We start from the raw sequence: 144,179 nt of genomic DNA, 5'->3' as shown, positions 1-144,179 counted from the left end.
AATCAGAATTGAGAGTTGATACAATATACAACCTCTGAGATCAAGTTTTCAACAAAAAATTACAAGATGTAAATAAAACAGTGACCCATACTCCAGAAAAACAAAAATTCAATCAACACTGTCACTGAGTGTTCCCAAATGTTGGGTTTAGCTGACAAAGACTCCAAAGTAGCTATTATAAATATATTCAAGGAACTAAAGAAAACCACGTGTAAAAACTTTAAAGGAAATTATGAGAACAATGAATCAGCAAATGGAGATTTTCAATAAGGAGATAGAAAAATTATAAATTCTGAGGGTGAAAACTCCAATAACTGTAATGAAACTTTCACCAAGAGGACTCAGCAACAGATCTGAGAGAGCAGAAGAAAGTTTCTATGGACTTGAAGGTAGATCAATAGAAATTTCCAATCTGAAGAATAGAGAGAAAAACGATTAAGTAAAAATGAACAGAGCCTCAGAAACCTATGAAAAAACATGAAGTATAATATCTGCATGCAATGAGAGTCTCAGGGTGAATAGAGAAAAAGAAGCAGGAAAAAATTGAAGGAATAATGGCCAAAATTTATGAAAAAGCATTAATCTACCATCTTAATTCAGTCTGCTAAAGCAATTACCATAAACTGGGTAACTTAAACGTCAAGCATTTACTTCTCACAGTTCTGGAGGATAGCATCCAAATCAGCATGCCAGCAAGGTTGGGTTCTGATGAGATACAACTTCTTGTTGTATCCTCAGATGGCAGAAAAAGATCACGCTAGCTCTCTGGCCTCCTCTAATAAGGGCACTAATCACCTAATTACCTCCCAAAGACCATCCCACCTCCAAATACCATCACACTAGAAATTAGAATTCAACATATGAATTCAGTCAATATTCAACAAATATACAGTCAATAACATCTATATGTCCAAGAAGTCCAATGAATACTGAATAGGATACATTCAAACACTGCATAGTCAAATTGTAGAAAGACAAAGAGAAAATCTTGAAAGTATCAAGAGAAAAACAATTCATGTACAGAGAGGCATCAGTATGATTGATGGGTATCTTTTCATCTGACAAGTGGAAACCAGAAAGCTGGAGAATGACATATTCAATGTGCTTAAAATTGAAAAAAAAAATTATCAATCAAGAATTCTACTTATTGTAGTAATCATTTTGCAATATATCGATACATCAAATCACCATGTACACTTAAAACTAGTACAACTGTTAGATGTCAATTATATCTCAGTAAAATTGGTGGTGAACACAGGGACATCAGCCCAGTGCTGTGTGACCATCTAGAGGAGTGGGATAGGGAGGGTAGGAGGGAGACGCAAGAGGGTGGAGATATGGGGATATATGTATATGTATAGCTGATTCACTTTGTTATAAAGCAGAAACTAACACACCATTGTAAAGCAATTATACTCTAATAGAGATGTTAAAAAAAAAAACTGGTGGGGGGAAAAGAATTCTATATCCACCAAATCTGTTCTTTGAAAATGAAAGCAACATAAAGATATTTCCAGATGAACAAAGAGTAGGAGAATTCGTTGCTAGCAAAACTTCATTACATGAAATACTAAAGGAAGTCCTTCAGGGTACCAGATGATTAAAAAAAATCCAGGGAAAGAAATTAATAGTTCAGGAAATGGTAAATATGGAGGTTAAAGTCTATAAATATATTTTTTTCTCACTTATCCTCTTAACTTCTTCAATAGACATAGATTCTACAAAGCCATAACTCCAACACTGTATTGTTGGATTTCTAACATCTACAGATTGAATATTTAAGACAACAACAGTACAACTGGAGGACGGAATAAAAGAAGAGGGGAATGGAACTATATTGGAGCAAAATTTCTACATTTTTGCCAGAATTAAGTTAGTATTAGTCTGAAGTGGGTTATGATAAATTAACAGTCATTTATAATCCCTAGCTCAACCACGAAGATAAAAAACTCAAAAGAGATATAATTTTTTTACATCAGCAGGAATTTAAATATGTTTTAATATACTTATTTAAAACAAAAAGTCAATTTTTTAAAAAGAATAGAACATTTATATTCATAATATGATTCTAAGCATTGTAAGCAGCATTATTGTTTTCAGAACTTTTTTCTCATCTCAAGCAGTTTGGTTGGAAGGAACATCAGATCCAGTAAAAAGGTGGTTTAGAAACATGCCTGGGCCTCCCAGGCACTGAGGACATCCCAGGAGCCACTCCCTTTCTGAGACCCCAAGGATTTTGGTCTGTGCTCCTTTCCGCACGTCTGCCTCCTTCACCGTCCAGCTTCGGTGTTGGTTTATCAGCACATACAGAGCTCCCAGTGGTCACCAGACCCTGGGCTATGTGACCTTACAGACCTGGCTCTCCTGTCTGACCAGGTGCATTCCTTTTCTCAAATGGGCTCAGAAGAGGTTCTGGTTGGATGCTGGTAGGCAGTGGATAGGCAGGCACATGTCAACCCACGGGGATCATCTTTCCTTCTTGGTGGTGGGAAAGGCAGGGCAGGAGAATCTCAGCAAGGGCTCAGAAGGGGGCAGCAAAATGACTCATGTGGCTACACTGCTTCCTTTTACTGAAAAAGGAGCATCACTTCACTTTTTTTCCCGTGTGCTGACTTGTTTGATGGACACGTTTGGTTCCATGCATTCCTTTTTAGTCAGAAATCTTAACAAACGGCCAGAACCTAAGCAGTGGTTGGTGGCCCACAGAGGGGCCTCCCCTGGGAGGAACAGTGAGTGTGAGCTGCAGCTGGGGGGCTAGGGGCGGGGCCCCAAGGAACCTGGAGGAGGGCAGACAGACCCTGGCAGTCGGCCTCAGCCCTAGATGCACAGCAGAAGCACTGGGGGAGCTGTTAGTTCCAGGAGATGCCAGGGCTGCATCCAAGATGGACTGAATGGAAATCTCTGGGCAGGGAGGTCCCAGGTTGACTTTAATGTGCTCCTAATGCTGAGAACCACCTCTGTAAAGGAAAACTTTGTCAAAATAGTGATGTCAGGAATTTTAAACGACCTCAGAAAAACTCAGGTGATATGGGGAGGAGTGTGTGAGAATATAGCCAGGGAAAGAAACATACTCCAAAGGATTGTATATCATATCCTGGACATTGTGAGCCTTGTGTTTCGGAGACTGAGTCCTCTGAAGGATGTGGATGTTTGTTTGTGGAGCAGGTCATTCATTTCTTTGGACTCAGACTGCACACTCTGTCTCTCCAGCAGGAGCTCGTTTCTCATTTGACGTCCTTTCCCTTAGCTGGGCTCTGTCCCATCTCTGCTCAGTTCAGGGAATCAGGCAGGATGGTGAAGCTTCCACCCAGAACTGGGGACACCCTCCCTCTAGTCCCCTCCTTCCCAGGATCACCCCTCACTCTCCAGTGCCTGTAGTTTCACCAAACTCTGTCCTCTGACCCTTCAGGAAAGAAAGAACAGGGGGTTTTACTGGGGTTTTGTCTTCTCCACAGGGCTTGGCCAGCTGCCAGACTAAACGCCATGGAAATGGGGAGCTCGTCCCAGGCCACTCTCATCTTTCAAGGGTCAAGGCTGAATTGTGTGCTTTTTCTCATTCTCGTGTGTTGCTATTGTGTTTTTGTCCAGAGTTTTACTTGTCATCTGTTGTGTGATCGGAATGAGGGGGGCAGGAACAAGCTGCAGTTCCAGGGCACCTGGCAGTGACTGACACAAATAAACAAAAAGACACACAGACATGAGTCACAGGGGACACAGGCCAGTGCTGTTGAGGCTGTGGGTGTTGGAGGTGAAAGAGGTACAAGATCCAGGTTCCCTCCACCCCAACCCGCCCAGGAGGAGGCAAGGATTCTGGGAGAGAACAGCATCTGAGGCTCCCGCTGGGGCCTGTTGAAACCCATTTTGGTGGATTATACAGACCAAGAGAGCCGTGCTCCTCTTCCGGGGCAGGGATGCCCCTAACACTGTGGACCAGATCAAGGGAGCAGGTAGGACAGCAGGCTCACAACCTGCGCCCCTTCCCTTCTCCTTGTAACTCTGTCCCTTACCAGCCCCCACATCCAAGCAGCCTCCCAGCCCCCCTCGGGTCTAAGGTGGACACATTGTCAGTGTAGTCTACCTTCAAGAGAATGGACCCATGGGACTTCCCTCGTGATCCATGGTTAAGACTCTGTACTTCCACTGCAGGGGGCACGGATTCAATCCCTGGCCAGAGAACTAAGATCTCTCATGTCCCGTGGTGCAACCAAAAAATAAAAAGAAACAAAGAAAGAAGGAAAAAGAAAGCACTGGGAAAATAATCTAGAAAGGAGTGGATATACGTATATGTGTAACTAATTCACTTTGCTGTGCAGCAGAAGCTAATACAACATTGTAAATCACCTATACGCCAATAAAAATTTTTAAAAAAGAAAGAAGATGGACCCAGGAAGCACTCACACTGGCCCTAGAAGTGGCCTGGGACACTGGGGTTGAGGTGTGCTCAGTGGTGATGCCCCAAGCTTCCCAAACTCGAGATGTAGAATTTGAATCACCCACCAGCTACCCTGCTTCAGAGATAGTTCCTGCTAAACCACCACATCTTCTGGAAACTGTCTTCTGGAAACCTCTGGATAAACAAATGGATGGGAATATGGGCACTAAACTTACACAGGAAAGAATCAAGTGATATTGAATCCAGTCCCAGTCCAACCCACCCTGTAGGTAAATAGGGGTAGGTCAGGGGCTAGAATGCAGGAAGCGGAAATGAACCAGTACTGCCCAGGTGCCACCCAGTGAGACAGCTGCTTTTCGAGGCGCCAGAAACTAATCCTTTAGTCCCTGGATTGCTGCACTCCAGGAAGTTACAACAGGTCACGTCCTTGGCAATGGGCGATTTTGATTACTCACGTGACAGTAAGCCCAGAGTTGTATCTTTCCAGAGGACCCAGGAGGAGCTGCCTAGGTTTATGGAAGTGTCTGCAGCCATTCCTAAAGTGATATTTCCCACATTCTTTCATCCTTTGCCAGAGGTGGCAGAATCCATAAGCCCCTCGGTGAAGGTCTGGTGCTATTGCCAGAAGCTATGCCAATGTGTGGTCATTATAGATGATGCTAAGCCACCATCTGTCTCTTATTCAAGAGAATATTCTTGAATATTATTCTACAGAGAGGATGTGCCACAATCTGACCAAGAGCCCAAACGATAGAGAGAGTGAGTCAGGTACCTTTCAATGTGCCTCCTCAAGACCCGCTCCCCAGACTTCTCCGCCATGGCTTTCATGGGGATTGGGTTGACCGCACACACAGCCCTGGTGATCAACAAGCCCTGTGCTCTCTGGCTTCAAAGTTGATTCAGCAAAGGGGAGCCCCACAGGAGATTGGAGGGAGGAAGAGCAGTACTTTCTTGGCATTAATTCTCTTGACTGCCTCCTGCAAGGTGACTTGGTCACCTTAAGGCAGGATTAATCATTCTAGGAGAGAGACTCTCCCTTTATTGATTCTTTGGACCACTTCCTCTTTCTCATTCTTTGGTCCTAGTGCAGCAACAGCTATTACACCTTCCTCCTGCTCTTACTACTGCACTCACCCTAATGGTTTCCCTATACCCTGCCTCCACACCTTCGTACCTGGTGCTTTTATTAAGCCCTTCTTGGCTTTGCCCTGTGTGATGTACTTCCTGCAGGGACTCGGACTGATATTGATACCCTATCGTTATGATAAGATCCAGCTCTCTGTAACTGAGGGCCTGGGCCCTCACATGGGCTTATTTAATGACTTGCTTTTAAGAAATACATATATCACCAATCATTTTCATTGTGTATGCTTTGCTGGAGTCTTTTCTCAGTTCTTTAGAGTTTTAAAGCTGTCCTATATGATATTCCAACTAAGCACCTAAACACTCCAAATGCATTTTTCCTTTTTAACTCACACAACTCCAATAAATAAAGCACATCGTCATCCATTTTATTAGTGAGGGCTCTAAGGCTCTTGTCAAGATCACCCAGTCAATAAGGATTATACTTATCTATAGGATGTTACCAAGAATCTTTGATCAAGATCTTTACTGATTTTGCATTATCATTTTGTGGAAAATTTTGCTGGAGATAAGTTTCTTCTCAAAATGGCTCGGCTTGTAATACTCTTTCAAATTTCCGTCAACAACTGTCAGTTCTGTACCAGTTACTTGGAGCTCTCAGATGATTAGCATATTGAAAATGAGTCTACATTTACCTAAAGTTTTAAGATTATTTGCCTCAATTAATATAATGGACTAAATAGTGATGTAGTGAACCAAATGGACTAAATCCCCAAAATTCATGTCTACCTGGATCTTCAGAATGTTGTTTTATATGGAAATAGAGTCTTTGCAACTATAATTAAGTTAGAGATCTCAAGATGAGATGATTCTAGATTTAGAGTGGATCCTAAATCCAATGGCTAGTCTCCTTATCAGAGGAGGGGAGACACAGAGACATGGGGGTTGTAGGGTGACTACATGAAAATGCAGACAAAGATTAAGGTGATGCGGCCACAAGCCAGAGAATACTGGAAGCCACCAGAAGCTGGAAGAAGCCAAGAAGAATGCTCCCTAGAGCCCCTAATGACTCCTTGATTTTGGACTTCTGGCCCCCAGATCTATGAGAGAATTGAGAGAATACATTTTTGCTGCTTTAAATCACCAAGTTATCACCAACAAGTGATAACTTGTTGCCTAGGAAACTAATACAGTTAAATTAAATGTGGAGACATGAACCTTATTTGAATCATGGAAATATTTCATAAGCAAACAATCTGAAAGAATCATAAAAAATAATGCAAAATTGGAAAACTTCGGTGATTGTGGTTTGCTAACCTATCATTCCATGTCTGCAAGAGAGAGTCTGACCGAGTCGCTAACTGGACTAATGTCTCTGGATTTGTCTCAATTGACATCCCTTGGGTTTTCCCTGGAAAACCCAAGGAATGTCTACAAGGGAAAAGGAAGATATTTAGGTTGCCACATACCCTGCACCTATTCTTTGGGATTTTCACCCAAGCAGCTGTCTCAGCAGAAAACTCAGGAGCTGGACCAAGCAGAGCTTACTCTATGACCTGGGACCAAAGGCCCACATCCCATGACATTCAGTAAATCAGGCAGAGCAAGATCTCATTCCCATAGGAGACATCTACAGAGGTGTGCCCCCACAGTGGGCTGCTAACCACAGACCCAGAAGCATTCCTGGGAGCAGTAGGGTGGAGATATTTTGGTTAGACTTCCTGAAATTTCCTCAGGGTCACAAAGTGAGGAAAGCAGCCATTGTTCTACAATGACTCAGCTGCTTCTCCAACCTCAAGACCTTCAATAAATAAAGCACCGCCACCGCTCTAGCACAAGGTCAACCTCAAGAAAGGGTCCTCCTTGGCTAGTTAAAGACTGCTGGTCCCAGCAGCCATAAAAGATGATGGTAATTTAACTCCGTAACCCTTCTGAACTTCTGTGTGAAGAAAAAAAAAAAAATCCTAACCAAGACAAATGACAAATGATTAAGCTGTTCTCAATAAGCATGGTGTATATACACAAGAGCCTGTTCCTTCACTTTCCAAAGAGGTCTTACAAATCAGTAAAGAGCCACCCAATAGCAGAAAAAAATGGAATTTAAATAGGTAGTTCACATAAAAGTATAGGAAAATAGTCTCAAACTGGCACATAATTACAGAAACTAAGACAAAAATAATAAAAATGATTTCCTTTCAATGTTGGCAAAAATTTAAAGGTTAGGTATGGGAAACAAGCATTCTTATACAGCATGGGCTGGAGTGTAAGTACAATATCTGGGGAGGAATTTGGCAATATGTATTTAAAATGTACAAACTAACACAGTTTAGATTCTTAAAATACTCTTTAAGAATTTAGCTTATGTGGACTTCCCTGGTGGCGCAGTGGTTGAGAGTCCGCCTTCCGATGCAGGCGGGTTCGTGCCCCGGTCCGGGAAGATCCCACATGCCACGGAGCGGCTGGGCCCGTGAGCCATGGCCGCTGAGCCTGCGCGTCCGAAGGCTGTGCTCCGCAACGGGAGAGGCCACAACAGTGAGAGGCCCGCGTACCACAAAAAAAAAAAAGAATTTAGCTTATGCAAAGAAGACATACAGATGACCAATGGGTACATGGAAAGATGCTCAGCATCACTAATTATCAGAGAAATGCAAATCAAAACTACAATGAGGTACTACCTCACACCAGTCAGAATGGCCATCATTAAAAAGTCTATAAATAACAAATGCTGGAGAGAGTGTGGAGATAAGGGACCCCTCCTACACTGTTGGTGGGAATGTAAGTTGGTGCAGCCACTATGGAAAGCAGTATGAAGGTTCCTTAAAAAACTAAAAATAGAGTTGCCATATGATCCAGCAATCTCAATCCTAGGCATATATCCAGACAAAACTATAATTCCAAAAGATACATGCACCCCAATGTTCACTGCAGCACTATTTACAATAGCCAAGACATGGAAGTAACCTAATGTCCATCGACAGAGGAATGGATAAAGAAAATGTGGTACACATATACAGCGGAATATCAGCCATCAAAAAGAATGAAGTAACGCCTTTTGCAGAAACATGGATGGACCTAGAGATTGTCATATGAGTGAAGTAAGTAAGACAGAGAAAGACAAATATCATATGCTATCGCTTATATGTGGATACAAATGAACAAAAAAATGGTACAAATGAACTTATTTACAAAACAGAAATAGAGTCACAGATGTAGAAAACAAACATATGGTTACCAGAGAAGGCTGAGCGGGGGGAGGGATAAATTGGGAGATTGGGATCAACATACACACACTACTATATACAAAATAGATAACTAATAAGGACCTACTATACAGCACAGGGAACTCTACTCAATACTTTATAAGGACCTATATGGGAAAAGAATCTTAACAAGAGTGGATATATGTATATGTATAACTGATTCATTTTGCTGTACACCTGAAACTAACACAACATTGTAAATCAACTATACGCCAATAAAAATTTTAAAATAATATAAATTAGATAAACAACAAGGTCCTACTGTATAGCACAGGGAACTATATTCAATATCCCGTAATAAAACATAATGAAAAAGAATATGTATGTGTATATATATCTGAATCACTGTGCTGTACACGAGAAACTACCATAACATTGTAAATCAACTAGATGTCAATTAATTTTTTTAATTTAAAAATTAAAAAAGAGAATTTAGCCTATGGATAGTTGCATAAATATATAAAATGACGGCTCAAAAATGTGCGTAATAGCACTATTTGATAGAGCAAATAAGTAGAAGCTACCCCCAAATTCTACAGTGTATGTCTGGTTAAGTCAGTGTAGTAATATTATATGGTTTTTCAAAAAAATAAGAAAAATTTATATATGCTGATACGGAAAGATTGCCAGAATATTTTAAGTAGAAAGAAAAAAGTCAGAAAAGAATGTAAATCCCATAATATACTATATTTACTATACTATACATAGTCTTCTTAACCATTCTACAACTTGGTTTTTCACTTATAGAAAATATATATTTGAATTCCAGAAGAATATACAAAAACCATATTAATAGTTTTTATTCATTATGAATACATTACTAATATTAGCCATTATTAAATGGTTACTTCTAAAGACTGGGAAAAGGATCAGCAAGACAAAGGGAATTTTGACTTTCTCTTCTGTTTGAACTTTTTTTTTTTACCATGAACGTGTATTCTATTCATAATTTTTTTAAACTGACGCTAATGTTGAAGGGGATCCCGATAGTGGAGGGCTTGCCTTGTAGGTCAAGGGCACTTGGTGCAAACTTCTAGGTTTTGTTCCTGTAAGTCCTTGTTTATTGATATCCCAACATATTTTATACCCACACTTTGGAGCCTTTACCCCTTCAAGAAAGTTCTTGACTTTCCTTGGGTTGTTACTCTACATGTGTACAGTTAATTTGGTCTTCTGGAGTGTGGTAGGGTTTGCCCCGCCCTGTAGCTTCTATTGCTGCCTTACTGAGAGCGACAGAGACAGAGACAGAGACAGGGACAGAGAGAACTACCTCTCTATTCCCAGCCAGCTTTGCAGAGGTGTTGGGTCCTGCCACAGAGATCTCTGAAGGCTCTAGGAGCCAACAGCCTTTGGCAAGCTGCTTACTTTTCCCAAACATGTTGCCCAGGGGGACTCCATGAATTTTTGCAGCCCAAGGTGGTGGGGCAGGCAGAACGCTTGTGTCTACAGCCCAGAGTCCCACAAGTCCCTGCCCACCCCATGCCAACCCCACAGGGAACTCACCTAATTTGGAGCTACAGGGGGAAGTTGCAGGGAAGCCCTTGCATTAAGGCAGTTAGAAGTCCCTACACCTAATAGGAAGCCCTTATGCCTAATTTGAGCTGAGGGCTTCGGAGGTACCATGAGTTATGCTGGACACTTGGAGTATATGCATATGATCAACACATCACCCCTGTGGGTTAGGTTCTAGTATTCTTCACAGCTCTCCTGATGAACCAAGGCTTCTCGAGGCCACACAGCCACAAATCAGAAGAGCCGGGAGGCCTGCCCTTCCCCCCTCCAGAGCCATAGACTCATGACCTCACACACAGGCTCCTGGCAGATCCCATTCTTGGGACCTTATGAATTGAGGAACCAAAACCCAAGACACCTACTGGAAGACACAGTCCAACTTCCAACTGTTTTCATGTTTGAATTTAAGATCCACAGCATACGCTGCTGTCAGGGATTTGTACCCACAATGCAAGCCTCCAGGGATGGAAATGGGCTGGACCCTCGTCTATGATTCTTTATCCTTAGAATTCCCCTTAGCGCTCCCTTTTCCTTGCTCTAGACCCCAGGACAGCAGTTGTCCAAGGAACACAGTGCATTTCTAACTCTTGCCTGTTGGAGAAAGAACCTCCTTCCTGTTACCAGGGCAGGATGTTGCATAAGGAGCAGAATGGTTTTCCAATCCCATAGTGAATCCTATGGTGAGCTGTCAAGTCCAGAAGTTGAAGCTAACGTCTTGAATAACTTCCAAGCCAAGGCAAGAGATCGGCTAACCTTTACTGTACCCTTCCACCACCACATTCTCGACTGTATAATGGTTGCCAAAGAAATGCACACATGATCTGATGAATGTACCCATAATTGGTCCATTAAGCATGTGCCAATTTTAGAAAGCAGTGCTGAACCCTTGCTGTCACAGAACTAAGCACATCACATCGATTAGCTCGTTTAATGCTCACAATACTCTGAAGGGTAGTGTTATTTTTATCCCCATTTTAGAACTCAAGAATCTGAAACATATAAAGAGCTCATACAACTCAACAACAAAAAACCAAACAACACAATTTATAAAATGGCCAAGGGCTTCCCTGGTGGCGCAGTGGTTGAGAGTCCGCCTGCCGATGCAGGGGACACGGGTTCGTGCCCCGGTCTGGGAAGATCCCACATGCCGCGGAGCGGCTGAGCCCGTGAGCCATGGCCGCTGAGCCTGCGCATCCGGAGCCTGTGCTCCGCAACGGGAGAGGCCACAGCAGTGAGAGGCCTGTGTACCGCAAAAAAAAAAAAAAAAAAAAAAAAAAAAAAAGGCCCAAAATCCTTGAATAGACATTTTTCCAAAGGAGACACACAGATGGCCAACAGGCACTTGAAAAGATGCTCAACATCACTGATTATTGGGAAATGCAAATCAAAATCACAGTGAGGCATCACCTCACACCAGTCAAAATGGCTGTCATAAAAAAGACAACAAATAAGTGTTGGCAAGGATGTGGAGAAAAGGGAAACCTGCACTGTTGGTGGGAATGTACATTGGTGCAGCCACTGTGGAAGCCATTATGGAGATTCCTCAAAAAATTAAGAATTGAACAAAAACACTAATTTGAAAAGATGTATGCACCTCCATGTTCATTGCAGCATTATGTACAATAGCCAAGGTATGGAAACAACTTAAGGGTCCATTGATGGATGAATGGATAAAGAGGATGTGGGGGATATATATATATATGTACACACACACACACAATGGAAAACTATCCAGCCATAAAAAGGAATGAAATCTTGCTATTTGTGACAATGAAGATTGTCACAAAGGACCTTGGGGGTATTACGTTATGTGAAATAAGTCAGACGGAGAAAGACAGATACCATATGATTTTACTCTAAAAAAAAATGAACAAACAAAACAAAAAAGAAACAAACTCATAGATACACAGAGCAGTTTGGTGGTTACCAAAGGGGAAGGAGATTGCAGGTGGGCGAAATGGGTGAAGGGTGTCAGTTGTATGGTGACGGATGACAGCTGGACTTATTGTGCTGATCACTGTGTAGTGTACACAGATGTCAAATTATAATGTTGTATACCTGAAAGATAATAATGTTATATACCAAGTTTGCCTCAATTTTTTAAAGAAAGAAATCATCTAAAAAGAGGTTAAGTAATTAATCCAAAATCTTACACATAGAAGATTAAAAAAACAAGATCAAACCACAAAGCCTAGGATTTACCGTTGTAACTTCCAACATAGCTGTTGTCATTGACCAAAATGAACTGGAATTCAGACACATTTTCACTGTCACTAAAACTTCCAAACTTAACAATTCTCTTTCTTTAAAATTCAAAATTAAACCTTTTTTCAGGCTCAATACTTCCCATCCCAAACATTTTATTAACTTGGGATCTATTTTTGTCTTGAATTTGTAACACACTGATTATCTGTTAGTTGACAATAAACTCCCTAAACAATGAGACTAAAGGAGAGAACGTTGGGAATCACACATCATGAAAAAGGTGCTACTTTGTTTTTAATTTTTATCGGAGTATAGTTGATTTACAATGCTGTGTTAGTTTCAGGTGTACAGCAAAGTGAAAAAGGTGTTACTTTTAATCCCACTTCATTTCTGAGTGGGGAACTAGTGGCAAAACCAACTAAAGCAGCACCTAATGGAAGCATAATATTCTAATAGTGGAGGTTATTTTAAAGCAAACTCTGAGAAACGATGGCTTTCACAGGCTTTTCTAGACATTCGAGACAGCTTTGGCTACTGTGCAATTTGTACATAAAATGAAAACTAGTTAAAGAACACATTCAGACTCTGTGGACCATCAAATGCATTTATGTGGTAACATGTCGAATGAAGCAAAGATAACCTTTTAGGAGAGGAGCCCGAGTCACATGGGCACATTCATCGGGTTTGCTGGCATTTTTCATTCATCTTTTCATAAAATAATTAACGGTGCAACAATTAAGACACGTTTTTCCCTCACGGGTCCTCGGGCTGAAGGTCTGTCATGGCCACTGTCACAGCCTGTGCCTTTCCTGGGTCCACCTGAACACAGAAAAGACTTTGTTGTAGGAATTAGCCTTCCAGCCTGAGCCCCTTGAGCTCTGAGAGCCATTTCATGTGGCAATGCCGTTGCCACAGTTGCCAGGCCCTCCTAGGGTGCTTTCCAGATTACAGATATTGCTTGAAAACAAATTGGCTTCTTGGTCTCCATTCACAGAGTTTCCACTGTTTTATTCTTGGATGAAAAACCATCGTGACCTTCTGACATCAAAGAAAAATCCATCTCGGTTCCGGTACTCAAGAGCACTGTGAGCTTCATGTGTTTTTATCAACCATGGTGCACGTTGCTTGGTTTGACAAATGGAATTTATGCCTTTATGTAAACGTCCTTACGTTAGGTCTATTTCACATCTTGGTGGGGTTTCCTGCCAGGGAATCCTGTGATGAGTTACTTCAATAAGCAAAAGAAACAAAAAGAAAAACACTCCTCTTCAAACATGTATTACTGATATAATAAAGTAAGAATTGCAGTGACCAGCTAAAAACCGTCGTTTATGGCTTGCAGGCATAAGTTCTTTCCCAGTGGTCAGAATTATTTAAGGTGAAGCACGGATGGACCATGCTGGGCCCTAGAGGAAAGCAAAGATCTCCGGGACATTGTCTGCATCACTTCAGCAGCCGCAGCTCCAGGAGGGCTCTCTCACAGAGAACCTGCCGGAAGCTGGCCGCACACACCAGCCAAGGTGAGGGCAGCACATGCCTATATGGGCCCCAGGTCCCGACTGTCATTATGAAGTTAAGTCAACCCAATCTACGCTAGTATAAAACAATACCAGGGGCGTTATTACTGACCTTGGAATTTTTTTTTAATTTATTTATTTTATTTTTGGCTGCGTTGGGTCTTCGCTGCTGTGTGCGGGCTTTCTCTAGTTGCAGCGAGCGGGGGCTACTCTTTGTTGCGGTGCGCGGGTTTCTCATCGCGGTGGCTTCTCTTGTTGTAGAGCACAAGCTTCAGTAGTTGTGGCTCGTGGGCTTCAGTAGTTGTGGCTTGTGGGCTTCAGTAGTTGTGGCTCGCAAGCTCCAGAGCATAGGGTCAGTAGTTGTGGCGCACAGGCTTAAGTTGTTCCGCAGCATGTGGGATCTTCCTGGACCAGGGCTCGAACCCGTGTCCCCTGCATTGGCAGGCAGATTCTTAACAACTGCGCCACCAGGGAAGTCCCTGACCTTGGAATTTTACAAAACGTACAGGGCCTGAGTACCACTGAACCCATGCCAAGAGGGAAAGCTATGTGCTTTTTTTTACACAATTAAGATTTACAGAGAAGTGGATATCAAGGCACTGTGCTTCATGATAGTTTAAGAGCACCAGCTATGAAGTCAGGGAAATCTGGGGTCAAATCCCAGCCCCTTGCTAGCCCTGAGAACTTAGGTGAGCCACGTAATGTTTCTGAGTGTCAGTTTCCTCGTGGCAGAATGGGAATGATGACACCAGTTGTATGAGAAAATGTATTGAGATACCGTAGGTGAAATGCTTGATACAATACTCAAGACACAACCTAGTAAACATTTGATAAGTGGTGGCTATAATAATAATAATGAGAAGAAAGAAGGCCGGGAGGAGGGGGGGAGGGGGCAGTGGAAGGAGGAGCCCTGGGCGGGAGGAAGAAGCGAGAAAGAGGAAGAAGGTTCAGAAAACGAGTATTTACAATGCTTACAATGTTTACAACATCTGTCATGTATACACAGGGATGGAGATGGTGAGTCATGGCCTTGAGACACGGAGTGATCTGGGTTCAAATCCTGACTCTGATGTGTATCTATTCATGACTCTGGAAACATCTCTATTTGTTTCACCTTCCCTGCAGACCATACAGATTCACTTTTCTGCTTATAGTTTAACTAAATGAAAGAATCCACCCAACCACCCCTGACTTTAACAAGAACATTATTTAGAGGATAGAACAAGGATCCAGTTTTAAGAAACTCTCAGTTCTACCCACTTTCTCTGCAGAACAGTCATTCTGTCCCAATGTCCATTCTCCAGAGCATAGCTAAGGAGGAAGCCTCAGAGTCTGGGCTGTGACTCAGAATTCGTTGGGGCCACTTAAGCACCGTCATAAAATTGGCCCCTCCAAGTGCCACCAAGCAACAAGGAGCAGTAAAATCAAGTATTGACCGGACTTCAAGGAATAGGAACTAGATGAGGTCATCTGCTGCCTTTTGCAACATTTGTTGGCTTCAGAACTGGGCCTGGGAGGCAGAGAGTAAAGGTTACCAAAGAAACAAGGCTTAGGGAAACAATGCTGTGCTGATTTTCATCTTTCGCTGAGACGTTTCCCCAGCATATTTCTGGCTAAGAAGCAGAGTTATTTCCCTGATTCCAGGGGCAGGGTAGCTGTGTCATTTTAGGAGTTTGGAGTGGCAGATCCAATTGTGTGTGTGCATGCATGCGTGCAAAGTGTGTGTGTGTGTGAGTGTGTGTGTGTGACCCAAGCATTTGAAATACAATTAACAGTTAGAAATTGTTAGACATCAAACTCTCAGTTTTCACACACAACAAACACTTTGATAAAAATACAAGCTGGCCAGAATAATAAAGTATGGTATACATTCTCAACTTCCAACAGAACAACCTGAACAAGTCTAAAGCAACCCTGGCAATCACAGATCTCCATTATATAGAGTAATAATGTCTGGGTGTTGGCCAAAATTTTAGTGAAGAGCTCATAACTTAGTTCAATTATTTTACGGTGTGCCTGGAACTGATAACATATAAGCCCCTGTGAACATTACAACCACTTTAGGACACAGGTCCCTGGCACCTTCCAGGATCTGTTCAGCATCTTCATAGACTTAAGGTTCTCATAGACTTGGTTTGTTCCATCTGGCTGTTATAATTGCTTTGCAGACCCAACTCCTCAATGCTTGGCCACCCCAACTGTTGGAAACCCCTTTATAGATGGCCTCCAATCACATTCCAGTATATACTTGACCCCCAAACCCTTCTGTATTCTCAAAACAAGACACCTCAGGATTATCTTGGTTTCCAAGATCTAAGACCTAGCGCTATTTACCCTTCAGGTGTATTAACCATGACATTTTCTGTGTCCTGATGCTTTCGCATCCAGGATCTCGCTGACCCTTGAAAGATTGCCCCTCCCAGGGCTGGCCAATTCCTAGAGATAGTCAACAATTCACAAGCTCTCCAAATGCACAGCAACATGTCTAGAACCCACTCTGTGACCCCTTCTTCTCACATTCTGGGCTACTATCCCCCTGTCCTAATCAGGGCCAGGTACCAAACACGTAGGCAGTCCCTAGGCCCCAGAGTCCACTGGAATTATTCAAACTAGCCCACCCTAAGCCTGCTTGCCTGCCTAGGCTGTTCCTTTCCACAAGAACCACAGTCAAGCCTTTTGCCCATACTTCTCCCACTCCCTTTGCTTTCTGGCCCACCCTGGTGCTTCCCCGTGTGGCCCCCCCATGGCACAGAAGCACCCCCTCCTTTGGGAACTGTGAGTAACAAACTATCATTTCAATGGCAATCATTTCCTGATCAGTTGGCCTTAATGAACCTCAAGTTTTCTATTAATACACTATAAGTTTTCCCGGGGGGAAGAGAGAGTAAAAGATTGAACGTTAGTTGCTGGGCCCACACAGTTGTAGGCAAATTGACCCCAGAAAGGAGCCTTTAGTTACTCACTGAGAGAAGAGAGTCTTACGTCTTATAAAGTCATAAGTCTATACTGAGGTTTTCAACCCAAACCTAGTTTCACTAAGTCATTTTCTTATGGTAACCTAACACGAAAGTGCCTCCATGTTTGCTCTCTTTTCCTCATCCAAGCAACAATCTTTTTATCATCTTTTGGAAAGGACATCTGTGCCAGCTTCAACGTATAGACAGTGGACCCTTGAACAACACAGGTTTGAACTGCATGGGTCCACTGATACATGGATTTTTTTCAGTAGTAAATACTACAGCACTACACAATCCAGGGTGGTTGAATCTGTAGATAGGGAACCCCAGATACAGAGGACGGCTGTAAGTTATAGTCAGATTTGCAACTGTATGAAGGGTCATCGCCCCTAAACCCCACAGTTGATATTGTTCAAGGATCAACTATATAGTCACACTTATTGAATCAACTAGACAACACATATTTATTGAGCACCTACTGTATGCACTATTCTAGGCTCATGAGATACAACAGTGAATAATACAGACAAAAATCTCTAATCACATGGAGTTTATAACCCAGGGATGTAAGACAGACGGTACACAGAATAAATGGTATAGTAAGTTGAGATTAGCAGGAAAATAAATCAAGAAAGGGAGATAATGAGTATCAAAAGGACAGGGAGTTCACTTTTTTTTTTAATAACAGCTTTATTGTGATACAGTTCACCCTTTCAAACTGCCCAGTTCTGTGGTTTCTAGAGTATTCACAGAGTTGTGCAACCAAACCCACAATCTACTTTCAGGACATTTTCATACCCAGTCTCCCCACCAAAAAAAAAAAAAAAAAACATACCCATTAGCAGCCACTCACCCTTATCCCCTCTCCCCAGACCCTGGCAATCACAGATCTCCTTCCTGTCTCTGGATTTTCCTGCTCTGGACATTTCATATAAATGGAGTCCTACAATATGTGGCCTTCTGTGTCTGGCATCTTTCAATCACGTAATGTCTTTAAGGCTTATCTGTGTTGGAGCCTGTGTCAGCCCTCCATTCCTTGCTGTGGGTGAATAATACTCCACAGTATGGAGAGACCACCATCTATTTATCTATTCGTCAGTTGATTGAACATCTGGGCTGTTTCCACTTTGTGGTTATTGTGACCTAAGTGAGTCATACATGGAGACGGAGGGAGGACATGCCAGGAAGAGAACAGAAAGAGAGAAGGCAAGAGCACACGTGGTGTGTCCAAGCAACAGCCAAGCACACTTGCGTGGCTGAGACAGAACAAGAAGGAGACCACACATTGACCTACAGGGCCAACCACTGAGTTAGAAATATCACATTTAAGTACAACTTGTTAATACGTTTTTGAGCAAATGGGGCCACATAATCCAGCCTCATGAACTGAATTTCTTGCCTCAATATATTCACAAGAGTTTCCTTGATTGACTGATTCCCATTTCATCCAGTGTCATCCATGATTCTGTGTTCTCCTGACACGTTTCATAAAGGAATATGCATAATGTTAAGAGCACAATGGTTATAGAACAAAGACTCAGTTACAGAGGTGTCTCTGGCTTCGGGGGTGGCATAGACAGGTACACCGCTGCCCCAGCCGGGTAAAGAAAGTGAACTGGAAAGCCCATCACCAAGCTCTGGTAGTGCCCACCATTTCCCAGCCCTGACAAAGCAAACCAAGTGAAAGTTCAGGAACAGCTGCATGATCACAGACCCCAGCAGGCTGCAACGGTGGTCACTACAGTTCCTCGATCACCTCTCCTTCTGTGTTGGTCAAAGAGGAGAACTAAAGAGTGACCTGATGGGCTTAACCACTCACTCCTCCTGGAAGTCTTGATTTCTGTGGCTATCACCCAGTTTCCCAGGACAGCCTTGGGTTATGATTTAATAGGGTGATCAGAGTTCTAAATAAATGGAGTGTGTGAACGGCTAGGGGAGGCTCACTGGACACAGAAGAGATGGGGGCAGGGGAGCTGTGGGCAGGTGATGCTGCACTGAGGAAATGATGTCTTGGCTAAGATCTGAACAAAAAGGTTTTTCTAGGATTGAGCCAAAGCACTCGAGGAGAAAGAATAGCACAGACAGTGGCTCAGTAGGACCCTTTTAAAAAAGCAATTAACTATGGCTCAAGTGTGATGGGGAAGGCAGAGAGAAGACCAGCCCTGGAAAGCACAGCCTCATTGTAGAGCGTTTTTAGACACACAGAAGAGTCTGGACTTCATGCTAAAAGCAACAGGCAGGAAAGGGAGGATTTCAAGGAGGGAAGTGACATGATAAGGTTTGATGTGGCTGATGGTTATGGATTGAACATGAGCAAGACCAGAGGAAAGGCACTTAGATAAAATTCACAGTTCTCTCCATGACTTTGGACTGACTGAGTGTACCACTTTGGGATGTCATAATATGCAGATTTGAATCCCACCTATGCCACCAATTTTACTTAATATGAAGAACATAAATACTCACTGACACAACAAATACACCCCAGTGAGCCAAATCTGACAAGATCAGACCAGTCCAAATTCAGCCACATGAACGCTGTAACTATTTTGAAAAAGACCCATGTTAAGAGGGTTGGTTTGCCTACCTATCCCTGCTGAGTCCTTCTTTTTACCTTAAAAATTATTTTAATTGAGTGAAAGCAACTATAACAGATATGTGTATATATGCATGTTATATGTATACAGAAACATACAATCATTGTAGTTTTTCTCTCCACTAAACTAACATGTCATCAAGATAATCTTTTGCTTTGAAAACTTCCCAATGGGGGATGGGTTTTCTTCTATGAATGAAACAGGGGTTTGAGCCAAATTTAAGTAGATCTTAAAGGACAGCTACTCTTAGCTGACATCGAGATTATACTGGTAAAAGGAAAGAGGACTCTGGGACCTCCATTGTATTACTATTTTTCATAAAACAAAGAAAACTTTATCTGGAATTGCATCTTTGAAAATAATCTCCCATCATCATCACTTACCAAAAAAAATCTTTCCTTTTCTTAGGTATATTTCTAGTTTCTTCCTTTGTCTTCCCCAAGATACAACCAATGAACTTTTAACCAAGAATAGGTGTTCACAAGGGAAGCACTCATATGAAAATGGTCATAATCTTTTAGAAAACCTTATCTACCATCTATAGCCCTTTCTCCTTGGGTCTGTGTGTGGATGAAGGAGGAAGCGGTGGCTTCATGCACTGTCATCATGAGGACTGTGCATTTGAGCTGGAAGCTCCCTGCTCTCCGTTTCTTGCTCCATGCTTCCATTTCTTTGGTGTTATTCTTTTCTACACACACACACACACACACACACACACACCACAAAGCCTACCTTTCCATCTTATTTCTTGACACTTTTAGGACGAAAGCTTCTCTCTAGTTTTTGCCCTTAAAGCTGTGCCTGTCACATAAGATGGCCAACAGGCACGTGAAAAGCTGCTCAACATCACTAATCATCAGAGAAATGCAAAGCAACACTACAGTGAGGTACCACCTCACACCGGTCAGAATGGCCAACATCAAAAAGTCTACAAATAACAAATGCTGGAGAGGGTGTGGAGTAAAGGGAACCCTCTTGCACTGTTGGTATGTAAATTGAATGCAAATTGCTGCAGCTGCTATGGAGAACAGTGTAGAGGTTCCTTAAAACACTAAAAATAGAGTTACCATATGATCCAGCAATCCCACTCCTGGGCATATATCCAGAAGAGAGGAAAACTCTAATTCGAAAAAATACATACATCCCTATGTTCATAGCAGCGCTATTCACAATAGCCAAGATATGGAAACAGCCTAAATGTCCATAAACAGATGAATGGATAAAGAAGATGTGGTACATCTATATAGTGAAATACTACTCAGCCATAAAAAAGAATGAAATAATGCCATTTGCAGCATCATGAATGCAACTAGAGATTACCATACTAAGTGAAGTAAGTCAGAAAGAGAAAGACAAATACCATACGATATCACTTATATGTGGAATCTAAAATCGGACACAAATTAATTTATGTACAAAACAGAAAAAGCCACATGGACATAGAGAACAGACTTGTGGCTGCCAAGGGGAGGGGAGGTGGGAGAGCGATGGATTGGAGTTTGGGATTAGCAGATGCCAACTATGATACATAGAATGGGTAAACAACAAGGTATAGCACAATGAACTACATTTAATATCCTGTGATAAACCATAATGGAAAAGAATACAAAAAAATGTGTATGTATGTGTGTGTGTGTGTGTGTGTGTGTAACTGAGTCACTTTGCTGTACAGCAGAAATTAGCACAACATTGTAAATCAACTATACTTCAATAAAATAAAATTTTTTTAAAAGCTGTGCCTGTCATTTCAATTCAGAAATACGGTCTTACCAAGGAAAAGAATGGCTGGGAAGAATAGGAATCTCGATATCTGCCATGAATGATTTAAAATCAAAGATTCAAACCCTAAGGAATTTGCAGGGTTTCTGCCCAGGAAGCCATATACTTCTTTGCTTTCAGTTGATTTTAGATGCAAGGCCCACAGTGATTGCCTGCTTCCCTCCAAATCTATAGGCGAAAAGAGTAAAGACCAAAATGCAAAACTCAAGCATTATGTTTGTCTTTCATTTTTAAAGCCTGTTTTCTCTTTACTTTCTACTATTTTGAACCAATTAATCCTTAGCGAAAGACTCTCTGACCAAAAAATGAAGACAGAAAAGCATGGAGGCAAAATCAACTTCAACAAAGTCGGTCTGAAGCCATTATAATAAGCTCTTTTGGAATCCACAGCTGCGGCCTCAACTGTCTGAAAGGAGCGCTCGCTGAGCGAATCCACGAGAATTCAATGGAAATACAGTGGCCAACACTTCGGGAACACCTGGTGTGAGGTCTTTGCACCCATTAACTCATTTCTCCCTAACAACAACGGTGAGGTAGATATTACCATAACCATTTTACAGATGAGAAAACTGAGGCATGGAGAAGTTGTGTGACTCTCCATAACTCACCAGAGATCACACCTGCTAGGAAGTAGCAGAACCAAGAATCAAAAGTGAAGCTGTCTAACCCCAAAATCAGTGCTTGTACTGCTGTGTTATAACGTCTGCTTGCGCTTTGGCACAGCCAGAAAAACTTGGAAATAGACTTTAGCTAATTGTTTATGCCTAAAGCACATGCATGCATCATGAAGGGATAAAACAACAGGTAGCTGGTTTTTTTAATAATGAAAAGTGGGGTAAAAATATGATTGACCCAATGCCTGTACATTTCTGTTTTGAAAATGACTTTTAGCGAGGAGTTATGTTCTAACTTCTTAACAATTGCATGTCATGGGGCCAACCGGTGGGAATGGACAGTGGCCAAGACATTGGAACAGGGTCCTGGGGGCCCCCTGTGGAGACAGGTGCTAACCCTTTAGTTGCTGGATTGGGGGGCAGTGGAGAGGAGGGTGTCCCAGGAAGGGAGCCAGAGCAGTATGCTATTTACCTACGGCCGCAGAAGTGTTTCAACATCTTGTTCATCGATAGGAGCAAACCAGTGCATCCCAGCAAGGTCAGCCCCACTTCCAGCCCACCCTGTCCTTATCCTGGCCCTGTGTGCCCCACTGAACTCTGGTAGCAACTGCCCTCCTATATTTCACGCCCACTTGAAGGAGATGGATGGATACAAAATCTTGAACCCTGGATCCCACAAAGATCTCGTTTTTCCCCCAAAAGATTCCCACGGCTCAAGAAAAAGGCTCCAGAATACAGAATAGCCAATGACATGGTGGAAGCGTTATCGATTGTGATCAACACGTGAAGAGCCAGATAAACGTCCACAAGATGGCGATGGAGAATTCGTTGAACAGCCAAACACTGATAACATGGACACTGCAGGCAAAAACGTTAAACCCACCTGATGATTCTCTTATTTTTAACCGTATATCATTTACAACAGTAGATGATACAGCATCCCAGGGTTATGGGCTCACCCTCAGAGGCCATCACAGCAGGATCTGACTTGTGTCTGTGTCCAGAGAGGCTCTACTGATCCCACAGAGGCTCTCTGGAGAACTTAAAGATTTTCCCACAAATTAAACGGCCTTAGCTGTTTGAGGAGGGACCAAAAATAGTAGGAACAAATACACCTGCCCTTTGGAGTCAAAGAGGGTTTGAATCCTAGTTCTACAACTTCCTAGCTGTGTGCTCCAGGGCTGACCACTTAACTTTTCTGAGCCTCCATTTCCCCAGCTGGAAATAAAATTCTGTAAAAATAACACTTAGGTCTTACAGTCATTGGAAGGATTAAGTAAGGCAATCAATGAAAAATCCTTTCAAGAGTATCTGACACCTAGCAAACATTCATTAGGTATTAGTTCTCTTTTCTGACCAAGAAATTCACATAACACTTGGGCTCAAGGCGCTGTGCTCTGGGGCACAAAGGTGAATGACAGATGCATTCTATAGTGCATCTACAACCGAAACCTACAATCGAAACTCCCTTACTTGGTATTTCCTCAAGAGAAATAAAAAACATTTGTGTACAAAAAAGACTTGTCTGTAAATGTTCATGGCGGCTTTCTTCAAAATAGCCAGAAACTGGAAAAGACTCAAATGTCCATCAACAGATGTATAAATAAACAAACTCTGGTAATCCCATACTCAGCAGTAGAAGGGTACAAACTGAAGTGAGAGGCAAGGGGGCAGGGCACAACCATCAAAAGGATGACAAAAGGACTTCCCTGGTGGTGCAGTGATTAAGAATCTGCCTGCCAATGCAGGGGACACAGGTTCGATCCCTGGTCTGGGAAGATCCGACATACCGCGGAGCAACTAAGGCCGTGCGCCACAACTACTGAGCCTGTGCTCTAGAGCCTGCAAGCCACAACTACTGAGCCCAAGTGCCACAACTACGGAAGCCCATGCACCTATAGTCCATGCTCTGTGGCAAGAGAAGCCACCACAATGAGAAGCCCGTGCACTGCAACGAAGAGTTGCCGCAAATAGAGAAAGCCCATGCACAGCAATGAAGACCCAACGCAGCCAAAAACAAAAAACAAAAAAGATGACATAGCCATAGGACATGACAAAAACTAGTTAGAACCAGCTAGGTCCAAGATGGCAGAAGTGTTGACTTCCAGGGGACATTGAGCCTCATACACTCACTGTAATACATTAAAATAAGCTAAATGACACACCCACCAGCAGCATGACAGTTCTGAGACCATCATAGATCAAAAAGTGGGCGGTGGCCCAATTCCTGGAAATCTCTGCCCCTCCCCCAAAATAGCTGGAATACTCCTCCCACTCATTAGCCTATGAAGTTACCCAGCCCATAAAAAATAATCACCCCATATTTCGGGGCCTCTCGCCTTCTGAGATTGCCCACCCTCTGTCTGCGGAGGGTGTTTCTCTCTAAATAAATCCACTTCTTACCTATCACATTGTCTCTCACTGAATTCTTTCTGCAACAAGACATCAAGAACCTGAACTTCATTAAGTCCTAAGCCCAGGTGTGTGATCTTAATTAAAAGACGGTGGGACTTCCCTGGTGGTGCGGTGGTTAAGAATCCACCTGGCAATGCAGGGCACATGGGTTCAATCCCTGGTCCGGGAAGATCCCACATGCCGCAGAGCAACTAAGCCCGTGCACCACTACTACTGAGACTGCACCCTAGAGCCCACAAGCCACAACTACTGAGTCCGTGTGCCACAACTACTGAAGCCCTTGTGCCTAGAGCCCATGCTCTGCAACAAAGAGAAGCCACTGCAATGAGAAGCCTGCGCACCACAACAAAGAGTGGCCCCGTTCACCGCAACTAGAGAAAGCACGCATGCAGCAACGAAGACCCAATGCAGCCAAAAATTAATTAATTAAGTAAAATAAAAAAAGAAAAGACCATGGGTTCAAGTCCCAGTCTGGGTTGCATGGTTTCTAAACTACTGATTCAAGCACCAACATGGATGAATCTCCGAAACATTTTGAGGAGGGAAAGAAACCAGACAAAAGAGAGTAAAGAGTTGTTTCACTCATGGATATGAAGTTCTAGAAAGGGAAATCTATAGTGTCAGAGAGCAGTGTCGTGGTTGTCTGGGGATGGGGTGGAAGGGAGGGATTAGCCACGAAGGAGCACAAGGGAATTCGACCAGGTGATAGAAAGGTTCTGTATCTTGACGGGGCTGTTAGTTACATGGATATGCACATTTGTCAGAACTCATCAAACTGCACCCTTAAAATGGGTGCTGTGGTATAATACGAAATATTTCTGGTCTTTGTCTCCAATTCCTGGCACAAGGCTCCTAAAACCCTTGGAATTTCCTTAGTGATAAAAGTGGATCCAAAAGAGCCCCTTTGAATCATGAGGTGAGGAGTTGGGGGGGGTCTAGATGGCTTCAGGATGGGAGTTGATGGACAAGAAAACCAACCACATGATTAGAAGGTTAGAACGTTCATCGCTTCCCATCCTACGTCCCAGGAAGCGAGAGGAGATGGAGATTGAATTCAGTCACCAGTGGCAATGGTTTACTCAACTGTGCCTACATAAGGAAACCTTAATTTTTTTATTTTATTTATTTATTTTTAATTTTATTGGAATATAGTTGATTTACAATGTTGTGTTTCAGGTGTACAGCAAAGTGATTCCATTATACATATACATTCTTTTTCAGATTCTTTTCTCATATAGGTTGTCACAGAATATTGAGCAGAGTTCCCTGTGCTGTACAGTAGGTCCTTGTTGGTTCTCTGTCTTATATATAGTAGTGTGTGTATGTTAAGATAAAACAAAAACAACAACTCAGATAAGTTTCGGGAAGCTTCCCGGTTGCTGGACACGGTGATGTACTTGGAAGTGGTGCTGCCCTACTCCTTAGGGACAGAAGCTCCCGTACTCAGGACCCTTCTGGACCTAGCCCTATGTACCACTTACCGAATAAAGTTTGTGTGCCCAACACACAGTGAGGCCAAATAAACTGAAACATTGGAGTTTGGAGCAGAAAAAGTTTACTGCAGGGCCAAGCAAGGAGAACGTGTGCTCAAAAAAACCCCGAACCCCCTGATGGCTTGGGGGGAAAAGTTTTTTTAGGCAAAATTTGGGGTGAGGGCTGCAGGGTGTGTGGCTGTTTTCTGATTGGCTGGTGAGGTTACAGGGCAGTGCTCCAAGAATCTTACCCTGGGCCTGAAGTTACCATCCTCCACCCGGGTGGGAGCTCTGGTTCTACAGAAGAACTCAAAGATATTGTTATTTATATTGTACCCCTTGAGGGGGAGCCAGGACCCTGCCCCAAGGCTGCACTATTGCTCCTTCACTGCTCCTCCCTTGTCTCTGCATCTCCTCCCTTCCCTGATTAGCAACTCTTTGTATCTAACCCTTTGGAACTCAGGGAAGGTCAAGGAGGCTGAATGAAACCTATTTCCTACAAACAAGAAACAGGGGACACAGAAGGCTTTTGTGACCAGGACCCCCACAGGGTCCTGCTGGGTTTCATACCTGTGTATCTGGCTGTTCCTTTGTATCTTACATAACGGATTATAATTATACGTATAGTGGTTCCCTGAGTTTTATGAGTTATTCTAGCAAATCGTCAAACCTGGGGGTGGGGTGGAGGAGAGGGGCCTCTGGACCTGTAGTCCACCGGACAGAAATGCAGAAAGCCTGAGGACCCCATTTTCCGCTGGTGTCTGAAGTTGGGGCAGTCTTATGGGACTGAGCTAACCCCAAGAGACAGTGTAGGAATTGATTTGGAAGATATCCAGTTAGTGTCAGAAAATTGAAACACTGGCTAGTGTTGGAAAAACAGCACAGGTGCATATTATTGTGTAAATTAACCTCAATGAAGTTGATCTAAAAAGAAAACTCTACAACCAGGCAAAGTGTTTTCAAACTGTACTCTGAATTGAGTCCCCTTGGGGGTCAAGGTCCCTGTAATTACATTCAGAGCAGCTCTCCTTCCACCTGATTTTTATGTGGAGATCCGTTTAAACAAAGTGTTCCATGGCTTAAATATATATATATATATATATATATATATATATATATATATATATATATATATATTTGAAAACCACTGGTTCCTTTGTAAAAGTCCACGAGGAGTGATCAACTTTATTGTCCCATACAGGTGCGGGAGAAAGAGTTGGGTGTTTCCCAGGATCTAAATGCCTCCTGGCCAGGATTTCTTAAACCCAGCTTCACATCTGAGGAGCTTCTAAAAATACTTTGGTGCCTGACCCCACCAAGAATCTTCACAGTGAGTCGAAGATACCATCATTGTACTAAAAACATTCCAGGAATTCAATCCAGGTGGATAACCACCAACAGGTGTGTTCAGAAACCACGCACAACTCCCATTTTCGTACCTAGATATTTTGCAGATAATCTCCACATACCATGGAAATCCTCCTGTAACCACTCTGAAACACCATCAGGTACATTTTTAGTGGATTTGACCTACCAGTATTTCAAGGTTTAAATCTCTCTGAATGTAGTTAAAAGCTGGAGAAAGTTATCTATAGAGATATCTATCTAAGGAGTAGCCCTTAGAGAAAAATAAAGCCAGGTTGCATTTCTCTGCTTTATTTTTGCAGGCTCAGGAGAAATTATTCTATGAGTCTGATGTTTTCTAGTAAGAGCTTTATTTTCCTCCCTAGATAACTTTTGTTTCATTCCAGGGGTAGACCAAGAAGACAAACATTTTTTATAACAGACCACAGAGAAAAGTGACCTGCTACAAAACAAGCAAACTAAAATTCATGTCCTGGGACGAAGGTATACTTTACCTCATTAAGTCATTCTAGGAGCCTGAAGGAACCATCCCCTCAGCTACAACTACCGTGAGGGGTTGGCCGCTACGGGGGCATCACTGGACAGTGGTTGACAGGTCAGCCCCAGAGGACTTCTGGGCACTCCTTCAGCATCAGTTAGTGGAGTGTACCCAAGGGCAACCAGACTGGAAAAGACAGATGACAATTTTTAGTTTTTCTCTCTGGAACCTAAGACTTGGGGTCTAAAGCCACCACCAGTCAATTTCTAGAGTATTGTCAGCTGACGGTGGTTCAAATCTCTCTAAAACTGGGGCTGGCATTTGTGGCCACAGTGAGCAGCCCAAGAACTTGAGAATGAGGGGAATGGAATTACCCTCCAATGTTTTTTTTTTCTGTTTGTTTTTTGGGGGGTTTTGTTTGTTTGTTTGTTCGGACGCTCGGATTGCGGGATCTTATTTCCCCGACCAGGGATCGAACCCGGCCCCGGCCGTGAAAGTGCCGAGTTCTAACTACTGGACCACCAGGGAGCTCCCATTTTATCTTATTTTATTTTATTTCTTTGATGGCTTAGCTAAGAAACCAGCACACAGTGGATCACAGCCAACAAGTACGAGTCACCTTACTCCGGGGCCTGGCCCTGAGTCTAAAGACAGAACACGTGGACCAGAGGAGGCCGGGGAAGGAGGCGCTCTGTGGGCAAGGTCCCACTGCCCACCGCCCAGCCAGGCACTGTCCCAGGGGTGTGGCAGTGGTCAAGGGCAGAGAGGAAAGTGTTTGTTGGGTGGCCGGCCCTGGCCTTGGATCAGAACACACATAGACCTCCGTCCCAGCGTGGCCATTTTCAGGCTGTGTAACCTCACACGAGGACTGGACGTCCCCGTGCCTCAGCTTCCTCATCCGTGAAACGGGTACCGTGTCCACCTCACCAGGTTACTGCAGGGATCACGTAGAACCCTCGATACAGAGCCCGACTCACAGCGGGCACCCCATAAATGTCAGCAAGCAAAAGTACTGTGAAACACAATATCCAGCAGCCTGATTTTAATCCTAAGCGGTGAGTTTGCTTCCCGTGAGTCGGTGAGGAAAGGCGTCACCCTCCTGAGCTGACAAGATGCGTCTGCTGGACTTGACCGTGTTCCCCCCGCATTCTTTCCTGACCCCCGCGCCCTCCGCGCTACTCACACCCACCTGGCGCAGCCCTTCCCTGACTTGAAGCTTCCACCCCTGAGAGCATTACTACATCTGTAAACAAGCTCCAGATGTCTGGTTCTGGAAGAGCTGTCTGACCGACTGATGTGTTTTAGAGATTTTCTACTTACGAGAAAGTCCTTCCAAAACAAATAGTCAAAAAGCCGAGTATCTCAGGCACCAGTGAAAAGAAGGCTTTTGCAAGGACCATGAGTCTACTTCCAAACATCTGGAAATATGTTGTATTAGGATTAAAAGGCTTAAAACAGGAGAAGACAATCAGCCATTTGGCTAATCGGGGCTCTGTTTACACTTCAGTGAGGAGCTGGAGCCATTTACAGGCTAAAGGACAATCCTGTATCTTGATCAAAATTGTCGGTAGGCAATCAGTTGTTGACCGACTTTAGACTTCTATGTAACGCAAGGGTGTGAAATTCAAACATCAATGACTGGTTTTAACGGCTTTTAAGAATGCACAACGGGCTTCTCTGGTGGTGCAGTGGTCGAGAGTCCGCCTGCCGATGCAGGGGACACGGGTTTGTGCCCCGGTCCGAGAGGATCCCACATGCCGTGGAGCGGCTGGGCCCGTGAGCCATGGCCGCTGAGCCTGCGCGTCCGGAGCCTGTGCTCCGCAACGGGAGAGGCCACAGCAGTGAGAGGCCCACGTACCGCAAAAAAAAAAAAAGAATGTACAACATTTTGCCCAAAATTAATTGTCTTGGATAAAAACATTATAAACAATATACTGATTAATTGACCAACGGGTTTGGAGGCGTTTTGTTTTTCTTCTGTCTGGTGGGCAAATACTTTATGCCCACCTTCTTTTGTGTGTGTGTTTGTGTGTGTGTGTTTTTTTTTGTTTTGCTATGTTTTGTTTTTGCTTTAATCCAATAACTTTATTCCTTGGCATGTATTATAAGAAAATACTCCATTATCAAATGCTTTACATACAGAGACGTTTGTCATAAAATTATTTGTAAGTGTAATGATGTATGCCCACCTTCTGACCTCAACAGTACCCTAAACAGCACACGTAGCCAGCGGCGCTCCGGGACAGCAATGCTGTATCAAGGAGCTTGTCTTTTATCACCACCTAGTGGTCATTCTCTATTATTACAACTCACTAGGGTCGCCTTACCCTCACCACCCTTGCACAGGTTTGACACTTACGTTGTTTTTTAAAGAAAACTTTTCTAAATATTCCTCAAGGAACTTTGCAGGCAAAACATTCCACTCCCTTTCTACACCTCTCACATTTTAATCTAGAAAAGTCGATGACAACGATAAACCCTCCTTATTGCATATCTTGTATCCTTGTAACAAAGGAATATTACAGCCCAAAGAAATGCAAGGAAACCCCAAAGAGGAAAAGTGGAGAAGGAAGTATTTACTGTTCAGTGGTTAAAAAATGCACTCAAATTTTTGTGTACTTGCTTTTCAAGTTAAAGAATAAAAAAGAAACAGTTACTTTGAATGTTCAGGCCCTCTGTAGACTAATCAACTCTTTGAAACTCTATTAGCTTCAGATCATCATAGAATTGCTCCATGTCTCTGGTCTTTTCTCTTTTTTTGCAGACGGATTTTGCTTATTCACTTGGGTTTTTCTTTTGAGTTATTCTTTTTTGCATATTTATAATGCTGTTTAGTTTCTAGAAACTTCCTATATTGATAAAGCAAGTGGATTTTTTTAAACTATATTTTGATATCACACAGCCCCTATTTGTCACTGTGCCACTGGACCCACTAGCCACTGGAGGTTATAGGTGAAACCAAATCTGAAAGAGAACTGATACTAGCTACATGGTATTATTGACCTAAGTGATTTTTGCATTTTAATAGTATTTAATAGAAAATGAAATGTGAGTGACTAAAGAATATTTACGAGAATACTAATTTCCTAACTACAGGAAGACAACATAAGAAAAAATTAATTCAATTTAAATAAGTGGTCTACTCTGCTTATTATTAGCACAAATATTTATCTTCATTTAAAAATATGAGAAATAGGAGGGAAACTGGCACCTAGCTAAATAAATCTATCTCTATCCTACTCTACCACAAGAGCTAAAAGTCAGCCCAAGCAACAGCAAAAACTTAAAGCCTATATGGGTGCGGAGGTGCTATAAAATTGTGATGCTTTTTAGACGGGACATAATTTAATGCAACGAAGTACAAAATAGGAACTAATTTTTAATTATATGAATTTCCATCCCACTGCAGTCTCTCACCCTAATTTTTTTTTCAGTACGCGGGCCTCTCACTGCTGTGGCCTCTCCCGTTGTGGAGCACAGGCTCCGGACGCGCAGGCTCAGCAGCCATGGCTCACGGGCCCAGCCGCTCTGCGGCATGTGGGATCTTCCCGAATCGGGGCACGAACCCGTGTCCCCTGCATCGGCAGGCGGACTCTCAACCACTGCGCCACCAGGGAAGCCCCTCTCACCTTATTTTTAACTAGGGAGAAATGTCTTCAAAGTAGTGTACTTCAACAATTTGGAATAAAATCATCTTCATTCTCCTCAAAATTCCTCTTTTTGTTACTAAGGTAACAAGAAAAGAGCTGTTTGCCAGAGACCCTGTGAGCCACACGACTTCTGCCACCAGAGACTACATTCCCCAAAGACACCAACAGGCTTAGCTACAAAATCAATAGGCAGATTCAGAAGGAGGAAAAGCTCATGGCCACTCCACCAATGGCCATCATTGTCCTTAATTAGGAAAACAGCAGGGGAAGGGCCCTTCTGAGAGTACAGAAGCAACGTTGGCTGCAAGAAAAAGACACGGAGCAGCACATACACGGGTAGGGGAGAGATGTCAGCAACTTCTTACCATAAAGAAAAACATAGCTATCAGACACTGAGATGGGACAGGTGAGCAGAGAATCGCTTCAAACCTACCTGGTGAACAAGTCATGGGGCCGGACCCGCTCTTGCTGAACAGACACTCAGCATCAAGAGGCAAAATTACAGTCACGGGCTTTGCACGTAGCAGCCATGACTGCAAATCAATCAACGCCAACGCGAGAGAAGCAGAAGCAGCCACTCCCTCCAGCATAGAAACAAGCAAAGGGCACTGGGTGGAGAATTTATTTGTCTGCATCCTGACCCCTACACATGTGGACGGCAGTGACATTTAAACAAGGCTTCAGTGTATGCAGCGGTGTGTAATATAAATACGACATAACAAGACATGACATTTGAAAACATGGACCGAATAATCAGTGCAACAAAAAGGATCAATCCCAATGGAGACAGAAAAGTTCTGCTGAGCATTCAGGCTCTGCAAGAGACAGATGGAGTTCAGGTTATACACAGAGAGACTAGAAATGAAGAAATCTCCTCCTTGGGACAAGATATTGCTATTCATCTTTATTAGTATGATTGTTCTCTATAAATCTCTTCATTTTCAAAGCTAATTCTGAGAAAAGTAGCATAAGGCACATACAAAGAAATACTTTTGTCATATCACGAAGAGAAGTTCTATATTTTGAAATTTTTTCAGGGTATTAGAGGGTCTATTCATGCAGAGCAAAAAATTAAGCAAAGGCCACAAATGTCAGGCCCATGAAGGTGTGCATGTGCTATCTTCACATTTGCTTTCGTGTTGATATGATTAAGCAGGTGTATGCATGGAGATCTAACCGTGTCGGATCATACAATTCCTCGGTGAACCCTGGATGTACTGACAGACGTGTGCTAGCTTCGGGCCAAAGCATTTTGTTGAGTTTGGTTTGTGGGAAGAGAGTTGAAATGGTGCTTCGTGGCTTGGGTTTCCTAAAAGAAAGGGAAAATATTAGGGAGAAGACTGTTAACGAGAGACAGAGAATGTTTATCAAAAACTGAACTCTTCAACAGGCAATCAAGGGAAGTATTGCTTTTTATTCTAGAAACCACTACTCGTCAAGTGCAAAGAAAGGAAATTCATTTTTTCTCATGGAAAACCAAATGATCTTTATATCCTTTCTCTATGCTAAACTATCAAACACAGAAGGAAGTTGATATCTTCCACAGACGTAGAGAACAAACTTATGGTTACCAAGGAGAGAAGGAGGGACTGGGACTAATTGGGAGACAGGAATTGACATATATACACCACTATGTATAAAATAGTTAACTAATGAGAACCTACGGTATAGCACAGGGAACCCTACTCAATGACCTGTGGTGACCTAAATGGGAAGGAAATCCAAAAAAGAGTGGATATATGTATACGCATAGCTGATTCACTTTGCTGTAAAAGCAGAAACTAACACAACATTGTAAAGCAACTATACACCAATAAAAATTGATAAAAAATTTTAAAAATTTTAAATGCAAAAGGAATTGAGAATGATTAACAGGGAAGTGTTAAGTAAATACTAAGCAGATACTATCGTAAAAGGGATGTAGACATTGTCTCCTAATACTGGTAGGGATGTCTGTGGGCCGTTTCTCTTATAATTTTGAAATGAAATAGTCATAAAATACCATTGCTTCAGGCAAGAAAATGTAAGAATGTAAAAATAAAGACACAAGAGCCTTTGGAAATAAATTGGATTTCAACATTAAAAAAAAAGAAGGAAGTTGACACCTTCAATTATAGTTTCCCCACCGCATTTTCATGGAAAATGGAGAGGTGAATTTACAACTTAGTCCTGGGGGAGGAAATTGAAATGGGCCACAGCTAGACTGGAGGACAGTATTAAGCAGCAGCCTGTAAGGAGACAGAACTCAGTCTCAGACTATACACTGTTTCTCCTGGGGCATCAATTTAGCATCAATTTCAAACACAGGAAATGAGAAATGTTTCATAGTTCCATTCATTGCCACAGTCCTAGAACACAGTCCTAGAATCTGCCTGGCAGATCCATGAGCTATGAGATGGGTTTGTCTTTAGACACTGAATGGTCTGCCCAGTGAAATGCCTTATTGCACAGCCATGTTGCATTTTCAAGAAGGACATTGGATCTCTCCGGGGGTCGGGAGTGGGTTTTAGGAAGCTGTCTGATTCCCTCCTTCAGTGTCAGGCATTTTGACCTCATGACAAATATAGTAATTCCAAACTAGAAGCCATCAGAGAAACAGTCAAAATGGGCTGGCCACAGCGATATATGCCTTTTTTTTCCCCCATAATCAGCCTATCAAGCCATCTGGCTACATGAAGGATTCCCTCTCAGCTGTGTCATTTCACATTCAACATTTTTTTATAATTACATTAAAATTGAATAATTTTGAAAGAACTTTACAAACGGAGTGAATGGAAATGAATTTAAACAGTATTTATGAGTCTTTTACTGTTGGGGGAGTGGGTATAATGATAAATATTGGCATATTTTCCTTTCCCATCATTCTTCAGATAAAATTTCTAAAAGTAAAACTCGCCAGTTTTCTTTTTTGCCAAAACTGGGCCCCTATTCATTCCTTAGAAATGGGATTAGGGACACTAATCAGACTGACAACAGACTGCTCAATAGTAATTTTTTATTTTCTTTTATTTAGAAGAAAATAAAAAATAAAGAAAGGAAATGGGATCACTTCCAAAAGGACAATCATTGGCCCTAAAATAGATGTCTATGTGTCCACAACGTGAAAGAAACCACCTGGGAAAACATCAAAGGATGGGCTGGATTTGCTTTGTAATTTGAATAAAGGAGTGATGAAACTTTCCTGGTCCGATAATAAAATGTGATGGCTACTCCCACCAGCTCCAAGATTTCCTAAAAATATATTCATTTTTAATAGTAGTATTTTATGTATAAGTGTAAGTAAATTAAGAGGGGAGATTCTAATATTCAAATCGGTCTTTGGTACATAGAGCAGAGCTGTTTGTTAGCCGATATTTACAAGCACTGGGGATTTCTTTTTCTTTATCCAGCGGAAGCCTTTTGTCCGCCCTTCACTAGGCAGGCTCCAAGTGTGACCGCAGACCTTAACTGAAGACCTGCTGTGTGTCCAGCGCTCACTCCATCATCCTCCTCTTCTTCCTGCTCCCCTGATATCAACAGCCCCCAAATCTATCTTACATGTTTCAGCGGAGGCATAATAATGGACAGAAAGGAGACTAAAATTTTTTTAATTTAAATTAACAAGAACACTTATGGCACCAGAGCAAACTGTAAGCCTCACTGCCCTAGAGAATAAACAGCTGCCTTGGTTGCAAGGTCAAATAAAAAAGGTCAATAAAAACTAAAATAAATAAATAAATTAAATTAAAAATAAAATAAAAAAGGTCAATAAAAACATAACATTTACATGGGTATTTGCTAACTGTCTGTTAAACCAGATATTTTTATAGCTCTTCATGATCTTTTGATGTTTTCATACCTACCGTCTTATCTGTATGGCCCACAATATTTGAGCATTTCCCCTGTGATCTCAATATCCACTATCATTATCTTATTAATATATTTATGTGGCACTCACCAGACTATTAAGAAATACATAATTCTTTTTTAATGGTCAGTATAAGTTTAAAATTACAAGGCAGCACTATGGAGAACAGTATGGAGGTTCCTTAAAAAACTAAAAATAGAACTATCATATGACCCAGCAATCCCACTACTGGGCATATACCCTGAGAATACCATAATTCAAAAAGAGTCATGTACCACAATGTTCATTGCAGCTCTATTTACAATAGCCAGGACATGGAAGCAACCTAAGTGTCCATCGACTGATAAATGGATAAAGAAGGTATGGCACATATATACAATGGAATATTACTCAGCCATAAAAGAAACGAAATTGAGCTATTTGTAGTGAGGTGGATGGATCTAGAGTCTGTCATACAGAGTGAAGCAAGTCAGAAAGAGAAAAACAAATACCAGATGCTAAGACATATATAGGGAATCTAAAAAAAAAAAAAAAAAGGTTATGAAGAACCTAGGGGCAGGACAGGAATAAACACGCAGATGTAGAGAATGGACTTGAGGACACAGGGAGGGGGAAGGGTAAGCTGGGGATGAAGTGAGAGAGAGGCATGGACATATATACACTACCAAATGTAAAATAGATAGCTAGTGAGAAGCAGCTGCATAGCACAGGGAGATCAGCTTGGTTCTTTATGACCACCTGGAGGGGTGGCACAGGGAGGGTGGGAGGGAGATGCAAGAGGGAGGAGATATGGAGATACATGTATATGTACGGCTGATTCACTTTGTTATTAAAGTAGAAACTAACACACCATTGTAAAGCAATTATATTCCAATAAAGATGTTAAAAAAAATTACAAGGCAGCAAGTGTACCTGTCAAAGTTACCTCAAGTGACTTCACCATATTCCAAAGTGTTTCCACATGAGTGTTTGGGCTAATATTGAATAAACGAATATTTTGATATAAATCAATGAATATAATTGAATAAATGTAATATCAAGCACTTATCCTTGAATCTCTAGTAGCAATATCTTTTTTCATGAGCAGCCAGCTCTGTGGTATTTTTAGGTTGTAATTTATTGCCATCGTCATGAACATTGATTGTAAACTCTCCTATGGATACATAAGTATGTTGGTCAGTAAAGGAGTCCATGTGATAGAACGCTGATAACACAACACGTCCTGTGCTTCCACTTAAATAAAGAGGAAGAGGAGGGAGGAAGTACAAAACAAACTCTTCCTCACCTCAAAGTTATGCTTTTTCCTAGAAATCATACCAACCACAGGCCTTTCTCGCCCTAGCGCCCAAGAAACGGGTCCGGTAGAGTTCACCAGCCCTGCGGCTCCAGGAAGGGGCAGCCCAGGGCCTCGGGAAGACAGACAAATAGATCGAATTGAAATCCACGTCTATCACCAAGAGAAATGTGCTCTACATGGCAGACTGTAATAAACGAACCTTCAACCCCAGAGCGATGTGGCTACCTGGACAAGTGGAAGAATAAAGCATGAAAAGGCCTAAGAATCTTCTTCCTCTTCTCCTTCTTCCTCTTCTCCTTCTTCTTCTTCTCCTGGCCCCTCCTCTTCTCCTTTCTCAGCTTCCTCTTCCTCCGCTTCCCCTTCTGCTCCCTCCGCAGTTATTTCTTCCATCTTATTCTAACAAAAATTACATTATTATTGAAAAGTGTAAGGTCAACAGACAGTAAGGAAAAGAGTGCAAAACATCAGACTAGAGTTGAGGGCCTCCTACACACCCCACCCGACACACACACACACACACACACACACGCGCGCGCAAAGACATCATCTTCCTAAACACAGACCCCACAGGCTGGGATGGTTCTGCAGGGCAAAGCATTCATTCTAACAGGTTTCATGACTCCCCTTAAGCATATAGTCTTTACTCATATTAACAGACTGCTCTCATCTTGTTGCCTTTAAAAATTCAGAAGGCAGGTGGAAGAATAAAATACAAAAAGAATCTCAGCAAATAGAATTTTGTCAGAAAAGATGAAGGTTTTAAATGTATACGCTGGTTATATTTGTTATAGCAAGCTAATTTCTTGAAGCCAAAGTTATCAGTAACCTACATATATAATCTGAAACTACTTTCAAATTAATAATACATTTGTCTTATTTTTATATATAAAGATGGGATTTTAAATAATGGAAGCTTATCTTGTAAAAGAGAAACTAAAGAAATTATTATTGGAAAGATATATAGATAATGAAAAGTCACTGTATGGAATAGGCTAAAAATAACTTTTAGGTCTAAGAATAGGGATTAGTTTGATAAAATAATATTAAAAATAATGAAGCAGATCTATATTTACCATCCCCCCAAAAACATATAGATTAATTACATGAACAAAAGTAGATTACAGAGCGTATTCATCCAAGTTTGATAAATATGTGTATGCGTATGTAGCTAGTGGTTGTCTCTGGGTAACGGGGTTATAAGATATTTTTATTTTCTGTTTTTATCTGTATTTTCTAAATTTTCTATAAAGATTATGAATTTTTTGTAATTTCAAAAATCAACAGAAGTTTTGGGAAGGAGTTTCTTTTGACATTTGGGACCTTATTTAATGTTGATGATCTTCCACTGAAATACCTAGACAATACACGTGACCTTTGGTAAATATTCTCTCTGTCCTTGAGTTTTCATTTTTAATTTAGCCCTCTGATTAGCATTTTTAAATGATTAACCCCAAAATGTTCAAAAACAATATTCTTAAAAGTCTTGATTACAATAAAGGTCACTGAGATTTAGCTAACATGAGAGGATGGAATAGAAGTAGAGAGAATCCGAGAATGTCACTTTGGACCTGCCCCCAGAATCCACTAACATCCTCGGAAAAGATTCATCCTCACGTTCACATGATGCCGTCCTTGTTAGGGGTTAAAGTGAAAACTCCCCAACACCCAGCTAATAAAGTGCAGATTCCACAGGCAAGCGGCAGGGTGAGAATCTCAGTCCTGCTTCACTGTGGCACATAGTACCTCTTCCCCATTGTCAGCAAAAGGGGAAACAGCATGCTGACCTTGCCATGCTCAATTAATGAAAATTGTCATAAAGTTCCTCACCATGGGGTCCTCCCCCAGTGCCTGTGAGGAAGCAAAACAAAATTTCTCAAACAAAAAAGAGACCATTCTCTGAAGCTTTCACAATAAAACCAGTAGAATTTGAGTGTTTCAACAAGCAGGGAAAGAATGGGAAAGGAGAGGATTCATCTGTGAAAACTTAGATTGAGTTAAAGACTGTCCTCGGTCTTGGCAGCCTGCTCTTCTTCCTTGCTTATTTTCTATTACTCATTTCCATCACCAAAAGAAACTTAAAAGCTCTTTTTCTTTCAACCAACTGCAAGTTCCTAATGTAAAATAAATATGATTGTGTTGGAGATCAGACGGACTTTTTATCATGAGCATCAGAACAGTAGGAGTTCTTGTCTTGACCTCTACTTGGCAACATATGGGTCACCTAGAACCTATGTTCTAATCCAGTGGTTCTCAGCCTTGACGGAGCATCAGAATCGCCTGAAGGGCTTCTCAAAGCAATCTGCTGCCGGGCTCCACCTCAGGATTTCTGATTCAGTAGTTGGGGGCCAACCCTGAAAATGTGTATTTGTAGAGGTTCCCAGGTGAGGCTGCTGCTGCTCTGGGAACCCCACTTTGAGAACCTCTGCTGTAGTCTGTATTCTTTCTCTTAAATCACACTGGTTGATTAAGGCACTGTGAGCCCTGGCAACTAGCAGGTTTGGCATCACCACCCACCAAAGTCTTCACTTACCAGGGTGGGTTATATTTGTTCCCATGCTGGTGTATCCAAGTTAGTCTTATTGTAATTACACAATTTAAATAAGTATCATGGAAGTCAATGAAATATGAGCATGAAAAGAACATTTTTCCCTGGGGCTTCCCTGGTGGCACAGTGGCTGACAGCCCACCTGCCGATGCAGGGGACACGGGTTCGTGCCCCGGTCCGGGAAGATCCCACATGCCGCGGAGCGGCTGGGCCCGTGAGCCATAGCCGCTGAGTCTGCGCGTCTAGAGCCTGTGCTCCGCAACGGGAGAGGCCACAGCAGTGAGAGGCCCGTGTACCGCAAAAAAAAAAAAAAAAAGAAAAGAAAAAGAAAAGAACTTTTTTCCCTATGTAAAATTAATGGAGTACTTTGAAAAGACCCATATATGTAAGTCACCTTAAAAACTTGTCATCAACTGATGTGTCATAAAGCTCGGGTGGCAGGGGGGGAATCTGAAATCCAAAGAGCTTTATGCATTTAGAGTACTTTGCGAGTGCTTTAAACTTCTGCTCTATTTTTAAAGAAATCAAAACTGGAATTCCTAGACAGACCAATGAGTATGTTCATTAGAAAGACAGTGGGTAGTTCTAATCATGGGACTATTATTTAAAGAAAAGACCTTTGTCCTACATCTAAAAAATTGGCAGTAAATATACATTTACATATTTCAAGTTAAAATAAATGTTTAAGGCCTTTACATTTTTATGATTTACGACTTTAATTGAATTATTCAGCTGGTCAACTAGCCTCCAGTTCCAAACATGGGATATGAGGTCTTCCTGGGAATGTTCGTTATTATTTAAGCATAGACCCTATAAACAAACATGTCAGCCAGCCCCCACATAGTTTAAATTGCATGTTACAGAGGATAAATTTTATCCCTTTAAATTTTATCCTTAATAACACTAATACTGTTTTCTAATTTTTCTTTTAATGTTTTAAATGTACTTTTAAATCTTATATCCTCAGTACTCAATTTTTTAATACTTCTTATTTTGTGCAATTCTTAATCTTTTGTCTTTGTGAAACTTGATTCCCTTATATTTCAGTTCCTCTTACTCTACCTTTATTCATTAAGACATGTCTTTCTTAAATTCTTTATCTTAAACTGTATATGTTTCTTTTACATTCCTAATTTTAATTCTTTTTATAATCTTTTTCTTTCTTCTTGTTGCTGTTTCCTCTCACGGGCATAGGAGGGACAGCAAAGAGGAAGGCTCTGTCCCAAACAGGCGGAGGCTCTTATTATCTCTCTGTTTGTCTCCATGCGCTCTGTCATCCCCTTCGATCCTGGCTCCCCACAATGAAGATTCTCCACCTCAGCTCTACAGGCAAGCTGAAGGCATGCTCAGCCCTGGAGGGTCTTATCCATGGGCTGACAGAGGCAGGCTTCTGAAGCTTCAAACACACCACGGGTGATTCTAACACACACCACCAGGTGAGAACCACTGTTCTACTATAACCTCAAGTTGGGGAGGCAGGTTAAAAATCCTTCTCAAGGCTCTGCCATCGCCGCCGCTGCTGCCGCCGCGATGCTGTCCCGGTCCCGCTGCCTGTCCCGCGCGTTCAGAGGCTCGCTCTCCGCCTTCCGGAAGGGGAACTGCCCTCTAGGGAGACGTTCCCTGCCTGGGATCTCCTTATGTCAGGGACCAGGTTACTCTGACAGCAGGAAGATTGTCATTTACAGCAGTAGTGTCTTCAGGGCTCGCTTTTTCGGAGCTACAGCTGTGTGCGAGGACGATGTCCTTGCAGAATCTGTCACGGAAGGGGATGTCAGGTGGGAGAAAGCTTCACCTTGCAGAAGGTGAAGTGGTTTGTGAGGTTGAAACTGACAAGGCATCTGTGCAGGTTCCATCACCAGCAAATGGCACGACTGAAGCTCTTTTGGTACCTGATGGGGGGAAAGTAGAAGGAGGCACTCCTCTTTTCACACTCAGGAAAACTGGCACTGCTCCTGCTAAGGCCAAGCCAGCCGAAGCTCCTGCTGCCACAGCCCGAAAAGCAGAACCTGCAGCGTCGGCAGTTCCTCCTCCCCCTGCAGCATCCAAACCCACTCAGATGCCACCAGTGCCCTCGCCCTCACAACCTCTCACTAGCAAACCAGCGTCTGCCGTAAAACCCACTGCTGCCCCTGCAGTAGCTGAGCCAGGAGCTGGCACAGGTCTGCGTCCAGAACATCGGGAGAAAGTGGATAGGATGCGGCAGCGCATTGCTCAGCATCTAAAGGAGGCTCAGAATACCTGAGCAGCGCTTACCACTTTCAGTGAGATTGACATGAGTAACACCCAGGAGATGAGGGCTCGGCACAAAGATGCTTTTCTGAAGAAACATAACCTCACACTAGGCTTCATGTCAGCATTCGTGAAGGCCTCGGCCTGTGCCTGGAAGCAGCAGCCTGTTGTAAATGCAGCGATTGACGATACAACCGAAGAGGTGGTGTATAGGGATTATATTGACATCAGCGTTGCGGTGGCCACCCCTCGGGGTCTGGTGCTTCCGGTCATCAGGAATGTGGAAACTAGGAATTATGCCGATATTGAGCGAACCATCAGTGAACTAGGAGAGAAGGCCCGGAAGAATGAACTTGCCATTGAAGATATGGATGGTGGTACCTTCACCGTCAGCAACGGAGGCGTTTGGGCTCGCTCTTTGGAACGCCCATCATCAACCCCCCTCAGTCTGCCATCCTGGGCATGCACGCCATCTTTGATAGGCCAGTGGTCGTGGGAGGCAAATTGGAGATGCAGCCTATAATGTACGTGACCCTGACGTATGATCACCGGCTGATGGATGGCAGAGAGGCCGTGACTTTCCTCCGCAAAATCAAGGCAGCGGTAGAGGATCCCAGAGACCTCCTATTGGACCTGTAGGAGGAAGCCATGTGCCCTACACATCAACCATGCAGGAACTGAAAACCAGCCTTCTCCCTGTCCCCTCACGGGCCCCGGGTTAGCCTGGTGACAGACAGGCATATGCTGTTGTTCTGAAGCAAGGAAACCAGGGCACTAGGTATCCAGCAGTCACAGCTCTCTCCTTGGTGTTCCTGCCAGGCTCTCTCCCTCTCTGCACCCTTCTCTTACATTCGAATATCTGATTTCCTTAGGCTTGAGGGAGAGAGAGAGCCTTAATGAATGCTCATTAATATTCCCGCCTTTCCTCCATTAGCCCTCCGCAGAGATAATTTTGCTTCTCCCCCATCCAGTATACCACAGGGGACCACGTGGTTAAGTTTCTATCTCTTGAAAGTCTGTTCTCCAGAGACGCCTAGGAGGGTGCTGTGCCTCCCAAGCTCGGAGCAGCCTCTGTCCTGGCTGTGCACGTCCTTACTCGGTTCCACCCGTGTGGAGGTATTGACCAGAGGCCAGGAGGTGCTGCTTTGCTTCTTAAATGGCATCTTCATTCTCAGCTGTCATTGACTTCAAGCTGCCTCTTCTACCTTTTCCAGGAAGCACAGGCTGGGGGATCTGGAGGGGCAGGGGATGGGTAGGCAGTGTTGAGGGGGAGGACAGATTCTGAGGTCAGAGGTTATCAGTGAGACTGGAGCAGAGCCCAGGCCTGCCCTCACACTCTCCGTCATAGCCCTGTACCAGGAAGACCCATTTTGGCACAAGCACGCCCAGCCGTTGTGGTGCCGACCTTTCCAGACCGCTGGGACCCTTCTGCCACATTGTTCTCAACTAGAACAGACCCTAGCACATCGTGGCAGGGAGACAGCGTGTCCCAACCAACGGCTGGACGGCGCCTGGCAGAGATTGGAGTGAAGGAGGCTTCCTGTGGACTGGCTCACATTGTCTTGAGCTTTTAAATTCCATTGGTTTAAGCCTGTGAGCTGAAGAAGCAGTTCTGTTCCTTCCTGTATCATGGCCCTTAGGGGGCAGAGCCTTAGCTCTTCCGCCACAGAACACAGGTCTGGGAGAGGATGGATTGTGGTGGAAACCAGCCCAAGATGCCAGTCCACAGTGGGGAAACGGCCGATGTCAACTCTGAGGTACTGCCTTGGGTCTGGGCACAATCATTGGCGTTCTTCGGAGCATGGTTAAATGCACACATCCTGTCATGAAAGCTACTGGGTTTCATCGCTTCGTATCCAACTGCATCCAGTCCTGAGGCTGCTGACACTTGACACGGGGAGCCATTTATTTAGTGCAGGGTGTCCATATGCATTTTGAGCAAAGAAGCAAGGCTTGGGGGTTGGGGTAGGGGGAAGGGGTGGGAGCCAGTACTGATTGCCTGCAGCATCTCCTATGTCTTCATATTCAGAATTTGTAACTAAAATATTTAAGGAAGCTGATTTTAAATGCAAATTAAAGGGCAAATGTTCCCAAACAGGGTTAAAAAAAAAAAAGAATTCTTCTCACGTCGCTACTGCTCCCCTTGTGGGAAGGGATGAATTAGGAGCTCAGGATCGACATATACACACTACTAGGTAAAAACCAGATAACCAGCAAGGACCTACTGTATAGCAAGGAAACTATACTCAATAGTTCATAATAACCTAAAAGGGAAAAGAATCTGAAAATATATATATATATATATTCTATATATAGAATATATTGAATATAAATATGGAGATATATATATATTCTATATATAGAATATATTGAATATAAATATGGATATATATATTCTATATATAGAATATGTAGAATATAGATATGGATATATATTTTTCTATATATAGAACATATAGAATATAGATATGGATATATATATTCTATGTACAGAATACATAGGATATATATGGATATATATTCTATATATAGAATATGTAGAATATATATATTCTATGTGTAGAATATATATGGATATATATATTCTATATATAGAATATATAGAATATATGGATATATATATTCTATGTATAGAATATATAGAACGTATATATGGACATATATATTCTATGTATAGAATATATATGGATATATAGAGAATACATGTATATATATGTATATATCACTTTGTTGTACACCTGAAACTAACACAACATTGTAAATCAACTCTACTTCAAAAAAAAAAAAAAGCCCCCCATACACACATACAAATAATAATGCTCCCCCTGGGTAGATCCCCACTAGAAATTCTGGAACCATGTGGTTACCTAATGTCAAATATCTTCCAGATGCTAAGCGATGAGCTGCATGTTTAAACCTCATGGTGTCTAAGGTACACACCTGTGGTGCAAGACCTAAAATTAAGACTCAGTACTATCTGCTGCCTTAACATCTGGTAAAATCGGGAAGACTTAAAATGGCCTGACCACTGGTTCACCTCGCCTTCTGCTCCCACAGATTGGGTCTCCCACCCGAGCAGCCCTCCTTATCAAGGGACCAGACACAGTGCTTGCTTATCCCCCAGAACTATGCAAACAGGCCAATCACATCCTCCACGTGGACCAGGGGACACCCCACCCTCTTGATACTACAAAGCCTACCTCCCACTGCCCCCAATTGTTCACTCTGGTCCCAAGTGACCCCCCCCAGTGGGGCCCTGCATGCATGGATAGCCTCATCCCTTGGGCTTGGAGAACGTGTGACTAATAAGGCACTGCCCATCTCACCTGTCCAGTGGCAGGTGTTGTGCCATTCCTGTAACCAGAGGGAGAGAATCCCTCCCTCACCAACAAAGTGAATAGGAGGCAATCAAACAACACCAGTAAGCACCATGCAAGCTGCATAAAGTGTGTGCTACTCAAGGGGGTGAGAAGAAAAAAATGGAGAAGAAAACTCCACTGAAGGACTTGGCCCAGCCCGGCCAGACTTCACTGACGACACCTTCATCACAGGAGGCTCAGAAAGCCACACCCTGTTTCCCCATCAATCTCCCTTTGATAAATGTATCTCCATCTTATTTTATTTCTCTTCTTGGCAGGCTAAAGGAGGACTTTCTGGGAGTGTGGGTTGCATCACGTCATTCTCCATGTGGCTAAAGCTGCAACTCTCTCACCTAAAAGATGCTTTTGTTAAGCACAACACGATTGTGAAGTATGCTACTGTACCTCTTCTGTTGCTGTCTCTCCCTCTTCTTCCTTAAGTCCACAAACAGAAATGAAAGAAAAATATAAATTCGCGTAAGTTTTTAAGTTGAATCTAAAAATTAAGCAAACTGTATGACCAATATTTTGTAATACTGGAAATGAAAAGTAACCTTTAAAAACTGTATAAAAATAAAAAAATTAAAACACAAAATTTTTTTAATTTAAAAAATAAATGAAAATTAAGCAAACTATAATAAAATGCATGTTTATCAAAACGAAAGACTTCTATTTATTGAGAAAACATATCAATAGCAAAGATATGATAACCGAGCAATGCCTACGTATTTCATGCATTAGATTTCAATATTATGAAATTAAAGACATATTTTCATCACTCTTACTCCTGAGAAAATATAACTAATTAGTAATACTACTTAATTATATGTTTGATCCTGTATCTATATCCAAAGCATATTGCAGACCTATAGAGCTATCAGGGAAAATTCAAACCATATACGTAAGCAATTAGAAAATTTGAACAAAATTATGGCCTTTTGGCTTTTATGTCCTTATAACCATGCCTTTAATTAAGTTTTGAACCAATTAATAAAAACAGATCAAAACCTTTTTCACCATCAGAACAAAATGATAACATTTCTGAACGATGTAATATTTAAACACGGATTTCTGGTTAAAGAAAGAAACTTTAAAGTAAGAAAGGGTGAGGCCATCCTGGGCTCAAACAGGTCTCCACTCTGCCAACCCACTGGAATTTCTATTTCCCCCTGATCAAAGTGGGAGAACCAGGCGATATCTCCTAAAATTGCAAAGAAATAAGAACCCATCCCTGAGCTCATGGAATTTTGGACTGAGGGAGTTGAAAGCAATCTCATATTTGCTTATATCCTCTTACCCAGTCCCTTCTATGGACAGATGAGGACACCGAGACCATAGAGTTAAGTAATTTGCCCAGAATCAGAGCACAAGTAAGTAACATGATCAGGACTCACTTCAAGATTCCTGGTTCCTAATTTAGTGTCTTTCCTACTCTACCACACTGTCTCTCAAGGTTCTCGTGGAAGGCAAGTGGTGGAGAAGCTACCACACTGCCACCTTCTCTGGCCCAGCCTCACGTTTTTGGCCAGTTCCAGAACAATACTCTCAGATTTCTGAGACTGGCAAAGAAAATACAAAATGTGAAAACCTGATCCAGCCAGCCAAGACTGAGTCAGCCCAAGACGTTCCCCAGCACTGGGAATCTCCAAATCAATTCTGGCAACATAGCAAGTTTTAAAGCTAAAATAAAGTCCAGGAAAAGAGAGTCCTTCACTTGTTGCAAAATCCAGGTGTTGGTTTTTCGGCGATGTGTTGATTGCACCTCTTTAATATTGTCTCATTCTGCCCATGCCTTGTCCTTCCTTTGCCAGGACCGCCATCTTCTCTCACCAGGGTTACATCACCTCTAGTCTTCCTTATCTCCAACCTGTTCTCCACACAGTAGCCAGAGATACCACTCTAGAAGACAACCGACCTTACCGTGCTGCCCTCGTGTTGAAAACTTTCCATCTTTTCAAGATAAATCCATAATCCTTAGAACGGTTGAAAGGCCACCATGATCTGGCCCCTGCTCACCTCTCTAGCCTCATGATTCTTTATTTCAGCTAACAGTCACATACAACTTTCTCACATCAGCGACACCTTCCAGGACACTGCTTAAAACAATCTTTTCAAGGAAGACTTTCCTGACCCATAAGCCTGAGTTAGGGGACTCCCTTATTTGCTACCATAATCATCATTTATTTATCTGTCTCCCTAACTAGTCTGTGTACTCCTTGGGGCACAACTTGTGTCTTTATTCATTTTTGGATCTCCGGGACCCAGCCACTGTCTGGAACCAAGGTATAAGCTCAATAAATGTGTTAAGTGACTAGATAAATGAACCTATAAAGTCTCCTATTAACTCTTTAGATCTCAAAGAACATTCATTTTCTTCTTATCCACATGAGATCAAATTAAAATTCACTATATGCAACACAGAATTGTTAGCTATGTAGAGTTTTACACTTCTCTAAATCCAATTATTTTTATTAATTGTGTACAGCTGAAACAAATGAATTAACAAAAAACACACTATTAAAAATGGGATTATCCTTAGAGCTAGGCTGGAGAGCAGTAGGGGTTCTTACAGGAATAAGTGCTAATCTCAACTTTTACAGGTTAGCTAGCAGCAATTACCGAGGGACCTAGGGCTTTATCAGTATCTGAATTGACCTTAATTTCTTGAAAGAGACATTAAATAGAGAAAGTAACTGCTCAGAGAATTTATAGAAATACTTAGCCTCAAAAGGTCAGGTAAGCTTTGAAGAACCTTGGCTATGACCATCACCAGCTCCACCAGAATAGAAGCTCATTTTCAGTCCCTGGACTGCCTCGCATAGGGCAGCATTCAGTCTGTCAATAAAATGTTGAATGAAGGTATTTATGTATGCCACTCATGCCTCAAATCTTTCTTAGGAGGAGGTGGGATATATTAATAAAATAAACTTAAACATCCATCCTTAGCTCACAGAATTATAAAGTGTCAGAATTAGGTAGATCCTTAAAAGTCATCTATATACAACGCTTGAATTGATTTTTATGGTTGGCAAATAATTGTATCGGCAAAAGGTTATTTTTAAGATAATTATAATCACATGGTCAATTAAGTTGAGATTCTGCAGGATCTTAGGATAGGGTATGAATCATTCACTTGACGAAGCTACAACTTAAAATCATTTTACCTTGTTGCTCTTCTAAGAAAGCTAATCAGAGGAAGCCTTCAAAGTCTTAGAACCTCACCAACAGTTATTTCTGTTGGGAACCTGGCCAGGGAGGCAGGCTGCTGATGCGGCACGTGGCCAGGACTAAGGACAGGTGTCAGCCACGGTGAATGTCAGGCAGTGGCTGGTTAGGACAAGTGGCTGGTGTGGAAGGAGGGTGGGGGCCAGTCCAGAGGGACCTGAGGAGGGCAGCCAGCCTCAGAGCGGCTGAAGGTCAGGGGCAAGAGCAGGGTTCTCTCCATCTGCAGACAGTACAGGGACGCAGCCTGAGGCTCACGAGCTTGTGGAGGACCTAAACCAATGCCCACCCCTTGGGTGAGCAACTATCCTCAAGATAGATTTTGGAGGAAGCAAAGTGGGGAAGATTTATAGACCATAATCCCGTAGTCAGTCAAGCCAAGGTCTTAGAAGATTTTGGAGAGGACCATTGAGTTAGCAGAGAATACCATGTAAAATACTTTGACCTCGATGGAAACCAAACACCAAGATGAACAAGCTGCGTCTTCTCCATTTCCAGGGTTTCATAATGTTCTCATGACACCCCTAGTCTGTAGTCCTCTTCTCAGTGTGCCCAGAAGCTGAGGTGGCCTGCTTTCCTCCTTTACTCCTCTGGTACTGTTCACAAGTCCCCCTCTCCTCTTTATCCCCTCATCCCTCCCTGGGTCAGCAGGGAAGGGGACAATGAAGTCCCCTCTCTACAGGGGGACTGAAGCTACAGGTGACATCTTCTTAGGCAGGAATGAATGATCTTTTCAGTGTGCACCATCTCGCCTCCCAAACGCTGCCCCAACCTGTCAGCAAGTAGGAAATATATGCCTCAGCATCTTGTGTGTAAGAACCCTGGAGGCCTGGGTTGGTGGTCGGGGAAGTCCATCTCGCTAAAAGAGATAACAGTTTCTGTCCTCATCTCTTTTTATCAAATCCACGTGATATTCTTCGGTAAATATTTTCCCCATTAAAATGGCATCCTTTGAACATTTGCAAGTGTGTACTGAGTAAACATGCGCAATAGTTGAGATCAGATGGACACAACTCAGACACTCACTTAGCTGGTCTGTCACTCGTTTTAACACCACCAGCTGCTGGAGGGAGCTGTTACCACTGCACACTTGAAATGGTTCTTAACACACAGAGGAATGACTTTTAACACACAAATGAGAGGTTTGAAAAAAATGGCCAACCCCGAATAAGGTCTGCAAGTCTACTTAACAGAGATGCACCAATGTCATACTCCTGGTTTCCATCTCCTACTGCAGCCATCTGAGATGTCATCCTTAGCGGAAGCCCGGCAAAGGGCACACAGGACTCTGTACTATGTCCCTGTGAGTCTGTAATCATTTCAGAATAAGAGGTTAAAATACATTTGTGTTCCTTGTCATGAATAGTATGGCTGTATGTACCAGAATAAGAATTCTCATTTTGTTCTCCCTACTACCCAAAATTAGAGGGAGGGAATAGAGTTACTGTCGTTCCCCACACTCCAAGAAGACAGCCACATACTGGTTCTGGTTCTCCGCCTCTAGGGAAGAAGTTATAAGCCTTGCTTATCAAAATCCTGGGCTGAAAGAGGCGAGGAAGCTAGATAATCCCTGGAAAAACGAGCTTGGAGCTTAGGGCTTAGAGCTGAGGAGATGAAGCAGATTGAAGACAGAAGGGGGCAGACGGAGGTGGGTGTTCCAGGAGGTGCTACCCAGGCCCTGCTTGATGTAGACGCTGAACCAGGGACCACTGGGGCATCTGGGTAGCACCTGGGCACGATGTACGAGGAGGCATATGACTGGTCACTGTGAGAGGCATGGCCACTTCCAGCCAGGGCAGAGGGCCTGAACCAAGCTGAGGGACCAGCGTCAACAGCTGCCAATAGGCAGCAGGAAACCCATGTCAGAAAGTCACCACCACAAAGAACCAGGGCCCTCTCCCCTCCAGTCACCACTGGAGACCCCATGATGACTCTAAGTCCCCAAGAAGGAGTGAGTCTCCAAACGCTTCACCCAGATTGAATCTCCTGCCAGCCAGGAGGTGGGGGCATAAAGCAGATATTATGGTGTCTAGAGAAATTAGTGACGCTGACGGTCCACGGCCAGAAGTGTTATGAACCAAATCTGAACCCGCAAAGATTATGTTATTTATATCCCTCACGGAATGTTGGTTAGAGAAGGAAGCACAGGGAGCTGCTGTTTAGATACAATGGGCTGGAGGAGCAAAAGGTACAATTCCATGAGATTTCCCCAAGGTGGTTTCAACAGAGCCAGAGATCTTATCTAAAAGCCTTGGATTTATCTGAGAAGAATCTACTGGATGTGACTGGTACTTTAAAAATTCACTTTAACAATTTATTGGGTTGGCCAGAAAGTTCGTCTGGCTTTTTCCCATAACATCTTAGGGAAAAACCCAAAGGAACCTTTTGGCCAACCTAGCACAATAGCCAACACATGGAAACAACCTAAATGTCCATCGACAGATGAATGGATAAAGATGATGTGGTACATATATACAATGGAATACTACTCGGCCATAAAGAAGAATGCAGCAACATGGATGGACCTAGGGACTGTCATACTAAGGGAAGTAAGTCAGAAAGAGGAAGACAAATATCATATGATATCACTTATACGTGGAATTTAAAATACAACACAAACGAACTTATCTACAATCAAAAACAGACTCACAAGTATAGAGAACAGACTTGTGGTTGCCAAAGGGAAGGGGTGGTGGAGGAGGGAAGGATTGGGAATGTGGGGTTAGCACATGCCAACTATTATATAGAGAATGAATGAACAAGAAGGTCCTACTATACAGCATAGGAAACTATGTTCAATATCCTGTGATAAACCATAATGGAAAAGAATATGAAAAAGGATATACATATAATATGTATAACTGAATCACTGTGCTATACGGCAGAAATTAAATACAACATTGTGAATCAACTATACTTCAATAAAATTTTAAAAATGAAATAAAATAAAAAAGCATGTTAAAGAGGTAAAACACATGATCTAATTGGCCTTTCTGATCATCACAAATAAGCCCATGTAAGCCTGGGTGCACAGCCGGGAAAGATGTGATGTCAAATAGCCAAGACGGCCTTCCCATCTTAACCTTGAAAAACAACCCCAAAACCAGAAAAAGACAGAAGGTTCTTGAAGCACAAAATCCAAGCATCCCAAATATCAGATAGTTTTTGTCTCTTTCTTAAATGTCAATCGCGTTTCCTATATATTCAGTCCCAAAGCTAATCACGTTATGTCATTTTTAATGTTCACTGACCCATCATAGTTTTTTCCTTACTTAACTGAATTACAGCAAGTCAAAGAGCACGTACCACTTGTCAAATGGGAAAAAGTCAAAATCTCTCTTTATGTAGAATAAATATTATTAAAGAGTTGATCATTAATGTTAATACTATATTCATCTAAAATAAAAATGTCTTCTGTGTAGTCATTTCTTCATCTCAGCCCAAGCAAAAATAACACAGCGATGTTTTTAATTCCTATTAGGATCCACAAGACTATAATTTACTTTGTAAAGGGCTCACAATTTTTAAAAATATTAGCAAAGAGAATCCCCAAGCTGGATGGCTCATCACTTCACTGAACTAACCAGCCCAGAGGCTGAGAAGCTGAAGCCAACCCTCCCCCTGCTGTAGAAGTCAGGGTCTGATTTTAAAAATGCTGTCTTCCTCTTGGTCTCGTGGGAGAAAGGGATTGGGGTGTAATGTTTTTACCTTTGTCTCTCTGTCTTAAAAGGAGCAAACTGAATTTCAACATGTAAATCAATCATGTTGTACCAGTGCATTAGGCAATCCATGGCAAGTTCAAATTATAAAATGTTTTTAAAGATGTTTATAAATTACAGGATAATTAAATTGTCACTCTATTTCACCTTAAATTGATTGTTTCTGAATTATACAGGCTGCTATGAAAGCCCACCTAACTTCTAGATCAAGACTGAAGATTTCATCTTTCTTCAAAACAGAAACGTCAAAGGGTCTTAAATCATCAACATTTTGAAATAGCAGTATTCAAACATAAGGGAATTTACTGCCTTGGTTCCTCCCAAATTTAAATTCCTTATGATAAAGACAAGCTGATGCCACCCCCATTTTCCACAACGTGGCTGTCAGTCTTGGCCCCTTTCCTAGTCACATTCGATCTGCTGGGAACAAGAATCCAGTGATCTTAAAAGCTGTCCACATCTCTCCTGGAATCAATAAATAGGTACAAATGCAAACCATCGGGGTTTGGTAAATAGTCTTTGCTACAATTGGCCCAAGGCAGAAGCCCACTGAAATTCTCCCAAGAGGTGGCTCAGCCCATTCAGGCTCCCTCGGTGGCTCCAGGGTTTCCCCTTTGCCTGGCTTCCCAACCACATTTTCAGAATTCCTTGAATAAGTAGCCCATCTGATCCACCATTATCTTAGCTTGGTGCTTCCAGAACCACAGTCTCCCCTCGGCCCTTTACCCTGCGGCCCCTGCATTGGAACGCTTTAGAATTAGCTCACAGGCCTTGCATCAGCGGGGCCCCGAGAGTCCCCTGATTGGCATTGAATTGGTGTCAGTTTCCCTCCCCCAGGGACCCTATTATCCTCAGCTCCCATTGGCTTCCCACAAATCTTCTTGGTGGAATTGCCAACTACAAACCGGCACTTGCCATCTGCCTCTACAAGGATTAAATCACGAGCTGTTGCAGTTGCTGACCTTCAACACCCCTTGAAAGGAGTTCGGGGTAGAGATCAGGAACGAGGCACTCTGTGCTCTGGGAAAAACTCGCAGAACAGGTCTTCAGATAGTTAGATGCTTCCAGGAGAAGATTTTATGAGCCCAATTCTTGCATCTCCTCGTATCTAGAAAAGCACTAAAATCCTTCATGGTGATGTCTGCTCCTCGTGACAAGCAGTAACCTTCACAAGACGAGCAGAACCTTCTGCAAAAAACATGCTCTTGGTTGCACGGACTCCCTTTATCAAAATCACATATGTACTGACGTTTCCCGCTACCTCTTAGGAGCAGTTTCTCAGAGCTCTCTGAGGTGCTATCTCCCGGGCTATAGTCCTCATTCTGCCCCAAACAAAACTTAACTCACAACGTTCACGTTGTGCATTTTTTTTAAGTCGACAAGTGTGATAGGAGTCCATCACTACGCATGACCAAGGCATAAGGTCCCTTGCTTTAGAAAGAACATGAACCCAACCTAACCGTAACAACACAAGGACAAATCATTAAAGCCTTGCGTAGCCTGTCACTCCAGGCCTGGTTTCAGGGTCCTTCCTCTGGCTTCCTTTCAGCCCTCTACTCTCCTTGAGCACAGCAGTTAACAGATTAAGTGAAAATTACCTGCTGCCTCCTGGCTAAACCCTCAGTTCCTTACTTTCATGCCCATTCTCGTGTGCCCAGACAGATTCCTGGCACCTGGCAGGGCTAAATAAATGCTTGTTGAACAGAACTGAATCCAGTGAAACTACAGTGAAAACAGCAAACACTCACATTCTTCTCTGGGGATCCGGTGAGGTCGCCTGCATCTTCACTGCCTTCTTTTTGTGCCTCGTGTTGTCCACTTTCTTCAGCCTTCTCTGTTCCCTGGTCATAAAGGAAACCCATGGTATCACTAACCTTGGATAAGCTTCTAAGGCGACACCAGACCACACGTGCTGTGGTCTCCTTATTTAGATACACAATACATAAACAAAGCAAATGTGGACGTCTGTGTATTAGTCACTTAACCCCTAGAGTATGGGATCACCAACCCTCGACATTGCTGATTGGATCTGTCGGTGTAAGTCCATAGAACCGACTCATGTGCATGGTAGAGTAATAAAGACCCTAATAGGAGTTAATTCACCCATTTAAGTCTTGTGAAGAGAACTCCAAAGGATTCCATATTTAGGGAATATTTATTTTCTATTGCTTTTGTGGAAAGAAGCTTTATAATTTTAGAGATTAAAAAAGAAAGATAGATGATAGATAGATAGATAGATGAGGTAGACAGATAGACAAACAGATATGAAAAGATTAGAACCTAGTAGACATTCTGAGTAAATGGGTCTCCAGGAGATGGTTCAAGATACCAGCTCTTACCTCTGTGTTGCTCTGTGCTTCTCCTGCCACATCACCATTGGGAAGGGAAGATGCTTCCTTGGGCGATTTTGTCACCTGCATCATAGAAATTGAGACTGTCTGAGAATTTTCTTGAGGATAAATAGCTTGCATTTCGATACCATTTAACTATCCAAATTATATTTGTCTTCATTTTATCTTCACTACGACACTGTAACCTAATTCCATAGGTCAGTCACCACCACTCACACCTTAGAGGCAAGAAAATAAAGGCAAAATATGTCACATTGCAAGTTAGGGGCAGGGCTAGAATACACCTTCTACTTTATGTTCTCTTGACTTAACCAGTGGTTCCCAGTCTCTTAAAATATTAGGCTATTTTTCTCATCAGAAGGAAAAAAATTGTAACTATGTGAGGTGATGGATGTTAACTTATTGTGGAGATCATTTCACACCACTTACATATATTAAATCATTATGTTGTACCCCTTAAACTCATACAATGTTATATTTCAATTATATCAGTAAAAATGGGGTGGGGGTAGGATTCGATGATTTTTATTACAAAGGCACTTCAAGCTCACGGGAAAAAAATTAAGCCATATACACAATTTCCAGTTCCAAGCTTCTATGATACTCAATATTAAAAATTTTATATGTACCTAACTCTACCTTAATACATACATAGAGGCTATTTTTGTTTCATTTTTGTGGTTTTTTTAAACAGATATGGGAACATACTATGCACAATTTGATTTTTTAGCTTAGTACATCATGTACATTTGTCCAGATTAATTCATATGGTTGTAACTCACTGTTATTAACATCTGCTTAATATTAAATATATAACAACTTATTCAAATATTTCCCAGTTTATGGTTTTTCAGAAAGTTCACACGTTTGTGCCTGTACAAACAATGCTATATTAAAATGAATAAAATGGTGGGGAGGATTAATTTCTTTCTAAAAAAAGGAATTGTAGCAATTTACATTCCCATCGTAATATGTGCCTGGCCCCTTTTCCTTTATCTCCATGAGCAATGAAGATGATTGCACTTTTTAATCTTTGCCAACCTGTTGGGAGAAAATGGAATTTCATTTTTGTTTGTTTGTTTTGTTTTGTTTGCGGTACACGGGCCTCTCACTGTTGTGGCCTCTCCCGTTGCAGAGCACAGGCTCCTGACGCGCAGGCTCAGCGGCCATGGCTCACAGGCCCAGCCGCTCCGCGGCATGTGGGATCTTCCCGGACCAGGGCACGAACCCATGTCCCCTGCATCGGCAGGTGGACTCTCAACCACTGCGCCACCAGGGAAGCCCTCATTTTTGTTTTAAGTTACATTTTCCTCATTACTGGAAAGGAAAGGCATATTTTTCATGAGTTTTAGCCACTTACAGATAAATGCCTTCATATGTTTTGCCCATTTTTACGAATTGTTTGTGTTTTATTATCAATTTTTATAGGTTCTTTATACAATAGAAATATTAGCCCGTTGTCAGGTTACAAGGTTTTTTCTCCAGTCTATAACTTTTTACAAATTTTGTTGGGTTTTTTTGTTTGTTTTGTCGCCCTTTATATACACAAATTTATCTAAGTTTTATTCTCTGAAATGTATTTCTATTATTTTGTATTAATTATTAACATCTAGAGACTTAATCCACCTGGAATCTAATTTTGTATATGCTATAAAGTAGGGTTCTGTTTTCTTTCAGATAGATGACAAATTATGCCCGTACCATTATTTTTCCCTTGAATTGAGATGTTATTTTTGTCATTTATAAAGTTCTATGTATGCATTTGGATCTGTTAATACACTAGTGTATATATAAATATATAAACATATCCATGGATGTATTTATCAGTTCCCATGCCGATATACAGCTTTTATCACTGTAGTTTTTAACATAAATTTCAATATTCAGAAAGGCAAGACTTTGCTACACAAAATCTCCTTTTTCAAGATTTTCTTGGCTCTTCTCAGACATGTATTATTCCAATTCATTTTAAGATCATTTTTCCTAGTGTCAAAAATATTAAATAGGCTTTTCATTGAAATAGCACTAAATGTATTTATTAGTTTAGGAATTATCACTTCTTATTGTTAGGTCATCCTACTCAGGGCATCATAGGTCTCTCCATTGCTTTAATATTTGTTGGTGTCTTTCAGATAAATCTATTCCTAAACATTTTAGAGATTTTTATCACCATTGTGAGTGAGATATGTTTTTTACGTTTTAACTTCCTATCCATTATAGCTGATATAAATAAAAGCTACTAATTTTTGCATTTTTTTAATCCAGAAACTTAATAAACTATAATAATAATTCTAATGGATTTTATTGGAGTTTGTTGAGATTTCTAGGCATACAATTACATCATACACAAATAAAGATAATTTTTATATTTCATATATGCTAAATATATATAAGATATTTCATTTTCTTACTTTTTTGTAATAACTACAGCTTCTAAAACAATGTTTAATAATATGGTGATGACAGGCATGCCTATCTTTCTTCTGATTTTAATGCTTCAGTATTTCATGGTTCATTAGGATACAGTTTTCTTTTGATAATTGGTTTTTATAATTTTTACTCAGTTTCCTTCTACTTATATTTTAATCCATGTTTATTTTAACTAGGAGTGTCTGATGAATTATATCAAATATCTTCTTGGTATTTATGGACACAATCTTACAGTTTTTCTCCATCAATAAGTTCATGTAATGAACTACTTTGATAGAAAAAATTCTGCTCTAATTTGGTGTATTACCTTTAATTCATTGCTGGATACAGTTTGCTAATATATTATTTAGACTTCCCATCTGAATTCGTAACAGAAATTGATCTAGGTATAACTGAAAGTTTTCTAAGTAATATATCAACTGGTCAGGGATTTCATCTATTTCATATGTCTGTTCAAGTTATATATAGTCAAATTACATATAAATGTATTCAAGTTGTATATATTCAAATTATATATAAATTGTATTCATATATGCACACAGAGGCACACAGACACACACTTTCTCTTTTGTAGTAAATTAATCTTGTTTTTTCTTTTTATTGATTCACTGCCTACTCTTTTTTTTCTATTTTCCTAATTTTATAAGTTGAATATTTATTTTACTAAGTTTTTACCCTTCTCCTTTAATTATAAGAATATTTAAAGTTAACAATTTTCCTCTGTATAGAGATTTGGCTGTATATTGGGGTTTGTGCATGAAATAATATCTTTTGCTTATTATTTGATGACTTGTAATATCAGTTTTGTTTTCCCTTGGATATGGAGTTATTTGAAATGGCATATATTTATTTCTTAAGTTTTTATGATATTTCTCTTCCATATTGTAATTCTATACTTGGGATAAAAATGTATCCTGTAAAATCATCCCTTTTTGAAATTTATGAAAGTTTCCTTTGTGACCACGAACGTAATAGATTTGGAAATTGTTTAATAAGTGTAAGAGAAGAATACATTCTATTAATATCTATCTAATATATTCTTATTCTTGTGTGTATACATATATCTATACATATCTATTAAATTGTTTGCTGTCACAGAAGACCCCAAGTAATCAAAATAATCTTAAGAAGGAAAGACAAAACTGGAAGTATTATGCTCCCTAGTTTCAAACTATACTACAAAGCTACAAAATCAAAACTGTATGGTACTGGCACAAAAACAGACATACAGTTTGATAGAACAGAATAGGGACACTGAAAATAAACCCACACATTTAGGGTCACTTAACCTATGACAAAGGAGGCAAGAATACACAATAAGGAAAAAAAAAGTGTCTTCAATAAATGGTGTTGGGAAAACTGGAAAGCTACATGGAAAAGAATCAAACTGTACTACTTTCTCATACCATATACAAAAATAAACTCAGGGCTTCCCTGGTGGCACAGTGGTTGAGAGTCCGCCTGCTGATGCAGGGGACACAGGTTCATGCCCCGGTCCAGGAAGATCCCACATGCCGCGGAGCAGCTAGGCCCGTGAGCCATGGCTGCTGAGCCTGCATGTCCGGAGCCTGTGCTCCACAACAGGAGAGGCCACAACAGTGAGAGGCCAGCATACCGCAAAAAATAAATAAATAAATAAAATAAGCTCAAAATAGATTAAAGACTTAAATGTAAGACCTGAAACCATAAAACTTCTAGAAGAAAACATAAGCAGTATGCTCTTTGACATCAGTCTTAGCAATATTTTTTTGGATCTGTCTCCTCAGACAAGGGAAACAAAAGTAAAATAAATAAACTGAACTACATCAAACTAAAAGACTTTTGCACAGCAAAGGAAACTATCAACAAAACAAAAAGGCTGCCTACCGAATTAAAGAAGGTATTGCAAATACTACATCTGATAAGGGATTAATATCCAAATATACAAAGAACTCATATAGGGAATTCAGTGGTTAGGACTCCACTCTTCCACTGCAGGGGGCATGGGTTCGATCCCTGGTCAGGGAACTATTGATAAGATCCCACAATCCACATGGCATGGCCAAAAAATAAAAATTAAAAAAACCCATGGGCTTCCCTGGTGGCTCAGTGGTTAAGAATCTGCCTGCCAATGCAGGGGACATGGGTTCGAGCCCTGGTCTGGGAAGATCCCACATGCTGCAGAGCAATGAAGCCCGTGTGTCACAACTACTGAGCCCATATGCCACAACTACTGAAGCCCACACACCTAGAGCCTGTGCTCCACAACAAGAGAACACCACAATGAGAAGCCCACACACCACAATGAAGAGTAGCCCCCGCTTGACACAACCAGGGAAAAGCTCACATGCAGCAACGAAGACCCAACACAGCCAAAAATAAAATAAATTAAATAAAATAAATTTATTTCTTTAAAAAGTTAAAAAAATATATAACTCAACATAAAAAAATGTTAAATGGGCAGAGGACCTGAATAGACATTTTTCCAAAGAAGACATACAGATGGGCAACAGGCACATAAAAAGATGTTCAACATCACTAATCATCATGGAAATGAAAATCAAAACCACAATGAGATATCACCTCTTAGTGTCAGAATGGCTATTATCAAAAAGACAACAAATAACAAGCATTGGTGAGGATATGGAGAAAAGAGAATCCTCATGCACTGTTGATCAAAATGTAGATTGGTGCAACTACTAAAGGAGACATTATGGAGATTCCTCAAAAAATTAAAGGTAGAACTGCCACACAATCCACCTACTGCGTTCCTGGGTATTTATCTGAAGAAAATGAAAACACTAATCTGAAAAAATATATGCCCCAATGTTCATCGCAACATTATTTACAATAGCCAAGGTATGGTAGCCACCTCAGTGCCCATCAATAGACGAGTGGATAAAGAAGATGTGGCATATATATATATATGGAATATTACACAGCCTTATAAAAGAATGGAATTTGCAACAACATGGATGGACCTAGAGGGTATTATGCTAAGTGAAATAAGTCAGAAAGAGAAAGACAAATACTGTACGATTTCGCTTAAATGTGGAATCTAAACAAAGCAAATGAACAAACATAACCAAACAGAAACAGAGTCATAAATACAGAGTGGTTGCCAGAGTGGAAGGAGATGGAGGGAGAAAAGAAATAGGTGAGGGAGATTAAGAGATACAAACTTTCAGTTACAAAATAAATGTCACTGTCATGAAATGTACAATATGGGGAATACAGTCAATAATTCTGTAATATCTTTGTATGGTGACAGATGGTAACTAGACTTATGGTGGCCATTTTGAAATGTACAGAAATATTAAATCATTATGTTGTATACCAGGAACTAACATAGTATTGTTGGTCAGTTATACTTCAAAAACAAACAAACGCATAGAAAAAAAGTCTGTGGTTACCAGAGGCAGCGTGTGGGGAGAGGGGAATTGGATGAGGTAGACAAAAGGTACAAATTTCCAGTTACAAGATAAATAAGTACCAGGGATGTACTGTACAACATGATAAATATAATTATCACTGCTCTGTGTTATATATGAAAGCTGTCAAGAGAGCAAATCCTAAGAGTTCTCACACAAGGAAAAAAATTTTTTTTCTAATTCTTTCATTTTGTGTCTGTACAGGATGATGGATGGTCACTAAACTTCATTTCATGATATATGTAAGTCAAATCATTATGCTGTATACCTTAACAGCGCTGCAGTTATATCTCAATAAAGCTAGAAGAAAAATTTTTAATTTTTAAACTTTTAAAAATTAAGTTGGCTGATTACATTTGGTTTTTTTGCTGTAAATTGTGCCTGATATGTAATAAGTACGATATATTTATGGAAAGGTATGTTTTTAACAAGTTTTCATTGTATGTCTAGGAGTTTCTGATTTATGAATTTGACTGCCATGTAGTATGATCCATAAAGATCCATGACTACTATATTTTCTTTATAGATTTTTACAATTTCTCATAATATCTCTTTTACCTAGTTAATGCTTTTGGTCTTGAATTCCTCTATATCTAATATTATTAATGTCACTCCAGCTTTCTTTTTGTTTGTTTATGCCCTTCATTTCCAGTTTTCTTTGAATTATTGTTTTATTGTTATAAATAACATATGTCTCAATCTATGTTAAAATCTAATACCACTGACAACTCCAATGCCAGTGTAGGCAAGTGATATCCTATAAACTCTCTAACAAATAATGACTATAAACTCTGGGTGAATTTTTTTAAATAAATTTTCTTTAAAACAGAAGAAAAGGAAAAACAAGAGGAAAATGAACCAAAGTAAGAAGATTCAAGAGGAAGTTGACTTAAAAGATGAGAATGACTTGCACACTCAGGTTCACAGCTGCATTATTCACAACAGCCAAGAGGTGGAAACAATTCAAATATCATCAGTGGATGAATGGATGAGCATACATACAATGGAATACTATTCAGCCTTAAAAAAGAAGGAAAGGAAATCCTGACACATGCTACAACATAGATGAACCCTGAGTACATTATGCTAAGTGAAAGAAGCCAGTCACAAAAATACAATACTGTTTGATTTCACTTACATGAGGAATCGAAAATCGAAAAATTCATAGAAACAGAAAGTAAAATAGTGGTTACCAGGGACTGGGAATAGGGAGAAATGAGGAGTTGTACGAGTATAGAGTTTCAGTTTTACAAAATGAAAAAGTTCTGGAGATCTTTTGCACAACAATGTAAATATACTTAACACTACTGAACAGTAAGGTTTTTGAAAAATGGTTTAAAAAAAAGTGAGAATGGCACTAGGTGAGTTGCTGTTCTCAGAGCTTAAGCCTGAGAAAAAGCAAATCTTGTGAGAGACATAAAACCACAACAGTAAACCCACAGGTTTTTTGCCTGAAAAATCCAAAAAAACAGAATTCAGGGCACCCACAGCCCCTAGAAAATGAGGACAGAATCCTGGACAGGTGAGAGGCAGATGGAGGGAGCCCCAAATTCTGTTTATAAACTCTGTCAAAATCTCCAGCTGAGCCCAGAACAATGTGTGTATGGGACTGGTTTCAGCTAAAGAAAAAAGAGCTCAACTCAGATTTAAGCTGCTACTAGAAACATAGAGTTTGCAGTTTGAGTAGGACAAAGTAAATGCCTACTGAAACAAACAAACAAAAAATCAACATTTTTCAGAGGAATGTAACAAAATACAGTCTGCACAACACAACCTTCACTATCTCCAAGTATCCAAAACACTTGAAGTATAAAGAACAGGAAAATGTGACCCATCCTCAAAAGAAAAAACAATAAATAGAGACCAATCCAGAAAGAACCCAGATGTTGGAATTAGCAGACAAAACTTTAAAGCAGCTATTATAACTGTGCTCAAAGATGTAAAGGAAAATATGCATACGATGCTGAAACAATTAGAAATCTCAGCAGAGAAATAAAAACTATAAAAATCAAACAAGTGGGACATTCTATAACAGAAAAAATACAATATCTGAAATTTAAAACTCACTAGACTGGATGCAGAATGAAGATGACAGAAGAAAAAATAAGTGAACTTAAAGGTAGGTCAACAGAAATTATCCAATTTGAAGACCAGAGAGAAACAAGATTTTTAAAAAATAAAAAAAGCTTCAGGGAAATATGGGATAATGACAAAAGACTTATCATATGTAATTAGAGTGTCAGAAGGGGAGATGAAAAAAATGGGGCAGAAATAATATCTAAAAATATAATGGCTGAAAACTTCCTAAATGTGGTAAAAGACATATATACTTACAGATTCCAGAATCTCAGCAAATCCCAATAAGGATAAACAGAAAGAAAACTATGCCCAGGTACACCATAATCAAATAGCTGAAAACCAAAGATGAAGAGAAAATCTTGAAAGCTACCACAGAAAAATGACATATTACATACAGGGAACAAGAATTCAAGTAATCTTCATGTCTCATTAGAAACAATGAAGACCAGAAGACAGAAAGAAACAACATATTTAAAGTGTCAAAAAATTGTCTAAGTAAATGTAAAAGGTTAGATTTACTCTTTTAAAAAAAATACATAGGATTGTTCAATGCAAAAATTATAATACTGTATAGTTGAGGTGATGATATACAAAAATGTAATATACATGATACATACAGCACAAAGGATGGGGGATGGTAAATGGATATATATGATTGCAATGTTTGTTCATAGTATAAAGTGTTATAAGATTAACTATAGACCATGAAATATTAAGAATGTACACTACAATCACTAGAGCAACCAAATATAGTTTTGCATTACAAAAAAAATGGAAGAAGTATCACTAAAAAGCCAAAAAATAAATTAAAAGGGGATTCTAAAGTACATCCAAATAACCCAAAACAAAGCAAGAGCACATAGAATAGAGGAATAAAAGGAGAGGGGACAAATAAAAAACAAGTAATAAAACGATAAATCTAAACACAATTAATTCAATGATTACTTAAATATTAATAAACTAAATGGTCCAGTTGACAACAGAGATTGTCAGAATGAATAAAAAATGCACAAGATCCAATTCTATGTTGTCTACATGGGTAAGTTGAAAGTAAATGGATGGAAAAAGATATACCATGCAAACAGTAAGCATAAGAAGTCTGGAACATCTTTTTAAAACAGCTTTTTTTTTTAATCATTATATACAGATAAAAAGACAAAGAGTATTACCAGGGATTTTAAAAAGATATTTGATAATAATAAAAGGGTCAATTCATTAGAAAGTCATAATTATAAATATGATTGTGCTTTTAAAACGTATGAAGCATAAATTAGCCAGATTAAAGGGAAGAACAGACAATTCACATAACTGGAGATCTAACACCCCTTTCTCATCAACTGTACAGCAACTATTCAAGAATCCAGGCTAGGAAATTTCAGCCTCTCCAAATTTTTTAGAACAACTGATAGAGTTGGTTTGATTCTTTCTACCATATTAATTCACTAGAGCTCGTCTGTCTTCTCTCATGTTTTTCCTTCCCTTCATTTTGCTGACTTAAGTTTGTCTCCATTCTGTTTTCCTCAGCTCTGCCCCCGTTCTGCTAATCTAGATGTTCTGAAATGCTTTTCTCTTTCACTATTGCTTACCTTTCTGTTCATAAAACTCACAGTTCTCTCTTAATAAATCACAGTTACATAATATGAACGATCCCCAACAAAATGATTTACCTCCCCTGCCCCCCACTGAGCCCAGACCTTCAGAACATTGGTATTTCCCTGCTTTTCTCCATATCCCCAAACCAGAATGGATATTCTCACATATGTCATTGTTCCCATATGGCCTTCCACAACTCCTGGCTATTTCTGAGGTTGTTTAAAATTCCTGACGTCACTATTTTGACAAGGTTTTCCTTTACAGAAGTGGTTCTCAGCTTTAGGAGCACATTAAAGTCCCCTGGGGCCTCCCCGCCCAGAGATTTCCATTCAGCCCATCTTGGCTACGGCCCTGGCATCTCCTGGTACTAACAGCTCCCCTGGTGCTTCTGCTGTGCATCTAGGGCTGAGGCCGACTGCCAGGGTCTGCCTGCTCCAGGGTTCTCGGGGGCCTGCCCCGCCCCCAACCCAGCTCACACTCACCGCTTCTCCCAGGGAAGACCCCTCTGTGGGCCACCGCCGGGACTAAGGGCAGGATGGAGGTGGGGTGAGAGGGGTTCAGCTGCCAGGCTGCTCCAAATCACTGCCCAGGGCCCCTCCTGCAGTGCGAATGCCCCATCTGGGCCTGCAGGGCCCTGAGAGCTGAGCACACCTTGGCCAACACCAGGGCTCGGTTCTTCCTTCACACCAGCCCTTTCTGCTTTCCATCTTGCAGGGACTCTTGCCTAGTTTCTGGTCCTCAGACAGCACCCTCTGGTTTTCCTGCCCAGTCAGGAGACGAGGGGCTGGAGGGGAGGCTGCAGCATCACCTTCAAGTGGAGAGCCCTCTGCTCTCTCTTAGTCATGAGTTCTCTTCTCCTGCTCTTCACACTTTTTTTTTCTCCTCATGCTTTTTATTTATTTATTTTTGCAGTAGGTCCTTGTTGGTTATCCATTTTATTTTTTTTTAATTTTTTTTTACTGTGCTAAAACTCACATAATCTAAAACATACTATTTTAACCATATTTAACTGTACATTTCAGTGGCACTAAGTACATTCACATTGTTGTGCAACTCTCACCGTCAACCATCTCCCAAATTTTTCACCTTCCTAAACTGAAACTCTGTCCCCATTAAACACTAATTCCCAGTCCCTCTCCCCACCCTCCCCACCCCCTGGCCCCTGGCATCTACCGATGTACTTTCTGACTATGAATTTGACTATTCTAGGTACCTCGTATAAGTGGAATCAAACAGTATTTGTCTGCACCTAATGTATACTGGAACGCATTTGAACACATATATTACATTTTTATATATTTCCGGCAAACAGATTGTACCTTCCTTTTTTGTCCCTGTGCTATTCAGTAGGCCCTCACCAGCCATCTACTTCATACATAGGAGTGTACATACGTCAATCCCAATCTCCCAATTCATCCCACCTCCCCAACTTGGTATCCATACGTTAGTTCTCTACATCTGTGTCTCTATTTCTGCTTTGCAAATAGGTTCATCTGTACCATTTTTCTAAATTCCACATATATGTGTTAATACACAATATTTGTTTTTCTCTTCCTGACTTACTTCGCTCTGTATGACAGTCTCTAAGTCCATCCACGTCTCTGCAAATGGCACAATTTCATTCCTTTTTATGGCTGAGTAATATTCCATTGTATATATGTACCACATCTTCTTTATCCATTCCATTCCTCTGTTGATGGACGGTTATCCATTTTAAATACAGTAGTGTGTACATGTCAATCCCAAACTCCCAATCTATCCCTCCCCCCGACAATTCTCCCCAGTAACCATAAGTTCATTCTCTAAGTCTGTGAGTTTCTTTCTATTTTGTAAATAAGTTCAATTGTATCATTTTTTTTAGATTCCACATATAAGCAATAGCATACGACATTTGTCTTTCTCTGTCTTACTTAACTTCACCTAGTATGATAATCTTCGCTCTTTCTGGAACTACTCTTGTTCATGTCCTAGGTCTCCTGTGGCTGACTTCCAGGCTCTGGCTTTCCCAAACGATTTCTATTTCTTTGCATTTTATTTTGTGTTGGAGGTATTTCCTCCTGTTGATCTTGAACCACACGTGGGTCTCAATGGCATCCACTCCACCGCTCATCTTGCAGTTTTAAATTAGGAAATTTCAGAATGTCTGTTTCTGCTCCAAATTCATGTCTTGTACAGTCCTCACCAAATGTTTCTGTCTCCCTCTCCTTCTTCCTTTCACGCTCCTTCCTTTGAAGGCACCTGGATCCTCTGTTCAGTCTGGTCTTCCTCCTTCAGGTTACTGGGAAACCCTGCACTTATTGAAATATTTTTGCCGTGACTCAAAATTGCTTTCAACGGAAGCTCACTAGTCACACCAGAAAATGAGGATCAAAACTTTTAATCACAGGTCATTTTGGGCCCCAAATTACATCATCCAGACATAGTATCTGCACCTTCGTCACCAGACTTGGATGCATCCTAAGAGAGAATCCATCTTCTGCTAGAGGATGGGACCATGACCCCATCAGACGATTGGAACCCTCTTGAGCAATGTCAGTGTCACTGTGGGAAATGTCAGAACATCCTGGGGTGGCTGCTGTGACGACGGTCCCCACTGGGATGTTCAGATTCTGATACTGAATAGTCACACCCTGACAGCATTCTGTAAACGTGATGCTTTGTCATTGTGATGACTGTACGTACCTCTACCAGTTATGGGAAAATCTATTTACATATATACATATATATAACTGGATATTTTCCATTGGTGTCTTAATAATACTCCCCTGACTAAAATAACATATAGAAGACGTTGGTCCTAGTGGTTCCTTGCATGATATTTGACAATGATGGTATAGGTTATCAATCCTAACTTTAGTTATTTGCTTTAAATGTTAACTCGATCATCTTTTACTTCTTTAATTTCCATCTAGCATGATCCAGGGTAGTAATTTTCAATTAGAGATTCCCATCATATACTGTAGTGGAATAACTGAGGACGTGGAAAGGAGACGTGACCCATGAGCCCCTCCCCGCCCCAGCAAACTGGGGGCTGGCGAATAAGCCAGAACTGCAAACAGTCCTGATTGCTTTGAGCGCCCCCACCCCCGGCAAACCGGGGGCCTGCGAAGAAGCATTGAGTGCTTTGGGCACTGATCCATGAGGTGTCCTCAGTATAATCAGAGTGGTGGGAACGCAAGGAAGTGTCCTTGTGCTACTTCAGTATAATCAGAATAATGGTGGGAACTTTGTGCTGCTTTTGCGCTCAAGGACGAAGCACGGCAGGTGCTCACGAAAGCCAATTATTGTTTGTATAATTAATAAAAACATAGGTCGCTGCTTTGGCACTTCTGAAAAGTTAAGACCTAGATAATGCTTTAATAAAAGCTACCACAGCAGGACAGACGGCGCTGTTTTGCCTGAGCGAGCGGCAGCCCTCTACTGCTGCGCTTCGGCACAATTCATCGCGTGTGATGAGCTTACTTTCAGTCCTGTCGTAAGATAAACTACAACAATATATTCATGTAGTTTTACTAATATATAGTTGTTCAGGATCTACTCCAGAACGACTGAATCTCATTACTTGATATTCTTGATATATTCCTACCATATATGGTAAGAATATGCTTGTCATTCATAGCATATTGCATGGTACATATGCTTGGTATATTCACAGTATAGTTCTCTGGATAATTTTGTTGTATCAAGATTTTTCCTCTATTCATTCATTTTTATAAATAAGATAGAATGATTGCTGTTGTCTTTGAAAATAGACTTAGTGATTACATTTATATTTTGCCTAAAACTTTTTTGGAGTGACTTTATTACTTCATTTTGCATGCCACAGAAACAGCCTATAATTTTTTTTTTTTTTTTTTTTTTTTTTTTTTTTGGTAAGCGGGCCTCTCACTGTTGTGGCCTTTCCCGTTGCAGAGCTCAGGCTCAGCGGCCATGGCTCATGGGCCCAGCCGCTCCGCAGCATGTGGGATCTTCCTGGACCGGGGCACGAACCTGTGTCCCCTGCATCGGCAGGCGGACTCTCAACCACTGCGCCACCAGGGAAGCCCACAACCTATAATTTTTTAACCTATCACTAAGTACTTTTTGAGGTAACATTGATTTATAACATTGTGTAAGTTTCGTGTATACATTACATTTCTACTTCTGTATATCCTACAACGTGCTCACCACCAAAAATTTAGTTTCCATCCATCACTATACAGTTGATCACCTTTACCCGTATCGCCCTCTCCCTCACCCATCCCCTCTGGTGACCACTACTCTGTTCTCTGTATCTATGTGTTTGGTTCTGTTTGTTCATTTATTTTGTTTGTTTGTTTATTTGTTCATTAGATTTTTATGTTGCGCATATTGAGTGAAATCATACAGTATTTGTCTTTTTCCATCTAATTTATTTCACTTCTCATAATACCTTCAAGGTCCATCCACGTTGTCACAAATGGCAAGATTTCGTCTTTTTATGGCTGAATAGTATTCCAGTGTGTGAGTGCATGTGTGTGTGTGTGTGTGTGTGTGTGTGTGTGTGTGTGTGTGTTTGTGTGTATCACATCTTCTTTATCCATTCATCTCTTGATGGGCACCTAGGTTGCTTCCATATCTCAGCTATTGTAAATAATGCCACAATAAACATCAAGGTGCATATATCTTTTAGAATTTGAATTCCTTTTTGAGGAATCGCCATACTGTCTTCCATAGTGGCTTCACCAACTTACATTCCCACCAACAGTGTATAAGGGTTCCCTTTTCTCCAAATCCTCCTCCACACTTTTTACTTGTTGTCTTTTTGTTGACAGCCCTACTGACAGGTGCGAAGTGATATCTCTTTGTGGTTTTGATTCACATTTCCCTGATGATTAGTGATGTTGAGCATCTTTTCACGCAACTGTTGGCCATCTGTATGTCTTCTTTGGAAAAATGTCTATTCAGGTTCTCTGCCCACTTTTAATTGGGTTTATTGTTTTTCTGATGTCAAATTATATGAGTTCTTTGTATATTTTGGATATTAATCCCTTGTCAGATACATTGTTTGCAAATATCTTCTCCCATTCAGTAGGTGGGAGAAGAAGTAGACTTTTTGTTTTGTTGATCTCTTCCTTTGCTGTGCAAAAGCTTTTTAGTTTGATGTCATTCAGTTTGTTTATTTTTGCTTTTGTTCCCCTTGCCTGAGGAGAAAGATCCAAAACAATACTGCTAGACCAATGTCAAACAGTGTACTACCTACGTTTTCTTCTAGAAGTTTCACGGTTTCAGGTCTTACATTCAAGTCTCTAATCCACTTTAAGTTAACTTTGGTGTATGGTGTGAGATGGTTGTCTGATTTCAATTTTTTTACATATTACTGTCCAATTGTCCCAATAACATTTAACGAAGAGTCTATCCTTTCACAATTTTATGTTCTTTGCTCTTTTGTCTTTTCTATCCCTGAGAGTTTCGGATTAGCAGATGCAAACTATTACATTTAGAATGGATAGCACAGGGAACTATATCCAATATCTGGGGATAAACCGTAATGGAAAAGAATATAAAAAAAGAATGTCTATATGTGTATAACTGAGTCACTTTGCTGTACAGCAAAGTACCACACTGTAAATCAGCTATACTTCAATAAGAGAAACAAAATAAAATAATGATGCTCATTGAAGCAGATATGACCAGATGCCTGTGAAGAACTGAGGTTGATTTTATGGAGGCAATGCTCACTTACAAAGCTCTCTTGGGAGAACTGACCTGGTACTTGGCCTGGTACAGCCTGCCTAAGAAAACTGTTCTACAAGCAATAATGCTGCTTGCAATGCTTAATATCATTTTATAAGCATACATTTTCTCCATAATAGTCAAGAGTATCTATTTTTAGCTTGAACAAGATTGATTTCCTTGCTGACACTTCTCCACCATATTGTTTGCTACAAAACGATACTTGACAAATAATACCGCTTCCATAAATCGTCAAGTGCCTGTCTTCCCAAAGGATACTTGAAGGACTTTGCCCCAAGTACACACCAACCCCTATAAACCCGAGCAATGCTGACAGCACCAAAGGTTCTAGCATGGACTGTGCTGCTAATTAGTGGAGTATCTTTGTGCAAATCACCTAAACTTCTCGGGCTTCGAGTTCCTCCTTTGTGAAGAGAAGGCTCTGAACTGGATGTTAAGTCCCTCTAGGCTGAGCTCTATAATTCCATGGCCACCCCTTTCTTCTACTTAGCCAAAAGGAATTTCACGCAATAGGACAAAACCTAAACACAAACCAGGGTGAGATCTAAAATCTGAGATTAGGTAATATTTTTAATGGGACAAGATGACACAGAGCAGAGGGTGAGATAGAATTACATATATTAGGGTGGCTGTGTCTCAAAACGTAATGAAAAAAGCAATTTGCAGAAAATTCCAAAAAAATATGATACCAATTAAGCATTAAAAATACAAAACACATGTACTGCTTGTGGAGATGAATACATAGTTTTATATATAGTCTTAAAATACCGATGATGTTAGTGGCCCCTAAGGAGCGAAGGAAACAAGGATGGGGAGAGAAACAAAGTGAGCTCATTGTTTCTCTGTAATGTGTGAGTTCTTTAACTAAAGCAAATATGATATCACCTTCACTTTGGCGAGGCATATCTATGAATATTTGCTAAATGAGTCCTTAACTTAGTGGTTGTTAAACAGGAGTGTACATCAGAATCAACCAAAGAGCTTTTTAAAAATGAAGGTCGGGCTTCCCTGGTGGCGCAGTGGTTGAGAGTCCGCCTGCCGATGCAGGGGACACGGGTTCGTGCCCCGGTCCGCGAAGATCCCACATGCCGCGGAGCGGCTGGGCCCGTGAGCCGTGGCTGCTGAGCCTGCGCGTCTGGAGCCTGTGCTCCACAACAGGAGAGGCCACAACAGCGAGAGGCCCGCGTACCGCAAAAAAAAAAAAAAAAAAGAAGGTCCCTGACCCTCTCCCCTTATAATTCAGGGTCAGTAGGTCTGAAGCAGAACTCAAGCATCTTAATTTTTTAAAAACTGTCCAAGTGATTCTTCTGCAGAGCAGCCTATAATACAATACTAATATTTAAGATAAAATTAAACAAAAGATACAAATGGTCATAACAGCATTATTCATAATAGTCCCAAAGTGGAAAGAACCCAAATGTCTGTCAACTGATGAATCAATAAATAAAATATGGTCTATTCATACAATGGAATATCATTCTGCCATAAAAAGAAAAGAAGTACTGACACATACTACTACATAGATGAACCTTGACAGCATTATGCTAAGTGAAAGAACCAGAAGCAAAGAACAAAATATTGTATGATTAGTCCAGGAGGCCCAGCAGTCAAATAAGAGGAATTTCAAAAAGAGCAAAGAAAAGAAAATGGAAACCAATGGGAAAAGAATGACCACAGAAAGAGTACCTCCAACATCTTCCAGAACTGAACAACATGACTTTCCAGATTGAAAAAAGGCCCAGCAAGTGCCCAGCACAAACAAGGAAGAAAAGACCATTCCAAGCAGCTCATCATGCACCTTCAAAGCAAAAGAGAGGAACCTAAATTCTCCCAGGAATGAGAAAAACAAAAACAGACACAAATACAGGGTCAGTAGGCAGACTGGCACCAAGTTTCTCAACAACAGCCCTGGAAACTACTAAGAATATGGACCCGCAGCTTTCCAGTCCTGAGCAGAAGTGATGTCTGGCCTGGAGCTCTGCAACTTAGCACACAGAAAAGTCATCCATGAGGGGTGAAGGCAGGATCTACCATTTTCTGTAATAACCCTGACCTTTTCAAAATTATACACATATTAATTGGATAAAAATTAAATTTTAATATTCAAAAAACAGTCTTTTCAAGAGAAATGAAGATACGCATTGGGGTACAAAGATGCACTTAAGATAAAAACTCCTCACGGTACAGTCCCTCTTCAGAGCACAACAGAACCAGAAACCAAATTGTAAAATAGAATCTGATGGTCCTAAAATCAAGGAGGTTAAACCCTCTCATTGCTGATTCAATCCATCAGCAATTCTTACCAATTCTTCCTCCAAAACAGATACTAAAATCATCCACTTCTGTACTGTTCTATCCCCACCACCCTAGTCCACGCCACCATGACATCTCATCCGTTTTACTACAGTAATTTGTACCACTTCAATCCATTCATCCCATTGTAGCCAAAAAGAGTTCTAGACAAGGAAATAAAATTACTCCTCTGCTTAAAACCCTTACAATGTCTTAACGGCCCCTAAGATAGACTCCAGAGCACTGCTGTGGCCCATGGGCTGCCCACCTGCTGCTCCCACCTCCCACGGTGCCCCTTCCCTCTTCACTTCGGCAACTCAGGACTCAGGGCAGTCATGGCAGGTCTTAGGAGTCTCCAAGCCCTTTCCTGCCTCAGGGCCTTTGCATTTGCTCTTACCTTTGCCTGGAACATTCTTCCCTCCACCCTTCCTGTCCTTCTTCAAGACCCAAGTGACCTGAGTGTCCCCACCAAGAAATATACCTTAACACTAAGGTACCATCTCTTAAACATAATAGCTAAACTAACGTGACCCAGTTAACAAACTCCTATACCAAATAAAAAATATCAAATTGCATATAATAGCTTTTAGCACTTTTTTAAATGGTTAATAACGTGTATGAGATATGTTGCATTTACGTTGACCAAAGCCAGAAAGGTATTTCATTAAAAGGGAAATATCTTTATTTCTCTGTATAGAACCATTATCCCCTTATAGAACATTAACCAACTGTAAAATCTACATGTTACCATTTGGAGAAGGAATTCGTGTTACACCTGCATGTGTTAACCTAAGCACTAAGAGACCTCAGGTGTCATTACCTGAAGAAGGTGGACACATGGAAGACAGCACATCCACATGCCTCTGAGACACACCCATCTCTATAAGGTAGGATTTTTAGTTGTGTCTCCTATGGTGAGAATTAATTGGGAGTCAGTCATCACAAATCTCTTTTGAAATGAAGCTGGGCATAAACAGATTAGTTAAGAAATAAATGAATTAGACAAATGTGTGCTTGTCTTGTATCTATGGAGAGTCATGTATGAGATGCTTGGTAGAGGTGAGGAATGCAGTGAAGGTAAGGAATAAAACCAGGTGATCTCTGGGGCTTCCCTGGTGGCGCAGTGGTAGAGAGTCCGCCTGCTGATGCAGGGGACACAGGTTCGTGCCCCAGTCCGGGAAGATCCCACATGCCGCGGAGCGGCTGGGCCCGTGAGCCATGGCCACTGAGCCTGCGCGTCCGGAGCCTGTGCTCCGCAACGGGAGAGGCCACAACAATGAGAGGCCCGCGTACCACAAAAAAAAAAAAAAAAAAAATAGGTGATCTCCACCAGACATTCAAATTCATGGTATTTACTTTATTAGCATAATTCTTTATTTAATTGATATAATTATACATAATCAAAGATGAAACAACACCAGAGGGGAAAAGAAACCTGATGAAATTTATCTTGTTCTTGAGTCTAGATCTTACTTTTTCCCGCCTCATCAGAAAAAAAAAGCAAAATTCAATTCATTTTCAATAGAAATAATTAATATAGGAGTACATATCATTATAAAATTAACTAACATATGCTGTCATGAGAAATTCATAACAAAATAATTTCATAGACACAACCTGAGAATTTATACTTTTACGTATTTAATTAACACACTTAAGATTATTGAATGCAATGATATTTCTTAGGTATTGTAAAGCTTACTATAACAAGGTGTAAACAGAGCAAAAATAATAAAAGCACCGTTTTCAAACACGCTTTAGTAGAAACCATGCATTATCTCTATGCATAAGACTTCATCAGAATAAGAAGTGTATTAAAATCATGTTAATTTAAAGATCATCACTTATTAAACAGTATTGGTGCTGATTTTATCCTCACTTCTTATGACCTATATTGGACCCCAAGAGGGTGTTCAACCTTACCTTTGAGCCTGGAGGGGGAGCCAAGCCAAGGAAGGAATAAATAATATTCTCTTCTTTTGCAGAGAAGAAAGAGTCAAAATCCTTGAAGCAAAGAAAAAGAATGATTAAACCCAGTGCACACTTGTGAGCCAGTATATTGACCTAAGTTAATATTTTTTATTTATTAGTCATTAAGTGAGGAGCTAACACAAAATGTTATCCCCATTTGCTTTACCAAAATGATCAAGCCCAAATTTAGGAAATTGAAGAATGAAGTTTACATTTGTTTTTACACACCTTCATTGTGCCTATTACAGTACAGTGAGAACACACACACACACACACACACACACACACACAAATTGTTCCTGCTCAGGAATTGCTGACAACACACAAACATACATACTGAGGAAGAACCTAAGGGCAGGACAGGAATAAAGCAGACGTTGAGAATGGATTTGAGGACACGGGGACGGGGAAGGGTAAGCTGGGACGAAGTGAGAGAGTGGTATGGACATATATACACTACCAAATGTAAAATAGATAGCTAGTGGGAAGCAGCCCCATAGTGCAGGGAGATCAGCTCGGTGCTTTGTGACCACCTAGAGGGGTGGGATAGGGAGGGTGGGAGGGAGACGCAACAAGGAGGAGATATGAGGATATATGTATATATATAGATGATTCACTTTGTTATAAAGCAGAAATTAACACACCATTGTAAAGCAATTATACTCCAATAAAGATGTTAAAAAGAAACATACATAGTGGAAGCCTTCTCTAAAAGTTTCACATCTTTAGCTGTTTCCTTATAATTTGACCCTATGGATTTGGACCCTAATCAGGGTCCAAACAACACAGGACTAAAACAATTAAACCAACACAGGATTTCTCTGCTGTTATTATAGTAGCTTCTAAGGGCCCAGACCTGTCTCAGGCCCTTCTGATATCAGGAGCCACAAGATTACAGAGGGTTTAGAAAGGCTCTTGTTTTGCCAAAATGGGAAAAACTGCACAGCGATCTGAAACCTGGTAGCTGACAGAAACCGGAAGCTCAGTGAAACTCCACCCCTATGCCAGACCACATCCAGGCCAGTGCTTCACCAGGTGGGTCCAGCCCTAAACCAACTCTCCAGTAGTGTAGTTGTCAATAACTCGGAAGAGTTTCACTTTTTATCATTAAACATAAAAGATACTCCCTGGCCACTTTCTTACTGCCAATCTTTGTCATTGGGGCTGTGATGTAATTTCAACAGTGTTGCCAAAAGGCTCAGAAGGTACAGGGTTAGTCCGGCCTGAACTGAACAGGACACGCAAACCAACGTGGTCATGTTATTGCCTACCCTCCTCTTACATGTGTTAAGAGCATAAAACCAAAGACAGGCCACCTATATTGGGAAGAAAATGTTATGTACTTCTCATGTGTTTATCTTAGCCTAAGATTTATTTTCCTACCTGTAGCCCTGATTCTCTCAGTGATTAATTTTCTTCTTTCGTACTGAAGGTGTTTTTGTAAACTGCCTCAAATCTTAGCTGAGGGAAATATAGCATGGTAAGTGATTCTTTGGTATCAGAAATTCTCACTAATTCCCAGAGCACATACTTACTAGGTGGTTGTTAAAGATTACATGATAGAATTCATTAGTAGTATAGCACTAGTAAGTAGGTAAAAGGTAATAAAGTAAATTTATGCCAGTTTCTTAAAATTCCATAGATAAATATCTGACGATCTCTAGTTGTCAACTCTAGAAGCTTTCAAGTCAAGATAAGTTTCCTTATAATTGAACAGATTGTGTTTTGCTTCAACTTAAGTCCATATAGCTTCTTCAGAATTTCAGAGGACTGAAGAACAGTTTGTTCATATTTTTTACTTGATGTTAACAAATAGATATAGAAAATAATGAGTATGAAATGGTTTTTCAACTTCCAGTTACGTTAGTGTGGCAGATTAGATGCCCTAAAACACCATCTCGAAAAAGAAATTTTTAAGCCAGGTTAAGAAAAAAAGTATAAATTCATTGCTAAGCTGGTACCGGAAAAAAAAAAAAAAGTATAGCCAAGTGAGATCAAGAATCCTAAGAATAAGCACACAACAAGGCCACCATCCACGTTGAGAGTTTCTTACAAAACCAGGAAATCTTTATCTTCCACTCTGATGCCACAGAGAGAAAAGAGGCAAGTGGATAAAGCCTGGGCCTCCTTAAGGTGGGGAGTTCTATAAAACACACACACATAAAAATACACACACATACATACACACACAGAGATATACATTTGCACATATAGACACATACATATACATGTGCACATATAAACGCATATATACACGTATATACATAGATGTATAGATACACGTACAGACACATACATATGCACATGCATACACACATATACATAGATACACACATACATGCACATATATACATATATACACAGACACACAAACCAGAACCCCACTGAGGGCTCTACCCTCAATGTAAATATAAATGAGAAAAAACTTTGCCATGAAAAATAGAATGGAAGAAAACTTCCCTGATTCAACTTTGGTGCTCAGTGAAAGAGAAAACATTCTCTGAGAATTTATAACTACAAGCCAAAATTCATGAGAGTTTTTGATCCAAATTCCCACGACATGTGTTGTCCAGAAAATCTTCAAAGGAAATCAAGTTAAAAGGGTTCTAACTTTTATAGATCTCCCAGGAAACTAGCAGGAACAAATTCCAGCCTCAAAGAGTAACTGAAAATAGCATTTTTTTTAATGAGCAATTCAGAGTCAAAAATCACAAAATAAATAAGGAAATAAAAATATACCATGTGTGAAAGCCAGCAGAAATAATGGAAAGGAGAATCAGACACTGGAATTATCAGGCAGAAAATATCAAATATCTATATTTAATATACATAAAGAAATGAAAGAAAAGCTTGAAAACACAAGAAATAAACTAGAAAGAACAATTAAGCAAATTTGGAAAGAACCAGAAAGTCCTCCTAACAATGAAAATGTGGATTAAATAGCTAATTAGACCACATCAGAAGAAAACAATTTAGCTAACTGGGAGATTCAACCAAAGACATTATCTGGAGAGGGGGGGAAAAGGATGAAAAATATGGAAGAAATATTATTATAGGAAGACAGAATGAGAAGGTCTAACACACATCTTATAGGAGAAGCTAACAGAGACAATGGGGGAAAGCCATACTCAAACATATATGGCTAATAATCTTCTAGACTTGCTGAAGATACCAATCCTTAGACTCAGGAAGCCCAAAAATAATCCTAAACTGGATAAATAAGAAGAACTCTAGGGAATTCCCTGGTGGTCCAGTGGTTAGGACTTGGCGCTTTCACTGCCATGTGGCAAAAAAAAAAAAAAAAAAAAAAAAAACCACAAAATCTAGACACATCCTAGAGAAAGATTATAATGCAGCCCATGGAGGGAGGGGTATAAGGGAGGGGATAAGGAAAACGTTTCCCCTGCAAAGTATGGCATTGGATTGACAACTGGCTTCTCAATAGCAATGCAGAAGTCAGAAGAAAGTAAAATAATTTCAACATGCTTACAAAAAAAATAACCCTTGACTCAGAATTCTAGACTTAGTGAAACTATTTTTCATACATGAGTGAAATAAAGACACTTGTCTGGAAAAATGTCTGTTTTAAACAAAAAAAATTTAGAGGATTTACCACCAACAGACCCTCACTTAAAGAAACTCTTATAGGATGCATTAGGCAGAAGGAAAATGATTCCAGGTGGATTATCTAAGATGCAAGAAGAAATAATGAGCAAAGATATTAATAAATATGTGAGCAAATCTAAATCTAAACAAACCTTGACTATAAAAACAACAAGTAGAAATGTTGTGAGGTGGTATAATGGCCAACAAATTAAAATACTAAAATAACCAAACACATGTAAATAGGGAAAGGGTGATTAGGGTTAAAGTAAAGATACAATCTTACCTAATTTAAATTAAGTATGGTTGTTAAAATAACTAAAGTAACCACTAAGAGAACAGATAGCTTATATTAAGTAAACGGAGAAATATAATTAGGAAAAAAGACTTTAGTCAAAATAAAGTCAAGAAAAGATAAAAAAAAGAAAGAAACTGCAAAAGTTGGAAAAATAAAAAGTACACAACAAAATAATAGAAGTTACTCCAAATATATCCAAATCTCAATGCATGGGTCAAAAAAGAAATCATATTATGGACTACAAATGTTTTAGAAACAACAATGAAAATATTGCATATCAAAATACATGGAATGAGCTAAAGAAGTACACAGAGGGCAATTTATAGCCTTAAATACCTACATTAGAAAAGAAAAAAGCTTTAAAAGTAGTGAGTCAAGCATTAATGTTGGGGGAAAAAAGAAACCAAAGAGTATGGAAGGAAAAAATAAAGATGAGCAGAGATTTAGCAAATAGGAAAAAAATTATATATAGATAGAGATGTATATAGATAGAGATCAGTAAGAATCAATAAGACAAAAAAAACTGAAAAAAAAATTGAAAGTTGCTAAGAGACTAGATTATATAAGTTCTCATCACAAGGAAAAAATGGTAACTATATGAAGTGATAGATGTTAATGAAATGTATTGTGGTAATCATTTTGCAGTATATACATATATCAAATCATTGTGTTGCACACCTAAAACTAATATAATGTTATATGTCAATTACATCTCAATTTTTAAAAAAGAAATAAGGGTAAATTTTTTAATAATTATTTTAATTTTTTTAAATCACCAGTTATTTCATCTAATTGTTTCATCCACATTTATTAAAAAGTCCATTCTTTCCCCATCTATCTGCCATGCCAGCACTGTCTTAACCAGTTGTGTATTGTGTGGGACTCTATTTCCGGACATTAGGTCTACCTGTCTATTTATCCTTCAATATCACACTGTCTTCATGATCAGAGCTTTATAATGAGACTTGCTTATTTTCTGCTGCTTCTTGCTATTCTTAGACCTTTCCTTGTTCATTTTAGGTAAATTATCTTGCTTGGTTCTATAAAAATTCTTTCTTGGATTTTGATTGAAAAAGTATTGGATCTATAGATCAATTTGGGAAGAATTAGGATCTTTAAGATACTACCTTTTTATAGAGATGGTCAACCCAAGGATATATTCTCTAGCATCATTTATTTAAGTCTTCCGTAACATTTAAATTTTCTCCAGACATCTCTTGTTAGATTCTTTTGGAGGGACTTCACATTTTTTATGCTCTTCTTAATTATGTGTGTGTGTGTATATATATATATATATATATATAAAATGCTTGTCCTTTTTCCATCATAAGGAAAAGGCAAAAACTCAATAGAAAAGTGTTCTAAATATATACAGAAGAGGACACACAAACATGAAGAGCTATGCAATCTCTTTACTAACAGCCACAGTTAAAGATGCCTCCTGTGGGGCCTACCCTGAGCTGCCACAGGGAGCCAGAGCAGATGGTTTAGAACATTTTTTAAATGGGAGAGGGGTTGAAATAGAGTTGATGGATTATTTTGTTAAGGAGGAAAATATTTTTAAATTGTCAGCCACTGTCACCATCTTTTTTCATAAAATTGAAAAATATATTTTACCAAAAAAAAAGTGGTAAAAATGTGCAACTCGCAAAGGTTCTACTCCACTTGACCCCAGTCCTGACTCCCAGGACCTAGAGGGAAGGTCAGATCAAAACAACAACAAAAACCTTCTCAGAGTGACTGGAAATGTGGGGACGATCTCACCAGTGCTTCAAACATCCCCGAATCTGTCTTCCCTCTCCTGGAATCACTGCCATCATTAGTTTCAAAGTGTGACCATCCCTCAGCTCAGCTTTAAAAAACTCTTTGTATTGTCTGTTAGAGCTAAACATACTGAGAGTGATGACCTAGGTCATGAAGGTGGAGCCCTCGTGAATGGAATTAGTGCCCTTTATGAGGAGATCCCCCAGAGTTCCCTCATCCCTTCCATCACGTGAGGACAAAGCAAGAAGGCACCAGCTAGCTGTGAAACAGGTGGCCCTTATCAGAACTCAACCACGCTGACACCTTGATCTTGGATTCCCCAGCCTCCAGAACTATGAGAAATAAATTTCTCTTGTTCATAAGCCACTAAGTCTGTGACATTTTGTTATAGCAGCTCAGACAGACTAAGACACACACCAGTGTCTACTCTGAAGCAATGAAAATGAATAAACTAGGAACAACAACAATCAACATGGTTGTATCTTTGAAATATGTTGGTGAAAGAAGCAACTCAAAAAATACAGATAGTATGAGTCCATTTATATAAAGCTCAAAAATAGGCAAAACAAAACAATGTATTCCTTGGATGTGTATACATGGGAGATGGGAGAAAAGGAAAGGAACGGTAAACACAAAATTCACTACCCTGGCTCCCTCTTGTGCAAAAGGAGCTGGACACGATCAGGGAGAAGCACGCAGTGTGCTTTTAAATTTCTGGAGATATCACGCTACTCAAACCGATGGTGTGCACATGGTTGTTCATTTTTATTATCCCTCTTGAAACTACATATTTTTTATCACCTATGGCACATTTCATAATAAAATTTTAATAACATAAAATAGCTTGTTCAAGACTTGTGGTTGCCAAGGAGGAGGGGGTGGGGGAGGGAAGGACTGGGAGGCTGGGATTAGCAGATGCAAACGATTATACAGAGGATGGATAAACGACAAGGGCCTACTGTAGAGCACAGGGAACTAGATTCAATATCCTGTGATAAACTATAATGGAAAAGAATATGAAAAGAATATATATGTATAACTGAGTCACTTTGCTGTATAGCAGAAATTAACACAACATTGTAAATAAGTTATACTTCAATAATTTTTTTTTTTTAAAGGCAAGGAGGGCTTCCCTGGTGGTGCAGTGGCTGAGAGTCCACCTGCCGATGCAGGGGACACGGGTTCACGCCCGGTCTGGGAAGATCCCACATGCCGCAGAGCGGCTGGGCCCGTGAGCCATGGCCGCTGAGTCTGCGCGTCCGGAGCCTGTGCTCCGCAACGGGAGAGGCTACAACAGTGAGAGGTCCGCGTACGGCACAAAAAAAAAAAAAAAAAAAAAAAGATATAATAAAATTGTGATCATACTGAAAAAGAAATTTTAATTAAAAAATAAAATAAAATACCCTGTTCAGTAACATCAGTGTGTTGAGAACGCCCTCCCCCTGCCCTAATTGGACGGGCATCCTGTCCTCCCTTGCAGTCCTGAGTCCCCACAGATAACTTGCCTCTCAGCTGAATGGTCAAGGTCCCCTTTGGCTGCTGCGTCCAGGCCCAGGCAGGCACCCCAGCCCTCACCTAGGCAAAAATGCACAGACTCCGACTTGGCATCAACAGACAAGTTGGCTACTTCCTGTTAATGTTTTTTTGCCAGGTGGGTGACCTGGCCTCCACTGTGCTGCTTCCCGGTGGTGTGCCCTTTCTGTAGGCAACAGTTGTCTGCCACGCCCTCACGATAACATCTTCATCTATTCTGCCCAGAGCAACAGGGGTTCAGGCTGGCAGGGACACGATGGTACTCAGAACTACCTGTGACATCCAGCCCTCTCACTGCCCTGGTGCAGAGAAAGCCACTGCTTGCCCTTGAGGTCCCCTCTCCCTGCTGCTGTCATCAGGTACGGCATATAGGTGACCATTCAAGAATCCAGAGTCCAGTGATTCAACTTAAATGGTAGCATTATTCTGACCGTCCACATTTCAATTGTGTGGAAAGACACATCGACCATCCAGATTTATGCCATTTTATTTTTTTAAAGCAGGTTTATCACTTTCTTTTTTTATTTAATTTTTATTTTATATTGGAATATAGTTGATTTACAATGTTGTGTTAGTTTCAGGTGTGCAGCAAAGTGATTCAGTTATACATACACATCTATCCATTTTTTTTCAGATTCTTTTCCCATATAGGTTATTACAGAATATTGAGTAGATTTATGCCATTTTAAACCTGACATATCCTTCATAACTTTTGAGTCTCCTTTCAAAATCAGAACCTACAATACAAATAGTCATTTTTACCTACTTTCTGAAAACAAAGTCCTTTGCCTCATTAATGAACTTTTGTTAAGAATATCCACAGACTGCAGAAAAGCAAATTTAGCAAAGTTGCTAGTAAGAAAAACGTCTAATACCTCTCTGAAGGCAGAACTGAAAAGAATTAAAAACAGTTAAACATAAAATAATTTGTATGCTTACTCATTAGAGCCATACTTGTAATAGGAAAATACATCTTAAAAATAGAAGCCTTTTTTCTTACTTGGGAATTCTTTTCTTCTTCTTCCACAATTAAAATGAAAAGCATTGCTAGATCACAGCAAAACAGAATAAAAAATGCCTTTGAGGTTTTATTTTTATAGCAGAAAATAACTGCAGAACTTTTACCCTGGAAGTTAACATAGATTGAAAGAAAATGCTTCAATATTGTTTCTATCGTAACTTGCCTTGATTGAAAAGGACAGCTAAGATAAGCAAAAGTAAGAGGTTTTAAATCCTACTTTCACTGGAAAAGTACTACAAGAAAACATGAGATGATTCCTTTGATGATTTTAGAGTGCAGAACAATTTTCTAAACGAGACAGGAACCATTTTTTAAAAAAAAGGTTAATAGATCTGTCTGCACAAAAAAAATTTAAGTCCTGCATTCCAAAAAAATCACTTTAAAAAGTCAAGAGACAAATAAGAAACATGGGAAAATATTTGCAACATGGTAGTGACAGGGCTACTTTCCTTCAAAAGTAAAGACTCTTACAAACCAGTAAACGTTACCTGGAACCAAATAGAAAAATAGTAAGTCATAGAAAAAAACACAGAGAGCTTATAAACAGAGAAAAAGATGTTCAGCCTCACCCATTAAGACAGAAATCCAAGTCAAAGCAATAAGAACACATTTTTCACTTAGATTGGCAAAGATCCAAAAGTATGCATATAGAGTGTTGTCAAAGTCACAGGGAAACAGCCACACTCAAATTACATTTGAAAATGCAAATTGGTGCAACTACAGTCCAGGTTTAGTATCTATTGAAGGGTGAGAAGCGTATATGCTGTAAGTCAGCACACCTTCTAGGAATTTATCCTATACATATACTCAGACTGAATACAAAGCACTGTACCCATAAAGAGGTTTCCTGCAGCATCGTTTGTAGCTGAGAAAGACTGGAAACAACCTGAATGTTCCCCATTAGAGGACTGTGCCAATAAATTATGTCACATCCAATGGAATGTTGTGCAGCCATTAAAATAAACAGTATATGATCCAGCAATCCCATTTCTGGGCATATATCTGGAGAAACACATGGCTTGAAAAGATACATGCACCCCAATGTTCATTGCAGCACAGTTTACAGTAGCCAAGACATGGAAGCAACCTAAATGTCCACTGACAGATGAATAGATAAAGAAGATGGGGTACACATATACAATGGAATATTACTCAGCCATTAAAAAGAATGAAATAATGCCATTTGAAAAATGACAAATACTGAATCGATCAATCAATAAATAATAAAATTTAAAAATTTAAAATGATATAAATGAACTTATTTATAAACAGAAATAGACTCAAAGACATAAAAAACAAACTTATGGTTACCAAAGGGGACAGGGAGGAAGGGATTAAAAAAAAAAAAGAAATAGTGCCATTTGCAGCAACATGGATAGACCTGGAGATTATCATACTAAGTGAAGTAAGTCAGACAGAGAAAGACAAATATCATATGCTATCACTTATATTTGGAATCTTAAAAACTGATACAAATGAACTTATTGACAAAATAGAAACAAACTCACAGCCCTAGAGAATGAACTTATGGTTACCAGGTGGGAAGGATAGGGGGGAGGGATAGATTGGGAGTTTGGGGTTGACATGTACACGCTGCTATATTTAAAACGGATAACCAGGGACTTCCCTGGTGGCTCAGTGGTTAAGAATCCACCTGCCAATGCAGGGGACAACGGTTCGAGCCCTGGTCCGGGAAGATCCCACATGCCGCGGAGCAACTAAGCCCGTGCGCCACAACTACTGAGCCTGTGCTCTAGAGCCCACGAGCCACAACTACTGAAGCCCGCGTGCCACAACTACTGAAGCCCACACGCCTAGAGCCCGCGCTCCACAACAAGAGAAGCCATCGCAATGAGAAGCCCACACACCGCAACCAAGAGTAGCCCCCGCTCGCCGCAACTAGAGAAAGCCTGCAGCAATGAAGACCCAACGCAGCCAAAAAATTAATTAATTTAAAAAAACAAAAACGGATAACCAACAGGGACCTACTGTATAGCACAGGGAACTCTGCTCAATATTCTGCAGTAACCTAAACGGGAAAAGAATTTGAAAAAGAATAGATACATGTATATGTATAACTGAATCACTTTGCTGTACACCTGAAACTAACACAACATTGTTAATCAACTATACTCCAATATAAAATGAAACTGTTTTTAAAAAAAGAGTATGTGCAGCTATGCAATGATCTCTGAGATGTGGTTATTAAGTGAAAAGAACAAAGTGTATAGAGTACACCCCCTCTTTTAAGTGATATGCAATTGTTAATGCACATAGAAAATTCCTGGAAGGCCAAACAAGAAATTGCCAGCATTGGTTGGTCCAGAGCAGGACCGGTTACATAATTTGCAGGTCCCGGTGCAAAATAAAAACAATGCTTCCCTGGTTCAAAAATCATTGTGAATTTCAAGACAGCAGCAGTAGAGCGTGAAACCAAGCTGAGAGCTCTCTTGAGCGGGGTCTTGTGTGACTTCCCAGATGGCAGATCCATGAAGCTGGCCCACCTGAGAGGAAGGAACTAGAGGGGGATGAAATGGGAGGGAGGAGAATCTTCACTGCAGGCAACTTTGGAAGCATTTTAATTTTTCCGTGTGCACATCTATCAATTTTTCAATTGTTAAAAAATTTTATGAAAAATAAAAATTGCTCATCACCACTACCTCCCCCGAAAAAACTTATTCTCCCTTTCTTTATCCAAGAAGAGTTGCAGTTCTTAAAAATTCAGCTCAGGGATTTCCCTGGTGGTGCACTGGTTAAGAATCTGCCTGACAATGCAGGGGACACAGGTTAGAGCCCTGGTCCGGGAAGATCCCACATGCCACAGAGCAACTAAGCCCGTGCACCACAACTACTGAGCCTGCGCTCTAGAGCCCATGAGCCACAACTACTGAACCCTGCATGCCACAACTACTGAAGCCCCTGCGCCTAGAACCCGCGCTCCACAACAAGAGAAGCTACCGCAATGAGAAGCCCGCCCACCACAACCAAGAGTAGCCCTGGCTCACCACAACTAGAGAAAGCCCACGTGCAGCAACAGGGACCCAATGCAGCCAAAAATATAAATAAATAAATAAATAAACAAACAAACATAAGGTCAAATTCAAAAAAAAAATATTCAGGGCTTCCCTGGTGGCACAGTGGTTGAGAGTCCGCCTGCCGATGCAGGGGACACGGGATCATGCCCCGGTCCGGGAAGATCCCACATGCCACGGAGCAGCTAGGCCCGTGAGCCATGGCTGCTGAGCCTGCGCGTCCGGAGCCTGTGTTCTGCAACGTGAGAGGCCACACAGTGAGAGGCCTGTGTACCGCAAAAAAAAAAAAAAAAATTCAGCTCAGGGTTGAGGGACGTCTGGAGGCCAGGAGGTCTGGACTGGGTGGGGAGAGGAGTGTGGGGTGCAGGGGAGGGACTTTTCCTCACAGAGCAAGTGCTCTCTACACCCTGGGAAGCTCCAACTTCAATCCCAGGAGAGCTGGACTGGACCATATGTTCCACTAAATAACTGCTTGCCACATTAAGACTGTTTGAAGACACTCCCACATTCACAGGACTTTGAGCTAAGCCTCTGAGGAATCCTAACACAGCCATGTAAATTCACACAGCCTGTACTGTCCCCTATAAAGTCATGTCCACCCAGGACCTCAGAAAGTGACCTCATTTGGAGATAAAGGTATTTACAGAGGTAGTTACTTATGATGAGGCTGTGTTGTACTAGGATGGACCCTATTCCAATGAATTTTTGTCCTTATAAGAAGGCCATGTGGGGACTTCCCTGATGGCGCAGTGGTTAAGAATCCACCTGCCAGTGCAGGGGACACGGGTTTGAGCCCTGGCCTGGGAAGATCTCACATGCTGCAGAGCAACTAAGCCCCTGAGCCACAACTACTGAGCCTGCACTCTAGAACCTGTTAGCCACAACTACTGAACCCATGTGCCAAAACTACCGAAACCCACACACCTAGAGCCTGTGCTCTGCAAGAAGAGAAGCCACCACAATGAGAAGCCCTGCCACAAAGAATAGCCCCACTCGCTGCAACTTGAGAAAGCCCGTGCACAGCAAGGAAGACCCAACACAGCCAAAAATAAATTATTTATTTATTTATTTATTTTAAAAAAAGAAGGCCATGTGAAGACACAAAGAGACCTGCAAGAAGACCATGTAAAGATAGAGGCAGAGATGGGCATAATATGTCAACAAGCCAAAGGATGCCAGAGATTGTTGTCAGCCACCAGAAGCCAGGAGAAAGGCAGGGAACAGATTTTCCCTCAGAGCCTACAGAAGAAACCAACACTATTGACACCTTGATTTCAAACTTTGGCCTCCAGAACTGTGAGAGAATAAATTTTTGTTATTTTAAGACACTGTAATATCTCGGGCTGCCATGACAAAATACGATAGACTGGGTGGCTTAAATATCAGAAATGCATCCTGGGTGCAGCATAGTTGGGTTCTGCTCTCTTCCTGGCTTACAGAGAGTTGCCCCTGGCTGTTTGTTCACATGGTGAAGAGAAACCGTTCTCTCTCTCTCTTCCTCTTCCTGTAAGGGCACTAATCCCATCATGAGGACCCCACCCTCAGCACCTCATCTAACCCTAATCACCTCCCAAAGGCCCCATCTCCAAACACCATCACATTGGGCATTAGGACTTCAACATATGAATTTGGGGGGGACACAAACACACAGTCCATAAGAACCACCAGGTTTGTGGTGTTTTGTTACATCAGCCCTAGGAAACTAATGCAAACCCCCAACAATGAAACAATTCATGATTCAAATAAAAGGCCCGAAAGCTTTTCTGTAAATGGGCAGATCATAAATATTTCTGGCTTTGTGGGTCATATGGTCTCTGTTGCAACTGCTCAACTCTGCCATCATGCAAAATTAGCTATAGGCACTAGGTAAGTGAATTAGTGCAGATGTGTCCAACAAAATTTTACCAAAACAGGCAGCTGCAGGCCTTGGCCCTCTGGCTATAGTTTGATGACACCTGCTTTAGGTGAGAAACGTAACAGTAAAGAGAAGCTAAGCTAAAGGACCAACAGTTTTGTGCAGCAAGAAGAGAAGAGGTGAGTGAAGATTCCTACACCAGGCTCTAGCCTTCAGAAGTAGTCAGCTCTGGGACTTCCCTGATGGCACAGTGGTTAAGAATCCACCTGCCAATGCAGGGGACATGTGTTTGAGCCCTGGTCCAGGAAGATCCCACATGCCACGGAACAACTAAGCCCATGCACCACAACTACTGAGCCTGCCCTCTAGAGCCCGCGAGCCACAACTACTGAAGCCTGCGCACCTAGAGCCCGTGATCTGCAACAAGAGAAGCCACTGCAATGAGAAGCCCATGCACAGCAGCTCACCACAACTAGAGAAAGCCCACGCGCAGCAATGAAGACCCAATGCAGCCAAAAATTAATTAATTAATTAGAAAAAAAGAAGTAGTCCGCTCTGGGCCATTGATTCCCTCTGCCTTCCAGAACCCTGATTGCTGCGTCTGAAAAACGGCCTAGAAGATTTAGAGGACCCCTAAGATAACTCCAGTTTCATGCTCCAAAGCCCTTTGAGTTTTTAAATGTTTCCTTTCAACAATTTGATTTACTAAGCAGAATCTATAAACTCTGAGGAAAAAGTTATTTTATGGTAAAATGGACTACTAAATGTATAAAATAAAATTGTTATTATGATGAAATGTCCAGAACAGATTTTGTTTTTTGTGTTTGGGTGGTTTATGAACAACAGCTATTCATTTCTCAGAGTTCTGGAAGTCCAAGATCAAGGCAGCAGCAGATTCAGTGTCTGGTGAGCCCCCTTCTTGGTTGATAAATGGCCATCTACTTGCTGTGTCCTCACAAGGAGGAAGGGTGTCCAGACCAGTTTTTAAACTGTTTAGATACACTTACACCAAACTCCACTTTTGCAAATTATTCTTTACAAAATTGAAAACATACCCAGTGTCCCTGTGGGAGCATGTATGTGTACCCTGCAAGGTTGACCAGAATTTCTTTCCAACTAAATGTGTATTTTGCTTGAACAAGTGACCTCAATTCTTCAAAACAAAATAAGGAAGCTAAAAGAATCCCAAGAACTTCTGAATCATTATTTTATTGTTTCCATCATTTTGTAAGTCTTAACTATTATTGATCCTTCACCATGGATCTACCATCCAGGTACTGAATGGTAGAAATAGATCAAAAAATTCAAATGCTGCATCGAAATCGATCTGCTTTAAATGACTTCTGATAAACACACATGCAGAAGACTTTTCCAAAAAACCAAACCTCACCCCACAGTACTGCTCTTCGTTGAATATCTGTGGGGGCAGAGGAATCCCATTTTGAGGTTTCTTCTCTCCAGGAACGTTCTCTCTCATCCACTTCCGATTGTCTTCATCTCCAGCAATATCGAACTCCTTAAAATCGATTTTATTAGCTTCCAAAAAGCCCACTACTTCTTGCTGTTTCTTCCTAATCTGGTCAAGAGTAGAGAGATTACTATTAGACAGTTTGTAAAACACCATTTTATTTATATTTACATAACTTAAGCCCTTCCTTCAACTGTACCATACAACACAAATAATATCGCGAAATATTTAAACAAGGAAATCCTTAAAATCATAGCTCTTCATTCCATAGGATCAACAGGGTCATCATTTAAATTCTGAAATCTTAATCTCATCAATGTTTAAATCCTTGATGTATAATTGACGTAATAAAAATGGCAATGCTCTCATCATAGCTTTTATTTGAAGCCTTCAAAATACTTTTAATTCTCTGCTAAGCTTTAATGCCAAAAAATAAGTAAGAATCGTTTACAAAGAAAAAGATGAGAGAGAGAAGGAAAAAAAGACAATTTACTATGAAACTCAAATACCAAGTATACCCACGTTAAAAGGCACTTTACTCACAGTTATGAAAATAGGAACAAGTCACATTGAACAAAAGCAGTTTTAGAAATAATACAGGAAACTGAAAAGCCCACATGGAGATTATTAGAAGAGAAAGAGAGAAAAAAAGCTAGAAAAGCTGGTGGATATTTCTCCCAGAATATTGAAGAGAAATGCAGTAAAATAACCCTGTTCTCCTTTCGCACTCACACCCAGCTCTTCACCTGAGATCAAAGTGCCAGCCACACCTAAGAGAGAACATCCTAGGGTCCTTTTCTCTACCCTTGGTTCACGTACAAGGACTGTATCTACCAAATGCCATTTCTTTGTGAATGTGGCCATCTTGAAGGCTTAGAACTCCTTCCCCAGAAACAATTACAGTTTTCTCGCTTCAAAGAATTCACTCCCAGAATGAATGATGCCCTCTTTTATTTTTTTTATAAATTTATCTTTTTATTTATTTATTTTTGGCTGTGTTGGGTCTTCATTGCTGTGCACAGGCTTTCTCTAGTTGCAGTGAAGGGGGCTACTCTTCATTGCAGTGCACGGGTTTCTCATTGCAGTGGCTTCTCTTGTTGCAGAGCACGGGCTCTAGGCACATGGGCTCAGTAGTTGTGGCACGTGGGCTCAGTAGTTGTGGCTTGCGGGCTTTTGAGGGTAGGCTCAGTAGTTGTGGCACACGGGCTTAGTTGCTCCACAGCATGTGAGATCTTCCCAGACCAGGGCTCAAACCCGTGTCCCCTGCATTGGCAGGCGGATTCTTAATCACTCAGGCAGATTTACTTTTAATTAAATATTCAAAAGGCAATATCCTTTATTCTGTCCAAACCCCTGTCTTCCTTCCCCCTCAAATACCCTCCCGGGAGCCTCAGCCTGGCTGAGGTCCACTCCCTCACCAGCGTTATTTCCATCTCTATTAATCATGCCTCAGGACTTAACTGAATCACTGTGCTGTACACTTGAAACTAACACAACATTGTAAATTAACTATACTTCAATTTAAAAAAAGAATTTTAAAAGAAAATCATGCCTCAGGACCCGAGGTGGGTTGGAAAAGGATTTCATTTTGTTGCACAGTTTCTACACAGATGAACATTTCCCGAAGTCTTGACTTACGTTTCTTCTGCTGGAAAGTCAAAGAAAGATGGAGAAAACAGGAGAGGAAGATTTGTTTATTATGTAAAAATAGAACTACCATATGACCCAGCAATCCCACTACTGGGCATATACCCTGAGAAAACCATAAACTCTTCAAAAAGAGTCATATACCACAATGTTCATTGCAGCTCTATTTACAATAGGCAGGACATGGAAGCAACCTAAGTGCCCATCGACAGATGAATGGATAAAGAAGATGTGGCACATATATACAATGGAATATTACTCAGCCATAAAAAGAAACGAAGTTGAGTTATTTGTAGTGAGGTGGATGGACCTAGAGTCTGTCATACAGAGTAAAGTAAGTCAGAAAGAGAAAAACAAATACCAGATGCTAAGACATATATAGGGAATCTAAAAAAAAAAAAGAAAATGGTCATGAAGAACCTAGGGGCAAGACGGGAATAAAGACGCAGACCTACTAGAGAATGGACTTGAGGACACGGGGAGGGGGAAGGGTAAGCTGGGACGAAGTGAGAGAGTGGCAGGGACATATATACACTACCAAAGTTTGCGGTCCAACAAATGTTTAATTTATATGCATCAGTTAATTCAATTGCTAAATGTTTTCCTATAATATCTTTTTAGAATTAGAAATATAAAAATGGGGCAGCTCAGAGCTAACCGGGATGCTTTGATAAACAGAATATATTCCAGAATTTCTATGCTACCAGTCTCTACAAAAGAAGTTTTCCACTCTTTGACCATTTCATTGAAAGTAACAGTTACAGTGAATAAGTATTCTTAAATTTCAGGACTCCAGACACTTTTACTCCATACATTTTGCCTTATAAGATTGGGATTTGTGAAATTATTCCTCCTCTCATTATTATGTTTGCTTACCAAACGTAAGATAGATAGCTAGTGGGAAGCAGCCTCATAGCACAGGGAGATCAGCTCGGTGCTTTGTGACTACCTAGAGGGGTGGGATAGGGAGGGTGGGAGGGAGACGCCAGAGGGAAGAGATATGGGGACATATGTATACGTATAGCTGATTCACTTTATTATACAGCAGAAACTAACACAACATTGTAGAGCAATTATACTCCAATAAAGATGTAAAAAAAAAAAGAATCTGTTTATGATGATTTCTCTCAAGAAAGGCAATTACGTCTACAGGAAATTGACTGAGTGTTGGCTGCATGGTATTGTGCTACATTTTATTTCTCAGCACTGCCCCCAAATAAAGAAAAGAAAAATAAAATCTGCCCCTCCGGACTCTCCAAACACCAGCAACTTAAACTCAGTCAAGAGCATGGCTCTCCTGGCTGTTTGGAGCTCTTGGCTTCTGCCTGGGTCTGGAGAAGTGTCTTAGGATGAACCCAGAGGAGGGAGAGGGGGAGCAGGGAGTGCACGAGCTCACCTGGCTGGCACGTGGCCTTTGCAGCACTCTGATGCCCACGTGAGCAGGGCGCACCCCCCGGACCCCCCCCCCCACGGTGGTCTTTGTTCAAGGGTCCCTACTAGATGCCGCTCCCACCACAAAGTACAGCCTTTCTCCGTGTGGCCTCCTGAGCTGACCCTAGGGACACAGCATCGGTCCCCAAAGGCCACCCCCCCTTTGTGGTTTCAAGGGTAGGGGTGTGCACAGCACCCCAGTAGCCCTCACCACAGATACACTCCCCCCTGCACCTCTCACCCCCTCTCCCCTCTCCAGGGCGCCATGGCCATTGCTGGTCCCACAGGCTGCACCGTCCTTCTGGGCAGCCCCTCTGGAGGATCCAGGGTCCTTGGGGTGTGTGTCACTTGGAGGCTTTGGGACCTCAGTGGAGGCTGAGAGAGTTCTGTTTTCTTATCCTGTTACATTGGGAATTCCCTGGCGAACCAGTGCTTAGGACCCCGTGCTTTCACTTCCTATCCTGTTACGTGGACTCACAAGAATGTGCCGTTCTCCTAGAGAACAGACCTGTGGTGGCCCAGGGGGAGGGGGTGGGGGAGGGGCGGACTGGGAGTTTGGGATTAGCAGACGCAAACTGTTACATAGAGAATGGATCAACAACAAAGTCCTCCTGTAGAGCACGGGGAACTATATTCAGTATTCTGTGATAAACCATCATGGAAAAGAAATCTGAAAACTGAATCACTTTGCTGTACAGCAGAAATTAACACAACACTGTAAATCAAAAAAATCAATAAAACAATAAAAAAAAAAATCCTTCTCTGTCCTGAAGTCACCAGCCACTCTTGGTGACTGTGCTGCATCAGAGTGATCTTTGGGTCTCTCGCTTGGCATGTTCCGTTTATTGTCTGTACAGTGAGGAACCTTTCCGAACAAGCTCACCGTACTGTAGTAAAAAGCACGGTGCATTTGAGTGAGAGGTGACCTGCATTTCCATCCTGGCCGGGAAGGTTGCTCTCTGAGCACAAGTTCCGCCCGTCCATTGCCTCATCTGCAAAATGGATAGAACGCCGCCTTCATCCTGGGTGCTGGTGAGAATTAAGAAAGCGTGGAAAAGCATTTTGCACCACAAGTCGAGAAGCTGTGCAGTCGGGCACCCTGGCCTGACGCGTCCTGACTGCCATGCCAGGCAAGAATTCTGATCACCATTTTTTTTTTTTTTTTTTTTTTTCGGTACGCGGGCCTCTCACTGTTGTGGCCTCTCCCGTTGTGGAGCACAGGCTCCGGACGCACAGGCTCAGCGGCCACGGCTCACGGGCCCAGCCGCTCCGCGGCACGTGGGATCCTCCCGGACCGGGGCACGAACCCGCATCCCCTGCTTCGGCAGGCGGACCCCCAACCACTGCGCCGCCAGGGAAGCCCCTGATCACCATTTTAAGATAACAAAGCTGAGGTGCCAGTGAATTAAAGAATTTTCCAAGGTTCACATCCAGATCCATCTAATTCAAAAACCATGTTTTTCCCTCTATATTTACACTCAATCAAGACTGGAAAAAGGATTGCAAAATCCGGGGGCCACCATGAGGGTCTGTCCTTAAAGATGGTGGTCCAGGGGCTGTGCATCTTGAAAACAGGGAGGACCGTCCTCTCTCCCTTTGTCCCCCAACCCCTGTGGCGATGGCCTTCAGGAGGAGAGGAGGGTCATCCACGAAGATACAACAACTTTCTCCCCTACTCCCAGGGTCTCTTCACCCAAATCTGTGTGTAAAGTGGTAAAACATGGAACCACGCTTTGGCATCAGCTGTTAAAATAGAGATGTGATACACAGCTGCATGCCTAAACCTCATCAAGAGATTACAATTGGCTTTTTCCTTTTTCATTTATTTCATTCATCCAACAGAAGTCATAATGCCCTCTTTGATGAGGTCACAGGCAAGAACCTGTTTTTAAAGTATACAGACTGAAGAAGTAAGTAGCAAAGACCAACTGCCACAGAGCGTAAGTACTGGCAGCTGCTCTGGGGTCGTCCTGCAAAGAAGCTTCTGGGTGAGATTCCCCAGCCGGGAAAAATCATTAGCACTGACACCGTGGGAAAAATCAGTTCTCATTCTTTAGGATAAGACAGAAATTCTTCCATTTATGTGGCTTGAGACAGTTCTGAAACATCGTCACAGATGCAGATCTTCTAATATTAACTAATAAATATAACTACAAAAATATTGATTAATATTAACTAACATTAACTAATAACCAATAGTTATAATAATTATAATACTAACTAACCATAGCTGATAACTATAACATTAACTAATAATAATAGGACTTCCCTGGTGGCGCAGTGGTTAAGAGTCTGCCTCTCAATACAGGGGACACAGGTTCGAGCCCTGGTCCAGGAAGATCCCACATGCGGCGGAGCAACTAGGCCCATGCACCACAACTACTGAGCCTGTGCTCTAGAGCCCGTGGGCCACAACTACTGAAGCCCGTGCACCTAGAGCCGGTGCCCTGCAAAAAGAGAAGCCACCGCAATGAGAAGCCCGTGCACCGCAACGAAGAGACACCCCCACTCGCCACAACTAGAGAAAAGCCCGTGCGCAGCAACGAAGACCCAACGCAGCCATAAATAAATTTTAAAAAACTAATAATGATAATATTTATTAAGCACTTGACACCCTGCTGGGCACCCTTTGCTTATTTCCTAAGTCCTCATGACAACACTATGAGATGAGTACTATTCTTACCCTCATTTTACAGATAAGGAAATTGAGGCTCAGCAAGGGGCAATAACTTTCCCAAGGTAACATAGTCCCAAGTGGCACCAAAACATTTGCTTCCGGCAGCAGAATGAACTTGGATTTTCTAAGATCCTGGAAAAACAGTACCCCTCCAGATCCCCCCAGGCTAACTAAATCATGTTCCCAAACTTCAAGAATGTAGGACATCAGATAATCCTAAGAAATCCATCAGTTTGTTCACTGTCTCCGGAAGGATGCATGGGGCCACTCAGACCTGATCTATGGAACATGTAGAAGATTGGCAGGTTAGTGGAAAAATTTTTCAGCAATGAGTGTGTCAACAGCATATTTGAAGCCCACAAAAGCCATTTTCTACAAAAAAAAATTTTTTTTAATCTAAACAATCCAAAAATGTGCTTTTTGTAGATCAACTAAAAGTTTCTGAGGTCATCAACAGCCACAAAAGATTTTGCAGTTTTGCATTTGGAATTGTTCCTCATCGTTTTCTGTTAAAAGATGTTCGAGAGCTCACTAAACAGGTGCCCACCAGTTGTGCTCAGAAGGAGTGACCAGGCTCTTTTCTCGTGTTTTCCTCTCATCCTCTCTGGAAACCGCGTGAACTTTCAGGGCTGGAGGGGGCGAGGCGGGGGCAACGCAGGTGGCATTCAGGAGCTGCCATTAGGACAGTTTCCTGGGCCAACCATTTGTCTAGGGTATCATCCTGGCTGAGAGACCACTGAAACCCAAGCTGCAACCCGAGAAGTTCCAGGAATCAGATATAAAAGGAAACAGCCCCTTTGCTGGTCTTCAACTCTCAGGATTAATAAAACTCTGTTTCTCTCCACAGCCTCCTAGATGATAAAATGCTGGTCGAAATGTCGGTCCCAGATAGACACTGCAGGTTCAAGCCTAAAATCAAAGCCTGAATCATTTCCAAGGATAAACGAGTCCCTCCCTTACTTCTATTTCTTAAGGCACAGAATGAAAGCTGGACTTAGAGAGATCGACGTGTGGTTCCCAGCCTGGTCCCAAGGAAATCAGACAAAGCAATGCTTTGGAGGTCAGCTTTTAGTACCTGTTTTTGGTCTGTCTGGATTCCTAGAGAATTTAAACCTTTAGCCTTAGAGATGTTTGTTCTTGTCACTGTGACATTATTATCCTCAAATAATAGCATTACACATGCTAACTTGACACTTTCATTAGGATTACATTGCATACACAAGTTATTACACCCAGGAGTCATTTTAGTAATCTGGCCCATCCTACGCTCCAAATATTGTTACACAAAGTGTCATTTATTTGCAATTTTAAATTAGTCTGTCTTGCAGAAGGAATGGCAGAAACATTCCACCAAAAAAAAAAGCCTCCCATTCTGTCATATATGAGACACAACACGACACAAATCACATGTTAAAAGTTCTAGTATCGGGAACTTCTCTGGTGGCGCAGTGGTTAGGAGTCTGCCTGCCGGTGCAGGGGACACGGGTTCGAGCCCTAGTCCGGGAAGATCCCACATGCCGTGGAACAGCTAAGCCCGTGCGCCACAACTACTGAGCCTGCGCTCTGGAGCCTGTGTGCCACAACTACTGAGCCCATGTGCTGCAACTACTGAAGCCCACGCACCTAGAGCCCGTGCTCCTCAACAAGAGAAGCCACCGCAACGAGAAGCCCACGCACCGCAACGAAGAGTAGCCCCCGCTCGCCGCAACTAGACCCATGTGCAGAAACGAAGACCCAACGTGGCCATAAAAAAAAAAAAAAAAAAAAGTTCTAGTATCAAACACACCCCCTTCCTTGAATCCCCTTCCACACACAGCTGTCCCAGATCACACACACTTCTTCAACACCATTCAAACCAAGGCAGAAAGCAAAGGGCTCACAGGCTTACTTACACACGCCTCAAAAAGACATGTAAAGCCAGCACTGGGCCATACCCCCTCCTTCTACTTCCAAGTCTGAGTTATTCAGAAAATAGGACAGGAAGAAAGCCCCCAAATTCCATCAGACACCTACCGCTATGGACCCAGATGATGTGGCAACAAACACTTTGATAACCATTTTGAGGGTTGCAAAGAGGACTCCCCCCAACACACCCCTGCGAGGGAACGCGGAGTCAGACAAATCCTGACAGTGACACAGACAAGTGCCAGGTGGGGACTGGCGAGGGGCCCAAGGCTGTCCGAGCTCACGCCTCTCAGCTCCACTGAAGCCCTGCCTCTCCCACGAGCGGCCCAGGCACCTCGGGCTCTCCCCGCCATTGGCCAGGGAATATTTGGGGATCTGTCAGGAAAACAGTTGATTGGTTGATATAAGCAGCCGCTGGACCCTTTCCCTAATCCCTTTGAAAGCCCGACAACAGTCCCTAAAAGGCAAGGCTGCGCTCCGCACCAATCAGAGACCTGCAGGGAGATGCCTCGGGCAGCGGGAGGTGGAGCCCCGGGTAGCAGAGGAGGAGAGAAGAGGAGGGAGGCGCTCCCCGGAGCTGGAAAAGCCCGAACACCACCAGCTCGGTGCCGGAGGGGACTTGTTTACAGGGTTTCTGGCAGGCACACAGCACGGGTCAGAACAGCCACAGAAGCCTTTACCTAAATAAAGAGCGGCTTCCTTCGTTTAAAATTTTCTGGCAGATTCAAAAAAACTCAATGCCCTTCAACTGGAGTCAGCTTTAATCAATCTCCACTTTAATTCTGTGATGCATATGTCATGCTTTATTATATTTTGCTTCAGATAAATTTCACTGAGCAAGAAAAATCAAGGGAGCACAGTGGGTGAAAATTTACTCAAGAAATTAAGTTTGTCATTAATACAAATGATAAGCCATCTGGATCAGCAATAAGGGTCTGCTACTAAAGAGTGTTTTTAAAGGGTGCATGATTTTTATTACACCGCTCGGCAATGGCACCTAATGTACAAAGCGTGTATTTTAATCAGAGAAGGCGGCATGCTAATTAAACAATACTTAATAATTGTCACTATCATTTATGAATAGTGACATTCAAGTCTACCACATTCAAGTCTACTCTGAGGAATACCTGGAAACTTAGTGAAACCTTCAAACACAATTCCTATGGATAGAATTAAAAAGTAAAAATAATCATCGTTTTGCATTGAAAAAAAAAAATTCAATGAACTGTCATACAGTAGATTCCTTTAGGAGTGGCCTGTTCCCAGTTTTCCCCCTTTACCACCTGTTTCTCCTGAAGAACAGAGGCTGACAAGCTGAGGACCGTGTCAGGTTTCGCTGACATCCCCAACCCAGCAGGGAGGGCTGGCTTTCAAGCAAATTGCTTCCACTGTTTTAGAGACTTTGGGGGGAAGAAATGAATGATCTGTTTGTAACAGGCTCTCTCTCTGTGTCTTATTTGTATAGATAATTTGAATTGTGTTAAACGTTAGAGACATTAAAAATCTACTAAGAAGCCCAAATGGTAGCCACCCCACTCTCCTGGTGGGTTTCAAAGTCAAGCTCAAGGTCTTTAGGGGCAAAGGCAGGAGGGTATATTTAGTCTTCTTAACATGGCTGAGTCTCTCTCTTAGTTTAAGTCCCTGACTGCTCATGAAGGTCGTGGCTGTAAGATCCTGGGACCGGGGAGGGATCTTTTGGGTTTTGACCTCCAGCCCCCTCACCAGAGCCCAGAAGGTCTGGAGGCCTGCTCCCCTTCCCCTCAGGTAGGTGCCCTCCACGAAAGGTCACCCTGACCCTAGAATATAGCTCAGCTTCATTTAGATCAGGATGAATGGTTGAGATGACCCCGCAACAATTTAACTTAGGGCATGCAAAGTTTACTCCCCAAATTAGGTGAAGATGACTCATGGTTCCCCAAATTTAAGTAACAAGCATTATAAATTGTATTTATTTTTTAACATCTTTATTGGAGTATAATTGCTTTGCAATGGTGTGTTAATTTCTGCTTTATAACAAAGTGAATCAGCTATATATATACATATATCCCCCTATCCCCTCCCTCTTGCCTCTCCCTCCCACCCTCCCTATCCAACCCCTCTGAGTGGTCACAAAGCACGGAGCTGATCTCCCCATGCCATGCAGCTGCTTCCCACTAGCTATCTATTTTATATTTGGTAGTGTATATATGTCCATGCCACTCTCTCACTTCGTCCCAGTAAATTTTATTTGAAAGCCCACCAAAATTTTATGTTAAAGCCCACCATCATTTTTGCTTTTCTTCTTTGCTGTATTTTCCAAAATTTCTACAGTGAGTATATACTATTTTTGTCACACGAAATATTTTTTCAAACACCTTAGTCTTAAATCCACCACATGAGCATACTATTTTGCTGCAAATGTTATTTAAGAAAGTAATAAGCTCTGTGTATTTCTTAATGCCTTTGTAAGTTAGTGACATAAACTGTGGCTCATGTGCCCTAGAGAATATACATCTGCTGATCATATAGTATAACTGAGGAAGACCCTATGGGGCCTCCCTGGACAGACCCCTCCCCCCATATCCTCTGCCTGCCTCTTGTCTGTAGAAAACCTATAGTTATCTCAGGCCTCCCCTGAGTCACAAAACCCTGGCTCAAGAATTAATGATTGAAAGGATGTGAACATGTAGTGACAAAAGTATCAGTTGGGCCAGGAGAACTGGTAACAATTTAAACAGTAAATCAGCCATGTGGCAGTCACAGAACCTTTAGTTCCTCCCTGAAGGACATAGATAAAAGCATTTGATGCACATTCCTGAGCTGTTTTACAGATACTAAAGCCTCCCCCAAACGGAAGAAGCTAACTGCATGATGATGGTGAGCACGTAGCCCCCAGAGCAACTGGAGCCTGAGGATTGATGATGTTAACTCCTATGACACCATCCTGATGACTGGTTCCCTCACCATCAACCAATCAGATAATTGTGCACAAGTTGATCACCTACCCTACAGCACCCCCCTCCCTCACTTTACCCTTGAAAACACTTTCCTGAACCCCATCAGGAAGTTCTGGGGTTTTGACCATCAGTTGCCCACACTCCTTGTTTGGTGCCTACAATAAGTCGTGCACATTCCTTCACACCTGCATACCACAACCCAGTAGATCGTCAGTAGATTGGCTTTACCGCACACAAGGCCAGAGGACCCAATATTGGTAACAACAGGGCAAAACCTACCTCAATCTTGACACCCCCTCCAGCTGCCTGCCCTAGGGAGAAACAAATTTCCTACTTGAACTAATAGCTAACAATTTTGAGGTGTTTGCCAAGCCAGACCTGCTCTAAGGGCTTTGCATAAACCACTCCCTTAAACCACACAACAGCCCTAAAACTGGGTCCTATTACTATCCATCCTCACCGGTGAGGACTTAGAATGGGAGATGAGGGAATTCCCTGGCAGTCCAGTGGTTAAGGTTCGGCACGTTCACTGCCGAGGGCCCGGGTTCGATCCCTGGTCAGGGAACTAAGATCCCACAAGCCTCGAGGTATGGCAAAAAAAAAAAAAGAAGAATGGGAGATGATCGGAAAGGTAACGGTGTATCCAGGATTTGAACCCAACCCCATTTATGTCCACATCACACAAGAAAAACTCCTGATTTCCTACCCTCAAATTCCCAGTGCTCCTTTATTTCACTATGAATTACTTTTAGAAGCTTATCCTTTTAATAATGACCATGAAAATGTACAAATCAGAAATTTGAAAACTCCAGCTGACACATCTTTTGTTACAGCGACATCAGTGAGCTTCAAGATAATTAAAAGGAATACAAAACATTCCAAATGAGTCTTAAAAGAAAGCTCAATGAATCTCCGACTTTGAAAATTCAATTCAGAAATAAGTTGTCTACGGCTTCCATGGTGGTGCAGTGGTTGAGAGTCCGCCTGCCAATGCAGAGGACACGGGTTCGTGTCCTGGTCCGGGAAGATCCCACATGCCACGGAGCGGCTGGGCCCGTGAGCCATGGCCGCTAAGCCTGCACGTGCGGAGCCTGTGCTCTGCAACAGGAGAGGCCACAACAGTGAGAGGCCCGTGTACCGCAAAAAAAAAAAAAAAAAAAAAGAAATAAGTTGTCTAATCGAATGAAAATGCAAGAGGCTAATTATTTCAGATCTCTAATCCTTGATGTTAAAGTCAAATAACAGTACTTTTAGATCTGACCTAATTTTTAACAGAATTTACTTTTTTTTTAAACTTTATTGAGGTACAGTTCACAAATAAATTGTAAGATATTTAAAGTGTACATTGTGATGATTTGATATGTGTATACATTGTGAAAGGACGATTTGACATAATTTTAGTGATAAAAGTATGAGGTACTGGCTCCAAACTTCGCAGAGATCCTCGAGGGATCTTATAATAAATGATACCAGATGCTATGTTTGGTTTATTTATATAATTTTACAGGTAAAATAAAATGAGAAATAAAGGCTGATTTTTTTTAAATTTTTATTATTTATATTTTTTATTTTCCTTATTTATATTATTTATTTATATTTTTATTATTATAACAGTGGTGACCACCATAGTAGCAGTAGTGGGTAGAATATTGTCCCGCCAAAATTCATGTTCCCCCCAAACCTCAGAATGTGATCTTATTTGGAAACAGGGTCTTTGCAGATGAAATCGATTAAGGATCTTGAAATGAAATCATCCTGGATTTCAGGTGGGCCCTAAATCCAATAACTGATATCCTCATAAGAAGGGGAGAAAACACACAGAGAGACACAGAGAAAAACACTATGTGAAGACAGAGGCAGAGATTGGAGTGATGTGGCCACAAGCCAAGGAACACCAGGAGCCACCAGGAGATGGAAGAGGCAGGAAGGATCCTCCCCAGGAGACTTCAGAGGGAACACAGCCATGCTGACACCTTGATTTTGGACTTCGGTCTCCAGACCCATGAAAGAATAAATTTCTGCTGTCTTAAGCCATCAGTTCTGTGGTAATTTGTTACAGCAGCCTTAGGAAACTCATACAGAGCTATAAAGGCCTATGTTAATATGTAGCATGATGGAGGTGACCACCATAATTACTAAAAGGCAGTTCTTCAGCTTCGTACAGTAAGGGCCTCTCCCCCTTTCATAACACACAGACAGGAAAGAAGTACTTCTTTCCAAGGCAGAAACAAAGGTGATAGACTGGAAAGAGCTAGAAAAAAAGAGAGGGAGAGACCATTCAGATGGGAAAGGACGTTCTGAGGAGCCTCCATCTTTCAGGTTCCTCCAGTCCTGAGAACCAGGGTTGGGATGTTCTCTTAATAATAAACAGCCACTTTTGGACTTCCCTGGTGGCGCAGTGGTTAAGAATCCGCCTGCCGATGCAGGGGACGCAGGTTCGAGCCCTGGTCCGGGAAGATCCCACATGCCGCGGAGCAACTAAGCCCATGTGCCACAACTACTGAGCCCTCACACTACAACTACTGAAGCACGTGCGCCTAGAGCCTGTGCTCCGCAACAAGAGAAGCCACCGCTATGAGAAGCCCGCACACTGCAACGAAGAGTAGCCCCTGCTTGCTGCAACTAGAGAAAGCCTGCATGCAACGAAGACCCAACGCAGCCAAAAATAAATAATAAATTTGTTAAAAATAATCATAATAATAAACAGCCACTTTTGTTACTGTCTTGGGAGCACCAGCAGCAATGAACCAGCCAACTTTCCATGAATGACAAGTCTAGGGCAACACTTGTCTAATGTATGTCTACTTGGAGATGGTGCCCAGTTCACCCACAACAAAAACCACTACCCAGCTTATATGAATAACTCACCACCCAAGGTTGTAGAAACACATAACGCAGCAAAATTAAGAGTGGGCACTCTGGGGCTTCCCTGGTGGCGCAGTGGTTGAGAGTCCACCTGCCGATGCAGGGGACACGGGTTTGTGCCCCGGTCAGGGAGGATCCCACATGCCGTGTAGCGGCTGGGCCCGTGAGCCATGGCCGCTGAGCCTGCGCGTCCAGAGCCTGTGCTCTGCAACAGAGAGGCCACAACAGTGAGAGGCCTGCGTACCGCAAAAAAAAAAAAAAAAAAAAAAAGTGGGCACTCTAACAGGATAGGGAGGAGCAGGTGGTGATGGGACAGGAAAGCCTTGTCTGGCACCAACCCCTAAAAAGCCAGAATTAAATGGGGTTGGCTTGAATCCCACTTCTGGGCATATGCCCAGACAAAACTATAATTGGAAAAGATACATACACCCCTACGTTCATAGCAGCACTATTTACAAGACATGGAAGCAACCTAAATGTCTATCGACAGATGAATGGATAAAGAAGATGCGGTACATATACACAATGGAATATTACTCAGCCATGAAAAAGAATGAAATAATGTCATTTGCAGCAACATGGATGGACCTAGAGATTACCATACTAAGTGAAGTAAGTCAGACAGAGGAGACCAATACCATATGCTATCACTTATATGTGGAATCTAAAATAAGATACAAATCAACATACCTAGGAAACAAAAACAGACTCACAGATATAGAGAACAGACTTGTGGTTGCCAAGTGGGAGGGGTGTAGGGGAAGGAAGGAATGGGAGTTTGGGATTAGCAGATGCAAACTATTATATACAGAATGGAAAAACAACAAGGTCTTACTGTATAGCACAGGGAACTATGTTCAATATACTTTGATAAGCCATAATGGAAAAGAATATGAAGAGGAATATATATATATGTGTGTGTGTGTGTGTGTATATATATATATATATATATATATATATATATATATAACTGAGTCATTTTGCTGTACAGAAGAAATTAACACAACATTGTAAATCAACTATACTTCAATAAAATTTAAAAAAAAAAAGAAAAAACAGGGTCTGCTTGGAGATGCCCACTGCCCCCTATTACATAAAAACAAAATGAAAAAACCATAAAGGGAAATGTGATAAATTTGAGCTACACAAATACAAGATACAGTATAAACAAAATTCAAAGGTAATTGACAAACTGAAGGAAATATCTGCAGCATATACCATAGTCCGAGTTTTACAGAATGTCAGAAGTTCTAACAAATCAATTTTTACAAAGATGAACGCCAACTGAAAAAGTAGGCAAAAGGCAAATCACAAAATAAGTACAAATGGTCACTGAAAGTACGACAAAAATGCCTATCCTTCCTAGTAATCGAAGTTGTGAAAAACTCAAAGTAAGGTGTCACTTTTTGACAATAACATGGGCATACTTTTTTTTAATTTTTAAATTTTATTTATTTATTTTTGGCTGCATTGGGTCTTCATTGCTGCACACAGGCTTTCTCTAGTTGTGGCGAGCGGGGGCTACTCTGTTGCACCGCGTGGGCTTCTCATTGCGGTGGCTTCTCTTGTTGTGGAGCATGGGCTCTAGGTGTGTGTAGCTGTGGCACATGGGCTCAGTAGTTGTAGCACACGGGCTTAGGTGCTACGTGGCATGTGGGATCTTCCCGGACCAGGGCTTAAACCCGTGTCCCCTGCATCGGCAGGCGGACTCTCAACCACTGCGCCACCAGGGAAGCCCCTACATGAACATCCATTTTTAAAAGAAATAAGATTATCCGCAAATGTGGATTAAGGATTGGAGACATTTGCCTGGAAGGCAAACTTTCGTATACCTTCAGAAAGCCTCAAAGTGGGTCTATCCTTTGATCCTTCAACTTCACATGTAGGAATTTATCCTAAAAAAACAGTCGGGGTGACCCCTAGGATTCATCTACAAGGACATTCAACAGGGCATTGATATAATGGGAGGGTGAGGAGGAGGGAAGAGGAAAAAAAGAAATAATGTTATTGTTCGTTAATTATGCCTACGCATCACTGAAAACTCCTATGCAATCACTAAGAATAACCTATAGGGCTTCCCTGGTGGCGCAGTGGTTGGGAGTCTGACTGCCGATGCAGGGGACACGGGTTCAAGCCCTGATCTGGGAAGATCCCGCGTGCCGCGGAGCAACTGGGCCCGTGAGCCATGGCGCGTCCGGAGCCTGTGCTCCGCAACGAGAGGCCGCGGTAGTGAGAGGCCCGCGCACCGCGATGAAGAGTGGCCCCCGCTCGCCGCAACTAGAGAAAGCCCTCGCACAGAAACGAAGACGCAACACGGCCATAAATAATTTTGTTTTTTACAAAATCACCTATAATTTTTATAGGTGATTTTTACTTTTTCTTGGTACCTTCCTGTACATGGTAACTTCTCTACACCAAACATGCATTGCTTTGTGATCAGATTTTCTTCCACCAAGAAATCCATCTTTATAAAGGTTAACAGAAGCGCTCTGCGCTTAGTCCACGGCCCTCCCAGGCTGGGAACCGGACATGTGCATCGCACTCAGATTCAAAACACCCGGTGCGCGGGCGAGAGCTACCGGGCGCGGGAAGGAACCGCGGGGTCAGCTCGCTCGGCCCGAGCGCGGCCAGGGCGTAGGCGGGATCCTGGGCGCCGAGGAGGGGTGGCTGGAGGCTTGTTTGCGAAAGTCTATGCAGCCAGCTAAGTTCACCCTCACGGAAGAGTCAGGTGAGGCAGGCCTCACAACCTGACCCTGGACACCTGGCCCGGGATAGAGGCGCGGACCCGGGTGCGCGTGCGCGCAGGCCTCGCGGCCCCGCCTCTCGTTCCTCCCCTCCTGCCCGGCCAGTCCCAGAAAGCCCCGCGCGCCGGTTTCCAGGGCGACGCGTCAGAGCCAGGAGGCCGCGAGGTTGGCGCTGCAGCGGCAGCCGCGCGGAGCAGGTAACAGACCCGCTGCCGCCGCGCCCCACAGCCGAAAGTCTCCGCCCTGCCCCAGCCGAGCCTGCTGCTAAACTTTCCGAGTCTTCCGGTGTCGCCCGGTTCCTCAGTCCTGGCCCCTGCCCAGCTCGGGCCTCGCTGCTTGGCTCTGCAGTTGGTAACGTAGGCAGGCCGTGAGGCCGCTTCCTCCTGCAAAGCGCAGCCTGGTGAAGAGCGGCCCTCGGCGTCCTTCTTCCCAGTTCAGACATTGTGACTGCGCCCACGCAACACACTCACAAGCCCACGCTGGCCCGGGGACCCGCGGACCCGCCCGCACGCGGACTGGCCGCTGGAGGCTTTCGGGCAGGGGGCGGTGCCGAGCTGGCCCGGGTATGGCCCGGGGGAGGGGCCCGGCCAGTCACCTTACCCCGCCTTCCGGCCACGCCTTCTTCCTGCCCCGCCACGCTGGGGCCGATTTCACCCCTTCACCAACTTGCAGGCTTTCGCCGACATTTTTCTTTTATATCTGAATCTGTTACCTTAAATTTTGCATCTGCCTGCTTGCTTTTGCTTTGTTTTTTCCTTCTAACCTTAGCGCTGACATTTCCCTAATCCCCATCCCTGGGAAATCTGAATCCTTTGCAGTGTCTTCTGTGTTTTTGTCCCTCACCCGCTCAACTCAGCCTTGGAGCCCTCTGTCCACAATTTCCCGGTGGTGCTTTAACATTTCCTTGCCACACGTGTGCCAGCGGTTAAGTTTTCAGGCCAGTTTTTCACTGCCACCCATGACCTCGAACTTTTTTTTTTTTAATCTACCCTCACTTCCTAGGTGAATTCATCCAGTCTCATAGGCTCAAAACCCATCTAAATGCGAGTGAACCCCACATGTGTAGCTGCAGTCCTGACCCTCCTCTGAACTTCAGACGCATGTCTGCCTGCCCATATCTCTGCTTAGATGTCTAAGGCATCTCGAGCACAGCAAGTCGAGAACATTCCCGCAAACCTGCTCCTCCCTTGCTTTTACCCACCCCAGTTACTGGAAGCCATTCTCCCAAGTTGTCTGGGCATTAGTGTCCTCCTTGACTCCTGTTCCTCTCCCTCCCCACATTCAGTCTGTCAACACATCCTTCAGAACGTATCCAACGCCCACTGTCAGCACCCTGGTCCAGGCCTGGATTATTTCAGTAGCCTCCTAATTGGTCTCCCTGCCTTGAGTATAGACAGCCTTATGCTGTTTTCTTTTTCTGTGTTATTTCATGTACGTTTTTTTTTTGAAGTATATGAATTTTATAGTTTCCATAGATAAAAATACAACATTTTTAGTATGCATTTTTGCGACTTTTAAACAAAGTAGACGAAGCTACGTAAGCACCTTACGATTAAGCTAAAAATTGAAAGATGCCCTTTAGCTTTCTGAGATATATGACAGTGTCTCTGGATAGATCTATGGCAAGAACTTTAAAACTGACTTTACGGAAGAATGAAAGAATTCTTCCAAGTGAGAAAAAAAGTCACGTAGGAATTTACGCTCTGTCTGTTCTGTATTCTTTCTTTTTTGGTTTTTTAGAGAAGCACCAAAAGAGGCAAATTGAAATGAAGACAAGTGAGCATTCCTACGCTGATCACTTTGATAGTAAGTACCTGGGCGCTGATACTCCAGTCAGGCACAGAGTGAGGCAGTGATTGATATGACAGGTCCCTGCCCTCAGGGAGCTAATGGCCCCAGACACCTGTCCCCTTGCCAGTTGCAAACCCCCAGCCTCCGTTGTCTCTTTTTCCATCTAGTGAAACCCTGATGGACCAAAGTATAATGGTAGGGCAGCTGCAACTTGCAGAGGGTCTATAGGATGTTCCGCCCTCCAGCCTCCCCTTGTCCTGTCACTTCATAGAGGCTCTTAAAGCCACCTGAGGGGAATCTCCTCCATCTTCAGCTGCCACAACTGCAACCCCCCTGTGGTTTGGATCTCACCCACTCCCACTTGCTGTCACTCTCGGCTGTCCATTCTCTCACCTGTGTCATCACCTCTTCCATCTTGACTGGCGCTTTCCCTCGGCTTTTAAACATGCTCAAGGGCTTCCCTGGTGGCGCAGTGGTTGGGAGTCCGCCTGCCGATGCAGGGGACGCAGGTTCGTGCCTCAGTCCAGGAGGATCCCACATGCCGCGGAGCGGCTGGGCCCGTGAGCCGTGGCCGCTGAGCCTGCGCGTCCGGAACCTGTGCCCCGCAACGGGAGAGGCCACAACAGTGAGAGGCCCGCGTACCGCAAAAAAAAACATGCTCAAGACCTCCCATCACAAAAGAAACAGAAACAAACTCCCTTGACCTCAGTTCTCTTTCATTTTCCAGTTATTGCTCAATTTCTCATCCCCCTTGACAGGCAAACTTTGGTAAAGAATTGCCATATTCAGTGTGCATTCCCTGCCTCTCATTCCTCGACCCACTCCAGTCTGCCCTGCACTAACACCGCTCGTCAGACGTTCCCGGCCACGTCTTGTTCAGTCTCTCAGCAGCACGTAAGTTTGACACTGCTGCTCCCCTCCCACTCGCGAAGCACTGTCTTCCCTGGGCTTCTGCACCCTCAGCCACGCCCAGCCTTCTGATCCTCCGGCTCCCATAGGTCCAGCTGCTGGGCAGCAGTGCCTCTTCATACCTCTCAGACCCCTGCAACTCAACACGCGCGAGACCTGGCAGTCTCCCACCACCCCACCCACTGGGACCCCTTGACCTTTTCCCTCACCCCAGCATCCAGTGGGTCACCAAGTCCTGGTGACATTGTCCCCTGTGCATCTTTCACATCATCACGGGCGCCTTGGTCCAAGCTCCCGCCTTCCTTCGTCCCGCCTCCTGCATCCGCTGCTCTCTGACTCTTCCCTTTTCTGTTCTCCCCCGCTGCAGCCAGAGTCACCTCTTCGGGAGGCAGCGCAGATCATCCCTTCCCCAGCCTCTCTCTCTTTTGCTTACTGCTAGCTGGCTGTTCCTCTTGGATGAAAGATCCAGACCATAAACATGCCTTCCAGTGACCCTGCAGCTGTTCACCCCCCTGACCTCTGGAGCCCCATCTGGAACCGCTGGCCCTTGTCACGGGGCCCAGCCACAGGGGCCTCCTCTACGCGCCAGCCCTGGCACTGCCTTCTCTGTGCTGTTCTTCCTTCCCACCCTCCATTCCTCTTTGCCCAGTCAATTCCCACTGACCCTGCATATCTCAACTTAGAATGCACCGCTCTAGGGAAACTCCCAGGTCACTGTCTAGATCAGGCTTCTTTGCCATATATCCTCACAGAGTTGTAGCTCTTTCCTTTAAAACACTTAGAACAGTCACTGTTGTGATTATTTTATTACCGACGTGTTAGCTCCACGAAAACAGACACATTTCTGTGTTCATTATACCCTCCACACCTCACACAGCTCCTGGCACATGGTACACACTCAAATGTGTGTTGAAAGAATGAATGAAACGGACATTCGAATGTGTAACATCAAATGTGGGATATTTTCGTAGAATTTTATTAAAATAGACAGAGTGAAAATTCTAGTAAAAAGGAATCAGGTCAACACTGTAAATTAAAAAGAAATGTGGCAGTGGCCGGGAGGGGGCGCTAAAAGTTCACGCGTCTGTGCATGTAGCCCTAGAGTGTGGGCTCTTCCTGTAGCCCATGCAGGAGCTGCATTTGCCGCCACCTGGTGGGAGCAGAGAGGCACAGCTTCTAACCCTGAAGGCGCTGCCTTGGGAAGCTGAGTCTGGGGATGAATTTGAGCTCTTTGTCAACAATCAATTAAATATATAAAATTGTTAAATAACCAAAACCTACATAACTTGTCTATAACCATCCAAAGCTTGAATGGCACAATTCCATGTTATCCAATAAAGCCTGAGATTTCTGATGTATATAGGTATATTTAATTGATGGACTTTCATGCCGGACTAAACCTTAAACGTCATTGAAAACAGCAAATTTCGTACATTAAACCATTGAGGCCAGGCAGCTAGCTAGTAGTGGCAGAGCTGGAACTAGGACTCAGACATCTCGCCACACAAGCCTTTTTCCTTCTGTAGCATACTTCCTCTCTTCTTAATTCCAGTGTTCATTCCTTTCTTTTTTCGGCTGCGTTGGGTCTTCGTTGCTGTGCGTGGGTTTTCCCTAGTTGTGAAGAGCAGGGGCTACTCTTTGTCGCGGTGCGTGGGCTTCTCATTGTGGTGGCTTCTCTCGTTGCAGAGCACGTGCTTTAGGCACGCGGGCTTCCGTACTTGTGGCTCATGGGCTTCAGTACTTGTGGCTCGCAGGCTCTAGAGCACAGGCTCAGTAGTTATGGTGCACGGGCTTAGCTGCTCCATGGCATGTGGGATCTTCCCAGACCAGGGATCGAACCCATGTTCCCTGCATTGGCAGGCAGATTCTTAACCACTGTGCCACCAGGGATGTCCCCCAGTGTTCATTCTTAAACTTCCTTTCTTCAATATTAGAGCAACCACATTTCTGAAGCCAAAAATTGGGACACATCATCTTAAAAGTGGACACAGTGTTAGAAATCGTGTTCTTGAAAGCCTTGAGGTATGTGATCATCTTGCCTATTTTTATAACTATTTTTATAAGCTAAGGGAAGAGCTTTGCTGGTATTTAACATTCTGCTGAACTTTAAGTCAAAGAGTTCAGGCCTTTTGTTTTGTAGGAAGACCCTCAACCTGGGTCTGGTCGGTGTCTCCCCCTGACCTGACTCAGGCCTGATCCTGGCAGGGAGACCACAGGGATGACCCTGTGCTCTTCTCAGTTTCCGGGAGGCACATGAGGTCCCCCTGTCCCACTGGTGGTGCGGGCCTTGCTGACCTGGTGATGGTCAAGGTGTCTGCCAGGTTTCTCCACAAAGCCACCCTCTTTCCTTTTGTATTTGATTAGTGTTATCCCAGATCCCGTTCTTTATCGGACTTCTGTTCACTGGCCTTTAGCATCCACTGACAAGTCCTGCCTGCTTCAACTACCTCTCTGATAGCCATCAAACAGTCATTGACCCTTTCAGCCATTCCTTGTACATTTATTAGCTGTCATTCTACCATAAGGAAGAGCTTTCTCTGTTTATTTATTCATTTGTATTAGTATGGACTCATGGGTTCCTATCTTATTTAATAGGTTGTCATCTTATTTCATCCTTATTTATTTTGATGCTCAAATTGTCCTAGATTTGATCAGTGAAAACTTCAAGTTGGCTTCTGTGTCCTTTTTCACATACCAGCCTTATCTTGTACTTTGCCTGCCCCAAGCCTGGAATCGTCCATTTCTCTGAGGAACCCTAATTCCCTTTAGTAGAGAATGGTATTTAGTGGAGAATGATGCTGAGTGTGCTTATTGTTACCGGGGTGTCATTGCTTCTAGGCCTTCGGCAGAGTTAGGAAAATTACCCCCACACACACACGCGCGCACACACACACACACAGGCACGCACATATGCACATATACGCACATAGATTGGTAACTAGCTATCCTCGTGTGTGTGTATATATATATATATAATATATATAAAATATGTGTGTATATATATATTAACCCAATATTCCCTATTCTAATCGCACACCTCAGAGTTATTTCTAGACGTCCCCCTTTCTATGTAAGTAAAACCCTTTCAGGCAGAAATAAACTTGTCTTCTATGATTCTAAATATATTTATTTATTTCCTCAATTATCTTGTTTGCTCTGTGTAATTAATTTCCTGATCTTGCCACTACCTGTCACCTTTTGTCACACACCCCCACACTTCTCCTCCCCACCCAGCCCTCTCAGCCTCCGGGCATGCCTCCACCGAAGCCCCTGCGCAAGGGCCAGCCTTCTTGCTCTTTAAAATCCCCGTCCTGAGTGCTTGATAAGGGAGTTTGCTCGTTTCCCCAGCTAGTTTTTCTGAAACCAGCCCACCAGCTCCCCAGAGTTGGTGATCTTTCTCCTAGGTGTAGTCCAGATAAGGTATAGCAAGATGGTTTTGAGAGCGTTAACTTATTTCCCCAAAGCACGTGAAGTCATCCTCTTCATTGACTTCTTGAAGTTGATAATAGTATGTTTCATTTACATTTTAATAGCCTGCTTTTAGTCTCATTTTGATTTATGATGTTTTTCATGATAACTTCTATTAGTCTCCTGTTGCTGCTCTAACAAATACCACAAACTCTGGCTTAAAACAACACAGATTTATTCTCTTATAGTTCTGGAGGTCAGAAGTCTGAAGTGAGTCTCATAAGGCTAAAAATTAAGATATCAGCAGGGTTGGTCCCTTCCAGGGATTCCAGGGGAGAATCCATTCCCTTGCCTCTTAACAGCTTCTAGAACAGCCAGTATTTGGCCTGTGACCCCCTTCCAACACCCTCAAAGCCAGCAGGAAAACATCTGTCTCTGCCTCTTCCTCCCTCATCCCACTGCTATCTTCTGACTGACTCCCCCTGTGTACCTCTTATAAAGGTTTTTGTAATTGTATCAGGCCCACATGGATAAACCAGGATAATTCAGGATAATCTCCCCACCTCAATCAATATCCTTCAAGTGGTCATCTGCAAAGTTCCTTTTGCTCTATGCAGTTATTACATTGTGTTCACAGGTCCTGGGGATTCACAGTTTCTAGGGATTAAGATGTGGACATCCTTCGGGGCAGGGGACAGTATTCAGCCTAACACAGTACCAAATGTGGCCTAAATCTTAAAACTAGGATTTTAACTCCTTTCTTTATGGCAGGTGATGAGCAACATGTAGACAATGATTAGGAACATGACTTGGAGATCTTTGCATATCCACACATACAAAGATATATTTCAGTCTTTTATTTATTTATTTATTTTTTTGCGGTACGCGGGCCTCTCACTGCTGTGGCCTCTCCCATTGTGGAGCACAGGCTCCGGACGCGCAGGCTCAGCTGCCATGGCTCACGGGCCCAGCCGCTCCGCAGCATGTGGGATCTTCCCGGACCAGGGCACGAACCCGTGTCCCCTGCATCGGCAGGCGGACTCTCAACCACTGCGCCACCAGGGAAGCCCCAGTCTTTTATTTTTTTAACAACCATGCAGTATCAGCATTACTATTAATCATGGGTACAATAACAACGTTTCATCCAATTTTTAAATTTTTGCCATTCTGATAGGTGAAACTGGAATCTAATTCTTTTGATTGGCATTTCATTAATTAAGAGCAAGTTTGAAAAACATTTTATATATATTTTTGGTTGTCTGTGTTGCTGTAATGTGCTTGTTCTGTAATGTGTTCATACCCTTTGCCCATTTTACTTATGGAGTATCATAAGAGTTCTTTGTAAGTTAAGGAATTAGCTCTTTGTCATATGTGTTGAAAATAGTTTTCTCAGTTTCTGAAGTGCCTTTTAACATTATGATTTTTTTTTTGTTATAGAGAAGTTTTAAATTTTTATATATGCATCCAAAATAGGAGCACTTAAATACATAACAGAAAAAAAGGGAGAAATTGACAGCAGCACAATAATAATAGGGGACGTTAACACTCCACTTACATTGATGGACAGATCATCCAGACAGAAAATCAATAAGGAAGTTCTGGCTTTAAATGACATATTAGAACACATATATATAGATAGATAGATAGATTTTTGGGGGGGGTGCTTTTTCCATCCAAAAGCAGCAGAATACACATTCTTTTTACGTGCACATGGGACATTCTTCAGGACAGATTACATACTAGGCTACAAAACAAGTCTCGGTAAATTTAAGAATATTGAAATATATCAAGCATCTTTTCTGACTGCAATGCTATGAGACTAGAAATCAACTGCAAGGAGAAAAAAAAAGACAGCAAAAAAAACAAACACATGGAGGCTAAATAATATGCTACTAAACAACCAATGGATCACTGAAGAAATCAAATCAGATATTAAAAAAATACCTGGAGACAAATGAAAGCAAGAACACAAGGATCCAAAATCCATGGGATGCAGCAAAAGCATTTCTAAGAGGGAAGCTTATAGCAGTACAAGCTTACCTCAGGAAACAAAAAATCTCATATAAACAACCTAACCTTACATCTAAAGGAACTAGAGAAAGAAGAACAAACAAGACCCAAAGTTAGTAGAAGGAAAGAAATCATTAAGATCAGAGCAGAAATAAATAGAGACTAAGACACAATAGAAAAGATCAATGAAACTAAGAGCTGGTTCTCTGAAAAGATACACAAAATTGATAAAACTTTAGCCAGACTCATCAAAAAAAAAAAAAGAGGCCCGAATCAATAAAATCAGAAATGAAAAAGAAGTTACAACTGACACCACAGAAAAACAAAGGATCATAAAAGATTACTACGACCAACTATATTCCAATAAAATGTACAACCTAGAAGAAATGGACAAATTCCTAGAAATGTACAGTTTCCCAAGACTGAACCAGGAAGAAATAGAAAATATGAACAGACCAATTACAATTTCATTAGTAATGAAATTGAATCAGAAATAATAATTTTTTTAAAAGTTTCAACAAACTAAAGTCCAGGACCAGATGGCTTCACAGGTGAATTCTACCAAACATTAGAGAAGAGTTAACACCTATCCTTCTCAAACTATTCCAAAAAAATTGCAGAGGAAGGAATGTTTCTGAACTCATTTTACAAGGCCAGCATCACCCTGATACCAAAACCAGACAAAGATATCACCAAAAAAAAAAAAATTATAGGCCAATATCACTGACGAACATAGATGCAAAAATGCTCAACAAAATATTAGCAAACCAAATCCAACAATACATTAAAAGGGTCATACACCATTATCAAGCAGGATTTATCCCAGGGATGCAAGGATGATTCAATATCTGCAAATCAATCAATCAGTGTGATACACCACATTAACAAATTGAAGAATAAATACCATATGACCATCTCAGTAGATGCAGAAAAAGCTTTTGACAACAGCTAACATCAATTTATGATTACAAAAAAAAAAAACCCTCCAGAGAGTGAGTATAGAGACCCAACATAATAAATGCTATATACGGCATAATAAATGCTATATATATATATATTTATATATATATATATATATATATATATATATATATATATATATATATATATATATATATATATACAGTTCACAGCTAACATCATACTCAATGATGAAAAGCTGAAAGCGTTTCCCCTAAGATCAGGAACCAGACAAGGATGCCCACTCTCACCACTTTTATTCAACATAGTGTTGGAAGTCCTAACCACAGCAATCGGACAAGAAAAAGGAATCCAAATTGGAAAGGAAGCAGTAAAACTGTCACTGCAGATGACATGATACTATACATAGAAAATCCTTAAGACGCCACCAAAAAACTCCTGGAACTCATCAATCAATAAAGTTGAAGGATACAAAATTAATATAGAGAAATCTGTTGCATTTCTATATACTAACAACAAGCTATCAGAAAGAGAAATTATGGAAACAGTCCCATTTACCATCACATTAAAAAGAATAAAATACCTAGGAATAAACCTACCTAAGGATGTAGAAGACCTGTACTTGGAAAACTATAAGACACCAATTAAATATACTGAAGATGACACAAACAGATGGAAAGATATACTGTGTTCATGGATTGGAAGAATTAGTATTGTCAAAATAACCATCCTACCAAAGGCAATCTACAGATTCAATGCAATCCCTAGCAAAATACCAAGGACACTTTTCACAGAACTAGAACAAATAATTTTAAAATTTGTATGGAGGCACAAAAGACCCCAAATACCCAAAACAATCTTGAAAAAGAACAGAGCTGGTGGTATCACACTCCCTGACTTCAGACTATACTACAAAGCTACATTAATCAAAACAGTATGGTACTGGCACAAAAACAGCCACATAGATCAATGAAACAGAATAGAGAGCCCAGAAACAAAACCATGCACTTATGGTCAACTAATCTAACACAGAGGAGGCAAGAACATACCATGGAGAAAAGACAGCCTCTTCAATAAGTAGTGCTGGGAAAACTGGACTGCTCCATGTAGAAGAATGAAATTAGAGCATATTCTAACACCATATACAAGAATAAACTCAAGGATACACTAATATGTATAAAACAGATAAGTAATAATAACCTGCTGTATAAAAAAATAAATAAAATTTTTAAAATAAATAAATAAACTCAAGGAACTTCCCTGGTGGTCCAGTGGTAAAGAACCTGCCTTCCAATGCAGGAGACGTGGGTTTGATCCCTGGTTAGGGAACTAAGATCCCACATGCCACGGGGCAACTAAGCCCAGGCACCACAACTACTGAGCCCACACAACTCAACTAGAGAAACTGCGTGCCACAAACTACAGAGCCCACATGCTCTCGAGCCTGCACGCCACAACTATAGAAGAGAAAACCCGCATGCCACACCTAGAGAGAAGCCTGTATGCTGCAATGAAAGATCCTGCACGCCTCGACAAAGATCCCATGTGCCAAAACTAAGACCCAACACAGCCAAATAAATAAATAAATAACAAATAAATCTTTTAATAAATAATAAAAATAAACTCAAAATGGATTAAAGACCTAAATGCAAGACTGGAAACCATAAAACTCCTAGAAGAAAACATAGGTGGGATGCTTTTCTTTTTTTGACCGCACCATGCAGCATGTGAGATCTTAGTTCCCGGACCAGGGATCGAATCTATGCCCCCCTGTAGGAAGTGCGGAGTCTTAACTACTGGACCACCAAGAAGTCCAGGTGGGACACTCTGACATAAATTGTAGCAATATTTTTTTTGATCTGTCTCCTAAGGCAAAGGAAACAAAAACAAGAATAAACAAGCAGGACCTAATTAAACTTAAAAGCTTATGCACAGCCAGGGAAGCCACTGACAAAACAAGAAGACAACCTATGGACTGGGAGAAAATGTATGCAAGTGATATAACCTATAAGGGGTTAATATCCAAAAATATATAAACAGCTCATACAACTCAATGTCAGAAAAACAAACAACCCCATTAAAAAATGGGCAAAAGATCTGAATAGACATTTCTTCAAAGGAGATATACAAATGGCCAAAAGGCACATGAAAGATGCTCAACATCATTAATCATCTGAGAAATGTAAATCGAAACCAAAATGAGATATCACCTGAAGCCTGTTAGAATGACTATGATCAAAAAGACCATAAATAACAAGTGTTGGGGAGGATGTGGAGGAAAGGGAGCCCTTGTGCACGGCTGATAAAAATGCAGGTTGGTGCAGCCACTGTGGAAAGCAGTATGGAATTTCCTCAAAAAACAAAAAATAGAACTACCACATGACCCAGCAATTCTACTCCTGGGTATATATCTGAAGAGAATGAAAACATCGATTCAAAAACATATATGCACCACAATGTTCATAGCAGCATTATGTACAATAGCCAAGATTTGGATGCAACTTAAGTGTCCATTACCAAATGAATGGATAAAGAAGATGTGGTATATATGTGTGTGTATACACACACACACACATACATATACATATACATGGAATACTACTTAGTCATAAAAAAGAATGAAATATTGCCATTTGCAACAACATGGATGGACTTGGAGGTTTTTATGCTAAGTAAAAATAGAGAAAGACAAATATTGTATGGTATCACTTATATGTGGAATCTAAAAAATAAAATAAACTAGTAAATGTAACAAAAAAGAAATAGACTCACAGATATAGAGAACAAACTAGTGGTTATGAGTGAGGATAGGGAGTGGAGAAGGGTAGGTGATAAGTACAAATTATCATGTATAAAATAAATAACCTACAAGGCTATATTGTACAGCACAGGGAATATAGCCAAAAATTTATAATAACTGTAAATGGAGTATAACCTTTAAAAATTGTGAGAATCACTATGTTGTACACATGAAACATATAATATTGTAAATCAAGTATATCTGAATAAAAAAGCTTTTAAAAAATTTTATGCAGCCATTTTTACTAATTGTTTCCTTTGTGGTTTGTGAGCTTTATTTCTTACACTCCATGTTTTCTTTCAACATTTACATTTTTAATTCATCTAATATTTAAGTGTAAGAAATGTAATAAGAATTCACTTTTGTTCTGATTTCCAGACAGATGTCTAGCCTGTTGCCCCACACCATCATTTCTTGGAAGTCTGCTTTTCTCCACCTTTATCTTATACTAGGTTTCCATATGTATTTGTTTCTGTTTCTGAACTCTTTATTACATTATATTGCTCTGTCTATTCAAGCACTATTATCAGACTCTTTTAATGACTATAGCTTTATATCACAATATCTGATAGAGGTAGTCCCTTCTCATCATTTTTTAAAAATCCTTTTGTTCTTATGCATTTTTCATATTCATAACTATATGAATTTAGTATGATCTTGTCACATTTCCAAAAAAAATTACTCTTGACATTTTTACTAGGAATACTGTGATTATGTACATTAAATTAGGGAGAATTTACATCTTTATCACCTTGGTCCTTCTTATATAAGAACACTATATGTCTTTCCAATTGCATAAATCTTCTTTTATTTCTTTCAGTAGTTTAAAAGTTTTTTTCATATTATTTGTATTAAACCTGTATCCGATGTTCTAAATTTTTAGCTGATATATAGTAAGTGGGATCTTTTTATCTATTTTCCAAGTCATTTCAGTTAACATATAGAAAAGATTGATTTTTATATCCATTTAATAGCCAATAGTTTTATTGAATTCCCTTTATTTTATACTGTTGTATGGGGTTTTATAAGTTTAAAATCATGTTACCTGCACATAATAAATGATTTGCCGTTTCTTTTCCAATATTTATATATGTTATTTCTTTCTCATGTCTAATTTCATTGGCTAGTACCTCCAGAGCAATATTAATTAGCAGAAGTGATCGTTGACATCTTTATCTAAATCCTTACAGCAATGTAAATTAATGGTTCACTGTTAAGCATGAGATTAGTTTTTAGTTTGAGATATGTATTAATATTTCTTTATCATATTGGGAAAGCATTCATTTAGGGCATCTTGAGTTGGGTCAGCACTAGTGAGAAGTTTTTCAGGAGTAATGGATATGGAGAAAGGACTTAAGAAGCATAGAGGCACCCTGAACATTCATTTATTTAGTCAATCTTTATTGAACACATTATTTCCCAGGAACTCCTCTAGGCACAGGGGATACAGCAGTAGACAAAACAGTCAAAAATACTGCCATTATGAAGCATACAATTTAATTGAGAAGTCGGGAAACAAATCAGATGAATAAGTAAAATATGTATGAAATTAGACTAGTGATATGTTCTAAGAGGAAATATAGTGGGAAAGAGAATAGGAAGTGTTGAGAATGGGTGAGAAAAGGGAAAACTTGTAAGTCAAACTACCGTTTCCCACGAAGCAGGACTGAGAATACAGTTAAGAATACAGTTACCTACCCACACAATAATTTGGGTTGGTAAACATAGCCGTAACCACTTTTTGAAAACTAAATGGTCCCTATAAATTAACTATAACTTCACTACAGAATATTTACCTTTAAGAATTAGGATTTTCTGGTTGTAATAAAAGCCAAGAATCTGACAATTTGTGAGAGAGATTGTTGAGTCAGAAGGTTACATTTCAGTACATAATACTAAAGTCTATCAATATCAGTGCTTCTAAGATAAGATCCAGTGCCCACCAGTAGTACCTGCTGCTTTCAGGCAAGTAACACATAATCCAAAAACTTTCATTATTCATGTTCAAATTTTTATTAGAAAGAAAGAACAGGCAGGTGGACCCACGATCTTTTGTTTTGTGCCCCAAATTTTGAGACGCACTGCTCTGCTGTGGCCCCTTCAAATCTTATTTCAGCAGGACTATTTGATAACTACAACCAGGAATTTCCCAATCAACTGCCAATAACTGATTCACTTCGATAGAGAGAAAGCCTTATAGTGTGTGAAGTATAAAGCAATCCATATGCAAATGAATATATATAAATTAATACTGGTTCAAAACTTTTAATTTCCAATTATATAAATGTTTATTGATGAGCTCTTAACATTTGCCTTTTGTAATATCATTCTAGGTTTTTTGAAATGTATTAGTTTCTTTTTTTAATATAAATGTATTTATCTGTTTATTTATTTAATTTTGGCTGCATTGAGTTTTCGTTGCTGCACGCAGGCTTTCTCTAGTTGCGGCGAGCGGGGGCTACTCTTCGTTGCGGTGTGCGGGCTTCCCATTGCAGTGGCTTCTCTTGTTGTGGAGCACGGGCTCTAGGCACGTGGGCTTCGGTAGCTGTGGCTCACAGGCTAAGTAGTTATGGCTCGCAGGCTCTAGAGCACAGGCTCAGTAGTTGTGGCACACTGGGCTTAGTTGCTTCAAGGCATGTGGGATCTTCCCAGATGAGGGCTTGAACCCGAGTCCCCTGCATTGGCAGGTGGATTCTTAACCCACTGAGCCACCAGGGACGTCCCTGAAATATATTATTTTCTTAGAAATAGACCAAAGAATGTCAGAAAACACTACCCTGGAAACTTCATAAATATTACAGTGTGAAGAACCCTCCGCTCAGGACACAAAGTTGATTTCTCAACTTTGTTGAGAACATTTGGTAAAGAACGGCAGATACGCATTAATTCATTTTAAAACATTTGTGCATGTGTTTAGTTTTTGGTCCGCCTTGTTGTAAAAGTAGAATTGAAGGCAACTACACAAGACTGTAGTATTCAGAATTATTCAGATTTATATCTCGATCTTGAACATTCTCATTTCTCATTCTATAATTAAATGAATGTGATATACAAACTTACTGTATTTATAAGCAGCCACCCCTTTTCACCACTGTGCATTCCAGAAAAAACATATCATCAACAGGGTCACATTTTTCCATTAGGTTTTTAATTGTGGGTTATATTCCTGAGTCATACACAACAGCAAAGAAACTACTATAAACTCTATAATGATAGCAATATAGTGAAATTATGTTTCAAGTGCAATAAAATGGGCACTGTTATACTGTAAACACTAATTGTTTAAAATATGGTGCCAAAAATTTGAACTATACACTATCATAAATTTGATATCAAAAACTGGTATGCTAACTATATAGTGAGCATTAATTACATAATTACTAACTTTATTTTCAAATCCTTGAAGGCAGAGTTTGCCTTTTTCCTAACCCCAGTGCCTGGCAGACACTAAATAAATGACATTTGACTGAACATTTTAAATTAATTAATTAATCAATTAATTAAAAGGAACATTAAGGAAATAAAAAGAATCCAAATCGGAAAAGAAGAAGTAAAGCTGTCACTGTTTGCAGATGATATGATACTATATATAGAGAAACCTGAAGATGCTACCAGAAAACTACTAGAGCTAATCAATGAATTTGGTAAACTAGCAGGATACAAAATTAATGCACAGAAATCTCTGGCCTTCCTATACACTAGTGATGAAAAATCTGAAAGTGAAATTAAGAAAATACTCCCATTTACCACTGCAACAAAAAGAATAAAATATCTAGGAATAAACCTACCTAAGGAGAAAAAAGACTTGTATGCAGAAAATTATAAGACACTGATGAAAGAAATTAAAGATGATACATATAGATGGAGAGATATACCATGTTCTTGGATTGGAAGAATCAACATTGTGAAAATGACTCTACTACCCAAAGCAATCTACAGATTCAATGCAATCCCTATCAAACTACCACTGGCATTTTTCACAGAACTAGAACAAAAAATTTCACAATTTGTATGGAAACACAAAAGACCCCGAATAGCCAAAGCAATCTTGAGAATGAAAAACGGAGCTGGGGGAATCAGGCTCCCTGACTTCAGACTATACTACAAAGCTACAGTAATCAAGACAGTATGGTACTGGCACAAAAACAGAAAGATAGATCGATGGAACAGGATAGAAAGCCCAGAGATAAACCCACGCACATATGGTCACCTTATCTTTGATAAAGGAGGCAGGAATGTACAGTGGAGAAAGGACAGCCTCTTCAATAAGTGGTGCTGGGAAAATTGGACAGGTACATGTAAAAGTATGAGATTAGAACACTCCCTAACACCATACACAAAAATAAGCTCAAAATGGATTAAAGACCTAAATGTAAGGCCAGAAACTATCAAACTCTTAGAGGAAAACATAAGCAAAACACTCTATGACATAAATCACAGGAAGATCCTTTTTGACCCACCTCCCAGAGAAATGGAAATAAAAACAAAAATAAACAAATGGGACCTAATGAAATTTAAAAGCTTTTACACAGCAAAGTAAACCATAAACAAGACCAAAAGACAACCCTCAGAATGGGAGAAAATATTTGCAAATGAAGCAACTGACAAAGGATTAATCTCCAAAATTTACAAGCAGCTCATGCAGTTCAATATCAAAAAAACAAACAACCCAAATTAAACATGGGCAGGAGACCTAAATAGACATTTCTCCAAAGATATACAGAGTGCCAACGAACACATGAAAGAATGCTCATCATTAATCATTAGAGAAATGCAAATCAAAACTGCAGTGAGATATCATCTCACACCAGTCAAAATGGCCATCATCAAAAAATCTAGAAACAATAAATGCTGGAGACGGTGTGGAGAAAAGGGAACACTCTTGCCCTGCTGGTGGGAATGTGAATTGGTACAGTCACTACGGAGAACAGTATGGAGGTTCCTTAAAAAACTACAACTAGAACTACCATATGACCCAGCAATCCCACTACTGGGCATATACCCTGAGAAAACCATAATTCAAAAAGAGTCATGTACCAAAATGTTCATTGCAGCTCTATTTACAATAGCCAGGAGATGGAAGCAACCTAAGTGTCCATCATCGAATGAATGGATAAAGAAGATGTGGCACGTATAGTGGGAAGCAGCCGCATAGCACAGGGAGATCAGCTCGGTGCTTTGTAACCACCTAGAGGGGTGGGATATGGAGGGTGGGAGGGAGGGAGACTCAAGAGGGAAGAGATATGGGAACATATGTACATGTATAACTGATTCACTTTGTTATAAAGCAGAAACTAACACACCATTGTAAAGCAATTATACTCCAATAAAGATGTAAAAAAAAAAAAAAGTAAATAAATAGTCATCTTTCTCCCGGCTCTTTAGTTCCAAAAAAAAAAAAAGGAACATTAGATGGTTTGCTTAAAGCCTAGATTTTTAAATAATACACCACATAATCAGAAATCCATATATGTGGAGACTGCTTACATTTTTTTATTGATAACAATGTGGTGTAGCCCTACTTACATTAATACAAATATACTCTAAAACAATTTAATCAACTTAAAGGTAGTTATAGGCCTGATACTAGCCCTCTATCAATTTTTAACAGATCAATGAGAAAACTACCATTTAACAGACTGAATATTCCAGAGAGCTGCTTAATATGTGCTTTCAAGGTACATGCTGACTAGGAATAGCCAAAAATCAAAATTGGGGGGCTTCCCTGGTGGCGCAGTGGTTGAGAGTCCGCCTGCCGATGCAGAGGACGCAGGTTCGTGCCCCGGTCTGGGAAGATCCCACATGCCGCGGAGCGGCTGGGCCCGTGAGCCATGGCCGCTGAGCCTGCGCGTCCGGAGCCTGTGCTCCGCAACGGGAGAGGCCACAGCAGTGAGAAGCCCGCGTACCGCAAAAAAACAAAAAAAATCAAACTTGGTTTTACCTTGCTGATGACTCTTAGAATCAGTTTCATGAATTAGAATGGAATTCTCACAGGTGAACCCAAACAAACCCATATTCCGATTATATAAGTAGAAATTTTAGAACAGTTCTGGGTCCTGGGATTTTCAGAATTCTAAAAATGTTCTCTCTTGGGGGACTTCCCTGGTGGTCCAGTGGTTAAGAATCCGCCTTTCAATGCATGGGACGCAGGTTTGATCCCTGGCCTGGGAACTAAGATCCCACATGCCTCAGGGCAACTAAGCCTGTGAGCCGCAACTAAGATCTGACACAGCCAAATAAATTAAAAAATAAATAAAAATGTTCTCTCTCTCTGGTAGGTATAATTTGTGTTAAGCCCAAGTAACTCTTTTGGAAACTGAACCACCCTGGGAAGATACATATGAGTGTATGAGTGACCTACACCTGTGTAACAAATCACCCCAAAACTTAACAGCTGAAAACAACAGTGTGTTCGGCCACCACTCCAAAAAACTACTTTGATAAGATCATGATTTTATTAAAATTAATGGATTAGAGATAGAGAAAATATGGTATTATACAGATTTTTTCAAAATTAAGTAAATACACATTCTAGAAAGCATCTATTAACCTAAATAAACTAAGTTGTTTAGCATAAAATCCCGTTCTTCCATTTTTCTGCAAGATCACTGTGGTTTCATAACCTCCTGGGATCGATTCACACGGAAGTTTGCTGTTTTATAAGTCTGTCTCCCGTTCTCAAATGAACACCTACTGGCTGGAAAAACAACAACGAACGTTTTTTATCCGGTGGGTCAGGAATCCGGGCACAGCTGGGTCCTTTGGCTCAGGATGTCCCACAAGGCTGCTTCAGCATGTCGGCTGGGGCTGCAGTTACCTCCAGACTCGGGGAGAAGTTCCAAGCTCACCCGAATGGCTGGTGGTAGGATTCCGCTCCTGCAGCCCGATCGACGGAGGGCCTCAGGTCCTCCCTGGCTGTGGGCCTGAGGCTTCAGTTTTCTGCCATGTGTGCTTCCCCGTGGGTCAGCTTACAATACGGCAATTGGCTTCCATCAATGTGAGCAAATGAGAGAAAAAGCGAGGGTGATTAAGAAGGAAGTCAGAATCCTTTAGTTACCTTACCTTGGAAGCGATACCTGAGTCACACTGGAGGGGACGGGATTATACCAGGAAGTGGGAGTCAGCGGAGGCCCTTAGAAGCTGCCCCCCACGCTGTGTGCGTTCCAAAGACAGCCTCAGAAAGGTACGTGGTAACTCCCTTCTTTATCACTCTCTGCGGAAGGAAAAATGACCGACTACACATGGAGGAATCACCCGGTTGTTTTCCCAGCTGAATGAATGTCTGCAGTTAGGTGACCCTCAGCATCCGGTAGACAACAGTGAGGTGCTACTTCTGCCTCTTGATAACCAGTGGAGAGGCCTTGGCATCTTCCAGACAGTGCCTGATCACCCTTTCCCAGAGCCAAACACAGTTCAGACTGAGTCTAAGGAAGCTCAAAGCGGTTCTTACAGAAAGATTCGGGAATAGAACTGGTTTGGGAACTTAGAGCATTCTTTTCTTGTTCTAGCATGTATATATATATATATCTATCTATATATAGATATATAGATATATAGATATATATATGTATGACTGAATCACTTTTCTGTACAACTGAAACTAACACAACATTGTAAGTCAACTATACTTCAATTAAAAAAAAAAAAAACAGCCAGGCTTAGAGAATGAGACTGTAATTCACTAACTTTTAAATTGTTGTCATTGTTGTCACCTGATGTGAACTTTATATTTCCTGTGAATATAATCTCCCCAAAGTCCAGTCTCAGGAGTCTTACATTTTAGGTAGAAAAAAATATAAAAACCAGACTGAAAATTTTTCCAGAAAATACTTCAAAATAATGTGTTGTTTTGTATTCCTAATTATTCATTTATAGTTAAATATATTAAAGCACAGGTTCATTTCAATGTCAACAGCTATAAATCTAAAAATACTTTTCTTCTATTAGGTTGTTTACTATGTCATTGGCTGATCTAACAGAAAGGAATCTAGATGGACATTTCCCCAGTGTGGCCTTAGAAAACGGCAGGAGGTCTGCAAAATGCCAGAGCAGCCGCCCAGGTTTTCCCAGGAACAGCAACGATTCTGACAAGAGTGTTGATTACAGCAGATCTCAGTGTTCCTGCAGAAGTTCAAGTTCTCACTACGATTATTCAGAAGACTTTCTCTCTGAATGCTCAGAAACCGCGGCTAAAAAGAATTATTTAGAGAAGCCTGTAGTGAAAGGAAAAAAGGAGAAGAAAAAGTATAATGTTTCTAAAATCTCCCAACCTAAAGGTAAGAAGCAAAACTTCCCAACCAAGACCAAATTTCTGGTTATAATGACATTATTATTTAATGCACTACTATCTGAAGTGGTCCATATTCAGTTTTATTGTTTTTCCAGATTGTAAATCATACACATTATAAGTGAATTTTTATAGAAGGAATGGGAAATAGAGAAATTAAGGATCATTACAAAATAACAGAAAGTTAGGCTTAAAACATAAAGCCTAGCCCTCTTGCGGTTTTTAGTTAACAGGTGGACTTGTTACAGAATACCACAGTACTTGGAATTCACTGGCCTCTTGCCTTTCATCTCAGCTGAAGAATCAAGGTTTCAATCACCAATGAAATGTAAATATCTGTCTCAGCACCCCGGGAAGATGGTCTTCGCATCCGGTGAGGCATATTGGCAAAGATGCTCTTTAGAAACAAGGATGGTTCAAGAGGCTGTTAATAATGTCATTTCCTTGTGGGTTTTAAAAGTACTCCATCGGCTCCTAACTGTCTGAATTGGGATTAGCTTTGCAACATCCTAGACCTCTTCACCCCCCGCCCCCTGCCCAGGCAGTTATTATTCCCAGACAGGCAATCCTAGGCTTATAAATATTCCCTATGTAGAAATAGCTGGAACTCTTTTTCCACTGTGACCATCAGAACTGCCCAGTCAGTAGCTGGAAAATAATTAAGAGCCTACTCTAACTGGAGCACATGTAGTGTCACATTTACCCAGTACCTGCCTCCCATCCCCAGCCTGCCATGACCAGCTGTGCCTAGGACCCCCAGTGAAGATCTAGAATCTTCAATGGCCCTTCTTCCCAGCTGTAGAGCAGGGATTCTTCGTCTAAGACCCACATCTGCAAACCCCAGGGAATCCTTTGCATTTTTGTGTGTATTTATTTGCATTTGTGAACTTTCTAGGGAGAAGGACCCATAGTTTTCATCCAGATTCTTGGAAGGTTAACAGCCCTTTCTCTGGAGAGGTGGGAGTCCCGCACATCCTGGCAAGGCCCAGGGCAGAAGACTCTGTCATGGGAAGTCTGTTCGGGCATTTGTAGATATAATCACAACAGCACATACATCATGGACAGGCTCTACAGTCATACTCCCTCAGCCACATTTGAAATTTACGGAACTCTGAAAACCAAACGTTTTTTATATCTTTGGCACCAACACTGATTTGGCAACAAAAACCTGATTTGAACTGACATGAGATTCATCTTTATTTATTTCACTTTGTGCAAAATATAATCATATAAATTTCACTACAAAAATATTCATTACAAAAACAAAGTGTGATGTCCCCAGCCCTACTGGGCGTACTTTGGAAAATACTATATATGCATCACGAAGAATAAACCCCCCAAAATTCAGAAACAGTTTGGCCCCAGGGGTTTATGACAAGAAATCCTCAAACGATATACTACATCTTACATGGAGTCTGGGCTTTTGTGGGACTGCGTGAGAATGCAGTTAGCATTTATAAAACCATTTCTACAAGAAACGAACTGTATTTTGAGTTCTAAGCACCTTATAATTTGACTTTTAAAAACTGATTCCTCATTTATTTATTCCACAAATATTTATTGTGTCCTTTATGCAAGATACCTGTTCATAAATTGGGAGCAGCCTAAATGAACTGTCACTTCACAGGGGACTAGAACCTAAATTCCATGATCCGAGTGAGGGCTTGCTCTCCCTTGGGTACGCTTTCGTGTATAAATACTCTGAAATTATTTTAAGCAAATCTTGGCTGCATCATTAACCCAAATTATATGTCCCTGAGGATCCTCGTACTGGTGTATGATGACCTTAAAACACTCATTGTAACATCAAGCTTTGTCACAGAATGATAAAAGTGTCTCTTGGTTTATTCTTTTATTCTTTTGTTCTCTCCCAGCTCATGTTTTGCAAGTGTTTGCCAAAAAAATTTAATCAGCAAGTAATTGATGAATTAATGCTGGGTTAATGTAATTCTAAGCAAAAAGGCGTTACGTTTTAGCCAGTGCAGTCCATTCTCCAGTGAAGGTTCAATTTCTGTTCAGCTTTCTTATATATAAAAGTAGACCTCTGACCCTCAGGGGCTGGTAACACTGGATCAGGAACCACCACTACAGACCCAGAATTCACTCAAGAATAGTAACATCAGAGATTATTTTCAATTCCCATCTTAGAAAAGCAAATTTTATAGCAGAAAAACATTTCATAGAGAAAAATTATAGGGATAAAAAGAGGACTTCAGTATGATAGGATATTTGCTCTGGTCAGATATTGGAGATTTATTTAAATCAATGTAAATAGCGAACAATATATTCCTATAATTTGATTTTTCTTCCTTTTGTAGAAAAATGTACTTTCAGAATTCCTTCAATTATATATCCCTCCTTGATGTGTTTTGTCAATACAGTGCTAAACTATGTGATAGTCATTCCAAAACTGGTATACAGAAAACAGTTATTCTACTGCATTCAATTGCTCTGGACAGCTTTTGCCCTGTTGTCTTTAGTCGGGGGAAGGTGGAAGCCCTGCGGTGGGGTTGAGGGGTTGCCCTCTCCAACACTAATGCCAGGGCTCTGGAGAACAGGAAAGGGAAAGGCCTGCCTTTGAACCTCTTCTTACCCTGGTCCTTGAAGGAAGTGAGCTACGTCTTTTAAGGTGACCTGGAAGACAGAGAGAACCTGGCAGAGGACAGAGCCAGCGCCAGCAGGGACGTGGCTCAGGCTAAGGACCAGAACCAGATTGAGGGTGTGGACGACTTCGCGAACAGAATGGGACCGAGAGACCAAAGAGGAAAGTGACCAGGAGACGGGGCTACGACGGGGCCAGGGAAAACGGGTGAAGCGACAGCATGGGTACAGCAGTGAGACAGGAGGACAATCGTGCTTTTAAAAGGAGGGGCAGGGGCTTCCCTGTTGGCGCAGTGGTTGAGAGTCCGCCTGCCGATGCAGGGGACAGGGGTGCGTGCCCCGGTCCGGGAAGATCCCACATGCCGCGGAGCGGCTGGGCCCATGAGCCATGGCCGCTGAGCCTGCGCGTCCGGAGCCTGTGCTCCGCAACGGGAGAGGCCGCAGCAGTGAGAGGCCCGCGTACCGCACACACACACAAAAAAAGGCGGGGCTGAGGATGAGGATATGCACCTGGGGAAATGGACGGGCTGGAGCCGGTGAAGAGGCGAGTGCGCGGCTGTCCTTAGGTCTATTCAAAAGAACACAGTTCACTCTTTGTAGTAGGAAGCATGCCTACTCTTAAGCAATGTGAAGAGTCCCTTTTTGGCTAACATGGACTTAAATGTACATGTTTTTGGTGAATTAAGTGTTTTAGCTTAGTGGTTTAACAATTAGTTATCTTAAGAATAGCTAAATCATTCAGCTAAATCTGCCTTATTGTGTGAAATGGGACAGAAATTGTAAGCTTTACCATTCTTACGTATAGGTTAGGATAATGAGATATAAATCTTTAAGGATTAAACCCTATTTCAAGTTTCCTAACCTTTATTATTATACAAGCATGCATGACATATATAGTATGGATTCATTCTACATCACTCCAATGCAAGTGGGATATTTACCTTCCTGAAGCAAAACAGTCTGGTTCATTCTCTCACACGCACCCACTAGGGTAGGTAAGACACTGAATCTCAGTTATGTTCGGGGAATGAAGGGCGTATGGGGGGCCTTACACAGACAAGGACGTTTGGGGAAGGGTCTCTGGCCCTTCCATTTTCATCACGTCTGTTTCTTGTCCAGGCCCATGTGATCCTTAAAAGGCTGACACCTCCTGTTTTCGAAGCACCCAGGCCCTCGGTGCACATCTCGACCTGGGGCCTTGGCCAGTGCCCCATGCCCGTGGGGTTTAGTCCCCACTCATGCTGACTCTGCCCTCCCATCACTCGAGTCCAGCATGAGGTGGGGACACAAGCCTCCAGTGCCCACGGAACCCACCACCCCTCATCCCTCCAGGCTCAGGAGAATCTCTTTCTCCTCCACGGTCACACCACCCAAGAGCTGGAAGGCATTACAAGTTGGGGTCAAGTTCAATCATGCCGGACATGGTGTGGAGCCTGAGAGCCCTCAGCCACCCCTGTTTTCATCCAGCCTGATCCACACTGCCTGGGTCTAGAACTCCCCCAGCCAGTGCCCAAGGTATTAGAGTATCCGGCCTGATACAACCACAGACACCCTTCTCTGGCCTTCTAGTAGGTGTCTTAAGAGTCTGACCTCTGCTTCCCAGTTTTCAGTGTGCTCAAAAGTCTATTCCAAGATACTCAAGTATTCAACCATAGCCCCTACTACATTGTTCCCAGTGGGAAAATAAAAACCTCTGGAGGCATAGTTGTAAAGACAGTCCATTGGTTATTGATTTGATACTGATCCTGTGATCATTGTGAAATCTGTGTGGTCTGTCATGCTCAAGATTCACATGCTTTATCCTCAGAAAGCATCTTCTGTTTCTGTTGACTCATTGTTTCCATCACAGGCAGCACTGCCTTTCCCACCACCTAGACCAAACATGCTAAGCCATGTCTCAGATGATGTGTCCACACTCGGCCAATAGCTTAGGGTTAGGACTCCAATGACACTGGCCACTAAGAGCCTTTCTCTCTCCACGATGAGGACAATATTTTTTTCAGATTCTAGAATCCAGTTTCAATCTCTTTCTTTCTCAGAGTATAGATATACTAATATGTGCACATGCACACACACATATAGTTACATACACAGATGCACATATGAATATCATACAGATGCACATACAATACATATGGGGCAGTGACAAAGGTACATAGACGTGAGTCTGTCTCACCACTTACCAGCTGTGTGCCCATTGATAAATGACATCACTCAGCACAGTTTTTTCATCTTTAAAATGGGATAATAATACAATGAGGTTACACATACATTTGACATACTCGAATTCGGTTACATAAGCTTCGTGTAATATCGTTTAGATGCTTTTTGTTCAAAACAGAATCCCAAATACAAACCATCTAACTGGTTAATTTAGTGCTCACTCAAAAGTAACAGGAAAAACTGGTTGTGTTGGGTTTATTGAGAGATGGAATCCTTATATGAATACTCTAAGCAGTTTAATGGCTTTTTAAGGTTCTTTTTAAATATATGAGATCATCATATATATAACATTAGGCTCTAATGTTACACTGTGATTGCCTTGTAACGTTTTGTTGGAAGAATTACGTCAGATAATCTACATAAAGCATTTAATTCAATGCTTCACATATGGTAAACCCTTAGTAAATGTTATCGAGTATTATGATTTTCAGTAAACCTTTTATGATAGAAATAAGTACAGGTTTTAGAGTCAGAGAAGACCTGGTTTTCAGTTCATTTTATGTCACTCTGTGGTTATGTAACCTTTGAAAAATGACTTATAATCTCCAGCTCTAAAATAGACTACTACTGACGTTAAAGGATTGTATTAAATGGGATACCTAAACATAAAGTACCCAGCCTAAAGCATGGGTGTTCATTCAGTGTTAGTTCCTTCCCCTTCTAGTTGGCATGTGTGTATGCATATGTGTGAGGGCAGGGGGCGGGGGGCATTACACACGCCTGTATATTTACATATCTACATACCTATATACACATTACTAGTAACAAACTGGATTATCTGCTTCCACAGGCCAGAAGGAGATCGCGGTGGAGAAAAAGCACAACTGGAATGCACCATTTTTACATTCTCAGATCAATGTGGCTGCCCAGAGACGAGATGCCGTAACTCACCGCATACTCTCAGCAAGGCTTCACAAGATTAAAGAACTGAAAAATGAATTAGCCGATCTACACCGCAAGCTGGAGGCCACCGTCGCAGAAAACCAATTTCTGAAACAACTCCAGCTTAAGCACTTGAAAGCTATAGGAAAATATGAGAATTCACAAAATAATCTACCTCAAATTGTGGTTAAACATCAGAACGAAGTAAAAACTTTAAGGCAGCTACTCAGGAAATCCCAGGGAAAGGAAAGAGCCGTGTCTGGGAAACTTAGAGAAACAGACAGCGAGCTGTTGAAGACTAAAGATGCCTTGCAGGCACTGCAGAAACTTTCTGAAGACAAACATCTTGCAGAGAGGGATGAGCTTACTCAAAGACTGTCTGTTCTTACAACAAAAATGGAGGGGAATGACAGACAAATACAGGTCTGTATTTCAGAGGTCTAGAAACGTTAAGTTTCCAAAGTTCATAGAGAGAGGGTGCGCGTTCATCATATATGCCTGTGGAATGAAGCACTACCAGCTGCTGTGCTGAGCAAGAGCACACGGATGGTGGTGTCTGATGGGGAGGGTGTGGGGAAGGGGAAGGGGAAGGGGAGGGGCACAGGAGAGAGAGAAACAGCTCCTTCTGTTGTGCACTGAGCGAGAGGTCCTGTGGCTATGTTACCCAACCTAACTCGGGTCCGCTCGCCCGTGCACAGTAAAGCCAATCTACTGACACTGGGCTGTAGTGAAGGAAGGTGTTTACTGCAGAGCACCAAGCAAGGAGTCCAGGCAGCTAGTGCTCAAAAGGCCCAAACTCCCTGATGGCTTTCAGGGAAAGGTTTTTAAAGACAGGGTGAGGGAGGGGGGACGTGGGCTGTGTGATCACCTCGTGGACATTCTTCTGATTGGTTGGTGGTGAGGTAATCGGGAGTCAGTATCATCGACCTTCTGGTTCCAACCCGACTGCAGTCTCCATGCTGGTGGGCAGCATGCAGTTAACTTCTTCTACCTGATAGGGTTTCAGTATCTACAGAACAGCTCACAGGACATGGCTCAGAATATTAACTGTAGGCCCTGAGGAGGGACTAAAGTTCCTTTACTTTGTTTAATGGCTAAACTGTTATTACTTTGTCTTTCTTGACTATTTTCCTTTCTTTCTTCATTTTCTCATTTCTCTGATTAAATTTACTCTTTGGAACTCAGGAAAGGCCTAAGAGGATAAAGCTTTTCTACAGACCAGAGGCAGGTGGAGGACACTGCAGGGGGTGGGGTGAGGGGTTCTGTCCTGGGAAGGCCCCGTGCAGTTCTGCTCAGCTACAGCTGGGCTCATTTATCTGGAAATGACCGTTCTCTCAGGCAGTCCAGCTGCTGAGGTCAAGGGAGTTTGTTCACATGCTGAAGGGGGTTGTGCTGTGCTGTGTTGTGGGAAACCTCTCCTAGAAAGCAAGCCTCTACTCCAAACTGCCTTCTTAAAAGGCTACTTCCCTAAACCCTGAGTGCATCTCCTCGCCAGCCCCCTCCTTGTTCTGTCCCTCATCAGTCTGTCGAGACATTTCTAATGTCCTAGAAATAGAAAATTTCCCCAGGTAATATTCCTGGGGACAGATAGGGAAAGGGAATTTAAATAATTTTAGAAATGAATAGATAGATAATCCTCAAGGGTGCATGGTGGTCAAAAGCCTGGGGATTACATTACAAGGGATGATTTGGGAGAACACTCTGATCATATTGAGAATTCTGCCTATTTTACATTAGGTAGTTTTGGTCTCTATGGACATAAACACAAATGGAAGTGATTTACTGTTTAATTCCCTAAAGGTGAGAGACAAGTATTTTCAATGATCTTGAAATAATAATAAGATATCAAGTTCATTTCAGCCACTGTTTTTTCTGTTATTTCTTTTTTGGTGAAACCCTCCTCTATTTTCAAAGAGAATTTTTTCACATAAAATGGATATGGAAGCTACAGGAAATAATGAGCCACCTCATTTTTCATTCATGTAAATAGTGTACCAAACTTCTAAAGTTTGGCCTTTCGGGTAGGATTGGATCCATCTTAGCATCTGTCTGTCATGTGAAAGTAAATGTATTTGTATCTCATCTACATATGTTTTACACAAACATGTTTAAGTAGCTCATGTTTTTATACTACAACCAAAACCAAAAAGAATTTGAGAACTAATTAGCTATTTTCTTATTGGAGGCACTTGGTTGTATGGGAAATTTCATTTGGTTGTAGGGCATTTGGTGGGAGAAAAAGTTTGTGGGCCAAAACATGTCGGTATTTTTTTTAATGTTAATATGTTAGGAAATGGGATTTTTAGCGATTATTTCGCCCTATTAGCTTACCATATTTTCCACTTTAATGAGAAAGTATTAATGTTGTAACGAGGGAAACCACACTTTATGGAAAAGAAGGAAAGAAAAGGCCTTTTGGCCAAGTTCCTGTCAAAGACCCGCTCAAACAGTTCTCCAGTAAAACAGTTCTCATTCCACAGAGAAGGCAAATATGCAACAGTGAGTCCTTCGTATTTATAGATGGTTACTGTGCTAAGTCAGTCGTTTCATTGGCTTATAATTCATCCACGTGGTGTGGCTCTGTGAGACCCCATCGTAACTTCCCGTCTCAGTTATCTGAGAATCACAGTCCGAGCGTGATGGTCTGCACTGACGCTGGTCAACCCTTTGGCAAGAGAGATTTGAAAGGTTTTCACGGAGTGCACCATGCTAAGTTAGTGGTATACTTCATTTCAACAGAACTGCTTAGGTTTAGTTGTAAAGTATAACGTTGATTTTACTTATTGATTTTTCAGGATCTGTTCCAAAAAATTTTTTTACCAAATTCCAGAGTGTAAAAAAACATTAGGCTGGAAACATGATATTTATTCCCTAGAGTTGGGATCTGGAATTTTTTGGCTTTTTGTGTGTGTGGTAATATTTAGTTCTAATATGTGTCCTCTAGACAAACCATCCACTAAAATTGTATTAAAATTTTGCACTTTTCATAAATGTAATTAGTTCCATTACAGTCAAAGTATTTTATAATACTACACTGGTTCCAGAGAGTTGAAATATATACTATTTTCAGAGCTTGGAGAAACAACTGAGGCTGAACAATAAAGCCTTTACTCGGCAGTTGGCCTTTGAGAACCAGAAGACCTTAGCAGCTCAAGCAGCTACAAAGACTCTGCAACTGGAAATAAAACACCTCCAACAAAAACTTAAGGTACTTCTTTCAAAGCAAAATGGAACCAAATTTGTGAAATGCTGCTTTCCAAACCATCAGAGCTATTTATGCCTAATGTATCTTTGAATTACTTAACTTCAAGTACAGCTTTCTCAAATTAACATTTTTCCCTACAACCATATGAACAGAGGATCTGAAGTTATGAGAATCAGTTAACAGCCTGGTGAATATGTAATTAGAAAAATTAAAACTCTTGTCTATTCATTCATAAGACTTATTATCATTTTTATCTCATCACATGAAGTAATATTGTACTTTGTGAACATTTTAGCGGAACCCAAAATAAGTTTTTCTATTTAAAAAATTCCTTATAACATTAAAATATTTAGAGTAATTTTTGTAGCCCATAAATTCATTTTTTCATTTTTTCTATTGAAGTATAGTTGATTTACAATATTGTGTTAGTTTCGGGTGTACAGCAAAGTGATGCAGTTATATTTTTTTCAGGTTATTTTCTGTTATCGTTTATTACAAGATATTGAATATTGTTCTCCGTGTTGTACAATAAATCCTTGTTGCTTATCTACTTTATAGATACATAAATTCATTTTAAGGCCTCACTTGCAAATATGCTTACAAAACTGTCTTTTAAAATGTGCCCTCACTTGGAGAGTATGATGCTAAGTGAAAAGTCAGACAGAGAAAGACAAATACTGTATGACATCACTTATTTGTGGAATCTAAAAAATACAACAAACTAGTGAATATAACAAAAAAGAAGCAGACTCACAGATAGAACAAACTAGTGGTTACCAGTGGGGAGAGGGAAGGGGGAGGGGCAATATAGGGGTAGAGGAGTAGGAGGTCCAAATTATTAGGTATAAAATAAGCTACAAGCATGTATTGTACAACACAGGGAATATAGCCAATATTTTATAATAACTATAAATGGAGTTTAACCCTTAAAAATTGTGAATCACTATACCATACACCTGTAACATAATATTGTACAGCAACTATACTTCAATTTTTTAAAAATCTGCCCTAAAAGTGAGAATTAGAAATATTTTCTTTGGGGAGTTCCCTGGCGGTCCAGTGGTTAAGACTCAGTACTTTCACTGCCGAGGCCCAGGTTCCATCCCTGGTTGGGGAACTAAGATCCCACAAGCTGTGCAGTGCAGCCAAAAGAAAAAAAAAGAAAAATTAAAAAAAATGTACTTTTCAGACTTTTGTTCTTTCTGCCTTCAAGATTTCTAAAATGTGCAACAAGTTGGAAAAGCTAGATACAATACTTAAGAAATATAGGTCGTTCAAGCCTCAGTTAGTAAATCTTAAGCATGATTCTTTAAGACAAGAATCTTTAGCTTTTATGTCAAATAGGAAATACAGGTTTCCCAGGAGCCTTGAGAGCACTCAGAGACAGGGAAGAAAGTTGGATGTAAACTCTCCCTTTGTAAAGCAGGGAAAAGAGTTCTGTTTCATTCTCCTCTGGAGCCTCAGGAAACTTCAGAGAAAAGAATGTGCCAGAAAATGGGCGTGGCTATAGGAACTACCTTAGAAGTCTAACAGAAGAGGCTTCAAGATCCACTGGTCAAAGCAAACATACACACATATGGAGACACAATCAGGGAATTTTAAAATAAAGTTTGTGCTTTCATATGCAGCCATGTGCACATATATACTATACAGTCATTAAAAAACAATTCTGACAGGAGAAAAGCTTAATAATTAATGAAATGCTTAATGAAAAGAAAGACACAAAATTCTATATTCAGTAACATCCAAATTTATTTTAAAAAGAAAAGTAAATATACGCAATGGATTTCTGTGCATCTGTAAAATGGCATGAGGGTTCTTTATGTTGTAATATGGAGTAATCGCCAGGATATATTGATAAGTGAAAAAAGGAAGGCAGAGGGAAGTGTGTAGTATGCCATCATGTAAGGAAAGGAGACAATACAAATATATCTACAAATTTGCTTCTATTTTGAAAAAAGTATAGTAGGATAATAGTGGAAATGGGGAAAAAATAGAGTAGAAGGGACAGCTATAGAACCTAGATCTTTTTGGTAGATTTGACTTAGGAAATATTTTGTGTAATTATGAAGCAGAATGAAATGTAAAAAAAAAAATCGAAAAACGTTCCCTAAAAATCCAGAGTAAAATGAAAAAAAAAAAAGAGCCCACTGTGTATTCCAGTGTAGGCATAATGTCACAGAGAGACACCATTCCAAGAGACTTAAAACACATCAATTTCACTGCATATGCCTAGTGAAATACACTCTTGATGACAGAGTTGGTACGGTTATTTTGAGACTGTTGTATGTATCTTATGGGGTAAAGCACATAATGAACTATGTTGGTGTCATTGAGAACTGGGATTTGGGAGATGGAAGAAAGAAAATACAGAAGTAAGATAAGGTCAAATAAAAATCCTGTAGTCCTGATTGTGAATTGAAGTGAAGGTATGATTTTTGATACATTTTAATCTTTAAAAATAAATACATATTTCCTAATGTGACCCACTCACTAACAATGAATACCCCTAATGACATACTATCATCTTCAAAATCCATAACCCACTAAAAAGAACTAAGGCACCTTAAAAAAATTCTAGGTCTGGAGCATGAACTATACTACGTGAGCCTGGGACATATAGAGAAGCAAGGAAACTACAAAGAACCATTAGGGTAATGTCAAAGAGATTCAGGAGCCAAAGATGGTTCTTACTGGCCAAAGATGGGGCAATTTAGGATCAGTAAAGATAACTGTGTGGATTGAAACTTAGCAAATATACAGAAATCAGAAAGTTCATAAGGATATTTACAAAACAAAACACCTCAGTGATTACTCAGTCACCTTTAGAGGATGCTAGGGGACCAGCACACTATTTCAAAAACTGGTAAATAAAGGAAAAGAAACAATTACTTTTACCTTTCCTATACTCAGAGTAACCAAATAACTTGTGAGAAGGGAAGACCTTCCTTGTAAAGGCATTTCCATCAATAATGAAGAAGGAATGAAAGGATGAGAATATCACTATTTTGGAACTTCTAATGAAATAGTGGATCTGAGCAATGATCGCCACAAAGGGAAACCATCCGATGCTATGCACTTCCTGACAGACGTACACACCTCCACCTAAGGAGTACTATTGCCAGAAAAAACATACCTAGATATGATTAAACATTTAGCTCTAACAACCAATTTAAGAGAAATATGGTAGCAGGGGAACATGATAAGCAACGCCTCAGGGATGCGATCAGCAACATCAGACTGTGGCAAACTATAGCACAAACTACCCTGTTTCCACAACAAATAAATATCAATGTGAAACAAATAAAAGAGATGAGGGTGGGAACTTATAGAATAAAAGAGACTGTGAGGAAAAACTCAACAACCAAAAAACAAATAACCCAATTCAAAACTGGGGCTTCCCTGGTGGCTCAGTGGTTAAGAATCCGCCTGCCAATGCAGGGGACACGGGTTCGAGCCCTGGTCCGGGAAGATCCCACATGCCGCAGAGCAGCTAAGCCCGTGTGCCACAACTACTGAGCCTGCGCTCTAGAGCCCGCGAGCCACAACTACTGAAGCCCACGTGCCTAGAGCCCGCACTCCGCAACAAGAGAAGCCACCGCGGTGAGAAGCCCGCGCACCACAACAAAGAGTAGCCTCCGCTCGCTGCAACTAGAGAAAGCCTGTGCGCAGCAACGAAGACCCAATGCCGCCAAAAATTAATTAATTAATTAATTTAAAAAATATATATTGTCCACTCACAACGGTTTGTTACTCTGTTAAAAAGCTAGTGTTTTTTTTTTTTTTTTTTTTTTAAAGCTAGTGCTTTTTGATGTCGGGAATGATATATAATGATATGGCCCATTTCTGTTTCTGCTGGAACCTATAGATTTTATCCAAAGAACACTGAGCTCACTTTAAATTGTTTTTTTTACAAGAAATCAAGGTTGATAAAAGCAAACAATTATAGAAATATTGGTATTGTGGTTCTCTTTAGGAGAAGGGTCGAGAGCTGGAAATTAGAAACATCTATACTAACCAGATACTTAGAAATTTACGTGACAAAGAAGATTATCCAAAAGGTAAAGTATGTTTTAATTATTTTTGCTCGAAATCTATTTTGAAGTATCTAGTCAGATTTTCTAACTTATATCACCAAGATAACAGACATTTTAAAAATTTGTTTTGTTAAGCATTGAGACACATTTTGTGATTCTAGAATAACAAAACTGTGACATGGTTGAAACAGCTAGAAGAGAATAGAGAGGCTTTCCCGTGTTCCCATCCTCCACTCAGTCTTTTATGTCCCTACTCGGGTGAATGAGATGGTAACTTTCAACTTGATGCAAAACGTCTGCCAAATACTGGACTTTCTAGGTAGATCTGTTAGCCACTGTGTGGATTCTTAAGGTTAACTTTATTTAGGTACAGTTTACCCCAATACGATGCACCCGTTTTAAGCGTGCAATTCCATGGGTTTTGACAAGTGCTTATACCCATGTAACCACCGCCTCCCTCAAGATTTAGAACACCCACCCATCTCCTCAGGAGGTGCCCCCTCATGCCCCTGGCAGTCAGGGGTCCCCCAGCCCCAGCCCAAGACAACCTCGGATTTCCTCGGTCACAATAGCTCAGTTTGCCTGTTGTAGAATTTCATGAGTGGGATTGTACAGCAGGTCCTCTTTGCTGTCTGGCTTCTCTTGGCCAGCATGTTTTTGAGACGCATCTGTGCTGTGCTACTATCACTAGTTTGTACCTTTTTATTGCTGAGTAGTATCTTTTCCTTTAAGACAGGATGTACTTATTCCCTCCCCCGCAAGGTCTCCCAGCGTAAGATTCTGCTCAGAAGAGGCACAATAGGAACACTTGCCTCTCATTTTGCTACAAGTAACTATGTGTTTACTTTTCAAGGCAACAACCTCAGATTTCCTTGCCTGCCTTTGTTTGCTTTTGGTTTATAATCCAGAACAACAGCCAGCAGAGAAGATGATAAAATCAAACGTGGGGTCATTTAAATGGGATAACACTTCAAGGAAAGTGACTACTAGGTTTAGCGTTCGTGCACTTTAGCGTGGGCAATCCAACCATCGACAACCAAGAGCTCTGACACAGGAGACACGATGGCGCACCCTCTCTGCACAGCTACGGTTCTGAATCCCTTCTGCCAGCAGGGACAGCCGTGTCCTCCAATGGCAATGCCGACCCATCCTAACGCCTGCTTCTTTGGTACTTTACCACTGTGATCGCCATAACCTCTGGGGCCCAAAATAAGACAAAACAGGCGAGATGCTAGGGCAAAAAGTGAAACTGGCAAATGTTATACATTTACTGAAAATCTTTAGAAAACATCTACTATACTTTGTTTTATAATTACATTACAAACTTCAGTTGTTATTTTACACTTAAAGTCAGTATTGCTTCCAAATGTAAAATATGTTTCTTACATATAATACACCTGTTCTGTAGTTTCTTCAACAAAGTCAGTACAAGCAGAAAGGAAAAGTGTTTCACTTACAAGTATGCGACACCAGGAAACCCAAATATCGGAAGATGTTCCATCTTTGACAACTAAGGTACAGCAAATTTGAATTCTTGCAGTGTCTAATTAAACATATCTTTACAAAAATAAGCTTTACTCACTTGTTCTATACAAAAAGTATTTGTATTCATTAAATAAAACACAATTTAAAATTACCTCTACTGCCAAAAATATGTTTTTGCCACTTTTCTAAATTATAGGGTAAAAAGACAAGAGGAAACATTGGTCATGAAGAAAAATCGATTGAAATAATCCATGCAAGTTCTCACTGTATCAGTAAACTACCAAACCAAGAGGATTCCAAGAGAAAATATGAAGGTAATTTTAACAACTTTCAAAAGTCTCCTTTACTTTTTTTTTTTTGGCTGTGTTGGGTCTTCATTGCTGCATGCGGGCTTTTCTCTAGCTGCGGCAAGCGGGTTACTCTTCGTTGCAGTGCGCTGTCTTCTCACAGCAGTGGCGTCTCTTGTTGCGGAGCACGGGGTCTAGGCGCAGGGGCTTCAGTAGTTGTGGCTTGTGGGCTTAGTTGCTCCACGGCATGTGGGATCTTCCTGGACCAGGGCTCGAACCCGTGTCCCCTGCGTTGGCAGGAAGATTCCTAACCACTGCGCCACCAGGGAAGCCCCTCTCCTTTACTCTTACTTTATTTTTTTTAACTTGTGAATTACTCAGTGTGTGTATAAAAGTATATATAAAACAGATATATTCAATTTAAAGAACTGTTATAAAACGAACTGCACTACCTGCTTAAGACGTGGAACATTACTGTCCCTTGGGACACCCTGCGGGCCCTTCATAACCATAACCCTCCCGCCGCCCACCACAAACAACCACGATCTTCCATTTTATGCCAGCTTTTCCGCACAACTCCCAATCCCGTGTGTATTCTTAGACAACATGTTCAGTTTTAAAAAACTGAGTCTCAATCTCAAACCCAGCTGAGTAAAGGGCAGCACTGCCCCTAAAGAAGATTCCACAGCAGGCAGGCTGGCTGCAGCTTCCCTGAAGGCACCGGGGCCCAGCCAGGGCCAACGTCATGCCGGGTCCTGGGAGCTGGGGACCCATCGGAGACAGGCAGCGGCAGGGCTGCTCTGCACATGGGGTGTGGGGAGAGGCCCCGTGTGCTGGACCCCCGAGAGAGAGCAGAGGGCTCTGTGTGGTGAAATGAGGGTCCTCAGCCCACCCAGGCTGCAGGCACCATAGTGAGGGCGACAGCTTGGCCAGGCCCCGCGTGGTCAGGTCAGACCAAGGACCCTGGAGGCTGGGGGGTTAGCGGGGCAGGGGCTTGGTGGTGCAAGCCCTTTATGCTTAAGCCCTTGCCTTGGTGCCCTCTGCGGTCCTGGGGCCTCCCTTCACCCTTCCTGCTGGTTCCTGTCACCCCTTCGCCACCAGATCTCTTTCCTACCCTGTGTCCCTCCCTTTCCTGGTAAACGCCATCATGTCCTACGAGTACAACCTCTACTGGCTTCTTGAGAACACTTGCGTGGAAGGCAAATCTGTGTGCATTTCCTCTGGTGATGTCATGTTTCTACTTAGACTTGATTAATAATTGACTGGAAAGAAAATTCTAGGCTGGAGATCATCTTCCCTCAGAACGTTGATGACACTGCCCCATTGTTTCCATGTTAAGTTATTGCTAAAGGGACATCTGGGCGACACCCCACCGGGCTGGGCAAGCACAACCTCCCTGGAAAGAGCAGCCGCGGGAACAGCCCCCGAGGGGCCCAGGGCCGTGCCGGGAGGGGCCACCTCTTAGCAGTGAGGCCAGACTGGCTTTAGAACGAGGTTTAAATAACACCGAGGGTGGGCAGAACCCCTGGAAAGCCACTGGCTCCCATGCGGTTCCTTCTGTGGTCACTGGTCAGTTTACGTTTTCCATCTATTTTTTAGTCCATTTTCGTAAATTTTTTTAAATAAACTTATTTATTTTTGGCTGCATTGGGTCTTCATTGCTGCACGCGGGCTTTCTCTAGTTGCGGCGGGTGGGGGCTACTCATTGTTGTGGTGCGCGGGCTTCTCATTGCCGTGGCAGAGCACCGGCTCTCGGTGCACCGGCTTCAGTAGTTGTGGCTCATGGGCTCTAGGTGCGCGGGCTCAGTAGTTGTGGCGCACGGGCTTAGTTGCTCCGCGGCATGTGGGATCTTCCCGGACCAGGGCTCGAACCCGTGTCCCCTGCATTGGCAGGTGGATTCTTAACCACTGCGCCACCAGGGAAGCCCCATTTTGGTAATTCTTACTGTCCTAGAAAGTTTCCTCATTCACTTGACAAATATTTTCTGCGCATATACTGTGTCAGGCACTGCTCCGGGCCCTGGGGACAAGATGCCCCGCCCTCGGGAGCCTGTGCCCTTGGAGAAGACCTGTGGGGCTGCGAGAGGGCGGTGGGTGCTGGAAAGAAGGTCCCCACCGAGAAGGGGACAGGGAAGGGGCTGAGGGTGAGCTGACGGCAGCTCAGGAGACTAGAAGGAAGTGATCCACGTGGAACCCCGAGAAGAGATGGTCCCACGGACGCTGGGCCCAGAGGAGGGGTCGCACAGGGGGCGAGGAAGTAGGAGGTGGTGTGTCGGAGGGGGCGGTGGGCAGGGCGCTTCGGCCACGATGAGGACCGTGGAGCCGGGAAGGAGCTGGTGCGGAGGAGGGACCAGACCCGCTACTGGGCGGCAGCGGGGAGGCCAGGCGGGGCTGGGGAGATCGTGGAAAATAAGTACTTTCCCCCATGTTCTCAAATGTTAACATTCTCATCAGGTATCATAGGGCATAATATTAACAGCTATTTAGAGTTAATTGTACGTTTGACTGGCTTCCAGGCTCAGCATTAATTCTTTTTTTTTAAATCTACTTTTTTTTTATTTTATATTGGAGTACACCATTCTTGAAACATACTTCTTTCTCCTGCTAGTATTATTTTCATTCTCCTAGAGTATAAGTGAATAATTTTATTCCAGAATGTAGTCACATGAGGAAATGTTCCAACTCTTTGCACACCCGATATTGTCCCCATCCTCCCTCACAAACGATGGCCTCACTGAGCGGTTCGCCGTTAGCGATGCTGTTTGCTCAGAACCCGCGAGGGTCTGGTCCTCTGAGGAGGGGAGAGCTGCACACAGGGCTTCCTCGGTGCCTGGGGAAGGATCTGCAGAGGAAGGGACATCTTTCCATACAACAGTATTCTGCGATCATCTCCTCCTGGCAGTGCATGCTCACCTCCTCATTCAGTAACTCATTTTCCACAATCCCACGCGCTTTAATTCTTTTAACCAGGAATCCTTGAACAGATGTTCAGGATGTTTCACTCTTACTAAACCAGGCTACAGGACTTCCCTGGTGGTGCAGTGGTTAAGAATCTGCCTGCCAATGCGGGGGACACGGGTTTGAGCCCTGGTCCAGGAAGATCCCACATGCTGTGGAGCAACTAAGCCGGTGTGCCACCACTACTGAGCCTGCGCTCTAGAGCCTGCGAGCCACAACTACTGAGCCTGTGTGCTGCAACTACTGAAGCCCGCATGCCTAGAACCCATGCTCCACAACAAGAAAAGCCACCGCAGTGAGAAGCCCGCGCACCCCAACAAAGAGTAGCCCACGCTCGCCACAACTAGAGAAAGCCCATGCGCAGCAACAAAGACCCAATGCAGTCAAAAATTAAATAAATAAATTTATTGGGGGAAAAAAAAACACAAACAGGCTGCAGTGAACATCCTTAGACGCATCTTTGTGTATCTTTGTAGGGTTTGGTTCTACGAGTGAAGTTGTTGGGTCTAAGAGCATGTTCCCTTAAAGTTTTGATAGATACTACCAACCTGCCATCCAAACTGCACACCAGCTTACAAAGCCACCAATGGGGAACCAAAGTTCCAATGTCCCCATATTCTGGCCAACTCTGGAAATTATCTGCCAATTGGATGAGTAAAAAATATTCTCTTGTTTTAACGGGCACTACTTCTAGCTGGTGGTGTTGAACACCTATTAATAACATATTGGCAAAGTTTATGAATATCATTTTCTTTTGGTTTCATAATTCTCATTTATCTGGTATGTTCTAGGAAAGTATAACATTTCAAGCTTGTTAATACCACCTTTCCCTGTATTTGCTTTCCTTTTTGTCATTGTAACGTGCTTGTCAGTAGGTGTAAATAACTGTGTTCAACATGCCATCTTGAAATAGAAATCCATTCATTTTAAACGTCAGTAAATTAACTATTTTTCTACTACAGATTTATCAAAGGAAGAGGAACATATAGAAGAAGCACAGCCATCTCTAGAGAATATTGGACAACAGAGAGAGAGAACAGAAGATCAAGAAAAGAAAACCACTTTAGTAAAAGAAGAACAGGAACTACCACCAGAAAGAATTCAAGTAATCCATCCCGAAGGGGAAAGTGGTCAGGAAGACGATACAGTAAATGAAAAGTCTAAAAGAAGTCCAGAAATAAGTGAAATGGGTGAAATGCCAGATAAAAATCCTGCTCCAAATATCAAAATACCCTTCAGACAAAGAAAGCATTATTCATTCACAGAAGCGATCGAAAACTTGCATCATGGGCTTCCTGCCTCCAGCGGGCTGGCCAATGCAGGCAGCACGAGGTGCACTCATAGCACAGGCAAGCACCACAGCCACAGGGGAGAAGTGAGGCTGGAGCACCCTACTGTCACCTATGAACCCTCTTTTGGTACATCTTCCAGAACAAAAGCAAATGACACAGCTTTCAGAGAGAAGAAAAGCAGTCTAATGGAAGAACTCTTTGGATCAGGCTGTGTCTTAAAACAGAACCAAACAAGCACTGCTGTCATGAAGGGGCCTGAGGAGACTTTGCAGAGTAAGAAGATGCACCATCTACCTGCTAGTCAGGCCTCTGCCAGCAATGCTTTCGGAGACTCTAAAGTAACTGTGGTAAGTTCTATTAAGTCATCTTCACCTACAGAAGGAAAGAGAAAAATAATTATTTAAATATATTCCAATATCCTAATCCACTCTGGTTTGATATTCTGGTCTTATGTGCCTTTAATCTCGTAGTTTTAATGTATGTGTGTGTGTGTGTGTGTGTGTGTGTGTGTGTGTGTGTGTGTGTGTGTTTTCAGTACTTAAATTGACTTTGAATAATTAAGGCTTTGTTTTATTGCTAATCTAATTTTTAGAAGTTCATTGTATATTAGCCAATGACAACAAATACAAAATTACATCTTTTTTCTTCTACAACTGACACATGTCCATTATCTTTTGGAAGACTGATTTACTACATGGCTTCAATATACTATGGGATTCCATAGCTAGTTAAGTGTAAGTTAGTCAACCTAAGACATACACATGTCATGCATGTAAGAACCTTATCAGGAATCAAATTACATTGTAGCTTAAAAACACGGAAGCAGCTCTGAAAGGAAACAATATAAGAAGCCTCTATTTAAAAAAAAAAAAAAAAAAGCACAGCAATTACCAAACTTGGTTTTATGAAAATTACTTTTGAGCATTCTCTTATTCAGCTAAACTGGGC

The 144,179-nt window shown here is 41.5% G+C and overlaps 2 protein-coding genes and 1 pseudogene across 7 annotated transcripts; 2 read left to right on the top strand and 1 right to left on the bottom strand.

Annotated features, from left to right (window-relative positions):
- Positions 1-32,186: 32,186 nt before the first annotated feature.
- On the bottom strand, positions 32,187-106,459 carry SH3BGR (SH3 domain binding glutamate rich protein). Of its 4 annotated transcripts, none has more exons than XM_073804519.1 (8): positions 106,320-106,343; positions 87,853-88,038; positions 73,309-73,389; positions 53,855-53,929; positions 53,264-53,356; positions 44,980-45,009; positions 36,667-36,837; positions 32,187-32,606 (listed from the first exon to the last, which is right to left on the bottom strand). In XM_073804519.1, exons 1-7 carry the CDS (start codon positions 106,338-106,340, stop codon positions 36,700-36,702), a joined length of 624 nt encoding a protein of 207 aa, XP_073660620.1. In that variant the 5' UTR covers positions 106,341-106,343; the 3' UTR covers positions 32,187-32,606; positions 36,667-36,699. The 4 variants fall into 4 exon arrangements, with proteins under 4 accessions (XP_073660620.1, XP_073660622.1, XP_019778164.2 ...); XM_073804521.1 differs by lacking the exon at positions 106,320-106,343 and adding an exon at positions 104,406-104,654; XM_019922605.3 differs by lacking the exon at positions 106,320-106,343 and adding an exon at positions 95,699-95,913.
- On the top strand, positions 40,512-41,869 carry LOC101321105 (dihydrolipoyllysine-residue succinyltransferase component of 2-oxoglutarate dehydrogenase complex, mitochondrial pseudogene; annotated as a pseudogene).
- LCA5L (lebercilin LCA5 like) lies at positions 104,093-143,656 on the top strand. 3 transcript variants are annotated; one of them, XM_073804516.1, is made up of 10 exons: positions 104,093-104,332; positions 105,876-105,941; positions 106,685-106,820; positions 123,922-124,250; positions 129,876-130,390; positions 133,038-133,175; positions 137,149-137,233; positions 138,618-138,724; positions 138,891-139,008; positions 142,902-143,656. In XM_073804516.1, exons 4-10 carry the CDS (start codon positions 123,932-123,934, stop codon positions 143,633-143,635), a joined length of 2,016 nt encoding a protein of 671 aa, XP_073660617.1. In that variant the 5' UTR covers positions 104,093-104,332; positions 105,876-105,941; positions 106,685-106,820; positions 123,922-123,931; the 3' UTR covers positions 143,636-143,656. The 3 variants fall into 3 exon arrangements, with proteins under 3 accessions (XP_073660617.1, XP_073660618.1, XP_073660619.1); XM_073804517.1 differs by lacking the exons at positions 105,876-105,941; positions 106,685-106,820; XM_073804518.1 differs by lacking the exons at positions 104,093-104,332; positions 105,876-105,941; positions 106,685-106,820 and adding an exon at positions 124,510-124,634 and having other exon boundaries at positions 124,130-124,250.
- Positions 143,657-144,179: the final 523 nt, after the last annotated feature.

This window comes from Tursiops truncatus, chromosome 4 (genome assembly GCF_011762595.2).
Source record: "Tursiops truncatus isolate mTurTru1 chromosome 4, mTurTru1.mat.Y, whole genome shotgun sequence".
Classification (NCBI taxonomy): domain Eukaryota; kingdom Metazoa; phylum Chordata; class Mammalia; order Artiodactyla; family Delphinidae; genus Tursiops; species Tursiops truncatus.
Note: the sequence above shows the minus strand (reverse complement) of the source record. Positions and strands in the feature narration are given on the sequence as shown.

Excerpts from the sequence above, each read along its gene's own strand:
- SH3BGR (XM_019922605.3), bottom strand. The coding sequence starts at position 95,743 with ATGGTTATCAAAGTGTTTGTTGCCACATCATCTGGGTCCATAGCG. Across the intron at positions 88,039-95,698 it reads CATCATCTGGGTCCATAGCG|ATTAGGAAGAAACAGCAAGA; the intron begins GTAGGTGTCTGA and ends ACTCTTGACCAG. Across the intron at positions 45,010-53,263 it reads CCGGATCCCCAGAGAAGAAT|GAAGAAGAGGGAGAGACAGC; the intron begins GTGAGTGTTTGC and ends TGTGGACTTAAG.
- LCA5L (XM_073804517.1), top strand. The coding sequence starts at position 123,932 with ATGTCATTGGCTGATCTAACAGAAAGGAATCTAGATGGACATTTCCCC. Across the intron at positions 133,176-137,148 it reads ACCTCCAACAAAAACTTAAG|GAGAAGGGTCGAGAGCTGGA; the intron begins GTACTTCTTTCA and ends GGTTCTCTTTAG. Across the intron at positions 139,009-142,901 it reads TTCCAAGAGAAAATATGAAG|ATTTATCAAAGGAAGAGGAA; the intron begins GTAATTTTAACA and ends TTTCTACTACAG.